Consider the following 144,179-nt stretch of genomic DNA (forward strand, 5'->3'; position numbering starts at 1 on the left):
TTCATACGACTTTTTCAATAGTTAAGCTAGATTTTTGGAACTTTTTACTATTTTTCCCAAATAGCCAAACTCATCACCTTTCTTTTGCGTCTAAGACAGCTAAAATCGGATGAAATGGCGCGGAGATATGATTTTTAGAAAAAAGTGGTTTTTGCGAAAAATGACGAAAATTGCCATTTTTTGAACCACCCTAGCACGATGTAGGCCACCCTAATGGCCAAACAAAAAAATACGGGTCTAATTATTTTGGCCAAGGAACCCCCAGAAAAATTTTGAGCCCGATCGGAGAACTTTTTTTTTGGTTTAGGCTCTTTTCAAATGGAATTGCTGTATATATAATATTGTCAAATATTGTTTTCTTCTGACTTTTTTTTGCAACCTGTCACATCACACGTGAGTTTGTGTTTTCTCTAGAGAAGCTGCTAATCTGCCCGCGGCATCTCTGACAAACGATCAGCCCGCAGCAAACCGTGTGATGTGTCGTCCGGAGTTTCGCCGTGAGACGACATCTGAACGCGCCAATTTGGTTGGCATCACAATGGAAAATGGGAAAATAATGGGACACGTTGATAATCGCACACAGACACCGTCCACACGTGTGGTGGAATTAGGTGCACCTTCCCGCCCGGTTGCAGATCAGATCCGGAACAACACAATGTCGAGGGAAACGTTTATATTAAAAGATAAGTCACTTCTAGATTAGGTATAGTGGCAGAGATTACTTTACAATTTAGGTATTTGGGAATAACCTATTTAAATTTGTTTAAAAAATTAAATAACGATTAAAAAAAATCTGCCGCCAAATAAAATAATCAAGAAATTTTACCTTACTGTAAAAAAACATTAATCTGGCAACACTGCCATTCCCATTCATCTAATCCGACTCGCGTAAAGCTCAGTGCTACTGCGATCTGTAATCCGCGTGGGTGGTTGATGCATTTTTCAATGGGATTGCACCTGCTCCTCCCCCCATTTTTTTGTTCCAGCTTCCAAACGAGTTGCACGTGAGCGGGCGAGGGTATAATTTCCGAAACTAAATCAACCTACCCAGCCCATTTAGGGTGGTATTGTTGTTCCCAGCCAAAACGGGCCCACTTATCTACCATTCAGTCAGCGATTTTTTTTCTGTCGTTGTTTATTCAAGCTTGAGAAAATTAACCAAAAAAAGATCCGAGCATCACCAGCATTGCACGGTGCACATTTCTTGCAACCGTTTCAAATCTTGAGTGAACCCAATGTTGCGTAAATGTTGAATTTAGAGGACCACCGTGCGATATTTGAAGACCCATCGACACCTGACCTGTGGTCTTGGCAGTTGATCGAGATCACTTTTGCCTTTTTTTTTAGCGTATAGGAGCAATTGGGTACTAAAGCCCTATGTCAATTTTTATGTACAACGGTAAAAAACACGATTAAAAACCCTTTCTGTTACCTTTTTTTATTTTAATGAAAAAAAAAAAAATTATCAAAACAACATTTTTTCGATAGATTAACTATGGTTCGCTTGGAACGAGAAGTCAAGCTTTTCTGTCAAGAAGGACCGCGAGGTCAATTTTTCAAAATTGATATAAAAATCCATTTTAAACTCTTTGTGGTCGTACAAAGGGTCATTGTACTCAGAAAAATAAGTTTTATCGCTGTAAACAATAATATCAGCAATCTAAGCTTCATTTTAGAACCAAATTCTCTACGAAATCGGACTTTTTTCTTTAAATTTAAATTTTTGTAGGCAGACACTTTTTTGGTGCCTTCGGTATGCACAAAGAAGTCATTTTGCATCATTAGTTCGTTCATATAATGTTCCATACAAATTTGACTGTATCTTTTGAACGAATTTTTTGATCAATTTGGTGTCCTCGGCAAAGTTGTAGGTATGGGTATGGGCTGCACTGAAAAAAATGATACGCGTTATACAATTTTCTGGTGATTTTTAATTTCACTTTGTGTCACCAAAACTTGATTTGCAAAACACACTATTTTTTTGTATTTTCTGATATGTTTTAGAGGACATCAAATGCCAACTTTTCAGAAATTGGCAAAAAAATCTTTGACCGAGTTATGATTTTTTGAATCAATACTGATTTTTGCAGAAAATCAAAATATCGGTCACAAAAATTTTTCAACTTCATTTTTCATTTTGTTTTTAAATTAGTGCCCATGTTTGCCCAATTTTGAAAAAATATTTTTGAATAGCTGAGAAAATTCTCTATATTTTGCTTTTTTGAACTTTATTGATACGACCTATAGTTGCTCTCGTGACGGAGGGGCGGTACGACCCCTTTCATTTTTAAACATGTGAAAAAGAGGTGTTTTTCAATAATTTGCAGCCTGAAACGGTGATGAGATAGAAATTTGGTGTCAAAGGGACTTTTATGTAAAATTAGACGCCCGATTTGATGGCGTACTCAGAATCCCGGAAAAACGTATTTTTCAACGAAAAAACACTAGAAAGTTTTAAAAACTCTGCCATTTTCCGTTATTTGACCGTAAATTTTTTGGAGCATGTCATTATATGGGAAATTTAATATCCTTTTCAAATCTACATTGACCCAGAACTCAGAAGGGTCATTTTTTCATTTATAACAAAAAAAATCATTTTAAAATTTCGTGTTTTTTCTAACTTTGCAGGGATATTTTTTAGAGTGTAACTATGTTCTACAAAGTTGTAGAGCGGTCAATTACAAAAAAAATTGATATAGAAACATAAGGGGTTTGCTTATTAACATCACGAGTTATCGCGATTTTACGAAAAAAAAAGTTTTGAAAAAGTTAGTCGTCGTTGATCATGGCCGTTCATGGTCACCCGCGACAGACACGGACTACGAAACAAAGAGGAACGCAAAAAGTAACTATTTCAAAACTTTTTTTTTTGCAAAATCACGATAATTAGTGATATTTATAAGCAACCCCCTTATGTTTATACATCAACATTTTTGTAATTGCCTGTTCTACAATTTTGTGGAACATTAATACACTCTTAAAAATAACCCGGTTACGCTGTCCGCTTTGTAACGGATGATTCTGGGTTCGATTCCCATCTGCTGCAACCTTCTATCGGATGAGGAAGTAAAATGTCGGTCCCGGCCTTGGTTGTTAGGCCGTTAAGTCATTCCAGGTGTAGGAGTCGTCTCCATGCCATAAGTACAAACAACACACCAAACCAAGCCTACTCCGGTGGAATCGCTGGCGGCGGTTGGACTCGCAATCCAAAGGTCGTCAGTTCAAACACTGGGGTGGAAGGTTCCTTGGAGTAAAAAGAGGTTTGGGTGCTCTCCCCATTCAAGCCTTCGGACTCCTAGGTTCGAGCAGAAACTTGCAATAGAGACCACAAAAGACCCGGGGGTCGTTAATGTGGATGGTTTATTTTTTTTTGTTTGTTGAAAAATAACCCTGCAAAGTTAGAAAAAACACGAAATTTAAAAATGAAATATTTTGTTCTAATTTAAAAAATGACCCTTCTGGATCAATGTAGATTCTAAAAGTACATTAAATTTCCCTTAAAATGACATGTTTCTAAAAAAATTCCAGTCGAGTAACGGAAAATGGGAGAATTAAAAAAAAAGTGTTTTTTTCAATGAAAAATACGTTTTTTCGGCGTCTAATTTTACATAAAAGTCTCTTTGACACCAAATTTCTATCTCATCACCATTTCAGGCTGCAAATTATTGAAAAAAAACCTCTTTTTTTGCATGCTCAAAAATTGAAGGGGTCGTACCGCCCCTCCGTCACGAGGTATCAAACAAAGTTTCACGCAAATCGAAGAGGGGTCGGGTCAACTTTTCCCGATTTCGTGTGAGTTGGTAGAGAATTAACCATTTTAAAAGGGCCAAACATTCAAATTCGTTTTTGCATCAAAAAATGAAGTTGAAAATTTTTGCGACTAAAATTTTGATTTTTTTTTGAAAAAATCTGTATTGATTCAAAAATTCATAACTCGGTCAAAAATGTTTTGCCCATTCTGGGAATTTCTGAAAAGTTGGCATTTGATGTCCTCTAAAACATATCAGAAAATACAAAAAAAATAGTTTTTTTTTGCAAATCAAGTTTTAGTGACAAAAAGTGAAATTAAAAATCACTAAAAAAATTTTACCGTGTATCATTTTTTTTCCAGTGTAGTCCATATCCATACCTACAACTTTACCAAAGATACCAAATCTTTTTGATCGATTCCTTCAAAAGATACAGATTTTTGAATATTCACACTTCTATTTTTGAATGGACTCCTGCCAAATTTGAATAGAAAATTATATGAACGAACTAATGATGCAAATTGGCTTCTTTGGGCACACCAAAGGCACCAAAAAAGTTTCAGCCGGATTAAAAAATAAAAAATAAAAGTTAATTATCATTTGAGCAATTCTCTACCAAAACCGGAAATGGATTTTATTTGTATTTTTTTATTTGGCTCAAACTTTGTGGGGGCCTTTCCTATGACCAAATATGCTATTTTGTGTCATTGGTTCACCCATACAAGTCTCCATACAATTTTGGCAGCTGTCCATACAAAAATGGTATGTAAATATTCAAACAGCTGTAACTTTTGAGTGAATTTTCTGATCAATTTGGTGTTTTGGGCAAAGTTGTAGGTATTGTTGAGGACTTTTGAGAAAAAAATAGGTACACGAAAAAAAATTGCAAATTTTTTCATCAACTTTTTTTTCACTAAAACTCAATTTCCCAAAATACGTATTTTTTTATTTTCGAGATTTTTTGATATGTTTTAGGGGACAAAAAACCGCAACTTTTGAGCCATAGAGAAACATGGTCAAATCTGCCGCCGAGTTATGAATTTTTGAAAAAAATAGTGATTTTTGGAAAAAATCGAAGTTTCATGCAAAAACAAGTTTGACATTATTTTTTAAGGCAAAATTGAATTTGCAATCGAAAAGTACTTTACATATTTTTTGATAAAGGGCTCCGTTTTCAAGATATAGCCACCGAAAGTTTGATTTTAGCGAAATATTTGCAGTTTTTCAATTTTTAAAAATAGTGACCATGAGTGACCATTTCTAAAAATATTTTTTTTTGAAAAGTTCAGAAAATTTTCTATAAAATTGTCTAAGAGACATTGAAGATTGGACCTCGGGTTGCTGAGATAGAGCCGCTTTAAGAAAAAGAAACACGAAAATTGAAGTTTTCTAAATCTCACCAAAACAACCCACCTTTTTCTAATGACGATATCTCAGCAATTAATGGTCCGATTTTCAATGTTAATATATGAAACATTCGAGAAATTTTCCGACCTTTTCGAAAAAAAATATTTTGAAAATTTTTAAATCAAGACTAACATTTTAAAAGGGCCAAACATTGAATATAACGCCCATTTTCACGAATGCTTCATGTATTAACATTGAAAATCGAACCATTAGTTGCTGAGATATCGTCATTAGAAAATGGTGGGCTGTTTGGGTGAGACTTAGAAAACTTAAATTTTTGTGTTTATTTTCTTTCTTTTTTCTCGAAAATCAAAAAATACGTATTTTGGGAAATTGAGTTTTAGTGAAAAAAAAAAAGTTGATAAAAAATCTGCAATTTTTTTTTTCCGTGTACCTATTTTTTTCTCAAAAGTCCTCAACAATATCTACAACTTTGCCGAAGACACCAAATTGATCAGAAAATTCACTCAAAAGTTACAGCTGTTTGAATATTTACATACCATTTTTGTATGGACAGCTGCCAAAATTGTATGGAGACTTGTATGGGTTAACCAATGACACAAAATAGCATATTTGGTCATAGGGAAGGCCCCCATAAAGTTTGAGTTAAATAAAAAAATACAAAAAAATAAAAATGGTCGAAATCGGCCGATTTCGTAGAGAGTTGATCATTTAAAAAAAAAGAAATAGGCCAAACTCTTTTCGCTCTTACCTCGATCCAATATGCCATTAAAATTACAGAGATGATAACACCTATTGAGTAACGGAAAAAAGCTTCAAGTCTCTTATCATTCAGGGGCCACACCACCATTACATAGGACAACGGTGATGATCTTACAACAAAGCTTTCTACTCCACCATTAGCGCCCGGGCTATCAAGCCTTCTGCCGGTATAGCTTAACCTATAGAATTATAATGTAACCCGTTTTGTGGAATGCAGCAGCCGGCCAGCCAGCCAGATAGCCATTGATTGCTCAAGCTCATTGTAATGTGACGCGCAGTGCGGAGATCCATTCAAAAACGGTAGTTTCCGTGAGTCGAAAGGGTTAAGTTCGTGCGCGTCAAGGTCAATCGATTTGTTGGATGTCGCGATACTGCTGATCAATGCGGAGATCGACATTGAACCGATTGTTGGCCTGATGACCGTGTCCCCACCCAGCGCTGCTCTCCAGGTGAATTGTCAGGGGCACGTGGAATGTGCTATTCAGGGTGGATTGATTAAACGAGGTCGTTGGATTGACGATTCTGAAAAAAAAAGCAATCTAGAGCAGGGTTGATAAAGATTGTGATATTGTTTCTCATCTTCACAGCAAAATATAAATTTCTTAGAAGGCAATTCATCCTAAAAAGATCATATTAAGATTTTTTGTTGTATTGATCCTTTCATTGTAACTTGGGTTTTGCCCGCACTATTGACATAACATTTGAAAAAACTAGGCAACCAGCTTTTGTTTATTTACATTTCACCTTTAAATTTGAGTTTAAACTTCAAAATCGTACAATCTCATAAAAGTGGAGTGTTTTTTTCTTTCAGTGTATTTTTTCGGAAAGTCCGTAAAATTTCCTACAAGTTTGTCTTTGACCACTTTTTGATACGATGCTTCGAGATACAACAATATTTAAATTACGAAATACCAAAATATTTAAAACACTTACGCCCTTCTCAAATGTCATTATCGAGTGTAACTGGCTCCATATACACAAAAATGGCATATATGCCTAGGATAACATGTCTGGAGTTTATTTTTTTTGGGAAAGATCCAACAAACCAAATTTTCAGTTTTTGCTTTTTGGGTGTTTTTTAATACCCCTGACTCAAGGCTGTTTCAAAAGCACCAAAAAAGCAAAAACTGGAAATTTGGTTTATTGGACCTTTTCAAAAAAAACTCCAGATGTCAACAAAGTTTCATTGAAATCGGAGAGGGCCGAGAAAAAAGTACCTAAAAAATCCTGTTTTGGGTTGGAACTGCTCTGAAGTCCAAAATGAATAGTGCTCTGTAGTATCCTCAAATGACATGTCTCTCGATTGTTGACAATTGAGTAACGGGAAATGGCAGCGGTTTTAAAACTATGTTTTACCTTGTTTTGGTGAAAACTAACTCTTTTCGAAATTATGAGCACGTCATTGAATCGGTTGTTCAATCAGGGTATTAGTAAAAATTCCGAGAAATGAGGAGGTCGTACCGCCCTTCTGTCACGAGATATCAAAAAAGGGCCTCGGATTTGTGATCAGGGACCACAATTACCCTTAGAGCAGGGTGGCCACCTCGGGAAAAAACCGGGAAAACCGGGAAAAAACCGGGATTTTTATCCACCGGGAGAAAACCGGGAAAAACTCGGGAATTCGACTGACAAACCGGGAAAATATTTTAAGTTTAGTTAAAATTTGACAAAAGCCTCTTTAAATTATTCAATATGTTCTTTTCTCAATTAGAATATTATTCCTGTTATTCTAAATGAAGAATTCGCAAAAACTATGTTTGAATTTGTGTAATAGACTCATGCTTCTTGGTTATGGATGTTTCTTTTTCTGTTGTATCCTATTATATTTTTACATGGCGATTTTTTTTTTAATAAAGCAAAATGTTTCCTCTACCAGCGATTCTCAACCTGGGGTACATGTACCCCTGGGGGTACCACGAGCGGTCTCAGGGGGTCCGGAGGACAAACCCCGCAATGGCGGACATTTGTCCCAAACAAAATATTTGAGAGAAAAAAAAACAAATTACTTTGAAGCAAAAATTAACAACCATGCTTAAGGTGCAATGAATTACGTGCGAATTGTTTTTGACCAATCAGAAAATGTTTTAAAAATATTTGAATGATAAATATATAATTTGCATTCGTTTAGAAATTTTATGAATTTGAAGTAAAGTGCACCGTTTTTTTTTTTGTTTTTTTTTCTACAAATATTTGTTTCAAATTTGTATATTGTGCCAACTACCATTTACTACCATGTTGGTAAAAATAATCTTATGTTTCATGATTTGGATACTTTCAATTCGACCTTTCTTTGCTAAAATATTAGTTTTGCATAAAATAAAAATTAGGATTTTTTGTAAGTGGATATTATGGATCTCATGGTACGAAAACAACATAACAGTAAATATCTCTCTAAATTTAAAGATCAAGACATTTCCTTCAAATTGTCACACAAATTACACTATTTTAAAATATTTTTCTTGGCCTGTATCTTAGCAACAAAAGAATGGATCAAAAATGTTCAAAAAAGAAAGCAGAAAAGAATTTTATAGAATAATTTTTCAACTGAAAATAGCTACAACTTCAAAAAAATACTATTTACAAATTTAAATTTACATAAAAATAAAATTTAAAAAAATATGGGGGATGTTTGTAGAAATGAAAAAGACAACGAAAATTTAATTTACAAAAAGAATTTCTCCAAATTTAAAGGCATTTTCAGTAGATAGTTTTAAAGAAAAACAGGGTACAACATTTTATTTTGAAGCTTTATTAGGAAAACTGATTTGAAGAAATGTACATGGACGTTGTGTGGCCTATCCAGTACATGTTTTTAAACAACTCTAGAAACAAGATTTACGACATTTTTAATACTTCAAAATTCTTTCTTTCTTCGTGAATTGGAATGTAAAAAAATCTCATGCAAACGAAAAATATCATGTATGAACGCTAGGGGGTACCAGCAGCTTAAGTAACACGAAAAAGGGTACCTAGCCTAGAAAAGGTTGAGAACCGTTGAATTATAATATATTTCAACTTAAAAATAATAATATCATGGAGTTTCTGTTTGTAAATATTATTTTATTTGATAATATTTGAGATTCTCAGCCAGACAAATTATTAAGGACAACTTGCAATGAATTTTTGTTTGCAAAGTTTTTTTTTAAATGTCGTTTGAAATTTATGTCAAATTTTCAGATATTTTAAAAATACAATATATTTAGAATTCTGCTACAAAAAAGTCACTTGAAATACAGGCAATCACTTTTAGGTGGTTACTAAATCAACACAAAAATTGAGATCATGTTGAAAATAAGGCCGATGCTAATATTTTTCAAAGTTTTTGTCCCTCGGCTCTGGCCGGGGTCAAGTGGGGGAACAATCCATAGTCTCAACATTTGAATGCAAAAAGTGTTCAAATACATTTTACACTAGTTTATTTGTTTTGTCTTCAAAAAATGTAAGATTTGACGGTAACAAAAAAAAACTAAAGGTGTAAAATTTAAAAAAAAATAAAAGATTATTAAATAAACCCAAACATGCTTAAAAATGATTCCAAACGCAAGGGAATGCATTTTATATTGATTTCAGCTGGTTGCACTTAAATTTCAATTGAAATTTTGATGTTTTTTGAAAAATATTTTTTGCCCCCTGATTTTTCGGAAATGTTGATAACAATTTATTTTTGCAATTCTTTTCTTTAAAATTAATAAATTGTAGTAACAATTAATCTCATTCTAAAAAATAAAACGATTTTTTTATTTTGAGGTTATACAATCTACATGTATGATGATGAAAAATCCCAATCATTATGGAAATTAGATGTTTGGATTTGAAACAGATAAAAACGGCTTCGTTTACAACTTACTTAATTTTTACTCAAGATTTGAAAGCTTTCTTGAGGAATTCAAACATTGAACCAAATGTATGCGTTCAAAAAGTATGTTGGTACTAACGTTAGCCTAAAAAAACATTGTAGTTTGGTTTAAAAACATTTCGGAAAATTCCTTCTGGGCTCGGGAGAAAACCGGGAAAAAACCGGGAAATTGAAAATCGAAATCTGGTGGCCACCCTGCCTTAGAGCAAAGGTTCACGGAAATCGGAGGGTAGTCGGGTCAAATGTTGTGGCAGATTGAGTTGGCAGATATTGTCCCAAATACAGTCTTTACAGGGACATCACTTAAAAACTTTTAACAGTTGTCTTAATTGACCCCAAGTGACTCGGTTCGCCCCAGATGACGATATCTAATTTTTCTTTTCCCACGTATCAATATGTAATTAGAACAGGTTAAACGGGAATTTTCGGGAAAATGACTCAACAGCACCAAGCATCATTTCGCTATAAATATAATATTTTATTCATTATATGCATCATACATTATACTTTCAACCTTTTCTGCGTTTTTCTTTGCGTAACACATATTTGTCCTTAATCATTTTTCTTTTTCTTCTTCCTCCACAACTCCCTCACTAAACAATCATTTTTTTTAAAAAACACACACAGATTTGAGGAAATAGAGTTCCATTCCAGTTTGCACTTGCATCGCAATTCAATTTTGGCACATTTCATCATCAATTTTTTTTTCGTTTCGTTCACCTCACGTCCCATTCTCGTCACCCACACCTAGTAGGCCGCGTTATCGGTCCCTTGCAAACGTGGTACAAATGTCGCGCACGCTTCAGGAATGCGCAGATTCCGGGCGACTTCGCCGCCGCCTTCTACGATTCTTTGATTGCTAATTAATTTATTGTGTACTCTCTCAACTCTTCGCTGGATTTTTTTTATTTCTGTTTAGACTTCACTATATTACATTGGATTTTGATGTGTGTTGTGCGGTGCCGATTTTTTTTATTGTTCATTTTGTTAACTTCCTTTGTTTTTATCTCGCGCATTTTTTATTGTGGTCTTATCAGTTCGCTGATAACGACTCTTCGATTTTTTCGTCGAGATTAACACTCTTCGCGGGGTGAACTTTTTTAACGTTATTAGTTTGTTTTTTTTTTGTAACTAAATTAATTTTCTCTCACTTTTATCGGTAAATTTCTCTGTACAAATACTAATAATAACGCGGTTAGGGTGGTTCCCCCCTCGAAAAAAAACGAATACTGCAACATTTTCCAGAATTCTACAAGTACAAGGTCGCACACACTGAACAAACGGGGTTTGCACTTCACATCTTCTGGATGATTTCGTACTTTTTGCGCAGATCACACACGTCGTTCTTTGGGTCGTACTTCTTCCGGGCCGCGAGCTGCGCGCGGAGTTCCGCCGCCGTCATGTTGAGGTTCAGCTTGGGAGCTTCCTTCACGGGGGTGCTTCCGTTCTGCTTGCCGTTGGCCTCCGCCGCCTTGGCACCATTACCATTGGCCATCGACAAGGCCTTGGTGTCCTCGATGATCTGATCGACGACGGGCTTTGACTTTGGCTTCACATCTCCAGCGGCCGCGCCGTTGCCATTGACCATTTTATTAGCACTCGTGTCCACGTTGTTGTTTGCGGCGGCATTCTTCTTGTTGTTGGCATCCTCGGACGTTCCGTTGACGTCATGCTTCTTGTTGCTGTCGTTCAGACTGTCCTTCCCATTCGACACCACCTTCTCCTTCTCCATCGGCGACTGCTGTTTGCTGTTATCATTCACGTCCACACCCGGATTCTTCACCACCACCGTTCCACTCTTGGCGATCGCCGCCTTCAGGTCCGCACCCTCAGCCCGCGGGTCAATCACCAGCAGCTTGGTCTCGTTCGGTACGGCCTTGATCAGCTCCACGACCTTCTTGTGCGTCTCGCTCGTAATGTTCGTCCCGTTGACCTCGATGATCCGGTCGCCCTGGCGCAGACCAGCGGACTCCGCCGGCGACCCATCGTCCACCTTCCCGATGTACTGCCCCGGGCGGCCCTTCTCCGCGTGCAGGTTGAACCCGTACCCGTCGAAATCGGCTCGCTTCACGACGTGACACAGCCGGGCCTCGTACTTGAGTTCCGATGATCCGTTGGTGGTGGCCGGAGCCGGGGTGGCAGCGGTTTTGCTGGACATCTTATCAGCAGCTGGTACTACGCGGTACTGAGCGCGCTGGGACGAACTGGCTTACGGAACCCGCGCGAGAGAGTGAGTGATTGCTGGAAGCGAAAAAAGAGAGAAAGGGAGAGAAGTTTGTTAGGTTTGTTTGCTGAGAATGAGTGGTTTGAATGTGGGTAAGCGATGAGACGGACTTGTTGATTCAATTTGCTTCTCGGATGTAAATTTTATGGGCAAATTTATCAGGAATACAGTCACGACTGAGCGGGAAAAGCCACGGTTTTAGTCGTAAATTAACGCTACAGGAACATATACAATCGTTATGTTTGAATGTAGCTTTTAAAAGTACCAAAAAGTCATCACATTTTTTAAAACATGTTTATTCTTTGGATAATAAGTCATTTAATTTGAGAAACCCTCACATATGACAAACTTAATGTTTACTAATATCATAGGGGAAATATGCCCATTTTAAGCCTAATAAGCGGTCGTGTTTGAATGATGCTGGAGAATCTAGATTGTAATCTAGAGCAACTTTTTGTGAACAATTCTGTTTATTTTCACTTTTATTAAAAGTTATGCTTTTTCTTTTACAAGCATTTATTGTAAGATCAGTTCCTAGCTGGACTCGGTCACTGGAAACGACCGGCGACTCAGTGACCGACGAAATAGGCGGCGGGCCAGATGCGGGCATAAAAATGTCAAAATTTCTTCCCCCCTCACTTCGTCTCACCATCCAGCTGCAGCTTTGTTGACAAACAAACGGAGCACGCGGTCGCATGATGGCGGCATCGAGCCAGAATTAGGGGTGATCATGTGATTAAAAATGAAAGTTTTTAAAGAAAAATAATATTTTTCCGACCGAATAAAAAAATTTCGAGCATGTTCAAACAATTATTCCTGATGTCGGAGAAGTGATAAAAAAGCAAAATTTTAATCCATAATTTTTTTTATAAATTGATTTTTTTCACTCCAACTGGGAACCCCTAAGTCTATCCACGACCGTTTCCAATGACCGTGAGAAGATGGCAGAAAATCCAGCTACGAGCTAAATCCACAATAACAAAAATATTTCCCAAATGCATTCAAATCAGTCGAGTGCATTGGGCCACGCCCATTTTTCTATTTTCAGCTTAGTTCTTTTTTTTCTTCCAGCGCTCTTTTGGGTCTGCTTCGTGCTGCCAAAATTGATGAAATTTTAAGCGAACACTCACACGAAAAGTAGCATTTATAGAGAAAATTTCCTGGCATCACTGGCTCACTCCAACAGGCACTGCACCAGCATGTTGGTGGTGTTGGTGGCCACCCTTTGTTCTTTATTTGCCTTCGCTTCTCGCTCGGGTTTCTTCAACCTTCGATTGGAATGGGTAGTCAAAATTGAAACGTCAAAAGACTTAGCGCGTTTGTTTTTTTGATGGCGCTTGCTAATTATTTACATGTTTCGGGATGTTTTTTCAAGTGAGTGACTAAAGAATGAGCAAAAGAACATGTTACCGGTAGTTGGAAGCCATTTTATATCTTAAGCGCATTGAAATCGTTAGCGCAAGTGAAAAGATATTGATGGCGACTTTCGTTAAGCAGTTAACCTCTCATCTTGCGTGTGGATGTGTGTGCCATCAAAATGATGAGAAATGGTCTCGCAAAATAGAAATTATTATCAAAAGTGCATTAAATTTGATCTTTTTGGCCAGTAAATGGCATAAATTTGCGTGCTTACTCGAGGCGGTGCTGGTAAGTTTATATCCTAAATAGTATTTTTGGAGTTTTAATCGAGCATCAAACTCTTCATATGACGAAGGTGTTTGATTAGAAAGGGTATATTTCCCCTATATTTAAATTGGGAAACCCTTATTCCTCCACACGATAAACTCAAACATAGATTAAAGCCATTAACAGGGATGACATTGAAGATTTTTCTGCTAAAGTATGGGCTCATACTGCATAAGTTGAATGATTTTCTAAATAAAAATAAGTTTGAAACGAAAACTAGACTGCAATTACGAAGTTTTTAACAGTCTCTTTTTTACTAAACGTAGAATTAGTTTAAAAAGAATACAAAAAATTCCTCAGTAAAATGGACATCATCATGACAGGGGTTTAAAATTTTGCAATTTAATGTAAAAAATTAGTATTTTTTCTGAGTAATATTTTTATGATAAATTTTCACTTGTTATTGAAGTAAAACTAAAACTTTATATTTTTAAAAGTAATAATTTTTTTACGCTTCAGGCCTAAATTAAAAAATAGTATGGGAAAATGATGTTTAGGGCCAAACATTTGGAAATTACGAATCAATTATTGATTATTTTTTTTCTAGAATCACATTTTTTTATACTAAGTTTTGAACTTTTTTAACCGAAAAAAAACTTGAAACTGAAGGATACGAAATATTTTCCTAAATTTATTGCTTTTTGCGAATTTCTGACAGTAACATAACTGTAATGCATTTAATGATATTTTTGCTTAAATTTTTGACACTTAGGCTTGAAATTTGTTTTTTTTTTGTATGAACATTGTGTGGCCGCTCAAATCAAGCCCTTTTAAAATTCAAAACTTGTCTAAAGCTGTGCCATAGGCAACTAAATTTCTAAACATGGATTTATTTATGTAAACCGACTTTGACGGGTAAACATTTTCATCCAATTTTAGGTCTTTGAGAGGCATTAGAAAGAAGAACTCATAAAATTTAAGATTTTTTTAGGGATAGAAGTTAGACTTGTTCTATGTGAGTTTGGCAATGTTTCTAAAAAATTTTTTTTGTACTTGGGGCCAACTTTGATTATGTTTTCACTAAGATTTTCTTTATTTTATGTAAAAATAAGTATGCAGTAATTTTTGTATTGTCCCAGACTATGCTTATACGCATTTTTTCACACTTTAAATGATAATGGTGCCATTTTATAGAGCAATTCCAGCTCAAATCAGGATTTTTTTCTGGTACTTTTGTACCCGACCCTCTCCGATTTTAATGAAACTTTTTATACATGTTATCCTAGGCCTACGTAAGCCATTTTTGTGTATATGGAGCCAATTGGACTCAAAAATGACATTTGAGAAGGGCGTAAGTTATTTAAATATTTAAATATTTTGTAACTTAAAAATTACTGTATCTCGAAGCCGTTGCATCGTATCAAAAAGTGGTCAAAAACAAACTTGCAGGAAATTTGATGGGCTTTCTGAAAAAAATACACTGAAAGAAAAATACATGCCAATTTTATGAGAATTTTTAATTTTTAAGCTTAAGAGTTAAATTTTAAGGTGATGTCACCATTTTTTTTCGTTCAAAATTTTTGTGAAAATAGCTTAAAATGTGACAAAATGACTCACGAAAAATGCAGGATGGTATGTCTCTCCTAAAAAAAATACAAAAATCATTGACTAAAACTGTTTTTTTGAAAAGTGGTCTAAACGTCAAAATTTTCAAAAACCGATAGTGAGAATCAATTCCCCAGACAATTTTACATAAAAGTCTCCATATTGACCATTGTCCTATGTCCAATCCTTGTGAAGATACAGCGGTTTAAAAAATAAAAATGTTGAAAAAATAGTTTTTTTTGGTGATTTTTGGCGATTTCTATATGGTAGACTTGATTTTTCAGTCTCGGAAATAATTTTACTGGAAAGCTCGTCCAATTTCCCATAAGTTTGCCTTTGACAGCGTTTTATTTGGATGTTTGGGCTTTCAGATATAAGCTTTATTACATTACTGAATAACTGAAAATTGAATATTTGTTCAGTGTGGTAAAACCCTGGATAATAAATAAGCTTAAGTAAATAATATAATGAGTCAAATTGAAAAGCTGTCAGAGGCAAACAAGAGAAGTAAAGTTTTTCGTACAACAAAAGTTGCTCAAAATTATTTTCCTGAACTCGGGAAAAAAATATTCAAAAATAAAACTTGGGCAGTAGAGGAATCAGAACACAAATTTTTGGGCAGAATTGGCCTTCACCCCAAAAATTTGAAACAAAGTTTCTTCAATTTTAAAACTTTTCCACAAATTTTATTTTGAATTTATTTTAAACGTATTAAGCATGCTAAATAGAATTATCAATGCAGAAAAATGCTTGTTCTTAGTTGATTAAACTTCCAATTCCATTGAAATTTTGATATTTTTTGAAAACGTATTATTTATCTCTGTAAAAAAGTAAATCGTGATGTGAAAACCTTTAAAAAAACTCTAATGATGAGAAAATTCTACGGATCGAGAGTTTCCAAGATATCGTCTTCAAAATTTGAGAGCAATCCGAAAAACTTATTGTTATAATTTTTAATATTTGGAATATTATTCAATTGAATAATGGAGTTCAATATTGTTCATCGCACAACCGATTTTCGGTAAATTTTTGTTTATTTTAACAGATTGTTTACCGATCAAAATATTTCAACTACTGATTTCGAAAAATTACTTTGTGTCTGCATCGTGTGTAATTCAGCAACCAAATCGACGTCAACATTTCAAATAGCATCATGCACAGCATACTGTGTTCAAACTATGTGTTTTAAGAAAAACGCATGAGAATGTTGAGCATGATTGTTTAATTTCCATTCTATAATAAAACAAAATATTATGTTAACAAACTATGAAAAACTTTGCTTTTATTGATAATTGATCGTCCATACATTTATAAAGTCATTATAACTTTTCAAAAACAAAGTTTTACAAATGGCCGAGTAAGGATTTTTTTAATTTAAATAAGGCCAACGCAAATCATACATCACAATTCCCTCCCTCTTTAAAATTTCCTTAAAAAATCAAGATAAAAAAAACAGCTAAAACAACGTTCATTGAAAAACTTGTTAAATCGATTGTAAAACAATACACATTTTACAAAAAAAATGTGTATTTTTTATGAGATAAGGAACTTTTTGGCGTATTGTTTGAATCACAAATTTCAAAAATAAGGCATGCAAATTTTAATTTGGTGTTGGACTACTTCGAACAAAACTTATTTTGATGGCATGTGAAATATAATTCATAGTAGATGTCATTCAAATGTTAAAATTACAATTTTCACTCCAAACAATGTAATTTTAAACCCCAATTCCTCATTGCTAAGCTAATTCATCTCATTCCGTAGCACTTTTTCTCCATAATTGCTTCATTTACACATCACGATGATGAGCAATAGACGACTTCAAACACACACTTTTGTTTCTATGCCGAGTGGGCAATTAACGCGCGCCAGCACATCAAAAGTGGCAGCAAATATACGCCCAAGTTCCACAAATTTCAATGTCTCGTAGTCAAAACTGCACATGCAGGTACAATAATAATGAAGCATCTTCAAACACCCAAGGGGAAACAAGGGGGGCGGAGTTCAGGGTTCCCAATTGTTACGTTTGCGTCGTTTCAGCGTTAACCATCATCACGGCCTGCTTTGCGAAGATACGAACTCCTCTCTCTCCCTCTCGTTAATTAGTAGTCGCTTCCAATTTCCATTGTCTTTATGGTTGATTTTTATTTATATTTTTTCTCTATTTAATTTTAAAGAACATCGCAAGTGCATCGCAGTAGGTCGTCGCGACGCCAATTGAGACGATGCCAGCGAGTGCGATATGGCAAGGTCTTGAACACCTGGCTGTGAGTTGCGGGCAGCACTTTGGGTTGTTTGTTCTGGAACCTGCTGCCAAAGTATATATAGAGAGCAGCGATATCGCAAATGGCCTTATCTCGGGCGACGCCGTGCAATATCGGTGCATTTTTGCAGGGTGGAATGGAACAAGTTTGGCTTCAGATGAAGTTTGCAAATTTTTATAGTTACTTTTTCCATATTCGGAAGCATTTTAGTTTTGTTTTTGATAACATTAGTTTTATAAAGTTTATTGAAAAGTATAATCATAGGTATTTTAAAAGTTTATTTTGTAAGAGCAAGTATTATTGACTGGTCTTATATTCCCTTGACATCCAAGCAACCCGTGACCACTGCGACCTATAGCCACCCTTATGTCTTTAGTGCGTGATCTTGCCTCAATCCCCGAAAAAGCGCCATCCAACGGAGATTCCGACCACCATGGTTGCCGCCAGAAGTGTCATGCTGCAGCGAAAAAAGTTCATTAATCAAATCGAGTTTGCGCAAAAAAAAAAATAAGAGCTGCTTTAAAAAGATTAAACAAACTAAAGCAAATTTCGTGCAGCCATCGTGTTTCGCACATGAATCACTTGGCGCGGAAAAGTGGTCCAGGGAACGAACGTTTTACGGCACCGACTTCAAACATTTGCTGGAGGTAAAACGTAAAGCTCGAGTAAACACAGAAGCAGCAAGCGTTGCTTGCTTTTTAGTCCGAGTGTGAGAAACTAATTAACTTTTGTCGCAAACAACAACATGGTCGGCGGGCATCCAAGCAGGCTGTTTCACGTGACTACATTTTTTTTTCAATTTTTGTTTCAAAAATAACAAAACCAGCAACACTGCATCCCTCGTGTGACAGCGCGAAACAGGTTCCGAAGGGCCTACTCCTCAATTACAAATTGGCAACACTCTCCGCGGGGATGATCACACCCGGTGTGTCGATCGACCTAGGTCTATCTTGGGAGCGATCGCAGCAGGCGATTGATGAGTAATGACGAATTCAGTTGTCTACTGACGGATTCATGGCCTGCTGTTGAGAAGCGCGCGCGTGTGGATAATGGTTACTTCCCCAGAAGGTGGCAGCACTGACCTGCACGCGTGCCTCAGCGGAATGACATGGAGACGGTGGAGTGTTGCAGGACTTGGGGAAAATTCCCAAGTCGATCGTCTTCATCAGCTTTTGAAAAAATCTCCCCGAAATTTCTTAATTTCTTGATATTTGAAATATTAATATTTTTTGTTTGAAAGAAGCCATTTTGCACAATTGGACGAAACAAGATACAAGGATCCATACAATTTAAACAGTCCACTAAGCAAACATGTCTATTGAACGTAACGTTTGGTACGGTATGTCCACGCATCCTTCTTCCCCTGTAGATTCTGTAAAAAGTAACTTGTTTTCAGAATCCTCTTTGCGATAAACAAAACGCGGTAGGGCTGGCCGCTTTATTTTACGATTTCGGATGTTTATTGATGTCGCGTTTTTCAATTTTTTTGTGCTTAAGTGTAAAAAAAATGCATTTTTCGGTTTAGTTTTGCGTGCTTAAAAACTCTTCAGGAGAAAAAAAACCCGGTGTAATTTGCCCGAAAAATGGTAAAATTCTGAAAATCATTTTACAAAGTCCTGTTTTCGTGGTACAGTCCACACACGATTATAAGAAGGTCTTGGAAAAAAATCACTTCGGATAATCAAATCTTCAGAATCACAAAATAAAAGATTATTTTCGCTGTCTTTTTTATTATATAGGGGGTATTATATTTTTTTACTCCTAAACTACGCTAAAGTGATTTCGATTTTTTTAAATCCAAAATGGAGGCAAACATGGCAGTGATGAAATATTGAAAACGTTACTTAATCCACCTTTAGGTGGTTGGTGCCTTCCTCGCATATTTTAATCAAAATATCTGAGATCCGACTTAAAAAAAAGTTCATTAAAAACACTAAAGTACTTATAACTTTTGATAGGGTTGTCAGATCTTCAATCTTTCGGGCTTGTTGGAAAGGTCTTTTGATTACATATCCAACGACGGGTCGCATAATAGATCCGGACAAATTTTTCATCAACATATTTGAGATCCGGCCTCAAAAAAGTGTATAAATAACACTTAAGGTGAAGCCGTTGATCATTTTCGAAGAAAATTGATCATCACTCTAAAATGCTCTGTATTGAACTCAATTCAACGAATTTCTGCACCAAAATGAATCAGCATGTGCGGGTTGTTGCCTTCTTGAAGCTACTGAAAGAATTTTTGGTTCAAATCAAATGTGTTTCAAAATTTATATAATTTTGTGGTACAATCATTGACGTCCTAGTTCGCTATTAATGATTAATGACGATTTCCATAACTTTGGAAGGAATGGGATAATCGTTACCAAAAGGAATCAGCATGTGTAGGGCACTATTCTAAACAAATTGTAGAAGGAATTTTGTCAAAATAATGATAGCGACGCAAAAATTATATCTTTGAAAGAAAAATCATGTCAATGATGGAAGTATTGCTCTTAACTTTTGATGGGGTTGTCAGATCTTCAATCTTTTGAACGCGTTGGAAAGGTCTCTCAAATATCGTTCTAACAATATATAGCATAACGGGTTTTCTTACAAAAAAACACTCTTTTTTACAATATTTCAAACTCCAGCTAAGTCGTTTTTTAGCATAACTTTTGAAGTACTTTTCTAAACTTCATAATATTAATTAGGGTCTTGTGGGACCTCAAAACGGATCGAATGAGACCAAAACGGTCCAAATCGGTTCAGCCAGTTCGGAGATAATCGTGTGCATATTTTTCGGTGCACGGACTTACCACGCACAGACATTTGTTCAGAATTTGATTCTGAGTCGATAGCTATACTTGAATGTGGGTCTACGAGGTCAAATAAAGAAGTTCATTTTTCGAGTGATTTTATAGCCTTTCTTCATTGAGATGAGGAAGGCAAAAATGTATTTGGTGATGTTATAGGCAATCAACTATTTAAATTTGGTGTTGGAAGTAAGAAAATAAAAAAAATACAAAAAATAGATATTGTGATTCGATTATCCGATTATCAAACTTCGGATAATTGAGGCTTCAGATAATCGAGTCTGGACTGTAACTTTTTTGACAGATGAAAAACCCGCCTTACCTTATCTAATCTAAATACCTTGACAAAAATCACGGTTTTGAAAAGAGCCACTGAATGTCACTGAAGCCTAAAATGCACCAAAATTTTGGTGTCTAGACTTCAAAACATCAAAAGTTACATTGCAAAATAGCCGTATTGTTTTTATTATTATTTTTTTTAAATTCAATTTAAAAACGATCGATGAACAAATATGATAAAAAATATGTATAATTGCAATATCAACTAGCAAAATCATTTTGAGGTTTTAAAAATATATGGGTCATTCCATCTCAACTGTGCACGAAAAAGTGCAAATTTGAAAATTACCCTCTCCGATCCTGCTCAAATTTGGCTGAGCTGTTGATACTATCAAAACATGCAAGAATCCCGAATTTCATCCAAATCGGACCACCCCCTCCATTTTTGTACCTCCCCAAAAAATTGACTTTTTGGCGATTTTTGGCCAAACCTCCTAGTTTCAAACGGCGATAGCTCAGGAACCACAAATCTCAGAAGGTCGTTCTTGGACTCAATTTTGAAGGAAATCGGACGTAGAATCCATTTCCGTGATCATAATGTTGATTAATTTATTTTTTCTACCTGTATTGCGCAATTTAAAACATCAAAAAAAAAAAAAATAATGAAGTGGAGCAAAATAGTGCCATTCAGCAAAAACCCCAAAACCTGCTTTATTATTATTATTATTATAGTTTATTATTGACACTTTACCATAATTCTGATTTATGGTTTAGATTGATCATATTAAATCAATTTTTATATAGTGAGCCAGCTCCATTTCATTAAAATATGATTTTGGTCAAGGTACATTTAATTAAAAAAATCCTTATACGTGAGGACAGCAGCCGTATTGTGTTCCAAGAATCCAAGAATGATAGATGAAAAAAAACACTGTTGTTCGAACGGTGTCGCAATCATCGCAACTAAATTTGGAGAATTAGCCGCTTTGCAGCAGATCAAACTTTGTGATTTTCTTACATTTTTCAGTTTTATACATTCCAGAAATCCTTTTCCTACTCTTTGTGATCGTCCTTCACTAGAGTACAACGTATCAACAAATTTTATTCATTTTAATTCATATTTTTACTCAATAATGTATCGTGCACATATTTTTCAGTGTTACTAACAAGATTAATTCTCGGGTGAGTTTTTAAAAAGCCGTAAGAGCCATTGTGACCTCTGACACTAATTTTCGTTTTTCTAGAAAATGAAACACAATTTCATTTATTTTAAGTTTGGGGCACTTGAAGGACGTGTAGATGAACAATCTCGAGCATTTTGATATTGGTTTTTCGTAAGTAGGTCGAATACCGATGCAAAAAGGACTTTGTTTAACAATGGCTCTTACGGCTTTTTGAAAACTAATCCGAGAATTGCATTTTCCTCTCGCTCCGTCGGAATCCAATTCTGCCCTTTACTGTGTGTCGTCATTGCTCTGTCCAGTGGGTTAACACAGAAATTCATTTCATTAATTTTTTTGAGCAGATAAACATTTGCGATTAAACTTCAGTTTCCTACAGTATTATACAGTAAATTTTTGCTCAATTTGATGAAGATTATTTATGATGAAATATTATTTCAATAAATGGCCAGGTAGCAGTTATTGATCAGCCCGCCTGTGTGCTTCTAGCAGATGCGGCGAATGAAGCTGATGCAGGTAATCTCGAAAACACAAAACTTTAAAATTCGATATCTCTGGAACGAAACATATTCATTTCTGTCGATAGGTGATTCTTATGTAAAATTGGCCGGGGAAAACGATGGTGAGGTCAAATAAAAAAAATAAGTTGGGGTGTTTTGAGATACGGCCGTTTAAAGTTTTCAATTGCGCAATACAGGTAGAAAAAATAAATTAATCAACATTTTGATCACGGAAATGGATTCTACGTCCAATTTCCTTCAAAATTGAGTCTAAGACCGACCTTCTGAGATTTGTGGTTCCTGAGCTATCGCCGTTTGAAACTAGGAGGTTTGGCCAAAAATCGCCAAAAAGTCGATTTTTTGGGGAGGTACAAAAATGGAGGGGGTGGTCCGATTTGGATGAAATTCGGGATTCTTGCATGTTTTGATAGTATCAACAGCTCTGCCAAATTTGAGCAGGATCGGAGAGGGTAATTTTCAAATGCTGTTCCGCTTCAGATGGAATGACCCATATATTAAATAAATTTCAACCTTTTTCGCAAGTCTTGGCTCATTTTTTTTCAAAAATCTGTATTGCATAAAAAATCTTTTTCATGGATTTCTTTTAAAATTTTTGAAAATTTGTACTTGTACGAGACAAAACCCCGAAATTTTCAAGCAATATTAAACTTTTAGTCCTTTTTGAATGTCGATTCCAAAAATCAAAATCAAATTATCATTTTGAAAGATTATAAAATTTCACAAATGTTTTTTTTTACATTGAAATTTAGACCATTAATTCCTGAGAAGCCGTTTGGGTGAGACTTTGAAAACCTGAATTTTCTTCTTCGTTATTTTTCTCATGGACAAAATGTTAGGAAACTTTTCTGTATACTTTATAAAATCGAAAAACTGTAAATTTTAGTTAAATCAAACTTTTAGACTTTAAGTGATCGTATCTTGAAAACGCTGCACATATTTAGCCCACCTCTCTGGTAACGTTAAGTAATCAAATAACGCTCCCCTAATATCCAAAATGTTCATAAAGTTTTGCTTAACTCTACATTTTTGAATCAATTTTTTTCCATATAATATCATAAAAATACGAAATGTTTCCAGATTTTATTTAATTCTTTTTTTATTTTTCAGGCTGGTACAAATATTTTTAAAAGTTTTTGTCACCCCCCCCCCCCTTCAAAATTGGCCCGAAAAATCAGGGGGCAAAAAAAAATTTTTACAATAAACTTCAAAATTTCAATGAAAATTCAAGTGCAACCAACTGAAATCAAATTAAAATACATTCTCCTGCGTTTAAAATCATTTTTAGCATGTTTGGGTTTATTAAAAAATCTTAAGATTTTTTGAAAATTTTCGATGCAAAATCTTTTTTTTCGATACAATTTTTGTTTTTGTCAGATCTTAGATTTTTTGAAAACTAATGATTGCAAAACAACTGAACTAGTGTAAAATGCATTTTAAAACACTTTTTTCATTTAAATGTGAAGACTATGGCTTGTTATTTAAATTTTTATATTTTTTTATTTTTTTGCCCCCCCCTTGACCTCGGCCAGGGCCGAGGGACAAAAACTTTTTTAAATATTTGCATCGGCCTAATAGATTAATTGTTTATTTTTTCATATTTGTTAAACATGTTTAAATTTTCCTTAAAATCGCAATGAAAATTTAAAAAAATAACCACATTTAGCGTTTTTTTTTTTAAATTTCTACTAGAATAGCTACACAGCAAATTTTCGGTTGCAATTTCAGTAAAATAATTAACTGAATGCGGTTCCGTCATCATCACATTTACTGATATTCGGTAATAAACAAAACATTACTGAAAAATCAGTAACTGGCTATCTGTCAAACTGGAACGTCACTTCTGACTTATTGTTTGGATGCTGCCGAGAGAAAATTTTCTTTCAAATATGTTTTTGTATAGTGATCTTTAGGAACAAAGGTAAGAAAAATGTTAATAACAATTGCCTCGATGCAGAACACCTGTTTTCAAGGTTTGGACGATTGATGAAATAAATGAATGAATAACAGTATTTTAATGACAACCAAAATAAAATTTTGATAACTGAAAACCAGCAATGATCGCTGAATCTTCAGCAAATGATCTGTCAAACTGCCACAAGAAAATTACTGAATTTTCAGCAAAATAATTTGACGTTCCTTTTGCTGAAACTTCTGTTGTTTTGACAACCATTTTACTGAAATTTCAGTAAATCATCTGTCAAAGTGACAAATATCAGTTAACTGAGAATTCAGTAAAATCCAAATTACTGAATTGTTTACTGAAATTTCAGTAGATGAAAATTCAGTAAAACTTTACTGAATTTCAGCAAAAAAAAGTTCAAGATGGTATGTCAGAGACATAACCGAAAGACATAGGACCAAACAATTTGAATGTGTTTTTGGATTGCTAGTGAAATCTGAAATAAGATTATTTTATTTTGTTTCATAGATTTGTCGGCAAAATTGTCATAAATGTTCTCCCAAGGTGAACCTTCTATGAGGGCACCGGCAACTCCAGGTTGTGGCCACTACGGTCGAAATGTCAATTTTCATGTTCAGTATCAAAAACCATGAATTTTGATATCCATATTGCCACAACTCGTATGGTTGTGTTAAAGACCCTCCGGGCCCCGGGGAAACCTGCTTTGAGATCACCGGTCACTCAAGGTTGTGGCCACTACTGTCGAAATGGCCATTATTATGTTCAGTATCAAAAACCATGAATTTTGATACCCATATTGCCACAACTCGTATGTTTCTGTAAATGTCCCCCCAGGCCCCGGGGGAACCTTCTTTGAGGGCACCGGCCACTCCAGGTTGTGGCCACTACTGTCGAAATGGCCATTATTATGTTCAGTATAAAAAACCATGAATTTTGATACCCATATTGCCACAACTCGTATGTTTCTGTAAATGTCCCCCCAGGCCCCGGGGGAACCTTCTTTGAGGGCACCGGCCACTCCAGGTTGTGGCCACTACTGTCGAAATGGCCATTATTATGTTCAGTATAAAAAACCATGAATTTTGATACCCATATTGCCACAACTCGTATGTTTCTGTAAATGTCCCCCCAGGCCCCGGGGGAACCTTCTTTGAGGGCACCGGCCACTCCAGGTTGTGGCCACTACTGTCGAAATGGCCATTATTATGTTCAGTATCAAAAACCATGAATTTTGATACCCATATTGCCACAACTCGTATGTTTCTGTAAATGTCCCCCCAGGCCCCGGGGGAACCTTCTTTGAGGGCACCGGCCACTCCAGGTTGTGGCCACTACTGTCGAAATGGCCATTATTATGTTCAGTATCAAAAACCATGAATTTTGATACCCATATTGCCACAACTCGTATGTTTCTGTAAATGTCCCCCCAGGCCCCGGGGGAACCTTCTTTGAGGGCACCGGCCACTCCAGGTTGTGGCCACTACTGTCAAAATGGCCATTATTATGTTCAGTATCAAAAACCATGAATTTTGATACCCATATTGCCACAACTCGTATGTTTCTGTAAATGTCCCCCAGGCCCCGGGGGAACCTTCTATGAGGCCACCGGCCACTCCAGGTTGTGGCCACTACTGTCGAAATGGCCATTATTATGTTCAGTATCAAAAACCATGAATTTTGATACCCATATTGCCACAACTCGTATGTTTCTGTAAATGTCCCCCCAGGCCCCGGGGGAACCTTCTTTGAGGGCACCGGCCACTCCAGGTTGTGGCCACTACTGTCGAAATGGCCATTATTATGTTCAGTATAAAAAACCATGAATTTTGATACCCATATTGCCACAACTCGTATGTTTCTGTAAATGTCCCCCCAGGCCCCGGGGGAACCTTCTTTGAGGGCACCGGCCACTCCAGGTTGTGGCCACTACTGTCAAAATGGCCATTATTATGTTCAGTATCAAAAACCATGAATTTTGATACCCATATTGCCACAACTCGTATGTTTCTGTAAATGTCCCCCCAGGCCCCGGGGGAACCTTCTTTGAGGGCACCGGCCACTCCAGGTTGTGGCCACTACTGTCGAAATGGCCATTATTATGTTCAGTATAAAAAACCATGAATTTTGATACCCATATTGCCACAACTCGTATGTTTCTGTAAATGTCCCCCCAGGCCCCGGGGGAACCTTCTTTGAGGGCACCGGCCACTCCAGGTTGTGGCCACTACTGTCGAAATGGCCATTATTATGTTCAGTATAAAAAACCATGAATTTTGATACCCATATTGCCACAACTCGTATGTTTCTGTAAATGTCCCCCCAGGCCCCGGGGGAACCTTCTTTGAGGGCACCGGCCACTCCAGGTTGTGGCCACTACTGTCGAAATGGCCATTATTATGTTCAGTATAAAAAACCATGAATTTTGATACCCATATTGCCACAACTCGTATGTTTCTGTAAATGTCCCCCCAGGCCCCGGGGGAACCTTCTTCGTGGGCACCGGCCACTCCTGGTTTTGGCCACCACTGTCGAATTGGCCATTTTTCATGAGAACCGCCGCATCATAGCGACTTCCACGCCGTCCGCTTCGCTCGAATTTCCTCCTTCTGCTGCCGGTGGTTCTTCCTTCTGGTTGCTGGTCCTCTTCTTCTATTGGCCGCTGCTGCTGCTGCTCCGCGCCGACCCGACGTGCACAGTTCGAGTGCTCGTTCCAAAGTGACTTGCTTTTGCGAAATTTTCTGCTTAAATAGCGGCACAGCCGGAGAACGGCACAAAAGGGGCGCGGTCTCGAATGCATACGCTCGCTCTGATTGGTCATCTGTCCGATTTGTACTGAAAAATTACTCATTTTGATTGCATGTTTTAAGTGCTTTAACTATGTTTAGTCAGACTATCTATGTAGTTAAATAATAGCTGAAGTCTTCTTCGTTCGATTGGTGGTCCAACCATCTGGATTGATTCACAGGGAAAAAAGATATAAGCGTTCAAAATGTCCCCTTTTTTAACGCTTAAAAGTGACGCTTTGGATCGAATTTCTGAACTGGCCCCCCAATATAGTAAGTAAAGACATAGTCCTATGTCAAAAAATATTGCCATTACTTTCCTGAAAACCACTTGAACTGCTAGTTGAAAAAACTAGATTTTAATCGCTGAATTGCCCGCGATCAACCAACACATCAGAGATGATGCTGCGAGCGAAGCTGTGACGGGAATTCACACCGACCGCCGCGGAAATCCAATGAAATGCAATATTTCGTCGCGCACTAAAACCGGAAACGTTTCGCGGGTTGTTTACACACGTTTTAACGCTTTTTGGCGCGTGATTCGTACATTTGATGGATCACGGGGTGGTAGTTTCAGGGTTAATTGAAGATTTTATGAGTTTTTCGCGAGTTGTTTTTTTCCTGTTATTGATATTTATTAAATTTGAACAATAAAAAAAATAAAATTTTAATTTCAATAATAACACCCCTAGCGAAAAAATTTCAAACATGTGACGAGGATTCTCCCATCATACTTCCAGACCTGCATCCCGGCAGTGAGTGACATCAGCTCTATAAATTATTAACTTGTTTGGGCTAAACGTTTATTGCGCAAATGGCACGTCGCCGAAGCTGTTGTTGTTGTTTTGCTTTTTCGCAAAACATGTGTTGCACAGAAGGAAGGGAAGAAAAAAAGATGAATTAATAATAGGCTTAAAATTAACCTCCCAAGAGTATGAAGTCAACTGCACTCCAGGTTGGTCACTTCTTACGTGGAGTTTTTACTCAAACCAGGAACAATAAGAAGTGCATTTAACTGTGCTTGTGATGTGATAAGAAGGGAAGAAATGTCATGCTTGAGTAAATTTTTAAAGCGTCGTGAATAAATTTTGTATTTGAATAAAAAAAAAATCATGTTGCAAAAAAGTCATTTCCAAGATCTGACAACTTTTGTTTTTAACAGCAAATATTGTAACACTCTCAAATTGTCATGAGTCACAATTGTTGCTTGTTTTGCCATTTTTGTTACAAAATTAAAAAAAAATTAGTCACGTGAACCAGCCTGCTTGGATGATTTGAGTTGATTTTTTGTGACTGCCCAATATCAGAAAAAAATGATTCTTTTCAAATTGAAACCAATTAAATCTTATTTGACCTTTTCAAAAATCACTCCCACTTTTTTGGCCACTACAGAAAATAAAAGGGAAGTGAAATCCGGGAGGGACAAAAGCACGACGTGGAGGTGAGGTGCATAAAGTCTTTCGCTTTTTTTTCATCTTCAGAAGAAAGATCGTTGCTTTTTTTTGCTGGTATGTGTTGATGTTATAAGGTCGGGGAAAGGAAAAAGTTGGAATGCATGCAAGTGTGTGTGTTTATGTGTAGTGGTTGTGAATAAGAGGGGAAAAACTGGAGATGTTGAGCAGAGATATGCAACTGCACTGTCCTATCATGCCATTATCATCATCATCATCGTCTTTCATAAAATGATTATGATGAGGCGTTACAGGCCTTGATGGACTATTTTTTCAAAAACTTTGAATAACTAAATGTATCATCTAGTAAATTAAAGCATTATTTATTTAAAACAACTTCCAAAACTTACTTCATAGCAGACTATTTTGGTTTACAAAATCTGTTGAAAGCCTTGAATAAAAAAAAACAGTTACCAGAGTTTTTTGAAGAAGCAGAGCAATCGACAAATAAGAAATTTCAATTTAAGTAGAATTGGATACAGAAATTTTAGAATCTAGAAAGAGTATAGAGTGATTTTGTTTCCTCGCAATCACGCATAATTTTTGATCAAAACCGGAAGCAAAATCAGAATATTTAAATTTGATGTGAGTCATTCGCCAAATCACATGAAATCGGAAAAAGTTACCCCGACCCTTCTTCCATATCTTTGAAACTGATCACAAAAGTGGTATTCTTTATAAGTTTTACAGAATTTTATGAAAAAGTTGTTTGAAATAGTGATGATTTTGACCATTTTTGACAAGTTTTTCGACAGTAAAAACTTTCAGAAAAAACGTTACTTAATCCACCGATGGTGGTTGGTGCCTTCCTCACAATTATGTACATATTTGTTTCTGTAGCAAGGTCCTAAAAATTTTATCTAAATTTTACTTCTTACAACATATCTACATGGAGTATGGGGTCTAGAATCCCAAAAATCATTGGACGTAATAATAGAACAACACCTACAGGGCTGTTTCATGAAAATTGTTCACTTTCAATAGTTATATTACTTTAAAGATTTGTAAGCCTTTAGGCAGTAAAAAAAATCTGTTCATTTTTCTCGGGAGCTTCAAATAAACAAAATCCCGGGAGCCATATCTCCGGATAGATCCGGACAACTTTTTCATCAAAATATTTGAGATCCGGCCTCTGAGATGTGTACAAATGACACTTAGGTGCTCATAACTTTTGATAGGGTTATCAGATCTTTAATCTTTTGGGCTTGTTGAAAAGGTCATTTGATTACCTATCCAACGATGGGTCGCAAGATAGATCCGGATAACTTTTTCATCAACATATTTGAGATCCGGCCTCTGAAATGTGTACAAATGACACTTAGGTGCTCATAACTTTTGATAGGGTTATCAGATCTTCAATCTTTTGGGCTTGTTGAAAAGGTCATTTGATAACCTATCCAAAGATGGGTCGCAAGATAGATCCGGATAACTTTTTCATCAACATATTTGAGATCCGGCCTCTGAAATGTGTACAAATGACACTAAAGTGCTCATAACTTTTGATAGGGTTATCAGATCTTCAATGTTTTGGGCTCATTAGAAAGGTCTTTCAAATACCTTTCTAAAAATGTATGATCAGACGGGTTTTCTTACAAAAACCACACTTTTTACAATCTTTCAAACTTTAGCCAGAATCGTTTTTTTAGCATAACTTTTGAAATACTTAACAAAACTTCATAATAATTAATATAGGTCTTGTGAGACCCTAAGACGGATCAAATGAGATCAGAACGGCCCAAATCGGTTCAGCCAGTCCGGAGATCATCGAGTGCATTTTTTTCGGTGCACGCACAGGCATTTGCTCAGAATTTGATTCTGAGTCGATAGGTATACGTGAAGGTAGGTTTACGAGGTCGAATTAAGAAGTTCATTTTTCGAGTGATTTTATAGCCTTTCCCCAGTAAGGTGAGGAAGGCAAAAACACTTTCAAAAGCACACGATTGCGTTTTACTGTTATAACTAAGAAAAACTTTTTTTTCGTAAAATTCTGATACAAACTCATGAAGAAGAATTTTAAAATCGTTTAAATTTTTCTAACGTTCACCTATTTGTTCTCTTACAATTTTTTTTAAATAATTTTTAAAAGTATAATTAAATTTGGAATCGAAAAGTACCAATCCATTGTTTCGATAAAATGCACCAATTTCAAGTTATAGCCATTTGAGGGTTAACATTCAATCGACTTCTTTTCCCAGTCACGACGTTCTACCAGGATTCTTGCAGAGTTCTTACATAGCTGGATATTCTTACAGCATTCTAGCAGAAATGTTGCAGAAATCAGCTCTGCTAGAATATTTCGTGACCGGGTTCGATTGTAAATTTGTTTCTTGAAAAATATATTTCAAAAATACATTTCCATGACCAATAAATTGCTATTGTTTTGTGAAATTGATAAAAAAAAGTTAATTAAGTAAAAAAATGATATGAAAAAAATCAGCATTAATTAACCTGAAAAAATGTGTTTCATACAATATGATTCAATCATATTGTATGAAAAAAAAAACTGTCTACTTTCCGATTTAAATCTTATTGTAAATATCTTCTAACTTTTGACGTTTTCAAATTATTAGTTTTTAATTAAAAAAACATTCCAAATCAAAGAGATTATTATAAATTGCAGACATTACAAATAAATTGAAAAATTTAGAAACTTCAAATAAAGTAGTTGACCAAATGGTAACTTTTTTATCCAAAACTTTTACGTATTTTTTTTTTCAAACTATGATCCTACATTACAAACTGACCAGTTTTGAGTACAAGTTGTTGCTTTTAGGCAATAATATTATTTATTCCCTCCGATTTTATGAGAAATTTTGAATTGGGTTGGGAAAGAAAGTAATAACGTCATGATTCGAATTCCCGGACGCTTCGAAACCCGGACACTTCATCTTGTTTTATCAATTATTTGGATATAGGTTCGCATTATGAATGTCAAAACTGTTTTATTTGATGAATTCCAACATGTACTTTCATTTAAAGTTTGTTTGAACGCTGTAGTTAATGCCAAAACAATTTAATACAATGAAATGAAAAGTTTACCAAAAATGCGAAACATTTCACTTGAAATATTTCATAGGCGTTCGAAGCACCGGGAAGGCAAAGTAGAATTTTATGGTTTCGATTTCCTTAAATTCTAGCAATTTTTGCCTTCCTCACCTCACTGAGGCAAGGCTATAAAATCACTCGAAAAATGAACTTCTTAAATACGACTCCTAGTTATACCTTCACGTATACCTATCGACTCAGAATCAAATTCTGAACAAATGTCTGTGGGGATGTGTGTAGACACGATTTTTTTCCACACGATTATCTCAGAACTGACTGAACTGATTTTGGCCGGATCCGCCTTATTCTGTTCGTTTTGGGGTCCCCTAAGACCCTATTGAATTTTATTCTATTTAGTCAAGTATTTAAAAAGTTATGCCAAGAAAAAGATTTTTGTTGATACAAAAAAGGGTGATTTTTTGCCTAACCTCAAAAGACCGGGTCTTTTTGTTTACGTGCGAGAGTCGCGCCAGATGCGAAACGCCCGGTTGCCACATTGCTTCAAATGAGAGTCTGCATGTTTTCTGGAAAAGTCTGTATAAGGTATATATTTTTTTCATAAACTTATTTTCATTATTACTTTTTAAATGTGAGGAAGGCACCACCCACCTAATGGTGGATTAAGAAACGTTTTTAATATAAAATATCGATTGTTTTGATGTTAACAGCTTATTTTAGACCTAAAGAATGCCATTCACTAACATTTCAGTCCAAATTTGTGCGGATTCATAAGTAAAATCGAGTGTCCGGAATTCGAAGCAAAAGTGTCCGGATTTCGAATCAGCTTTTATCAGTGTCCGGGATTCAAAGCACAACAAGTCATTTTAATTTTATAATTCTGATAAAAAAATGTTAGAAAAGACATGTTGCATGCATTTTGCATTTTTTTAAATAAAATTTGAATTGACCTTATCCTGAAAAGCTCTACAATAAAGATAAATTTAATAAAAGTAAAAAAAGTATTCAAAAAAAATTTGTGTTCTTAAAAGCAGAGCTACGATTTTTTGTAGGCTGTAAGAATTGAAACTAATGAGAGTGCAAAAGGAGCGCGTGGTCGTAAAAATATTCGGAGTGAAAAGTGATTTTTTTTGTGTGTGCCTTTTGTTTCGCATTTTTGTCGTGTATTGTGTGCTGCGAGGAGAAGATTGCCCTCTGAAAATGCAGCGTCATCAGTGAATAATTGACAAAGGGAGCGCGTGGTCGTGAAAAATATTCGGAGTGCAAAGTGATTTTTTTTGTGATTTTCAAAGCCCTTCCTATATCATCGTTGATCGGAAGGCACGGCGTCGGGTGGATTGTGTTTAAATTTTTCGAATAAGGTTTTATTTTTTGCGGTGAAAAAGCCATTTCTATATAATAAACGAAGGACGCACTGACAATTTGGATCGTTGAGTTAATAGTGGAGCAAAATAACTGTGTGTGAGTGAGTTTGTGTGTTAACCAGAAAGACCTTCTCATAGCCTCGTTGCTCGGAAGGCTCGCCGACGGGTCTGTTATGAAAGTCCTCCCCATAGCGTCGTAGCTCGGGAGGCATCGAAAAACCAATACCTTATCCTACTAACCCAAAAAAAAATTAATCACGTGATGCTTGAAGGAGATGCTGTGGATTCAACGGTCTCAAGCGGTATCAACAAGTATATAGCGAAAAACTATGTGCTTGATGAGTCTGCAACTTTAACTATCGGACTAACATTCCTCCCTTTCGTTGAACTGCAGGCTTCTTGGGAGGGCGCCGGTATTGACTAATAAAGTAGGGATCTTCAGAGGTTAAACAGTGAACGGATGGTTTGCTCCCACTGATCATTTTTGATTCATTGTTTAACTTCAGCTGATCTGTCAATAACGGAGTAGCAGCTCATTGGCAGTCAACCATGCTCATGCTCATGCTCATGCTGTAAGAATTGAAGCTAATCATATTATTTAGCAAAAACTTTAGAAAGTTAAAAAAAGAAACACTAGTGACAACTCAATACACGAAAAAGCGTAATGATTATGTTAGGAGGTTATAATTAGGCCTGAATAAATCATTAGAATATTTTTTTAAAATGAAACTAATCAAGATAATTTCAAAACACGAAAATAAAAACAAAGGAAATAATGTTGTTAGTAGAAGAAAAAGTAAAAAAAAAAGTAAATCTTTCCAAGTTCCTGAGGGGAACACCCTTGAAGAGTATCGGGGCCGGCATTTACAAAGCGGATTCAGTGGCAGTTTCATTCTCAACTTAATGTTAACATGTTAAGGTTAATGTTAACATTCCATAGGTCGCCTCCCTAAGGTGTCGTGATAAGGTCCAGTTTGTGACGATACACTACCTTCCCTTTACTAAGCAATCGATTCCAGTTGTGTTGGTCCGAGCCGGGATTTGAACCCCGATCTACCGCTTACGAGGCGGAAGCGTTACCACTGGGCTACGTGGCTTGGTCTTAGTAGAAGAAAGGTTTCTCAAAATGGTCCTTTAAAAAATAAAAAAGACAGTAGAGGGTTAACTTGAAAATTGAACGAACAAAAACACGATCATGTGCGATCAGAGTTCTTCTTTCTTCTCAAATTTTGCAATGAAAACTCCTCTCTTTTCAATATAAATTTTTCTTATAGTTTTTCAGCGCCAGTGTCTTTCTTGCTTTTCTTTTCGTATCACACTCTTGCCATGCAGAGGGCGCGGGCAGCATAATTTCAAAGACACTGAACCATAATGACGACGCCGACGATGATGACGGTGGCGGTCTCGGAGGTCTGCGAGTGTGGATGGAAAAACCGGTTCACACGCGATGATGATGCTCTCGCCGTGGATGCCTTGCCGTTTGACCTAGCCCTCAACTGCCATGACTGCACTCAGCAGTTCATGCCAGTTCTCGCAGGTAAGGCAACATAAACTTGCGCGAGCTTTTCTTTCACGTGCAGTTTTTTCCAGAGTGTGGGAGGGTGATTTGCTAGTTGTTGAACAATTCTAGATTTAGTTTAAAACTATTTTTAAGGAAAATTCACAAAAAAATGCTAAGTAAATTTTCAAAATTCTCAATTTTATTTAAAATGATTTGGCAAAAAATATTTTTGTATTTTTTTGAAAGAGATAAAATTGCAAAGTTCAGTCCATTATTTTGCCAACATTTTCATAACATTTGTTTAAAAAAAAAAATGGTTTGATTGTTTTCAAATTTGAAAAGAATTTTAAAAATTACCCTCTCTAACATGCAACTTCCCGAGAAAGAGCCTACAAACTTTGAAATATCATCATCAGCGACTCACATCTCCGAGACTTCCACGCAAGCAGTGCTTAGGCCAAGGTAGAAGAACTCGCGCTTTGAGAACTTGACCTGGGTCGTGTTCAACGTGCCGGTCACTGCCTTAGTGAGATGCGATCATCATCGGAAAGAGTATTGGTGCGGAGTATTAGCCTCCACTTCATATCATATGTGAGAGAATGCAAATATAGAAAGATAGAAGAAAACAAAAAAGTTACATTATATCTATGGGCAAGAACAATTTGCTGGGTAACAAAAAACATTTTAATGGCGTTTTTTTGCTGTTGCTAGTTGCTGCTCATGGAAAGGCTATAAACCTTGCTATTTTAAGCGATTTCTTAGACATTGGGGTTGCCTATTTGTTTGTTTAGTAGCACGTCAGCGAGCATCGAGCTTGTTTTTTTGCTACTTTAGCCTGAAATATTCCTCATTAGTTTAGCCTACTGCCATATGTGGCTAATCGAAGTTATTTTTCTTCTATCTCAATTTGTGTCGTGTCAATCTAGTCAAATACTGTCTTAATCAACTAATAGTGAACTCGGTTTTCCTCCAAATCATACGATTATTTTTTTACCAAATTGAAAGTAGAATCGATTGATGCACATTTTTGGTTGAAAATAGTTTTCTTGTGTGTTGCAAATTTAAAAACTTACCTAAGCTCATATTTTTATGTTTGATTTAACCTACATCGACTCTACCAAGTTGAGTTAATACGACAGGTGCTGAAATAATCGAATTTCGCTAAAGGTTGCATACATGTCATTTTTCAATTCCGAAAAAAACCTTTCAATAAAGTTTTTCAAACTTGTTCACAAATCTTAATCGATTATTATTTTGGATAACGTCATGATTCGAAATCCGGACACTTAGTAGCATATATTTTTTTTATAGCATGCAAATCATCAGGATGTAGTGTAAACAACCAGTTTTAAAAGAATGGATGCAAAATATGTCTTTTCTAAAAAAAATCACCAGAATTTGAAAATTAAAATGACTTGTTGTGCTTCGAATCCCGGACACTGATAAAAGCTGATTCGAAATCCGGACACTTTTGCTTCGAATTCCGGACACTCAATTATGCTTATGTTGTTGGTGTTTATTTTATTAACGTGACTTTAACCTAATTTTTTTGCTTATGAATTGCACAAATTTGGACTGAAATGTTTTTTTTTTTTGTTCATAACTTATTTATTAGGTCCTTTTAGGTGCTGTGACCAGGTTAGGACCGAGGATCAATAGTACAAAAAATAATAAAAGAAAAGAAAAAAAACCGTAACTGAATTAGATGATCATTTTCTCGTGCCATGTGTCAGCAAGTGTGCGATCACATCAATCTGTTCCTCGGGTGTCTTGCACTGGCTCAAGCGAGCTCTGTATTCTCGGTAAATGGTCCACAGCTCCGACTCGCTGTACAGCTTCCGTTCGCCTTGTTGCTCCTTCGGGGTTGCACCGGCGCCGGCGCAGGACTGAAATGTTAGTGAACGGCATTCTTTAGATCTCAAATAAGCTGTTAACATCAAAACAATCGATATTTTATATAAAAATTTGCTAGAATTTAAGGAAATCATAGCCATAAATTTCTGCTTTGCCATCCTGGTGCTTCGGACGCCTATGAAATATTTCAGTGAAATGTTTCGCATTTTTGGTAAACTTATAATTTTATTTTATTGTTTTGGCATCAACTACAGCGTTCAAACAAAGTTTAAATGAAAGTTGATGTTAGAATTCATCAAATAACACAGTTTTTACATTCATAATGCGAACTTATATCCAAATAATTGATAGAACAAGATGAGGTGACCGGGTTTCGAAACGTTCGGGGATTCGAATCATGACGTTGCCTCTGATTAGTTTGCAATTCTTCGTATCAGCCATCATGACCTACGACACTATTTTTCTGTAGAACTTTTTATTGTTTTTTTCAGTAAAGAACAGTTAAAGAAAGTGCAGATGAAAATTAAAGAATTTTTGAATATGATAATTTGTTATTACATAAACGATAAAAAGCGACTCCTAACCCTTAACCGATTTCGTTCAAAATCTTCAGTTACTTATTATTGCCTAAGGAATCGAATCAGGGGGAAACGTCATGATTCGAATTCCCGGACGCTTCGAACTCCGGACACCTCTTCTTGTTTTATCAATTATTTGGATATAAGTTCGCATTATAAATGTCAAAAATGGGTTATTTGATGAATTCTAACATAAACTTTCCTTAATAGTTTGCTTGAACGCTGGAGTTAATGTCAAAACAATAAAATAAAATAAAATTATAAGATTACCATAAATGCGAAACATTTCACGTGAAATATTTCATAGGCGTCCGAAGCACCGGGAAGGCAAATCAGATATTTATGGTTTTGATTTCCTTAAATTCAAGCAAATTTTTATATAAAATATCGATTGTTTTTATATTAACAGCTTATTTGAGACCTAAAGAATGCCATTCACTAACATTTTAGTCCAAATTTGTGCGATTCATTAGCAAAAACGAGTGTCCGGAATTCGACGCAAAAGTGTCCGGATTTCGAATCAGCTTTTATAGGTGTCCGGGATTCAAAGCACAGCAAGTCATTTTAATTTTCAAATTCTGATGAAAAATTGTTAGAAAAGACACATTTTGCACGCATTCTCTTAAAACTGACTGTTAATACTACATCCTGATGATATTTCTACATTTCCAACTTATTACATGATTTTTTGTCAGCTATAACAAAAACGATATGCTACGAAGTGTCCGGATTTCGAATCATGACGTTATTCCTGATGTCGATTTTTTTCTACTGTCACCCTAATGCAGGCCTGCCCAACCTTTTTGGCTCAATTTTCACATTTTTGATCGTCAAAATTACAATTGTTATTTTTTTTTTGGAAAAGTTATGTTCACTGGTCATCTGAGAACCGATTCCATCAAAGAAACCATAACAAAAATTAACAATTGTAATTTTGACGATCAAAAATGTGAAAATTGAGCCGAAAAGGTTGGGAAGGCCTGCCCTAATGTATAGTTTGTTTTGTCACATGTATTTTTATGATTTTTACAGAAGCACTGTTTCTTGCAAATTTACGATTGAAAGTGTGTTAAATAATATGTTTTAGTCACATAGGCTATTTTGCCTTCCTCACTGAGGTAAGGCTATAATCCTGCTCTAAAAATGAACTTTGTATAAAAACGTCGTATACCTACCTTCATGTACACATATCGACTCAGAATCGAAAACTGAAGAAATGTCTGTGTGTATGTATGTATGTGACCAACAAACTAGCTCATGTTTCTCGGCACTGGCTGAACCGATTTGACCCGAACCTGTTGCAATCGACTTGGTTTAGGGTCCCATAGATCGTGTTTTATACAGATAAGTAGTTCAAAAGTTATGTATAAAAATGTGTTCTCACATATATCCGGATCTCACTTAAATGTATGTAAACTATGTTCGGGTCCATCATCCGACCCATCGTTGGTTAGGTTATCAAAAGACCTTTCCAACTAGCCTAAAACATTGAAGATCTGGCAACCCTGTCTCGAGATATGTCCACTTAAGTTATATTGATGTACTCTTTGGATGCCGGATCTCACTTAAATGTAGGCCTGACCATACCAGAAGTTGGCGCGTTATTTTCCCAGACCTGTAGGAGTGTTTGAACAAAATTTCCAATTTTCCCATAGTAATTCCCATGCAAACTTTAACCCTGATGCACGCAGCCAGTTTACAACCAAATAAGCTGATATTTGGCATGAAAGTCCCTATGGGCATGCCCTACAAGGGGAACCATACTAAAACTTGATCCGAGAACTTTTTGAAAAACGTACCCACCCTAGTATGTATGTGACCAGCAAACTAGCTCATGATTCTCCACCATCCGACCCATCGTAGGTTAGGTTATTAGAAGACCTTTCCAACGAGTCTAAAACTTTGAAGATCTGGCAACCCTGTCTCGAGGTATGGCCACTTAAGTGATATTTATGTACTTTTTTATTCCGGATCTAAAAAATAGATGAAATTTTTGTACAATTCCATCATATCAGCCATTGTTGGTAATAAGTGAAGAAGGCTCCAACCACATAGGTTTTTCACTCTAACTTGCAAACCATATAATCAAATCCAGAGTTTTTAAAAAGGTCTTATAGGCTAATGTGTTTCATATGTTTATAAGACCTTTTTTCAAAAAAAATAAGGATATTTTTTTTTAAATTAAATTCGAACTTTTAGTAAAATACATTTAAAATGAGTTTATGTACTTAAAATGTTACAATTCTGCTCAGAAATTATTTTTTAAAAAAGATTGTTTTGTACATATAAATCGTATATTGCCATTAAAACAAAATTAGAAGCATAAATTGAACCTTTTCAACTTGAAACTGCTATATTTGTTTATATGAAAAGACATAAAAAATTGATTATATGTTTGTTGTTACATATAACAAAATGTAATGGTATTCTAATAATTTCATGCAAATAAAATCATTCCTGTTCCTTAAAAATAGGATACATCAATTTAAAATACATTAATGATTATTATGATACTCAATTCGATTAAAAAAATTCAAAAAACACTTAAATACTTAAAATTATGTTATTAAACGAACCACAATAATTTATTTTTCATTTTTGGTAATCTTCGCTAACGCCGATTAAAAATACGCCGAATTCGCGAAATCACAAGATCTGTAAAAATCGAGAAAGTACCTATAACCACCCATCATGAATACTTTTCGATACAAGTGCTAATAGGATTACATTTTAAATGAGTTTCCAGCATTCCAGCACTGTTATTTTTGGTGATAATAAGTAGGCCATATCGTCACTGTAGAATGACAAAAAAAGTAAAGGAGGTATTAGACTATGACAAACACTAGCACTTTTTCGCGTTTGATTGATGGTTGAGTATTTTCAAAACGGAATTGCAAAAAATCTCTTAAACACACTTAAAACGACACCAGTTTCACATTCCAAACGAATCATTTTGCGTTGCTCACAGAGGAGAGGCTATAAAATCACTCGAAAAATTAACTTTTCAGTTTGACCTTCTGGACCACTTTAATTAATAACGTCATGATTCGAAATCCGGACACTTAGTAGCATATCATTTTTGTTATAGCTGGCAGAAAATAATGTTTTAAGTTGGAAATGTAGAAATATCATCAGGATGTAGTAGGAACAGTCAGTTTCAAGAAAATGCATGCAAAATATGTCTTTTCAAACAAATTTTCATCAGAATTTTAAAATTAAAATGACTTGTTGTGCTTCGAATCCCAGACACTGATAAAAACCGGTTCGAAATCAGGACAGTTTTGCTTCGAATTCCGGACACTCGATTTTACTTATGAATCGCACAAATATGGACTGAAATGTTAGTAAATGGCATTCTTTAGGTCTCAAATAAGCCGTTAACATCAAAACAATCGATAGTTTATATAAAAAATTGCTAGAATTTGAGGAAATCGAAACCATGAATTTCTGCTTTGCCTTCCCGGTGCTTTGAACGCCTATGAAATATTTCAAGTGAAATGTTTCGCATTATTGGTAAACTTATAATTTTATTGTATTTAATTTTTTTGGCATTAACTACAGCGTTCAAACAAACTTTAAATGAAAGTACATGTTGGAATTCATCAAATAACACAGTTTTGAAATTCATAATGCGAACTTATATCCAAATAATTGATAAAACAAGATGAAGTGTCCGGGTTTCGAAGCGTCCGGGAATTTGAATCATGACGTTACTTATCGACTCAGAATCAAATTCTGTGCGTGGCTTTGGCTGAACTGATTTTGTCCGGATGTGGTCTAGCCGGTCCAGTTCCGGGTCCCACAGCGTGGTATTAAAAAGTGTGAAAAAATCTATTTAGACGACTGCAAAAAAGGATGATTTTCAACATAACCTCAAATAGCCGCCACGAAAGAGCCGTGTGGGAAGATTTTTTTTTTTTTTTTTTTTTTTTTATTATAAAATGTTGTTTATTGAAAACGATAAAAATTTAATACTAGCTATACTATTTTAACTTGTGCTGCGTTGGTGTTCTCGTTGCTGGCCTCGCTGTTGTGTTTCCTGAGATTATCCGAGGGGATGGGTGTTTAGCCCTTGTGCGACCTCATCCAGGGGTCTCGGGAGCCTGGGGGGTTGTCCCTATTCCACTTTTCCTGTAGCTTGTGGTTAGGGGGGCCCCAGGTCTCCCGAGCGCCTCCGTGGTTAATTCGTTGGTGTGTGTGTGCATCTTCCAGGCGCCCCGGAGGAGCCGGAGGGTGGTCCCTGTTCCACTCTTCTTATAGCTTGTGGTCAGGGGGGCCCCGGGACCTCCGGGCGCGACAGTGGTTATATGCAGTTCAAATGAAACTCCAGAGCTCTCCTATCGATGTCATTTTCTTCAATGGTCTGTATTTTCTTGACAAACAGTTTTTTTTTTATTTCAGGCAAAATTACTATCTATATAAATAAGAGGAAGGTATTAACCACCTAAAGGTGGGCTAATCAACGTTTTTATTGCATGAGCTTCTATGTGACGGTGGATCTATGAAGGCTTAAAAAAGAATTATTTGAAAATTGATCCGTAATATTCTATGTTTGAGCAAAAAAAAAACGTGTTATTAAGTTCAAAAACAAACAAAATTAAACTTGAATAAAAAGACATTAAATTCCCATTAAACGGATTAAAGGATAGGTTTGAAATTTGACGAACAGGTAATCTCCAAATCTTTCCTGATCTTTTCTTCCATCAGTCGCATTCGAGCCAGCGTTTTCAGGTGCATAAACTATACGCTCAGTCAAAACAACCACCGCGCACTTCATTGTGCCTAATTAAGTTAGTTTAGCATTTAATTCACCACATCAGAGGTTGATGACTGTTGCGGCACGTCTTCGTCTCACTCGACCAGGCCAGTGTGTCAACAACAACAACTGACCAACACCCATAAAACTCGCCTTCTGACTCAACTCTGATAGTTTTAATGCCAGGGAGTTCCTCATTATTCGAATCGCGCGCGCGCAGAAGCGCCAACTTTGTTTTCCGCTTGCACTTTTTCGGTGAAATCTGCGCGCCCGAGCAGTGTTCCCAGCCACCAAGTTACATAACCTCACTCTCTGCTAAAACGCGGCGGTGTCGGCCTCGCAATAATCCACTCCTCGTGTTTTCATTTTGTTCGGCACTAAACTTGCTGGATATCGAGAGGCGACGTACAACGCACTTGAACCAGCCCCCGACCGTGGGTAATACGGGGTTTGTTCCGTGCGCGCGAGAGAAATGCCCCAAGACTTGGCAAGATTTGCCTATGCAACGATGCGAAAACCCTAGCCGGTTCGGGTGTGTAATAACTCGGTTGTACGACGACCCACGCAAACTTTTACCTCGCAAACGCGACGGCGTCTACTGTCAAAACTAGCCCAATATGGCGTCGCGCCAAAAATGTTGCCACTTGGCAACTTTGCCGGCGTGTCATTTTGACAGATTTTGCCGATCCCGGTCCGAAGTGGGTCCATTTGGGTCAGCCCAAGTGAGCACGTCGATCACCAGAAAATCTACCAACTGGTCCACCGCGTCGACGATCCAAGTAGGCCTCGAAAATTACAACCTGTCGGCAAATTGTGCTAACGCAGCGCCACCCCGCGTCATATGACTTAACTAACGAGTTATCTTGGGCGCTGCACTTTCCATATATCGACGATTAAGTTCGCTCTTTTCGCGGATAATTGGTTTTTCCATTTCCGGTCCCGGAGCTGCCTCAGGGTGTTGAGGCTAAATAGGGTTGAATTATGAAATTTGCGCTCGTTTTTATAATTTCTAGCGTGGAAGATTAATTTTTACTGCCATCGATCGAGCGTTTCTAGAAAACTCGGCGTGATTTTTGGCCATTAAGGTCGGTCATTTTGGTGCAACATTCTTGGTTCTCATCGGAACTCGTAAAAGCTCACCGCTGATGGTGGCATGTCGATAACATTTTTCAATTATTTACCGTGCCAGAGAAGTCAACAAAAGGTGTTGTTTATCGCGCACCGCTTTTCGGTTCAGCGATGAAATCATACCTTATGGAGCTCGAGCTGTTTTTTAGCGTTTCTGTTTGATTAGAGGAAGCTTTGTTGGGAATTCGGTAAGGTGGCGCTGAAAAGCAGCAACAGCTTTGTTGGTTTGCAAAATTTTTATTTGTGTGCGCTACTGATCGCGTAGAGTTGAAGTTGGATCTTGTCCCAGATCTGGTGTTTGCTTTTGGTTGTGGTTACAGGCTTCCGGAGGAAGTTGTGCAACCCTTTTGTTGTGCCTAAACTGTAATGGAACATAGTCCGTTGAATTGAACATCTATGTGTATTCCCCTAAAAAAATCATCACTTATTAAATTTAAAATTACTTGTATCAATTTTTAAAAACTTTTAAAATTTTGCTTACCCCGAAAATACATTTTAAACAAAACATTGGCAAAATCACATGAAACAATCACATGTACCGTAAAACGGGGTGACTTTGATAGCCGGGGTGACTTTGATAGGTTTGCGATTTTTCCGCAAAATGAAGAGTACAGTTAAAATACGTAAGGAATGGTTTAGAAACATACTGACCGTGGTAGAGAAGTGTTCAAAGTACCTCAAGAAGAACTTTTCATAAAATTTTGAAAAGTTTAAAAAGTTAATTAACTATAGTTAAGAAAATGTTGATGAAAGTCATGATTTTAAACTTCTCAAAGTGTCATGATTTTCTCAATGAAGATGATTTTTAATCGGATAACTGAATGCATTTTCGGATTCTTTGGACAATTTTCCACTAGGAGAAGGTTAAAAAAGTTTGTAAATAATAAATAATATGTGTTTTTGAAACACAATTAAAAATATCTCCAAATTTATAGGCAATTTCAGTTGAACAAATTTCATGTAAAATGTGAAAACTTGTGATTCGTGCTTCGAATTCAGTATAAAATGCAATATAAATCGATTATTTTACAAACAAAACGAGTTTTAACAAATTTCAGGCAAAATTCCGACTTTTTAACAATTTTACCCAAAATTTATATGTAATTGTTAAAAAGCTCATAAACTTAGTTAACTTAATATAAACATTGTTTTTTTTTTCTTTAAAACTATATCAGCTACTTTAGTGATGGTACATTTAACGTACAAATAAAGTTTGGACATCTTAAATATGATTTTAACAAGAAAAACTATGACTATCAAAGTCACCCCGAAATTAAAACTAAGAATTTTAAACGTAACTATTTTTCTAAACACTATTGAACAAACTTTTTTTCCAAAATAGTGCATGGACTTTGTGTGGCCTACCCCAGTACATGTTTTAAAAATAATAGTCTTGAGAAACCCCTTGCCTGTTGGAAAATATTCCAAAAACAAATTGAAATCCTATCAAAGTCACCCCGGTTTACGGTACTTCGTAAACCAAATAGAAAACATTTTTCGCACAAATCATTATAACGTCGACAGCACGTGCTCAAAAATGGCACGGCCCACTTCGATCCCTTTTTTCGATGGGGCTTTGCCGTAGATGCAAATTTTTCTCTCCATCAGCGCCGTACCTAGGGGTTGGCGCAGTTGGCGACCACCAAGGGCGCAAGCTCTTTGGGGGCGCCGAAATCGGTGATTGTACTTATTTTTAATGTCAGTTATAACATCCTCATTAGGAATTTAAAAGAGAAAGGGTGCCAAAATATAAAGTATAACTACACATTACTAGATAATTTCGTTTAGCATATAATAAAAATATGATTTAGGGGCGTCAAAATCAATTGTATGAATATTTCTACCGAAGTGTTCTTGAAAATTTACATATAATGCTAAATTTAATTTGTCATCAAAGAAGGGGCAGGGCGCTGAAGTGGCAGATAGATCAAGGAGTTATAAAAGAGCTTTTCAAAATTAATACAGCGTTAAAGTTTAGACCGTTATACAATGAAGTTTAAGCCATACTTTCCAGACTAAAATATTGTCCAACTGTATGTTTTTTCACGTTGTTGTCATATTTTGAACTTCTTTAAAATAGAAATTATTTCTAGATTTTTGTTGAAGTAGTCCTATAAACCAAATTTAGACTTTTTGCTTTTTGAGTGTTTTTCAAAGCGCCTTGAATCAGAGGTATCAAGAAACATCCAAAAAACTAAAAATGAATATTTTGTTCATAGGATAGAACCTTTAAAAATACTCTAGATTTGAGCATAGAAACATATAATTTTTGTTTTAAAATTTAGACTGTTTCAGCACTATTTCCCTTTTATAAGCAACTTCGTGCATTGAAATTTGCCTACGCTTTTTCGAAATACTAGAGTTTTGAAATAGGAAAACTGCTGTAAATTTTCACCAATAAAATCATATTTTCAAGAAAAAAAAATTTTACAGAACACACAAGCTTCTCAAAATCTCATTCTCTATTTTTAGCTTAACCGGTGTTGGCAAATTTCTACACACTTAGATTTTTTACAATTTATTGATTAATAGCGTGGCTCACGGTTATATGAAAAAGACAAAAGTATTCAATTTCAAACGTCTATACCGGAATTTTAGAGCAATATGGCCCCAAAAGCTAGCCTGAATTTTTGAGCGTACACAGCAAAAAATCCGATCGTAAAATCGCATGCAAAAGAATGCACATCACCTTTGTGAACAAAAGCATGTAATATTGTATGCGAAAACGAGTACATAATAAGCATGTACAAAAGAAAAATAAATTAAAATAACATCAATCTGTTGAGAGTCATATCCCGATTACCAAGTCCGCGCCCCAACCGTCTCGGCTATCTCACCGTCTTGTTAATGATGTGTCCAATGCCGATGTACCAGTAGGTTTTCCGTACGTCGTATACTGAATTAGCTGCATACGATGTATGGGGAACATACAGCTACATCGGTGTTGATCCAGATAACTTCACAGCGACGAGATAGCCGAGATGGTTGGGGCGCGGACTTGGTAATCTGGATATAATTCTCAACAGATTGATGTTATTTTTGGGGTGTACAAAATTTATTTATTTTTCTTTTATACATGCTTTTTATGTACACTTTTTCGCATACAATATTACATGCTTTTGCTCACAAAGGTGATGTGCATGCTTTTGCATGCGATTTTACACAGATTTTTTTACTGTGTATTTGGTTAAGGTTTAGTCACAGAGTAACCCAGAGTGCCCAGTCCGAAGAAATTCCATTTGAGGCACTAGAAATTAAACATTTTTGTCTTTTTCATATATCCGTGAGCCACGCTACTGTTCAAGTGTTATTTCGCCAAAATTTACACATTTACTTTTTTAATCGTCTTAAAAGCTCTTACAATGAGAAACTATTTAGAACTTTATTTTCAGAAAAAATAGTTTCAGTTAAAACCAAACAAATAGGAAATATTCATACATACAGCAAAAAAAAGTAGTAATCCAGCTGCGTGTAAAAGGCCTGGGTGTAAAATGAATTTTGCATTATTTTATGAAATTTTATGTAATATTACACCCTGAAATATGTAGCCCTGGAAACCTACTTGACCGAAATATCAAGCTCATATATGCGTTTATCCTTTCCATTCTTCATCGGTCTGATGGCCGAGTTGGCTAAGGCGCCAGTCCTTAGTGTTGATGTTAGGGTTTGAATCCCGTCGGTTGCAACTTTTTTTTGTGTTTGCAAAAAATGTACATGCAGTGTGTAATATTAAGTGTTTATTTCGACGAAGGTGATTTTCATGCTTTTGCATGCGATTTTACCATTGGATTTTTTGCTATGAAGCTTTGTTTAAAAACAAACAATTTTCTAGAATATGGAATTTAATTTTATGAATTAAAAATAAATTTAAAAAATATCAATGAAAAAAAAATCAATGAACAACATAATAAAATATAAAATATATTCCAGACATAGTATGGGCGAATCTTTAAAAATAATAAAAATTATTTATCTTCATATTTTTCACCAATTGTTATTATAATTAAAATAAGTTTCATCATGAATTGCGCTGGATTTTGAATGATCATTAATTGATTTTGACGGAATCCGGTTCTGCCGCTGCATGTTGAAAAATTATACTTATTATTTTTCATAATTTTGAAGAAGGATTTTTTTTCTAATTACACCGAAATTAAAACTCATCAGGATTGAGTATTCAATTCTGTGCATTTGTCTGAAAAATAAATTAAGAAAAACAGAACCCTGCTATTATTATCGATTTTATGAAATCTGAGAAAATATTCAGCCAACTTAATTCCTTCAATAAATTTTCAATTCAGCCTATCTCAAAACAATTTGAAAAATAAAACAATAAAAATACTGTGTTTATGATTTTAACCATCACAAGATCTCCAATTGCAATTATACAATCAAAACTCATTGAAGCAATCATTGAAAAATAAAACCAGTTTATCAAAATGCTTGTAATTTTGGGTGGGGCGCCAAATTGATGATTCGCCAAGGGCGCCGTGGACCCAAGGTACGGCTCTGCTCCCCATCAACGTCAAACGCTGACATTCCACGCGAGGTAAAGCTATCCCCAGCAGCACCTTATAGCTGTCAAATCTCCGCACTCCAATTGAACTTCGTCAACGTCCGCGGCTAATGGCATTGAAAGGTTCTTTGTGCCATTTCTGCGATTATGGCATGCGCAGCAGAACTTGGACCAAACTGGCAGCAGCAGGTGGGACAGGTTTCGGATTTTAAATGCAAGTCACTGGGCCGATCGCTATCGATGTGGAACGACCACCAACTAGATATTGGAGGGGGGGACGGTATTGTGCGTAGCTGCGCGCTACCGATGTGCTCAGACCATACTAGGGGCAAGTACCCTGAAGTTGGAGTGTCGGTACTTGGTACCAGTGTGTAAACCGGTTGGACTCCATTCACAGACAAATTGTTACAGTTGGTCAAGTAGAGTGGCTTTTTTTCGATTTTATGGTCGTTTGGCAATTTGATACGAATATTGTTCAGCGGACAAGTGAGATCAAGTCGCCGCAGATCAAGTTCAGCTCTGATTCTGATTATGATCGCGCGGTGGGTCTTGAGGTCGAAGCTTTGGCGAAATATCGTTTCCATGGCACACTGCGATGGACGGTGTGACGCATTGTTAAGGTGAAGTTGCTACCAAACTCTAAGTAACTCAAATTTTTAAAAGATAAGTTTAGAGCAAGGTTGTGAAGTTGGAGTCGGAAATGACAAATTTTGAGTAGCCGGAGTCGATTGCACCTTAACCGTTCAAATCAATGGGCTACAACTTTATAGTGCGGTTCTTAAGGCCAATCGTTTCGCTGGACCTGCCGCAAGAAAACACCACAAACGACAGCGTTTTGTACAAGTTATGACTAGGTAAAAAGTCGTGTTCAAGCTTAATCACACACACACGCAGCAAAGTCAACGATGTTGGTCATGCAGAAACAGGTTTCACAATCTTTTCTTGCGGCAAAGTTCTGCTCAAGTTATGCTTAGGGTAGGCTCGCATATCTTGGGGCTCGTAATCGATTCGATTGCCCTTTTGAAGGGATTGGAATGCTTTGAATTCTTTAGATTACCAGCAATGTCAACCCGATATTACGCTTATCTGAAGCGATAGCAAGCTACCCTTTAAAGTTAATCGACTGAACTGAATTCCTTATCTTGGTTAAGGTAACCTTCTATGCACCTGCGCGCGCACAGAGATAATTACTCTTTCAAGCTTAGATCTTGTTTTCATCACCGCGTGCACCACTTAGTAACCGCGAGTACAGGAAACCCCCTTTTTCCCAAGTCGACAGTCGTGCGTATGATTCATCTTACCCCCGGTGGGGGTAAATATTATCCGGCGACTCGACAGTCATGATGAAACGGCGTAACGGCTTCATTAAGTCCGCGGCCTTACGCAGTTGTCGCGGCGCGAGGGATCTTATCAGCGAGAAATGCTTGCAAACAAGCTGGGGCATTATAATTGGCTTGAAAGTGGCCAAATATTTGAATAAACTCTCCTTCAGTGATAGCTTAAGCGGATGTGGAGCAAGCAAGGTGTTTGTTTTTAGAATTTGTTGACTTTAGTCTTTGCTCTTCGGTAGCTTGGTGAGATACTGTTTGTCAATGGAAATAGTTAATATCTTTAATTGGATGCTTTTTTATAAACATGTTTTCAGTGCACGCATTTAAAAGAACATTTGAACAATTGCTTTTTTTGAAATTTACTTTTTTCACCTCAAGGAAACCTTGGCAGTGTTACCAGATTTCCAGAATATTTTTCAAATATCTTCTATAATTAAATAAAATTTAGAAATACTTAATCTAAAATTCTGTAAATTAAGATGCAGTGTAAAACCTATCTGTCAACAGGGTTGCCAAATTTTAACTCATGACTAGGGCCAGTGATTATTCACGGCGAAAAAATTGAAACTACGCGACATGCCAATTTCCAAACATTGGAATTTCACGGCAATTTCACGGTACTCAAGTATTCGCCTAAAATTAACGCAAAATTGTGAATTAAGACTAGTTGTGTACAGGAAAGTTACTAAAAAAGAAAGCAGTTGTTTAAGATACAAATATTATCCTCTGACACAAAGTATTTAAGACAGTTAAAAAATGTGACCTCAATTTCATGAAATTTTGCAAACTTTTTACTATAGCAATTTACGATTTAACCATCCCAATTTAATGGATTATTTTTTGAACGAAGTACACCCTTCAATATAAATAAAAAATAATCACTACTATTCGATAAATCCACAAAAAGTAGAATAAGTAGAAAAGGAGACATTACATTTTGTTTGCAAATGGTTTTCAGGAATAGTGGAATTTGAGTATTTAGCCAAAATTTTATTTAAAACAGTTTTGTTTACCATTTTGCCGCAAGATAGCACTCAAGCGACGATTTGATCTTGATAAGTCCAGAAAATTAGAAAATGTTGTAAAATGCTTAAAACAAGTTCTAAAAACATAAACAACTTTATTTTTATACAAAATTTCCTTTTTAAGAGATTCAAAAATAAATAGCAAGCCCGCTCTGCAGTTTTGAAAATCGTCCGTTCAAATTCTTTGTGAAATGTAAAAAAAATATCATGCTTTGAACATCAAATTGTATCATCCAAAGCATTTTACAACCAAAGCTTATTTCGCTGGAACTTTTCGTAAAACATTGTAATAAACAAAAATTTCCGAAATGAGTTTCAAAATGCCTGTTAAAATTCTTGTGGATTGTTTGAATAAAAAAAACTCGATGTTGAAATACACTTGGGGACAATTAGTTAAATTATTAATAAGAATTTCGCGGCATTTCACGGTATTTATGAAATTTCACGGTCAAAGGCAAATTTCGCGAAAAATCATTAGCCCTACTCATGACGTTTAACCGGAAAAAGTCGAAAAATTGGGGTTCGTTTATTTGAGCTCAACAAGTAAATAGATGCCAACTTGATAAAGAAAAAAATGTATTGATAATGCAAAAAAAAATGAACAATTGCAAAATTTGAGTGTTGCTATTAGGTAATTTTTTAATCTAATCTAATCTAATCAGACCCTAGCGCAGCCAATCTTTCGAAGGGATCCTGGAGAGTGCCTTAGGTTAGATGACGCCTAGCACTCTTCTTGTCATTTATTAACATTTGTAGTGCACCATTGCATCGGAATGCATTGAAACATCACTAGCGTTAAAGCGGCCAGGCCTACTGCGTAAAGCCGTATCGCAGAGATGACTCGTAATTGGGTTGAGTTTGAGCACGGAGTGTTCGAACAACAACACAATTCTGAATCGACAGGGGAGGAAGAAGCGTGGGGACACACCATCATACGCTCCGAGATTTGGTTGTATTCGTTGGGAGCACCATGCTAAGAAGGTCTGGTACTCCGGGACCCTCTGGGATGGGACATTGTATTTCCACGAATGCCCTGGACACTATTTGCCGTGGTTATAGCGCCACAACTCGCTCTCTGTAACAGTATTCCTAATTCCAGTCCACGCTCACCAAGTCGTCATGGCCTAGTGGTTAGCATTTTTGCTTACCAATCCAAATGACGGAGGATCGAACCCCGCCTCGAGCGATTTTGATTTTTCGTTCATATTCATCATTTCAAATTTATGTGTTCTTAACTTTCTCGTTGGGAGCAGATGGGAATCGAACCCAGAACCATTCGCTTACAAATTGAACACCGTAACCAGTCAGCCACGGCCGCTCCCTTCATTGCTATTAGGTAATTTTTTTAATTACATTTTCAAAAAACTTGAAGGTTGAACAAAAAAATATTGTTGCAATTCAGTTTTGAAAATAATACATTTTTCAATGAGAAAATCAGTACTGTTATTTTTGGCGATGAAAAGCAGGCCGTTTCTTCTTTCCAAAATAACAGGAAATATGAGTAGGTTTACAATGGATTTTAAGAAAGTTCATTATAGCACTCATTTGAGTGCTGAAAAGTTTAACTTTAGATAAGGATAATGAAATTTTCGTTTTTTTGTGTTTCTTTTTTTTTTTTTTTTTTTATTTTGCCGCAAGATAGCACTCAAGCGACGATTTGTTATTGATAAGTCCAGAAAATTAGAAAACGTTGCAAAGTGCTTAAAACAAGTTCTAAAAACATAAACAACTTTATTTTTATACAAAATTTCCTTAGAGATTCAAAAATAAATAGCAAGCCTGCAGTTTTGAAAATCTTTGTGATATCTAAAAAAATATATCATGCTTTAAACATCAAATTGTATTATCCAAAGCATTTTACAACCAAAGCTTATTTCGCTAGAACTTTTCGTAAAACATTGTAATAAACAATATTTTCCAAAATGCCTGTTAAAATTCTTGTGGATTGTTTGAATAAAAAAACTCGATGTTCAAATACACTTGGGGACAACTAGTTAAATTATTAATAAGAATTTCGCGGCATTTCACGGTATTTATGAAATTTCACGGTAAAAGGCAAATTTCGCGAAAAACCATTAGCCCTACTCATGACGTTTAACCGGAAAAAAGTCGGAAGATTGGTTTTCGTTTATTCGAGCTCAACAAGTAAAAAGATGCCAACTTGATAAAAAAAAATTTGTATGAAAATAATAAATTTTTCATTGAGAAAATCAGTACTGTTTTTTTGGCGATGAAAAGCAGGCCGTTTCTTCTTTCCAAAATAACAAGAAATATGAGTAGGTTTGCAATGGATTTAAAAAAAAGTCATTATAGCATTCATTTGAGTGCTGAAAAGTTTAACTTTAGATAAGGATAATCAAATTTTCGTTTTTTTGTGTTTTTGTTCTGAAATTTATGAATCCTTTCTTGAATCTTTTGATTAATAAAAATCAAACAGAGTCGATGGACAAAACAATCATAAACCTTCACGAGTAAAGCTTCTCGATCACGTGGCGTCTACCGTGCTAAAAACGTCAACCTTCTCGACCAACAGTCCGCGATTTATCGCGGCTTGCTACTGCGCGTGACATTTCCTCTCTTTCCACGGCAGGGTTGGTCTGATGGTGTTGATTAATTCTAGAATTTTTACCTAGTGATGTGATATCGTCGGGATCAAAGTAGTCACCTCTGATGATGAGCTAATCGCGAATATGCGCATTCCGGTACCTTACACAGAGGAGGGGTTTTAACCCCTTGGCGGAATCAATAAACATTACGGGACAATTAAGAAATTATAATTTGTGGAGTAACATTTTGAAAGGGGTTAATCTCTAAAATTGTGAATTTTAAAGCAAAGTTTTTAAAAACAAAATTGAAAAAAGTTACGACAAAATTTAAGCAATATGCCCTTTTAAAAAACAATTCTAGACTTCACACGGGTACCCAGTTCCGTGATTTAATGTGCTTGATGAAAAGATGAGTCCGGAATGATGAGTCACCACGCGGGTCTCACCATAAGCCGGAGGCATCGTTGGAATTCCAAAACAGCCAGCATTTCTGATGACGGAAGGAAGAAGGAACTTGTGGTGTGGTGGTCATCAGACAGACAGACACACAAACACACACACATACAAATCCAGCAGTCGGTTTGACCTTGAGGTGGATTGCCGGTGAGTGCCTTCTTGGAAGCCGCGGCGGCTAGGGAATTGTTGTTTAGTCAGAGGTTTTTTTCTTGTGTTGTTACCTCATAGTTAGGCTCCCTTTCGTGCTACTAATGGAGAGGATTTGCGAAGGTTCTGGCGGTAGAACGGCGCGTTTGAATAACCATAATTTTTGATTTCCGATCGACGAGAAGACCTTCGAATTTCGGAATGAAGGGTGTTTGGGATTGTTTTTGAATTTTGAGATTTGTTTTAAAAGCTGAGGAATTGGCAAGATTTTCATAATTTTATCGGGCTTTATATACAAAATAGATTTGTAAAAATAGGAAAAAAACATCTTGAGAAGGGATTTTTTTATGGATTTATTAAAGGATTAGGTAAATCTTGGTATCACTTAATGTTAAACCACACGATTTGTATTTTGAAATTTTCTATTCTTCTTAAATCTGACAGGCATATTTCAGAAGCTCATTCGTGGCCTGGACTTTGACCTGAAAAAGTAGTTTTTATGCAACAAGTTGCAATAAGAAGATTTTATCAGTACGAACGTGGTTTGCCGTGTCCGATAAACAAGACGAGTGCTGAAAAAATCAAGTTATGCTATTTGTGTAATTCCAGATTTTTTTTGTATTGTTTCCCCGTGTGAATGTCAGAGAAAATCTAAGTCGTTACGACTCTGACTGATTTGTACCGTTAACAACATAAAATTTGCGTTTATTTCATTTATAGATCTAGTCATACCTGCGAAATATTAATAGTAACGCTTTTTTCTCTCTTTCAAAATTGAACCGTTCACTGTCGTAAAGTTAAAATAAGTGACCTACTTCGATCATATCGATTCTGATTCGCCACACAGACAGGTTTCAAAATTGCTGGAATTTGATTGACTGATTTCAGAACCCGGTTCACCTTCGTCAACCCAACTTTACGTCAATTTGTGCTCACATACGTCCTTTCTAAAAGCTGGGGGATAAACCTCTGTTTTTGTTTTGATTCTCACGTCGGCCCGTGATGACCTTGATGACGACTTCATGGACTGAGGCAATGCCCGTGGCGATGGACTCAAACTTTATTATTGACGCGCGCGCGAATTATGGTTATTCGGATCGCGTATCAACCTCGAGAGAGGGAGGGAGATTGTTTATAAAAATCTTTCCATATAGGTAAAGGTGTAATCGATCACCACGCGAGGTAGGAAGGGGGAGGACAGGGACGGATCCGGTCAGTCACGTTTTTGCGTATCAACGCAAGATAATAACGTATGCAGAATGCACGCTCGCAAGCTCGCTTCAAAGCAAAACTGAATTTAAAAATAAAACACAAAAACAAGTTTAAATCTGCATCACGTTTATTGGTGGATGAGGTGGTGGTCAATCGGCGCAAAACTGATTAGCTAATTCGCCTCAAATTACCACGTGGTGCGGTTTGGTGAGGTGATGATGAGGGATGCATTTCAAGTAGTTGCTCGATGGTTGTTTTGAAATTATACTCAGACGAAGACCTAATTTCACTTTCTTTGCTGGGCAGACGCATTTGACGGGCATAACTGGTCCACATTATGCAAAAGGAGAATGAATATATCAAGAGCATAAAAACAATCGATTCAATTTATTTACGAAAATAGACATTTTCAAGGAATACAAATTTTACGTTTTGTAAAAGCTAGGAATTGATGAGATGATAAGAAATTATTGACATTTTTAAAATTGTTAACAGAATTACTATTCTAATGTTCAATGCATTTTGTGATAAATTTCTCTCTCGATCTAGACCAGAGCCGAGGGATAAAAACTTCACATAAAATTTGTTTATTAAATTTACCAAAGCAAAATAAAATTTAGAAATAAAGAGAAAAAATAATTAAAAAGATTATTGCATTTCTTTTTCGATCTAAATCATTTGTATTTTGGTATTATTATGCACAAAAATCAATCGCAGTACACTAACTGTTGTCAAACGAACGGGGTCACGTTTTAGTTTGACACCCCTTTTACACGGAGTTCACACACACACACTACCAAACGTTTGTTTTGATAGTATGCGTGAGCGCCGTGTAAAAAGTGACAGTTCGTCACTTTTTAGTTTGACTTTGACCAACCAACGAGGTACAAACTAAAAAAGTGTCAAACGAAAAAGTTACCAACCACCGGGGGTTGAGTGTATGTTGCCATTTTTCTCTCCTAACCTTGAAGAAATCACAAATGATTCCGAAAGAATGTTAATCCCATTCGAGCCGTCCTCCTAATTGCCAAACTAATTATCGAATCCGCGAAAACAACAAGCCACGTTTTCCTCCATCCATCGAGGAATTAAATCTTTTCCTCGCGGATTTTTATTGTCGTTCTCCAGCCATCACTCAAAGGTGCAGTAGACTATAAAGTATTTGTGTGCCTGTGTATGTCTGATGATGGATATAAAAACCAACGCAAAATTTTACGTCGCAATAAACCTCAAACGCAAAGCTCTTCAATTTGCAAAATTTTCTGAGCACTTGTGCAAATTTTAACCCTACCAAGATGTGGGTTAATTTATTCGGATTTAAATTTCAAACAATTAGTTCGAAAAACATCTCACAAACGGCTCGATTGAACTTTTTTTTTTGCCTTTCCGTAATAACAAGTTTGCATTGCAAAATATTTGAACTGACGACGACGGTAAATATAACGTCATCGCGCAATTGACACTAACCAATTAGCTGGTCGCGACCGGGCTGTGTACGTATGTAAGTCGTGCGTGACACAACCCCTCGACCGATAAAACCCCGCCGAGTGTGTGTGTGTGTCTGTTTTTCTTTTTAATTACGGCAAAAGCGCTCAAGGGTGATAACAAGATGTGGTTTGAACGACAGCTCACATTTGTACCAATAAGTGCAATACACATTTTTTTCCTCCTCTTATTGCAAATCAAAGTCGTTATCGTCGGAAAGTTGAGAGTGAATTTTTAAAAAAAATGTGATTCTACATGGAAATGCATGTAAAAACTTAACTTAATTAAATTTGTCAAAAATGTCCAAGTTAGAGATTTATATCTGAGAATTTTGAAAAATCGGTAGACTGCAATGATCAAACTTCATGATTGCGTGAGCTTTAACATCAAAACATTAAACTGTTGTTGTCGTCCAACAATTTTGTAAATAAAATATGTCTTTACAGCAGTGGTCACCAAACTGCAGCGTGCAGGCTCCATGCGGCCCTCTGAGGTTTTCTATGCAGCTCGCGGGATGGTTTTGAAATGATTATGGAATCCGGCCAACTTTTCGTTCGCATATCAATTTCATTAGAGAAATGATGAACTAGTTTTCTTTAATATGTAAAAATATGATTTTTTTTTAGTGAATTAATAAAATTAGATACCATAATTGACTTCTAGTTTTCACAATATTTATAAAAATTGGGAAGTAAAATAATAGCGGTGTTTTATTTTCCAGAAGAATTTATTAAACATTTTAATTTCTGAATTTGGAAATAATGAATAAAAAACTTTCATTTCTGATTATGGTAGTGTTTCAAAATAGTAGTTTATGCAACCAGTTGCAAAAAGAGGATTTTTTCAGCACAAGTCGTACATTTATCCAACGAGGTTCACCGAGTTAGATAAATACAAAGAGTGTTGAAAAAATCAAGTCTTGCAACGAGTTCCATACAACATTTTATGCAATTCCAAAAAACCCACACACTCTGTGAAATTTTATGTCAAATATTCATGTATTTTGTCAATAAATCGTTTAAATCAAAATTTTTTTGAAAAGTGTTACTTTTCGAAACAAGTGCTGAAAAGTTCAACTTTTCAGCACCCATTTGAGAGCTGAAAATTAGAACTTTTCAGCACTCAAATGGGTGCTGAAAAGTTGAACTTTTCAGCACTTGTTTTGAAAAGCAACACTTTTCAACATTTTTTTAGATTTAAACGATTTATTGACAAAATACATGAAAATTTGACATAAAATTTCACAGAGTGTGTGGGTTTTTTGGAATTGCATAAAATGTTGTAAGGAACTCGTTGCAAGACTTGATTTGTTGACAAAATACATGAAAATTTTACTTAAAATTTCACTCAATGGGTGTTTTTCGGAATTGCAAAAAATGTTGTATGGAACTCGTTGCAAAACATGATTTTTTCAGCACTCTTCGTATTTATCCAACTCGGTGAACCTCGTTGGATAAATGTACGACTCGTGCTGAAAAAAACCCTTTTTTACAACTTGTTGCATAAACTACTATTTAATATCTGGAAACCACGCTGCTATAAATGCTCAAAATAAAAAAAATATCCAAAAGTTCTAAACATCAGATTGGATTATGTGGACAACTTACAATTTTCCTGGCAAAATATTTTAGAAACAGTTTAAAATAATAAATCAAACCTGGAGAAAAAAATATCTGGAGTGGTCCTGAGAATTCAAGCACATGTTTGGTATTGATGGACATTGTTTTCAGTAACAGTGTTTCAATCCTCGTAAGAAACTGCTATTGAATTGGAAGATGAAGCATTTTGCTTATCATAAAACTTATTAGAAATATTGAGTTTAGAAATCATATAATATGGATTTTGAACTTACTTTTTTTTAGTAAAATTTTGTCATCCTTACAAAAACTAAAGAAAATAAAAACTATGTTTATATTGTTATATTTTTGATTAAATTTTTGTTTTTTTCTTGCATTCTAATCTTTGATTAAAAATTAATTGAGAAGACTATACTTGAAACAAGTATTTTTTTAATGCTTTTCAAATTGTTTAAGATCTAAGCAATTTAAAAAGCACTAAAAATACTTTTCTTTTATTTTGTTTAGCAATACAATTTTTCCGATGCAAAATTAACTTTTAAATTTCTATAAATATGATTTTTTTTATATTACATACGAAAAAATCTAAACTTAATAGTGTTATTTTTAAAATTCATTAAAAAAAAATAAACAAAAAATTTTAAGTTAAAATAGAACGTTCAATCCAAATATGTGCGCAAAACTTAAAAATAATATTTTTTTAAATATAATAATACATATATTTTTTTAAAGTAAAAAATTGTCCAATTGAATAACAATTCATTTTTGAACATGAATTATTTTGAGAACGGATTGTTGTCGAATGTTGAATGTTTTCAATTGATTATTTATAATTGGTGACAATTTGGAAGTTGTCAAACAATTAGTTGTTTGTCAAACTGAACTTTTAAACTATAAAATACCACGAATTGTTTTTATTTATATTTTACATGCGGCTCGCGACTCTACGGAAAATTTGCAAATTGGCCCGCGATGATCAACTGGCTGTGGACCACTGCTTTACAGTAAAAAGGTACATTTTTTTCCTAAAAGTATTTGAGTTTTATTAGTTAAAAAAATAATAAAAAAAACAGGTCTTTTAACAATGTAAAAAAGTGGAATAGACCTTTTCTTTGCAATAATAACTACGGATATTATTACAATACAGACTCGATTTCCCGAAGGCCTTTTAAAATTTTTACGGATATGGCCGTTGCAAATATTTTTCAAAGTTGATGTCAAAATTAGTACGAAAAATCGGGGGGCAAAAAAATATTTTTTCATAAAACATAAAAATTTCAATTGAAATAGAAGTCTAATCCACTGAGAACAATCTAAAATGCAATTTTTCTGCAAATAATCGTATTTAGCATGTTTGGACTCGTTTAAAAATATTTAGATTTTTTATGCAATTACAATTTTTTTTTGTGAAATCGCCCTTTGAAAAAAGTAAAAAATCAATGTCTATTTTTGTACAATCACTTTACATAGGAATTTGCACTTAGCTTAGGAATTTGAATCAATGAAAATGAACTGATCTTCTACAATGGAAAAGTAGAAACTTAACGTATGGTTTGAGAAATTTCAAAATCTATGGTAAGTTGACGTTTCCATATCAAAGTTAAACAAACATCTGCATAGCAACGTATATCAGCCCAGCAAGTTTTCTAAGTAGAGTATAGATGACGGCCGTAAGTTGCGTACTTTACTAAGTTTTTTCTATTTTGCTCGACTTAGTTATTCTAAGCTAAGTGATTGTAGATAGGCCATAAGAATCATTGCACAATCAAAACAGATGATTAGAAAATCAATCAACCCATCATCATTTTCTCGTTTAAAATTATCGTTTCAACACTCGATTAAATTATCCTGTCAAATGCTTACCGTTTTGATAGACTTTTTCCAACCACGCAAATCACGCAACTAACGATGAGGTCTTCACTTTTCGTTTCTCGATCAAAATTATGCCGCAAAACTGCACACACAACAAGCTTCACCAAAGTCCGCACACAAAAACAGCGTTCAATAACAACTCGCACCTAGAGAGACTTCTTGTCCAGAACTCTCTTCTTCGTCTTCTTATTCTCGGAAACTTCTTCTTCTGCTACTTCTTCCTCTACCACTCTCTGAAAACACTGAAACACAAAACGCACACCTCGACACTTTTTTTTCCGATGGTGAACAACAACCTGGTCGTCGTCGCGGGCTTCGTTTTCTCTCTCGTTCAGAACCTGTATTCCTGGCCGCCGCCGATGTAACAACGCACTGAACTTGGCAAACTTCTTCTTGACCGTTCTTCTCGAGGTTCTGCAGCTTGCAACAAGCCTACTCTTCTCCTGCGGGATTCTCTTGAGGTTCCTTTTGCGTTGTTGTCGTCGTCGTCGTCGTCACTGTCCACGGTTGACTTTTTCTTCTACTTCTTCCTTGTTGATTTGCTGAACTTCCCGGACTTCTCGCGTCTCCTTCACCTGGTACGGATCAACCGAACTCACTCGTGTTTGCACCGTCTACCTGTCGTTACAATACTGACGACCCGTGGTTGCGCCGGATGGAGTTGAGGTCTGTAGCTGCCGGTTGAAGTTGCTGTTGCTGAACCACCTGAGTTGCTCTTTTCTCGGGGTTCTCCTTTGCGAGGTTCGTGTCTTAACCGGGTGTCACTCACTCTCTCGTGCGAGTGAGGAGTTTTTTTTCTCGTTCTGCTTGATTGGGAGGAAAGGTGTATTGGTTGGAGCTTGGAACTCTTTTGGGCTTGAAGTTGGAACTAGAATCAAAGGCAAATAAGATTTTGGAGGGTTTGTTGAAGGCTAGACTTTCTTTAAACTTTATATTTGCTTAAAATAACATGACTACAATTTGATTAGTCAAAATTAGATCCCAGAATTCTCCTCGATCCAATCCCGCACCGCTGCTACTCTTCCATAAACCGTCGGATACCCCGGCTGGGCACATCCCCTTGACCACGATACAACTCCGACCACGGTCCTTCCATGCACCAAAGGTCCCCCGGAATCACCATGGCAGGCACTCTGCCCTCCACCCAGGTACCCTGCGCAGATCATCCGATCGGTAACCTCATGACCCGTACTGTACGCCCTCCGACACTCCTCCTGGTTCACGGCCGGAACGATGGTCGCCCTCAACACGTCGTCACACTCTTCCTCATTCTGGGTGTCACCCCAGCCGGAAACCTGCAACAGCTGACCATCCTCAACGGGTTCCCCCCGTCCCGGAAGCTCAACCGCGAAGAACTCCTCACTCAGCTGCACCGACTCCTCCAACTCCAGCAGCGCAAAGTAGAGACCCTAAATAGGGAGACTGGTCTAAGCTGGCTAAATCGATCTGGCAACGTATGTTTTGAGCTTGGCAACACTGATAAGTTTTGCTGGGCGTAAAGGCAAATGCTCGTTTGGATACGTCAAACTCGTGTCTGTTTGGGTACGTCAAATTCACTTCGACCAGTCTCCCTATTAAGGATCTCTAGCGCAAAGTCGTAGTCCACCGAACTGGAGTTGTACAGCGGATGCGGCAGAACCCGCCGGATCTCAACCAACTCGCCACCAGATTCATGGTGAGTAGATCCAACGCGAACCTTCATCAGGGGGATGTCACTAACGTCCATGCAATGCGCCGCCGTCAAGATCCAGCGGCTTCCGATCAGCGATCCTCCGCACCAGTGTTCGCGGTAATAGTTGAGCGAAACCTGGAACGGGGCGTCCCGGATGTCGATCGGGAAGCCTCCGACGATGCGATGGTTAGTGGGGCTGGCCTGGACGAGGGCGATGCAGAGCGCGACTATGAGAAGAATCGGTCGAGACATGGTTGTTGAATGTGTTGTGACCGTTGAAGGGTCATTGGTTTTATAGGTGCTGTTGATTATAAGTTGTTATCTTGAGAAGCTAGACACTTTGAGTCTTTTCATCCCGAATTAAACGGATTAACGATAAAGATCACTACATCGTGCTCCAAGGCTACGCCCAAACAGTCAGGGCGATTCAGAAACTACGTGTTTTTCACATGTTCATTGAAGGGCATGGTAGTTCACGTTAGGTTTTATTATAATTTTAAATTTATTCCCGCTTAAAGTTATTTTATGTATTTTACCCAGGTCTGTGGATTCGGGTACTTTTTGAGTCGGATACAGAACAAAAGTTGTTTGATAAATGAACAATTAACGAATACCAGAGCAAAACAAGATTTAGCAGTCTTGTCTAGCCAAAATGATTTTCTTCTACCTTTCAGACAATTTCTATAAAAATATTTTCAAATATTTAGAATTTTGAAAAGAAGAAAACCACTTTAAAATTATATATTTCCACAGGGACCATTTAACCAAATCTAGAGTATTTTTTTTAAAGGTTAAGGTCCTATAAACAAAATTTTCATTTTTTTGCTTTTTGGGTGTTTTTAGAATCGCCTTAAGTCAGGGTTATTCAAAAACACCCATAAAGCAAAAAATAAATAAGATTTGTTTATGGGACCTTTAAAAAAAATCGAAAAATAATCAAATTTCTTGAAAATTTTACAGGACACGGGAAATATTCTAAAGAGGCCTGATTGCAAGATTAAAAGAATATATCTGGAGTTTTTTTTTCAAAGGTCCATAAACCAAATTTCCAGTTTTTGCTTTTTGGGTGTTTTTGAAACCGCCTTGATTCAGAACCTTCGTCGTTTGAGTCAGGGTTTAATACCCCTTAAAAAAAACACCCAAAAAGCAAAAACTGAAAATTTGGTTTATTGGACCTTTTTAAAAAAACTCCAGATATAAAATTAATATTTATTTAATCTTGAATGAAAAAAATTTTAATCTTGAATTCATTATTTGATTCTACCTTCAAAATTACTTGTTCGTCAAATGTTTTTTTACAGGAAATGAAATTAGGATTTAATTTAGTAAGTTTTCAACAAAAAAAGCTTTAAAAAAAAACTATCGGTGCTTCCAAAAGCGATCATTGTTGACTCAATATTTTTCTCTACTCGAATGAAATTTTTAACCTACTGAATTTTTTTTTTACATGAATGTATGTTCTTTTCCACAACATACTCATAAGTTATAATGTCAATTATTATATTAAATGATAAAAAATGATTTTTATGTACAAAAAAAAAAACTTCTGGCAAAAAGCTAAAAATAATAAAAAAAAATTATGTTTGATAGAAGAATAACTGCAATGACGTTTGACCGGTTGCATTTCGTGATAAATTGATTGTCCCGATAATAGGTTATAGTTCTTATTTACTTTATTTTGGTATTCACAGAATTCATTTTATAGTAATATATTTTTTTATTTATGTTTTTCTTTCAATTCTTTAACTTGTTAATATCAAGCTTTACAATGGAAAAAAGACTTTGCGGAAGAAATATTTGTTGAACGTTGTTATTTTTAAGCATTGCATTTAGAATCATTTTCATCATGTTCGGGTTTATTAAAAAAATGTTTGAATTTTAGTGAATTATTTATGTTTTTTTTGCTCTTTTTATTTTTCTTTGAATCTTACATTTGGTGAATACTAATGCTTACTAATTAACTGTATGAGTGTAGGGGAGCTGGTGGTAAGACGGAGGAGGGGGCGAACGGCCACCCCACTGTTTTAATAAGTATACTAATGAATATTACTAAAATGTTCAGCAATACTGTTCCTCATGCTAAATAATGCATATGGAGTCACCTTTGCCAGAAATATTGTTTGAAATAGTATAAAAATAGCTCAAAATAAACAAATAATTTTTGAACTTGAAACTGGATGTAATTTTCATGAATTTCAAGTTAGGCATTTTTGTTAAATAACAATATGTTTTTCTGTCTTCAAATATTTTTGCCTTCCTCACCTTACTGAGGAAAGGCTATAAAATCACTTGGAAATTAAACTTCTTAATTTGACGTCCTAGACCCACCTTCATGTATACCTATCGACTCAGAATCAAATTCTGAGCAAATGTCTGTGTGTGTGGTGGGATGTTGATCAAAAAATTGTCACTCGATTATCTCGACATTGGCTGAACCGATTTTGTCCGTTTTGGTGTCATTCGATCCGTCTTGGAGTCCCATAAGTCGCTATTAAAAATTATGCAGTTTAGTTAAGTACTTCAAAAGTTATGCTGTTTTAACTAAAGTCCAGAAGATTGTAAAAACGGTGGTTTTTGTAAGAAAACCCGTCATGCTATACATTTTCAGAAAGGTATTTAAAAGACCTTTCCAACGCATCCAAGACATTGAAGATCTGACAAATCTATCAAAAGTTATAAGCACTTAAGTGTTATTTATACGCTTTTTGGAGGCCGGATCTCAGATATGTTGATGAAAACGTTGTCCGGATCTCTCATGCGACCTATCGTTGAATAGGTATTCAAAAGAGCTTTCCAACGCTTCCAAAACATTGAAGATCTGACAACCCTATCAAAAGTTATAAACACTTCAGAGTTATTTATGCACTTTTTGTAGGCCGGATCTCAGATATTTTGATGGAAACGTTGTCCGGATCTCTCATGCGACCTATCGTAGGATGGGTATTCAAAAGACCTTTCTAACGCGTCCAAAACATTGAAGATCTGACAACCCTATCAAAAGTTATAAGCACTTAAGCACTTAAGCACTTTGTAGATAAAGGAAAAGCATTTTCAATAAAACTATCCATTTTTAATCAAAATGCTGTTAACTACCGTTTCGACAACATTCTTTACTGTGATATAGCAAAACTCATTGAATAGCATGAAATCCTATCAAACTTTTCATAAAAATCGCTAATTTAATATTGTTTACATAATTTTGATTTACTTATTCTAATCGAAATACACAAACTATTTTTATTTTGTATCAAATTGTGTTTGTTTTGTAGTAAAAATTCATAGTTTTTCATAAAATGTGGTCGCAATAATATGAAATTCACTGAGCCAAAATATGAAATTTTTTAAATAGCATTTTTCTTCACATTTGAAACCTGTTTTTTTTTCAACCAAAATAGTTATGATGTTCAGAGAAGTCTGTTGAACCAACCATGTAGGTGTTTGGGTGGATTTAGCAAAGTTATTAAGTTAATTTATAGCATTGGCCGTCTTACCCCACATGGGTGGCCGTCTTACTCCGCGTATTTCATATATATACGATTTCAATTATTTTTTTTAAAATTGCTTTTTAGACCAACTAATTTATGTCATTTCTATAATGGACTAGTAGTAGAACAATATGTACGTAATTTGTGATCAAAATAATCTGTTGTGTAAATTTTATTAGACTTCTCTCTTAGGGTGGCCGTCTTACCCCCATCTCCCCTATTATGCATTTTCCAGCAATTTTACCATCAATATGTTAAAGTTATGGCTTGAATTTTTTTTGCGTAATTATTAACGCGACTCTCGACTTCGGAAAAAAACTCCCGATTTTTTTATTGGTCTTTTCATTACTAACAGTTGAATTTTCATAATTAGTATTTTACAATATTTGATTTTTTTTTTATATGGGACTAAAAAAGAAATATTTTGCGCTAGAGTTTGAGATGGTGCAAAATCTGGTGACGGAGATGTATTTAAAAAAAAATATTTTTAGAATACATTGTCAAACAAAATTTCAAAAATAATGTTTTTAATGTAAAATCAAATTTTTGATTGTACCGTATTCAAGTTTTAGGCGAAATGTTTGGAAAAATGTTCAATCTTTTGCAATATGAAGATATTTTATGAAGGAAATGCACCCTCTGTTTTTTTTAAATAAAGGTGTTTTTTTTTTTCTTACTCTTTATCTGCCTGGTAATTTTGATTGAATTCCACAGAATCGAAATATTTGTTTTGAGTCCACAAAACTGTACATTGTGTAATTTTTCATAGCTTTTCTGGTAAAGTTGATTTGCGTGAGATGACAATCGTTTTTTTGTTAGCATTTGGTAACCATTGCACGGGATTAACACCTTATAATGTGGCCTCTCAAAACTTGCGGATTCGTTAACGGATCCACATTAGCGTGGTGCATGGATATATGAAAAAAGACAAAAGTGTTCAATTTCGATTGCATCAACCGGATTCTAACTAAATTGATTGAAATTCCATTCTTACTTCAGATATAAAAAAAAACTGGAGCAACTAAACCTTAACCAAATAGGCTCAAATTTTCAGGCTAGCTTCTGCGACTGTAGTGCTTGAAAATTCCGGTTGATGCAATCGAAATCAAACACTTTTGTCATTATCATATATCCGTGAACCACGCTAATCCACATGTGTGTATCGTTCTTTTTGCGACAAGACTCCGCCTCCCGGGTCTCCTAAGTGTGAAGGCATGGCATTGGGAGCGGACACCTAAGTGTGAAGGTATGGCAACGCATTTAGATTTTTTGTGCGTCCGCCTAGGGATTCGAACCAGCAACCTTTGGATTGTGAGTCTAGTGCGCGGTCTGATTGATCCCCACAGGCAGACTTGGTAACCATTGTAGATTTGTGTAGCATTACTTTTTTTCGGTTGTCTCAACACATGTTTAAAACAATCAAGCCATGGTTTAATAGAAAAGAGAATATGCAATGCCATGTACAACAGTACATTTGTATTTAAATCTTTAGTTAAAAACAATTTTTTTTATTTGTTTTATATTCGCAGCTCTTATACTTAAATAAATCAAACAATAAATTATTATCAATTTTGTTCAAAATAAATGCAATTTTTATATTAACCTGATTGTGCTTAATTACACATTAATCTATGAGTTGTTTTAATCAATTGATTCAATTGGAAGCTACAAAAAACAGAGTGACCATCAATAATCATAAAAACTGAGCACAATTCGTGCTCACGTACACAGAAGACCCTATCGCGACGATAAAAAGTGCCATCACTGCACGACCACAACCAGTTTCTAGCTAGTTTGATTAGGTATGGAGACTCTCTTCAATTCATACTTTTAGATACTTGCTGGCTGGCTATAAGTCGTTAAGCCGCGGGGTTTTGCGCGCACTGGTCTCTCGCGGTATATTCAAACCACCTTAAGGGCAATAGAATTATCTCACTGTGATGTACGAAAAAATTATAGTGTTATTTGTTTTTCAAATTTGTTTTGATATTTAAAATGTATTTTTTGAAGTAATATTCTTTTATATCAGCGAAAAGCTGAGCATTCAAGGGTTAATTCACTCGCGACCATAATATTACAATTATATCGCTTCTCAAATGTGTCCACATCCAATCTAGAGAAAAAAAAACCAGCTCCAACACGTGTCTCCACCGCTCAATCACGTGGCCTATTGAATTTGCCACCTCAATACCTGTCCAGTGCAAACTAAACTCTACACGTTTATTTATCTACGTGGGTAAATCTGCGATTTGAACTTAGTGAAAAAGTGTAATTTACCGTTCACGATGGATCTTTTTCGCCAGTGTCGTATTGGGACAAGTGTTTTTTTTTTTCAGCCAGGTACTTTACTCTGGAGAATCGGCTGAGATGATGGGGACAAGTTTTGCCTTTGGGGCAGCTCATTAATATTCATAAACGTACGAAATTTCCAAGTGCGCACTTCGTTTAAAAATTGCCCATCTCTCGATTCTCGCTGCAACACACGCAATACATCAGAGTGAGGGAAAGAGAGCGAAATTATGCGATCATAATCGTCTCCTTTCTCTCTCTCAGTTTTTTTTTATTGTCGCTTTTGCAAGTTCTGTTTTTTATGCACCTTTTTTCTTCTTTTCATCAAAGTTTAAAATTAGTCGCAGGTTTTGTTGTGTTCTGGCGTGTTATTATTTCTTGTTTCAGCTTGTTTTTATTGGCTCTTACTAGCTTGTTTTTTGCGTGTTGGTGTTTGAGACTGGTCCTCCGGGAGAGTGATGAGCGAGTTAAGAGAGAAAGAGTTGAGTGTTGAATTGAGCCACTCAACTGGAAACGGCGCATCTTTTCAAGTACTTGTCCCAAGCCACGCAAGAGTTTGGATCCAACATGTGTGTAATTATGGGGACACACTCTTGTGTACAGAGGTTCGAAGACCATGATATAATACTCTCTGGAGTGCCCTGTCGCTAATTTTTTATTCGTGTTTGTGAATCGGTTGAGTGGTGGCTTTAGGAGAATTGGGGATATCTTTTTTAGTGTTTTATTTAAATTTCATTTCAATATTTTATTTCTAGAGTTTTTTTTGAAAAGGTATTAACATATGAAACACAACAGATTATAGGACTTAGATATGAAACTCAAGATTTAAAATATCATAAATAATTAAATCAGGTGATGAGATTTACCACCGTAAAATATGTTTAAAATTCAGAATTCGGCAATTATTATTTTGCAGACCATAAATTATAAATACTTAAATGGATGCTGAGTTTAACTTCAAACATATAGTTTTACAGGTCTTTCAACGAATTATTAATGTATATTTCATAACGCCTTTCATGCCAACAAAAAATATAAAGAAAACTACCAGTACACTTTACAAAATTGTTTTGGGATTTTGGGTTGAAAATTCGACTGTCAAATCCAGTTTTAAAAAATCTCTGGCACACTCAAATACTTAAAGAAATATCTTGCTTTTATTATAATTAGTTTTTTTTAATAATATGTAAGAGCTAAACGCAAGTAGCGTCCAATTTCTCGTTCCGGAAATTTTTTTTCCTTTTTTCCCGAAAAATTTATAAATTTCCAGGGAATTCCTGAAATTCAAACGGAAGTTTGAATACATTTTCTTAACTTTATGTCACCAGTGTTTTGAAAGCCATAAAAAAATAATGGGAGAACATAATTTGATTTTGTTCAATTCAAAATTTCATGTTAAGGTTTATTTCTGATTTTATAATTTAAAGCATTTTTTTCACTGTCCAAACAATGTGTTTGAAAAATAATACTAATCAACAAAAAATGCGAATTTTGTATGTATGTATGTATGATCCCCATACCCGCAGGCAACTTGGTCCTGGAACACATGTGAGCGCTAGGTGAACAATTCGATCATCTTTTACTCCATAATCTGTACACCCACGTGCATACGTTTTTTTGCACGAATTTTATTGCTACAAACACCGGCGCATAAATCAAAATCATTCCCCTTTTCCCTCCCCAAGCGCCGGAAATTTGTAGCGGGTGTAGGGACACTTTGCATAGACGCCCTTGTTCCCATCACGTCACTGAGGGTATGGAGCGACGAGAAATTAATAAGCATGCCCCCTTAGTCGAACCTTCATTAGAGAAGCAGGCAATCCACAACTCACAGCGAACGACCAAGGGAACACCCTACCGCGTATTTAATGGTAATTTGGCGTGGTTGTCTTGAGTGGTTTGAGCGAATGTTAGAATATTAGTGAGAGAGTTTTATGTTTTATAAAAAGAACGGGCTCACCAAATAATGTATGCTTCAAGACAGCTTCATTTGAGTTCCGGGAGTTGTCCGATTTTATAAACTTGCGATCCGATGACCTCCCTTCAACAAACTTAAAACAGCCAACCACGACGTTGCCGACGGACTCCACTGTTGTCCGTGGAAGTGAACCGGATGAAGTTGCTGCTGCTGGAAAAATCTTGATTATGATGATTCTTTCCGTTTGAAGCCGGGACGCTGCTTCGATATCTGCACCAAACTCCTTTTCGAAATTCCAGAAGGTTTTGTTCCAAATGCTCCGCTGGATACAACTGCTGAAGCGCTTGTCCGTGACCACCAAGTTTTCCACCGGATATTGCCAAAAAAGGGCAAAATTAAGTATTTATTATATTTTTGGAAGAAAATTTGAAGCACAAAATTGACAGCGAAAAATATTTCGATCCGCACACGCGCATGGTTTACTTTGATCCATCACTAATCAACAAAAAATGCGAATTATTATAAAGACAGCATATAAAATTAGATTTTTTTTGAAATTGTATGATTTTTTACGACCGGTTAGGCCATCGATTGATCCTCACACTTATTTTGACCATAAAAGTTGCTTGTATTGCAAAATATTTATCAGAACCAGGATCAGAATAATTTTCTCGTTTTTTTCAAATTCGAAGCAGAGAATTTTTATTTATTTTTATTTTTTTATTTATTTTTATTTTTTTATTTTTTTTATTTTTTTATTTTTTTTTATTTATTTTTTTTTTGTTTTTTTTTTGAGTGCGCTGGAAGTAGGGACGCGAAGTGGTGATTATACAGGTTAATTTTTTTGTGTGCTTTTGTGTCGCTCTTCGTATGGGGTGAGTGATTGTGGCAATCGAATAATAGCATGACTTACTGAATTATTTGTGTCTTGAGCGTAATTTTCGTTAAGTAATAGGTGTTTTTTGTGATTTTTTTTGGTGATCATAATTAATTGTTTTGTGATTTTCAAAGCCCTTCCTATATCATCGTTGATCGGAAGGCACGGCGTCGGGTTAATTGTGTATAATTTTTTGAATAAGGTTTTATTTTTTATGGTGAAAAAGCCATTTCTATATAATGATCGAAAGACGCACTGACATTTTGGATTAATTAATAGTGGAGTGAAATAATTGTGTGTGAGTGACTTTGTGTGTTAACCAAAAAGACCTTCCCATAGCATCGTAGCTCGGGAGGCATCGAAAAGCCAATACCTTATCCTACTAACCCAAAAAAATAATAATCACGTGATGCTTGAAGGAGATGCTGTGGATTCAACGGTCTCAAGCGGTATCAACAAGTATATAGCGAAAAATTGTGTGCTTGATGAGTCTGCAACTTCAACTATCGGACTAACATTCCTCCCTTTCGTTGAACTGCAGGCTTCTTGGGAGGGCGCCGGTATTGACAAATAAAGTAGGGATCTTCAGGGGTTAAACAGTGAACGGATGGTTGGCTCCCACTGATCATTTTTGATTCATTGTTTAACTTCAGCTGATCTGTCAATAACGGAGTAGCAGCTCATTGGCAGTCAACCATGCTCATGCTCATGCTCATGCTCAATTCGAAGCAGAGATTTTTTTTAATTCACCGGTGCACTTTAACAAAATTTAAAATAAGAACGTTTGATTGCAAAATAAAAAAAATGCGAAAAATAAATCTAGGAAATATTTCTTGTATAAAATTGAAAACACTCCAAAATTCCTTTTTTCAAAATCATATTAAGGCCGTTGCAAATATTTTTCAAAATTTATTTCGCCCTCTCCTTCAAAATCGATCCGAAAAATAAAGGGGCAAAAAAAATTATTTCAAGACTTGAAAATTTTTATGAAAATAGAAGTCTGATGGACTGAAAACAAATTTAAATGCATTTTCCTGGTTTTAAAATCATATTTAGCATGTTTGGGGTCGACCAAACATATTTTGATTTTTTTTTGTAAAATTCCGTTGTACAGTAGCGCAAATTTTGTTGGTGCAATTAAGACTCGAATGTCCGAAGGCCTCGGAAAAATTTCACTTCGGCTAATCGAACCACAAAAAAAATCATAGTCTAATTTTTGATTATCGAGCTTAAGTATGACCCCTAAACTACGCTAAAGTGAATTAAAAGATTTATATCCAAGATGGCGGTCAATATGGGGGTGACGGAATATTGAAAAGATGCATTTTATTATTTAATAGGCAATAAACTATTCAAATTTGACAAAAATAGGGGCGCAGAACTTTAATTTGATGTTTAAAACAAAAAAAAAAAAATATAACATCTGTCTTTTCAGCACCAAGCTTCTAACCATTATAGGTTTATGCATGCTTTTTATTGCAGCACATCACAATTTAAGTAGGTTAGCAAAAATTATTGAAGAATAAACTGATTTCCCTCGAACAACTTCTCTCAGTGCTTCGTTCAACCAGCTGATTGATGACGTCACTTTCAGTGTGGGTCTTTCGTAAACTATGAGCAAAAAAAAGGAAAAGTATCCCTTTTGCCAGTATTTCAGAACTGCTTTTAACATAATTTAAAATATTTTTCACTTCACACGCGTTGGGTGGCTTATCAAACGATTAGCGCAATCCATGAACGACCCATCACCACCCACCACCCACCTCATCTACAAACACGTTTGTTTACATCGAGAGCGCCAACCAAAACAAATCACTCACACGTCGAAGCCGGCTTGTTTGGTTCGTTTGATTACACGCACACACTCCAAGCCCCTCGATTCATTCAACAACACGCGGTCACATTTTGACAGTTCGTTTGCGGTGGACGAGCATGTGTTTTTTGTTGTGGTACTATTTTCAGTGAAAAATAGGTTTAAAATTTGTTGAAAGTGAGTAAAAATTGTTTGAAATTACTAATTTGGGATCGCTTTACAGGTGCCGATTGGAGTTCAGTTGAATTTCGTTCGATTTCATCGAAAAACTTGCGAGTTTAAAAACCATTCAAAAGTTAACCTCTTCGGGACTGGTGAACGGCAGCGACGATGACCATCGACCAGAACTTGGAGGTGAGCCTCGACCCGACGAACCTGCAGTTTGCGGTGTTCAGCGATGAGGACATCAAGCGGATGAGCGTGACGAAGATCGTGACGCCGCGTTCCTTTGACGATTTGGGGAATTCGATTCCGGGCGGGTTGTACGATGCGGCCATGGGTCCCAGTGGACGTTCGGAGGTTTGTGCCACCTGCGTGAAGGACATGGCGCAGTGCGAGGGTCACTTTGGCCACATCGAGATCTGTCTGCCGGTGTTCAATCCGTTCTTCATCAAGACGGTGTACAACCTGTTGCGAATCAGCTGCAACGCGTGCCACCGGCTGCAGATGTCGGACCCGTTGAAGGAACTGCTGCAGCTTCAGTTGCAGCTCGTGGACGCCGGGTACATCGTGGAAGCCGAGGAGCTCGAGATGTTCAAGGCCAAAGTGTGTGCCAACCCGACGGAACCGTTGCCGGAGGCAGTGGCTTACTACTCGGAACTGTTGATGAACCGTGAGTTTTAGTTGATTTCGGGTTGACCTTTCTCAAACTTGAAGATTCGTTTCAGACCCGTACAACAAGCTGGCCAACACGAAGAACTCGGAAGCGATTCGGACGTCGATCGTGAATAGTACGCTGCGAGATTGTGTTCGCAAGATTTGCATCTCCTGCAAGGAGGCCATCCAGAAGGTTCGCGTGTCCAACAAGCGGCTGGTGTTCAGCATGACACGCGCCGAGATGAGGGCTTTCTAGTAAGTTGGCTACAAATTCCAGAATTTGTACCGAATTCTTCAACGTCAGCATTATCAACGTGCACATGATCGCTCTCTACGAGCTTCTTGAACGCGAGTACAGGAAATGTCCAAAACACGACGTCAAGATTGTCATCGGAGATTTGAACGCTCAAAACGATTTGGTACTGAGCAGTTCTCTAGGATTTCGGTCATTCGATTTTTTTTGTATTTTTTAATCCGACTGAAACTTTTTTGGTGCCTTCGGTATGCCCAAAGAAGCCATTTTGCATCATTAGTTTGTCCATATAATTTTCCATACAAATTTGGCAGCTGTCCATACAAAAATGATGTATGAAAATTCAAAAATCTGTATCTTTTGAAGGAATTTTTTGATCGATTTGGTGTCTTCGGCAAAGTTGTAGGTATGGATACGGACTACACTAGAAAAAAATAATACACGGTAAAAAAAATTTGGTGATTTTTTTATTTAACTTTTTGTCACTAAAACTTGATTTACAAAAAAACACTATTTTTAATTTTTTTTATTTTTTGATATGTTTTAGAGGACATAAAATGCCAACTTTTCAGAAATTTCCAGGTTGTGCAAAAAATCATTGACCGAGTTATGAATTTTTTAATCAATACTGATTTTTTCAAAAAATCGAAATTTTGGTCGTAAAAATTTTTCAACTTCATTTTTCGATGTAAAATTAAATTTGCAATCAAAAAGTACTTTAGTGAAATTTTGATAAAGTGCACCGTTTTCAAGTTATAGCCATATTTAAGTGACTTTTTTGAAAATAGTCGCAGTTTTTCATTTTTTAAAATTAGTGCACATGTTTGCCCAGTTTTGAAAAAAATATTTTTGAAAAGCTGAGAAAATTCTCTATATTTTGCTTATTCGGACTTTGTTGATACGACCTTTAGTTGCTGAGATATTGCAATGCAAAGGTTTAAAAACAGGAATATTGATGATTTCTAAGTCTCACCCAAACAACCCACCATTTTCTATCGTCAATATCTTAGCAACTAATGGTCCGATTTTCAATGTTAATATATGAAACATTTGTGAAATTTTCCGATCTTTTCGAAAAAAATATTTTCAAAATTTTCAAATCAAGACTAACATTTCAAAAAGGCCAAACATTCAATATTACGCCCTTTTAAAATGTTAGTCTTGATTTGAAAATTTTGAAAATATTTTTTTCGAAAAGATCGGAAAATTTCACAATTGTTTCATATATTAACATTGAAAATCGGACCATTAGTTGCTAAGATATTGACGATAGAAAATGGTGGGTTGTTTGGGTGAAACTTAGAAAACATCAATTTTCCTGTTTTTAAACCTTTGCATTGCAATATCTCAGCAACTAAAGGTCGTATCAACAAAGTCCGAATAAGCAAAATATAGAGAATTTTCTCAGCTTTTCAAAAATATTTTTTTCAAAACTGGGCAAACATGTGCACTAATTTAAAAAAATAAAAAACTGCGACTATTTTCAAAAAAGTCACTTAAATATGGCTATAACTTGAAAACGGTGCACTTTATCAAAATTTCACTAAAGTACTTTTTGATTGCAAATTTGATTTTACATCGAAAAATGAAGTTGAAAAATTTTACGACCAAAATTTCGATTTTTTGAAAAAATCAGTATTGATTAAAAAATTCATAACTCGGTCAATGATTTTTTGCACAACCTGGAAATTTCTGAAAAGTTGGCATTTTATGTCCTCTAAAACATATCAAAAAATAAAAAAAAATAAAAATAGTGTTTTTTTGTAAATCAAGTTTTAGTGATAAAAAGTTAAATAAAAAAATCACCAAATTTTTTTTACCGTGTATTATTTTTTTCCAGTGTAGTCCGTATCCATACCTACAACTTTGCCGAAGACACCAAATCGATCAAAAAATTCCTTAAAAAGATACAGATTTTTGAATTTTCATACATCATTTTTGTATGGACAGCTGCCAAATTTGTATGGAAAATTATATGGACAAACTAATGATGCAAAATGGCTTCTTTGGGCATACCGAAGGCACCAAAAAAGTTTCAGTCGGATTAAAAAATACAAAAATTAAAATTGAAGAAAAAAGACCGATTTCGTAGAGAATTGCTCTACTGTGTCTCGCGGTGACCACTTCCAGTCGTTAGTTAGCACTCCTCGGACATATTTGACGTCAGAACCTATCACAGTGCAAACGTTGTCTCGGACAACTATTCGTTAAGAATGCACCAACATTCCGATGAATGTTTTTGAAAGAATGCTGTCACAAATCTGGAAAATCTCCAATTTTCCTCTGATAAACGTTGCTAATTTTATTTTTTTGACTTCCAGCGAAAAGCAAGGCAAGACCGAGATCCCCGACGAAAAGACTAAGGCCACCGTCAAGGTCGTGCTCGCCGAAGAGGCACAAAAGTCGTTCCGCGAGCTGTACGCCAACGACGGGAAGCTACTGACCCTGTTGTTCCCAATCATGGCGACCAGCAGTGCCACGATGCGCCATCCGGTGGATTTGTTCTTCATGAACGTGATTCCGGTGCAGCCGCCGCTGGTCCGGCCGGTACGTCGCGTCGAAGGGCAGGAGATTCTGGAGCATCCGCAGACGACGATCTTGCGCAATATCCTGATGGCAAACGCCGTGCTGAGATCGATTCTGGTGATGAGTACGAAGGATGACGAAGCTTTGGGTGCGATGGACGTTGAGATGAAGAAGGTGTACGAGTCGGCGAAGGGTGGGACTGGGCTGGAGAAGCTGTACCTGGCGTGGATCGATTTGCAGAACTTTGTCGATCAGTCGCTGGACATCAACATGAGTCAGGAGAAGCAGAAGGGACGAGGTTGTGGGCTGAAGCAGATCATCGAGAAGAAGGAGGGTCTGGTGCGGATGCACATGATGGGGAAACGTGTGAATTATGCGGCCCGCACGGTTATTACGCCGGATCCGAACATCGGAGTTGATGAGATCGGGATTCCGATCACGTTCGCCAAGAGGCTGACTTATCCGGTGCCGGTTACGCCGTGGAACGTGGCTGAGTTGCGCAAGATGGTGATCAACGGGCCAGACGGATATCCGGGGGCGAATATGGTCGAAGATTCCAACGGGCAGGTCAGTAGGATCTCTGGGCATAACGCAACTCATAGGGAATCGATGGCAAAGACGTTGCTAACACCGCACAGTTCGAACCAGCAGGGCGTGAAGATCGTCCATCGTCACTTGCTGAGTGGAGACGTGCTACTGCTGAACCGTCAGCCGACCCTTCATCGTCCCAGTATCATGGCTCACAAGGCCAAGATCCTTCCCGGGGAGAAGATCTTTCGACTGCACTACTCCAACTGCAAGTCTTACAACGCCGATTTCGACGGAGACGAAATGAACGCCCACTTCCCGCAGAGCGAGCTGGCTCGCTCAGAAGCCTATAACCTGGTGGCAGTTCCCCATCAATACCTGGTTCCAAAAGACGGAACCCCCCTGGGCGGTTTAATCCAGGATCACATCGTGTCCGCCGTGAAGCTGTTCATCCGAGGAAAGTTCTTCAACCGCGACGACTACCAACAGCTGGTCTTCCAAGCCCTAAGCAACCACCGCGGAGACATCGAGCTGCTTCCTCCGACGATCCTCAAACCAGCCCGTCTCTGGTCCGGCAAGCAGATCATTTCGACGATCGTCAAGAACATCATCCCGCGCGGAATGCCCCACATCAACATGATCGGAACGTCGAAGCTTGGCAACAAGCACTGGCAAACGGCACCGCCGAGACCGTGGACAGCCGGAGGCACCCCGCTCACCGGCAACCAGATGTCCGAGTCGGAGGTGTTCATAAGAAATGGTGAACTCCTCGTCGGAATCCTCGACAAGAACCACTTTGGTGCAACTCCGTACGGCTTGATCCACTGCATGTACGAGCTGTACGGCGGAAACTGCTCGACCTTGCTGTTGTCCTCGCTGTCTCGACTGTTCACGTACTACCTCCAGTGGGAGGGTTTCACGCTGGGCGTTCGGGACATTCTAGTTCAGAAGCAGGCCGACAAAAAGCGAACCAAGATCATCCAGGAGTGCCGTAAGATCGGACATTCCGCGGCAGCTGCCGCACTTGACCTCCCACCTGACGTCTCACCAGAAGTCCTGAACGCCAAAATGGAGGAAGCCTACGCCAAGGACCCTAAATTCCGAGCAATCCTCGATCGCCAGTACAAATCCGCGCTCGATCCGTTCAACAACCAGATCAACGAGGCCTGCATACCCGATGGGTTGATCAGCAAGTTCCCGGACAACAACCTGCAGCTGATGGTGCAATCCGGAGCGAAGGGTTCCACCGTCAACACGATGCAGATCTCCTGTCTGCTGGGACAGATCGAGTTGGAGGGTAAGCGACCCCCGTTGATGATCTCCGGCAAGTCGCTGCCCAGCTTTGCCAGTTTTGAGACATCGCCGAAGTCCGGTGGGTTCATTGATGGACGCTTCATGACCGGAATCCAGCCGCAGGACTTTTTCTTCCATTGCATGGCAGGTCGTGAGGGTTTGATCGATACCGCCGTCAAGACCAGTCGTTCCGGATATTTGCAGCGTTGCTTGGTGAAGCATTTGGAGGGGTTGAACGTGAACTATGACATGACCGTGCGGGACAGTGACAACAGTGTGGTTCAGTTCATGTACGGAGAGGACGGGATGGACATTTCCAAGGCGCAGTTCATCGAGACGTCAAAGCAGCTACGGTTCTTGGATCTTAATCGGGACGCGATCGTGCGACCGGAGATCACCAAGAAGCTTGTCAATGAGGATGATCTGAACGAGCAGATCAAGGCGCATCTGAAGAAGGTCAAGGCCTGGAATAAGAAGCAAGGTTCACTGGTACAGAAGCGTAAGATTTCCGCTTTCGCCAAGTTCTCCGCCGAAACCGCGGAAACTCTTCGCGAAAGCATGAACGATCCTGATCGTCTAAAGTCCAAAACGGGTCGCACTCGTCTGACGGAGAAACTGGCCAAAAAGTGGTACAAAATGGACCCGGAGGTCAAGGCCAAATTTTTGCGCAAACACCCACGTTGCCCGGATCCCCTTTTCTCCGTCTTCCGACCGGACAGCTGCTTCGGTGCCCTCACCGAACACCTCGAAGAGCTCGTCAAAAACTACGAAAAGTCTCAGGAAACCCCACAAGACATGTCCCAACTGATGAAGATCAAAAACAGTGGCGCCCTAGCTGCCCCCGGCGAACCCGTCGGTCTCCTCGCCGCCCAATCCATCGGTGAACCGTCCACGCAGATGACGCTGAACACGTTCCACTTTGCCGGTCGTGGTGAAATGAACGTCACGCTCGGTATTCCGCGTCTTCGTGAAATCCTCATGCTGGCTTCCAGAAACATCAAAACCCCGTCCATGGAGATCCCCTTCAAGCCGCACAAGAGTGCCAAGAAGCTGGAAGCGATCGCGGAACGGATGCGGCGCACGCTGAACCGCGTCACGGTGGCGGACGTCCTCGAGGACATCAAGGTCAAGTCGCGGCTGGTGTTGAGGCCCTCGCGTGGAATGCAGCACGTGATTCGGTTTTCGTTCCTGCCGCCGGATGCGTACCAGCATGACTACCGGGTGGGCCCGAAGGAGATTCTGCACTACATGTCGCGCAACTTTTTCCGCCACATGTTCCGGATCATCTTCAAGTCGGCAAAAACGAAGAATGTGCTGTGAGTATTGGGGATAAAATTTTGGTTCGGAATATTTGGATCGCCGATCTAAATCTTTGGACGATCGTTACAAATGTTTAGATCTACGATCCAAAATAACTAGCAAAATATTTAATTATGTTTGTAATGTATATTTAAATAATGATCATCGATCTTTTAATATTCAAAAAATTCAAAATAATTAGGGTTTAAACTCATAAAATTGTAAAAATCTGGATAACTATAATGGAGCACCCGCAGTCGAGCAGTTTTTGACAGTTCGCTCTATAAGAAATACATTGTAGAAATAAGCAAAAACTGCTCGAATGGAAGTGCTCCATTCTCAAACACTCTTTCTTCTTGTATAAAATTCAAACAATTCTAAATTAAAAAAAATCAAGTTCAAGTTTAAAAATAATAAGTTTAAATTTAAACTCAACACAAATTGTAAAATTCAGAAATTAAAAAGCAATCCTAAATCCTTTAAATTCTGCAATCTTAAATATTTAAAATCATTATCCTAAATTCATAAATTCTAGGAATAATACATTCTCGAATTAAAAAAAACAACACTAAAATCCTTGCTAAAATCCTGAAATTCTGAATGTTTGAAATCCTCAAATAAACAAATTAGAGATTTCAAAATTCTTGATTTCTGAAATTCTAAAATTTTAAGGATTCATCAGAACGACCAAAAATTTAATGTTCTTTTTGAACTCTCCACAAAGTTATAAAATTCAGAAATAAAAACAGAAATCTTAAATCAGATTCTTAAATTTGTAAATTTGAAAATTCCGTAAAATAAAAATTCTTAAATTCTAAAATTAAATTATAATAAATTCAAAAACTGAAAAAACTTAAATTCTGAGATTATCGAATTCAAAATTTGGTATTTGTGTCTGAAATTTTGAAATTTTAAAATGTTTAGGTCAGATTCTTAAATTAAAATTAAATTCCTAATTTAAATTAAAAAAAAACTGAAATTTTAGAACTCAAAAAGTCTAAAATTCTAAAAATTAAACATTTCTTCAATTCCAAAGTCCTGCAAGTTTGAAATTCTGAAATTTTACAAAATTCTGAAATTTAAAAATAAAAAATTCAAAAAAATCTGGAATAGAAATTTTTTAAATTCTTGATTTTTGAAATTTTTAAGGTCTGAAGTTCTAAAATTTTTCAATTTAAAAAATTCTAGGTATTTTTTCAAATTCAAAATTTTTGAAGTTCAAAATTTTCTACACTCTTTTTGACTCCTGAATTACTACACGTCTTGAGTTCTAAAATTCTACACGTCTTGAGTTCTAAAATTCAAATGTCCAAAATTTAAAATTAATAATTTCTAAAATTTAAAAATCTTAAAATTCTTGAATTTAAAATTCTAAAATGCTTAAAAATCTAAATAAAATTCTTCTGGTCTTTAATTCCAAATTATTTGATTCTGAAATTTTACAAGTCTGAAATTCCCAAAATTTAAAAATTATAGGTAAAATTCTAAATTCTGTTATTTTAAATTGAAAAATGTCATTATTCTTAAATTATAAAATACTTCTAAAACCCTAAAATTCTACAATCCTCAAATTCTAAAACTCTAATATAAAAAAAATTGAAATTCCAAAAATTTAAAAAATAATTGGAAAACATATATTTTTAGCATTTGAAATTCTACAAAAGTGTGTTTAAAATTCGTAAAATTGAGATGATTAAAAATTCTGGAATTAACAAGTTCTACAAGTTTGGAATTAAAAAAAAAAAAGTTCTTTGTTGAATTCTGAACTTTAAAAAACAGAAATAATAGATATCTGAAATTGAAATTATAAAATTCTTGATTTTTTTAATTCTACTAGTCTGAAGTTCTAAAATTTTAAAATTTTAAAATTCCTAGGCAAATTTTTCAAATTAAAAATGTCTAAGATTTGATTTTTTTTATTTTTTTTATTCCTTGTTTTCTGAAAGTCTACACGTCTAATGTTCTGTAATTCTCAAATTTCAAAAATTCTAGGTTAATTCCTTAAATTTAAAATTTAAAAATCTGAAAATTCTTGCATTTTTAATTCTAAAATTGTAGAAAATCTAAAACTTCGAAATTATTCAGGTATACAATTTTGAATTTTGAAATGTAACAAGGCTGAAATTCCAAATTTTAAAAAAATATAGGTAAAATTATTTTTTTTTTAATTGAAAAATCTTAAAAAAAAGCAAAGCAATCCACTTTAACGACCCCCGGGTCTTTTGTGGTCTCTGTTGCAAGTTTCTGCTCAATTCTAGGCGTCCGAAGGTTATGTGTGGTGAGTCACCCAAAACCTCTTTTACGCAAATGGACCGACGTTTTACTTCCCCATCCGATAAAAGGCCAGGAGGATGAGGCGGGAATCGAACCCGCGCCCCATAGCAACTTAGGGATCGGCAGCCGAAGCCGCTAACCACAGCGCCACGAGGCCCTACTGAAAAATGTGTGAAAAATTTCATAATTCTTAAATTATAAAACACCTAAAATCTTGAACCATAAAATTATAAAGTTCAAAAATTAAACTTTTAAAATTTAAAGTTTTTGAATTCCAGAAATTCTTTAAAAAATATTTTTTTCCTATTTTGAAATTTTATATTTCTACAAATTTTAAAGTGTTTTCAAGAATATTAAAATTATAAAGTTAAGAACTATTTAATTTTCAATAAAATTTTTAAAATTGTGCAATTCAAAGGTTGAATAATTTTTGATTTTGAAGTTAAATATCTTCTCAACCAAAACCTTGAACCTTGAATTAGAATGTTTTGAAATTTTGCTATTAAAAAAAACCTATATTATTCAATTCCAAAATTGTCAAACTCAAAATTCCAAAATTCGTTGATCTAAAAATCATAAATTTCTAAAATTCAATTTGTTTTTCAGCATCGAAATCGCCCAGGAATCGTCGAAAAAGGACGCAGCAGACAACAGCGGCGGTGGACCGGAAATTGACGAGCAAGCCGTGGACAGCCACGAACCGGACATGTCCCGGCTGAAGGAAGCCGACGACGGGGATGCCAGCTCGGAGGACGACGAAGATGGCAACGCGAACGAGGGTGATGCCGATGCGACCGAGTCTCGCCGGAAGAATAAAAAGAGTGACGATGTTGGGTACGAGAGTGAGGAGGATGACGATGACGGGGAGGAGGACGAGATGCCAAATTCACCGGAAGGGGAGGAGAATGCTGAAGGACAGGCGGCGAAGGGTGAAGAAGAGGGTGAAGGTGGGGAGGAGAAGGATGAAGCGTTGGACGTTTCGGACATTCAGCTGAACGAAGACACGGAAAAGATGCTGGTGACCAAGCAGAGTGACATGATCAGCGATTACACCTACGACAAGGAGCACTTCCGGTGGGTCCAGGTCAGCTTCCACATGCCGATGAAGTACAAGGACATCGATTTCACCAAGATATTGCGTGAAATCTCAGAAAAGTGCGTCGTCTGGGAGGTCCCGAACATCCGGCGAGCGATCACGTTCCGTCAGAACGATCAACTCCACCTCAAAACGGACGGCATCAATGTGTTCGCCATGACCAAGTACGCCGAAATCCTCGACCTGAACCGGATGTACTCCAACGACATCTACGCCGTCGCGCAAACGTACGGCATCGAGGCGGCCTCGCGCGTCATCGTGAAGGAAGTCCAGAACGTGTTCAAGGTGTACGGTATCGAGATCAACCCGCGTCACCTGCTCCTCGTCGCCGACTACATGACCGCGGACGGAACGTTCAAGTCGATGAGTCGAAAGGGCATGGAGGCGAACGTTTCGCCGCTGCAGCAGATTTCGTTCGAATCGTCGATTCAGTTCCTGAAGGCGGCCACGCTGAAGGGCAACGGAGATCATTTGGATTCGCCGTCGTCGCGGTTGATGGTCGGAAAGCTGTGCAAGAGTGGGACTGGTTCGTTTGGGCTGTACAACCAGATAAAAGTGTGAGAGGTGAGTGAGAGTGAGTTTGGCGTGGCCAATTATTTGATTTAAAGTTTCAATATATTTGCTTTTCGTAAAATTAGACGAAGGAATTCTTGTTTCCGCAGATATCACCATCCATTTTCTGTGTTTGGTAATTTGACTCAAATTTTATCCTGCCAAGTGCGTCTACAATGAGACAGTTGAATAACTCCAACTGAAGGAGCTATTACCCTATGGCAAACAAACAAACAAAATCGCACTATTTCGTGTTTGGCAGTTTTCCAAACTCGCAAACAAGATAAACTGTATGCAAGCTGATGTTTCTGCAAACAAATGATGGCGAACAAACAACGCAGACAAACTGTCAAAATGTGCGAATTTGTTTGTTTGTTTGCCATAGTGTAATAGCTCCTTAACCAAAAGTGTTTAATTTTCAAAAAATAATTCAAGATAATCAAAAAAAAATGATAAACGAGTCTGGATTGTACGCTTGAAAATGATTTTCAAAAAATTATAGGCTATTACAAATTTCATTTAATAGGGTTTATTTAAAAAAAATCCAACTTAAAGCCCTATTTTTAATTTTTTAAGCAGAAAGTATTATCAAAATCCTTTATAAATTGTTAAGTTATGTGGTACCATAATAAAACATTTGTGAATTGTTACAGTTTCTTATTTCAAAAATGTATGGAAAAATTAAATGAAATAATTTTGTTTTATCTATTTTTAGCCTCTTTTACAGGAAAATTTTGAAAAGCTTTAAGTTTCGTTTACTTAACGAGTTCAACAAATCGATGGCTCTGTGCTTTCTTGTACTAAACTTGCTGATTTTCCTATCTAGTTAGCATAAGGGAGCACAGAGGCATCAAAATGTAATTTCCTGCAGCAAAACACGTTTTAAACATAATTATCTGGTTGAAAATAAATAATAAGAAAAATACAGGGAAATTCTGAACTTCTTTTTGGTTTATTTGAATTGCTTATTTAGGGATACCGTGAAGAATTTCTCTTGTACCCTTAAAAAGAGAATCATCAACACTTTCCGTCTTCCAATACTATTGGCTATCATTAGAGCGTCCAATTTCCCGTCCCGGGAAAAAAATTCCCGGGATTTCTCGATAAAAAATATTTCCCGTTTCGACTCAATTTATTGATCTTATTGAACATACCAGTTCGTTTGAAAATGTCATGTCAAGGTTTATTTTAGATAATATTAATTTCTGAAGCATTCACATCTGGGAATAGATCTTGTTTATTTGTTGGGCTACAAAAATTACGATATTATGTAATGAAAATAAACTACTGGTAATTTTAAAAAAATGTTTTTGAAAATAGAATTGAAACTAAGCAACCCCTTTCTCCCAAGATCAAAATTGGACTTTTCAGAAAAAATAGGTACACGGGAAAAATGGTGATTTTTTAATTAACTTTTATCACAAAAATTCAATTTCCCAAAATTCGTATTTTCCCTAATATTGAATGCTTGGCCCTTTTTTGTGTTAGGCTTAATTCATTTTTTTTTAATATTGTTTGCGAAAAGACGGGAAAATTTCACGAATGTTTCATATTTAACATTGAAAATCGGACCATTAGTTGCTGAGATATCGTTATTAGAAAATGGAGGGTTGTTTGGGTGAAACCTGGTCCAATCTTAAATGTTTCTTAAACGAAATTTTAGGACATTTTCTGAACTTTAAGAAAAAAATATTTTCAGGAATGGATAATCATGGACACTATTTAAAAAAAATCCTAAAACCGGAATTTGTCGGAGAAAATTTTACATTAATTTATTTTGAGAACAGTGCACTTAATAAAAAATGTAAAGTACAGTCATCCCACATATTCGGAACACTTTTATGATAATTTGTCAGTAGGATGCCAAAAGTAGCTTTTCTGTCGACCTTACTATTTTTAGAACCTTTATTTGGACATTATCTTGCTATTTCACTAGTAAAAGTAGTACTTTTTGAACAAAAACTTCATTTCAAGACTATTTTGTCCAGAGCAGCAAAACACTGCCTCCAAATGGCCTGTTTCATAATTGTGGGATGTTATTGTGCCTCCCACAATTGTGGAACACCTGAATTTTACTGATATTTACACACAAAAGTTATCAAACCATGTATAAAACATCACTAAGCTTGAGTTTCATTGGTTTCAGTGTGTGAAGTCATTATTTGGTAATTAATATGTACTCCTGAAGAAATCCAAAGTTTGTTTACATTCGTAAGAAAAAAGTGTTCCGAATTTGTGGATTTCAAGGGTCAAAGTAATTCTTTAAAAACTTCATATAAAAGTTAAAATTTGCAGATGTTCGATACAGCATTCGAAAGATCGCAAGAAAAGCTTTCAAATGAAGGTAAAAAAGAATCATTAAGTTCAATTATCGATTCGCTATGATTTTTTGAACATTGGACAATCTGGAAACCGTTCCGAATATGTGGGATGACTGTACTTCTCGATTGCAAATTCGATATTACATAAAAAATAAGGTCTAAAAATTTTAAGTACGATACGAGAACGTAGCCCAGTCACCGAATGTTGCTCGTTAACTGGGCTGAACAAAAAATAACGAGGGGACCACCGATGCATAATATTTTCCAGATGAAATATAAAAATAAAAGCTACTCAAATTTATTTACAATGCTTACTTTTCATTTTTATTTAATTGTAACTTGAAATTAAACAAAAGTTTGAAATTTTTTTTATCTATTGAATATGATTTTTGCATCCATTAACCCCTCGGTCATTTTGGTTTGTTTTGGTTTTTTGACGTTTGTCTGATTTTTAACTGGGCTACGGTTCGGTTATCGAGCGGCCAGATAAAAAGCAGCCAAGTTAAACAACGCCCAGTTACCGAACAACTACTGTATTCATATTTTTTTTTTTCCAAAAACACTATTTAAAAAAAATCTTTATAACTAGTCGGCACAATTTTGGTCCATACTCCTGAATGGCAGCGGAGTTTTGTCCCCTAAAACATATTAAAAAAATAAAAAATAAAAAAAATAAAAGTACGGAATTTGGGAAATTGATTTTTTGTGAAAACCGAAGACACCAAATCAATCAAAAAATCCTCGAAAAGTTACAAATTTTAGAATATTTACTTACGATTTTTGTATGGACAGCTGCCAAAATTGTATGGAAACTTGTATGGGTGAACCAATGACACAAAATGGCATCTTTGGTCATAGGGAAGGCCACCACAATGTTTGGGCCAAATAAAATAAAACAAAAAGTTAAAATGGTCGAAATCGGCCGATTTCGTAGAGAATTGCCCATTACCCCTTTCAAATAAGAGCTTTTTATACATGAAATTTCATAAATTCTTATTTGATAAATTTTACTGTCAAAGCTTTCGAGCTCAAAGCCAACTCTGATCATTCTAACTAACGCTCTAGTTTGTTGATCTAGCTGTAGAGCCACTCAAGAGTTCAACCCTCAGGCAAAAACTGATAACGATCCCGCCGTTAGACAAACAGTTGAACAGTCAACCAGACCTCGCTGTGAATTCCACTCTCTTCGCGGATAGCATCGTAAATTAGTTCCTTCGGGATTTCTTCTTCATATTAGTTGAAAAGAGATTTTTAAAAGATACTTTGTCTTACTGTAGTGAGTCGTTTATTTAGCAGTCCCATGATAACTCTAACCCTAAAGGCAGTACAACCAATCCTAATTAACAGCCTACCGATAATTTTAAGCAGCCCTATTTGTGTGGAACTTGATATTTTAGGTCCAGCCCCCCTCCTTTTTTCGAGAAGGGCGGGGGGCTCGGTTCGTTTATTGTCTTCTGTTGAAGTTTCGTGCCGCGGTGTTCAACCCCGCTTCAGCTCGACCCGACACCCCTTGCCGCGCTGATGCCTCCGCAGGTCACTTCCGGTGAGGAAGCGCTTCTTGCAGCGATCGCACTCTGCTAGGCGCTCTCCGGAATGACTTTTCTGATGAACCGTTAGGTGGCTCGACTGTTTGAACCGGGACGGGCACTTGTCGCAGGCGTACGGGCGGTCCACGGCGCGGTGGAGCTTTTCCCGGTGTTGGGCGAGTTGTGCGGGGGTCTTGAAGGTCTTGTTGCAGTCCTGGCAGAGGGTTTGCGGAACGTGGGTGAGGTTGAGGTGCGCTTTGAGTTGGCGCGAGTAGATGAAGGATTCTGGACATTTGGGACATTGGTGGCGCTTTTCTAGGGTGTGGACCCGGGCGACGTGCTTTTGACGGTTTCCGGAAGAGGAGAAGGCGCTGGAGCAGTGGGGACAGGGGTAGCTGGGGTTGGTGTCGGTGAAGTGGCTCTTTCGGTGGAAGATGAGGTGGCTCATGTGGCTGCACTCTTTGTCGCAGACGTCGCACACGTACGGGTTCATGCCGGCGTGGAGCTTCCGATGGCGGTTGAGGGACGCCTTGTCCTTGAACATCCGCAGGCAGTTACCACAGAAGAAGGTTCCCTTGTGGACCTGCCGGAGATGCTCGGCCAGCTCGGGGATTGTACGGAATGTCTTCATGCAGCGCTGACAGCGCGCGTAGATTCGTTCCTCCTTGTTCCGATCGTCCTCATCCTGGCGGTGCTTCAACAGCAGATGCCGGAACAAGTGAGTTTTGAAGGCGAACCTCAACAAGCAAACGCCACATTTGAAGCCCAGCTTGCCCGCCACATTATACCTGCGATTATTCTTTGGCCCTTGATAGGTATTCTTCCTTTTAACGCTCGTCGGCCTCTTCTCCACCCCATTACATAACGCATTTTCATTCCCAGCCGGATCGATTTCCTCTTCCTCGTCCTTTTCTTCGCTGGCGTAGACCTCTTGGATCAACTCCAGCTCACAGCCGCCACCCTCCCCCAACACAAGATCTACAAACTGATCCTCTCCCAATCCAAGCAACTCATCGTGATAAACCTCCTTCCAAGCGACACTTCCGTCCAAGTTGGCCTGGAGCTCATCGAGCTCCACTTCCGCTAGCACCACACAACTCGAAAGCGTCACGTTCGACAAAACCGCAGTAGCCATCCTGGCATCCGCTAGGCAGCGCTTGCTGCGACCGACTAAACTCCGTACAAGAACCAGCTTACGGCAGGCTGATGGATGTCTCAGTCATAATAACAGAAGCAACCAACAAAAAAACGTGCAATTTCGCGTCTCTATCTCGTGTGTTTGATGTGTTTCTCCGTGTTTTTGTTTGCTCTTGTTTTGCAGCCGGCACTTTTTAAATATAGACGACACCGCAGAAGCAAAAGTTAGCACGAGATGCAGATGGTGGCGGTGGCTTTCGCGAGAAATTTGCACGTTTTCTGTTTTTTTTTGGCAAGCGACGGAACGTTATTTTTAGTGTGGAACACAATGTAGTCAACAATTGAACAGATTGAATAAGTGCCCACCTTGTTAGTCACCGACAAACTAACGAAAGTTGGCTTTCATTCAAGGGAAGAAATGTCAAAGGACACCGTTGCGTATTGCGCATGAGTCGTAGCCAGGGGCAATGTCCTGACCGGCAAACATGAAACGAGGAATCCAACTAATTTGCACAAAAAATCTCCACTTGGTGAAATAAACTTAAAAATATCTCAAACAATCCTGATAAAAGCAAAAAAAAATCTTCAAACTTTAATAATAAATCTAAGAGTGCAACGCATTCCGACGCGAAGAATCGTACGCGAAACGCACGTGATCGCAGACGGCGACGCCGTAAATAAAAGCGCAACTGAGAGAGACGCTTCGAATTTGAGAGGGAGAGAGAACTAATACAGAGCGCGGGAGAATTGGTAAGAGAAGAGAGTGGTGTTCTTGCGATGAATGAATCGGATCGCAGTTCGTTGATAAGTTTTGTCAAATGCCGGCTCGCTGTGAACGGGATCCAAAGTGTGAACGGTGCTGAACGTGTGAATGAATGTGATCGTTAAGAGGAAAAGTGTTAGACTTTCTCTCAGTTTTAATTACAGTCCAGATTCGATTATCCGAAGGCCTCGAAAAATTTCACTTCGGATAATCGAAACTTCGGATAGTTGAATAAAAAATAAAAATAAAAATGATCGTTGTCTAATTTTTGATTGTCTAGCATAGGTATGACCCCTAAACTACGCTAAAATGATTCAGAAATTTTAAATTGAAGATGGCGGCCAAAATGGCGGTGATGTAATATTGAACCTAGGAAAAACGCTTTTTATTTTTAATAGACAATCATTAATTCAAATTTGACTAAAATCGAGTCGAATAACTCAAATTTTATGTTAAAATAAAAAAAAATGAAAAAATACGAAAAAAAAATTTGATTCGTGATTCGATTATCCGAAGTTCCATACAAATGGATAATCGAGGCTTCGGATAATCGAGTCTGGACTGTATTTGAATTTTTTTTTATCATAAAATGATATTAACTTGGGCTTCAAAAAGAACAAATTTAACCCTCTATAACCCAACCCCGCCTTTAGACGTGCTTCGATTTAAAAAACCGCCAAAAATCAATTTTTTCAACCAATCTTTGATCTTCAAAATGCATTGGAAAGAAGAACTCTTAAAATTTTAGAAAACTTATGGGTTGGAAGTTTGACTTGTTTTTAAAAATTTCTTTTTTTCAAGGGTCAACTTTGGTTGTGTTTTTTGCTAACATTATCTATATTTTAAATAAAAAGTATTAAGCAGTAATTTTTATAGTGTCGCAGACTATGCCTCTACGCATTTATTTACAATTTAAATGATAATGGTGCGATTTTATAGCAGAAAATGTGAAAAACAAGCAAAACATGAAACATGAAAAATTAGATAGGCAAGATGTAATGATAGGAGGTGGTAGAATAGGCCTAATACTACAAAAATAAACACAAACTAAACATGATAAATGCAAATTAAAATACTAAAAATGAAACAAGAAAAACATAAAACAAGAGAAGTAAAGTTTTTCGTAGAACAAAGTTGCTCAAAATGACCCCCTGAACATGGGAAAAATAAAAATTTTCGAAAAAAAATTTGGCAGTAGAGGGTTGACCCTCTACAATCAAACTACGCTTCTAGGTGGGCTTTGATCTAGAAAATCGTCAAAAATCCATTTATCAACCAATTTGTGATCTCTAAAAGGCGTTGGAACAAAAAACTTAAAATTTTAGAAAATGTTCCGGGTGGAAGTTTGATTTGTTTTATGAGACTATGCCAATGTTTTTAAAAATGTGTTTTTTGTAAGGGTCATCTTTGGCTATGTTTTCACTAACATTTTTAATATTTTATGCATAATTAATACAGTATTTATTTGTAATGTCAAGAACTATGCCTCTGCGCATTTTTGTTACAATTCAAATGATAATGGTATCATTCTGTAGTAGAAAATGTGAAAAAGAAGCAAAAAATTTAAAAGGTGGCTGAAAAAAATTTTAATCAATAAAGGCAAAAGATAATAATAGGAAGTGGTAGAATAAGCCAAAAACAAACGTTAACTAAACATGAGAAATACAAATTAAAATAAATACTTAAAATTGAACAATAAAAACCTCGATAAAAACATAAAGCAAAATAAGTGAAGTTTTTCGTAAAATAAAAGTTGCTCAAAATTACTTCCTGAAAACGGAAAATATTAAAGTAATAAAAAATCGGTATTGAAGGGTTAATAAACTAATTTTCAACAACTTATTACAGTTCTCGATTATCTGAAGCTTTGATTATTAAAAGGTATCAAAGAAACTAAGGCAACTCTCTACGAAATCGGCCGATTTCGACCATTTTTATTTTTTGTATTTTTTTATTTGAATCAAACTTTGTGGGGGCCTTCCCTATGACCAAATAAGCTGTTTTGCGTCATTGGTTCACAGGAATTTTCTGACCAATTTGATGTCTTCGGCAAAGTTGTAGGTATTGTTGAGGAATTTTGAGAAAAAATAGGTACACGGAAAAAAATTGCAGATTTTTTAATCAACTTTTTTTTTACTAAATCTCAATTTCCCAAAATAGAACCTTTTTTTTTATTTTCGAGATTGAATTTTTAAAATACTAGTTTTGATTTAAAATTTTTCTAAATATTTTTTTCCGAAGAGATCGGAAAATTTCACGAATGTTTCATGTTTTAACATTGAAAATCGGACCATTAGTTGCTGAGATATCGTCATTAAAATGGTGGGTTGTTTTTGTGAGATTTAGAAAACTTCAATTTTCGTGTTTCTTTTTCTTAAAGCGGCTCTATCTCAGCAACCCGAGGTCCAATCTTCAATGTCTCTTAGACAATTTTATAGCAAATTTTCTGAACTTTAAAAAAAATGTTCTCAAAAATGGTCACTCATGGTCACTATTTTTAAAAATCGAAAAACTGCAAATATTTCGCTTAAATCAAACTTTCGGTGGCTTTACCCTGAAAACGGAGCCCTTTATCAAAAAATCTGCAAATTCAATTTTGCATTTAAAAATAATGTCAAACTTGTTTTTGCATGAAACTTCGATTTTTTTTTTCCAAAAATCACTATTTTTTCAAAAATTCATAACTCGGCGGCAGATTTTTTGACCATGTTTCTCTATGGCTCACAAGTTGCGGATATCAAAAAATCTCGAAAATCAAAAAAATACGTATTTTGGGAAAATGAGTTTTAGTGAAAAAAAAACTGATTAAAAAATCTTCATTTTTTTCCGTGTACCTATTTTTTTTTCTCAAAAGTAAAGTAGTACAACAAAACCTACAACTTTGCCGAAGACACCAATATGATCAGAAAATTCACTCAAAAGTTACAGCTGTTTGAATATTTACGTACCATTTTTGTATGGGCAGCAGCCAAAATTGTATGGAGACTTGTATGGGAGAACCAATGACACAAAATAGCATATTTGGTCATAGGGAAGGCCCCCACAAAGTTTGAGCCAAATCAAAAAATACAAATAAAATCTCTTTCCGGTTTTGGTAGAGAATTGCTCACTAGTAATATACAAAAAATGAATATTTTCATAGTTTTTTAGTTTTTGATATTTAATATAAAGCGAGTTCAGCGAGTCAGATTTCAACATTTTTAGGGTCTTGTTTGAGCTTAATGACCCAAAATAAACAGAGAATAAAAATGGTAAGGAATTAAATTTTAAAAGAAGATTGAAATATGCTTGATTTGTATAATTTTCGCTTTGAACAATTCGAAAAATGTGCATGTTGGAAAGAATTGAAAAACTAACACAAAAACACAAGATTTGTTCATGAATATATTACAGATTGTTTCGTGAATAATTTTATATGGATCGTTTTGATCATATTCATTCATTCAATCAGATTATCAAAAGTACCTCAATATTTCAAGTTTTCAAGTTTTGCAACGAGTTGCTCACATTATTTTTTGCAATTCCGAAAAAACACTTTTTGGATAGAATTTTTTGTCAAACATCACCGTGTTAAGTAAATTCACCGTCGAAACTAAAAAAAAGTCAAATTTGAAAGTATTGAAAGGTATAAATTTTCCATTCTGTTGTTTTTGGTAAAGAAATGTAGGCCGTTTCGGCACTCTAGAATGACAGATAAACAAAATAGTTTCACGACGGAATTGCAAAAATATTTTTTAATATGTTTGAATTAAGACATTTTCACATTCTATCATAATACATGAAAAATCTATTGTTCAAAAATGTAATTAAAGTCACATTCGCCATTTGCCCACTGTTACTGTTCTTATTTTTTTTTTTCTTTTTGAGAATTTTACATTTTGAAACGATTTAAAATTCGACTCAATGAATAAAAAAATTCGGAGACCACCCGCTTTAGGTGAATCACTCTCGATTTCGCTCTCCGATCACTATCTCTTCCGCCGCTCTCTTTCACTCTCACCACAAGCCCAATGTTGCCCTCTCTTTCCACACACTCTCTCGCTGCTGGCGGCGACCGTATCTCGATCGAAGCAGCCTGCTGTTCTTGCATCGTCTTCACGGGGACCACGTTCTTCACTTCAGTTCTAATCGCCGCACGGGACGGACGTGTGCTCTGTCGAGGCAACCCAAGCCGGGCACGTGTTTTGTGAATCAGAACATTTTTTAATCCGTCTTCTGTGTGTATAAGTGTGTTCCGATCGTAGTGTGTGCGCAGCATCCCACACACATCCCAATCTGTGTGTGTCAACAATAACAATAAACAAAACCGAGAGAAGAAAAAAAAAACAGAAACAGTGAGTGTTTGTGCGTGAGCCCGCGTGATGCCGTCGTCGGTCGCCGACTACTAGATTAGCGATTACCAATACCAACTGCACGAGGATTAGTAAGAGGCCCGCTGGGTCTTCTTGAACAGAGAGAGAGAGAGATATTAAAAATGCTCAGCCTTCCGCGGAACATCGACAATGTCTGCCGGCTTTGTCTGACCGAGTCGGTGGACGGAGCGGATATGCTGCCGCTGTTTCCGGTGCGCGGCGGAAACCCCCTCGGACCCAATACGGTCGTGTCCAAGATTCTGCAGTGTACCACGGTTAAGGTGAGGGGCATTTCGTGAATTTACATTTAAAATTGGGGAATTTCCACAAGGTTATTAAGTAAGGGGGTTCGGGTCATTGGTCAGGTAGAACCGTTCAGGTAGAGAGGTTAGCCTTCTTCAGCAGTACCAATTCCCTGTTTTTATGTGTGCGAGTTTTGCACACTTTAGGAGCAGATAGAACGTTTGCGATACGGCTCGTAACATTTGATGAGGGTCGTTTATAGAGCTCCGAGTTGGGTAGTGTATGGTTACGACGGTGGTGGTATTGGTTCACCCTGATATTTTTAGAGTTTTGTTGCCTGTTGTGGCCGAGATAGAGAACTGCCAACCGGGGAAGCCATGTGGGTTTAATTGGGTTGAGAGTAGGTAGAGAGGGACATTTGGTGGACACAAAGGGTCTGCCCAACCAACACAAGCAAAGATGAGTTTTGGTTGGAGGAGGTCGCTTGGGATATTGCCAGGCATGTGAAATTGGATGATCTATCCTCCCGGGGGTAGCGAACGATGGCGACGACGACGATGTGTTGCTATGTAGTCTGGCAATTCGTGCTGAAGTTGATGATTGGGAGATGGTGCGGGTTTTAGAGCGAACGAGCGGTTTATTTAGGCTGTTCTGGTGAGCTTCAATAATCCCACCAAAAACTCTCGGGTTTCAATTGGGTAGCCTTGAGCGCGTGGAGTGTGTGGAGTAGAGCGTTGAGGGTAGTAGGGATGTCAAGTGGTTCATAGTAGGTTAGCCAAATTTCACTTTTTTCATTTTGTTTATCCATAAAAAAGTGCTGTGAAGTAATTCAAAAATCTGTTTTTAAGAAGGGAATTCCGGATCGATTTGGTGTCTTCAGCAAAGTTATAGGTCGCTGAGCTTCTTAGAAACTTTGGATAAATCGACTCATAGACAACACAAAATTATAATTTTCAACATCAATTTTGAGTTCTTTTAACCCGGATTTCCTTTAACTAACCAAAGCAATTGCAGAACCTTTCAACTGAGATTTATTAAATAAATTAAAATTGAATAATTAAATAAAATACAATTTTTAAATATTTCGTCACCGCCGTCTTGGATTTAAACACTTTCGAGTAGTTTAGAGGTCATACTAAAGCTAAACAATCAAAAATAAGACAACGAACAATTTTTTTCTTGATTCATCAAGCTAAAACATATTTCATAATATCAAATTATTCGCTCTACAGCATTGCCTAGGCGTTCTCGATTGCGAGATTCCTACTCGAAACTAGGTGTCCGAAGGCTTGATTGTTGAGGCAATTGCAAACCTCTTTTTACACCTAAGCTTCCATCCACCCCGGGATTCGAACTGTCGACCTTTGGATTGTGAGTCCAACTGCCTACCAGCGACTCCACCGAGACAGGACCCAGGGAGACGACTAGGTTAGACAGGGCCAACATTTACTTCCTCGTCCGATGGAAGGCATACCTTGCATACTATTTGTTTTTGCTGACGACCACAAATTTTAACCTAGAAATCCATCGTGCACGTACAAGAGGTGGGCAAAACCGCTCTTTTTTAGGAGCCGCTCATTTTCGTTCTAATCTAATCTAATCTAACACAAACGCAGCCAGTCCGATGAAAGCATGCTGGAAAGTCTTGTGATTAGATTACGCCCCAAGCACTTTTCTTGTCATTATTAATAATTGTAGTACATCCGAGAACACCCGAAAATGTATTACAAAAATTAAAGCGGCCAGCCCTACTGCGTTGTGTTTACCGCAGAGAGGATTCTGAGAACGGATCACATTTCACAGAATCTACAGGGGAGGAAGGATGCGTGGACATACCGTACCAAACGCTCCAATGTCATGTTTCATGTGTGTTATATAGTAGTTATTTATGTTCAGATAAATAAAATATATAGATAATATGTCAATTGCAGTTTTACAAATTACCTTGATTTTTCCTGAAAAAGAATGTTAATTAAAAGAGAAAGTAGAAGGGAAACGAAGGAAGAGTCATTAAATACTTGATCGAAATCGTTATTTTTAAAAGACCAGTTAAATATTTTTTTTGAAATTAGCTAAACCTTATCTTAAAATAAATCGCATTAAATGAAAAAAATAACTTGTTCTGAACTTTAATCGATTATGAACGAAATATTTACGAAGATATCGCAATACAAAGAAAAAAAGCAAATATAAATTATTGTAACGAAAAATAAAACATTAATCCGGCAGCACTGTCGATTCCCGCGTCACCCCCAACAGTATAAACCGTCAGCAGTCTCCCCGTTGGGTTCTCTCTCCAGGCAATCCTCATCGCCGCTCGCAATGATTCCAATGATGACACAGCCGCTCTCGCTCTTGGGAGCGGGAGCGTGTCTGCCAACACCACACACGCGATCACGAACACTATCAGACAGGCAAGAGCGCACGAACACAACCACAGTTTTTCTCTCGGTTTTTCTCATCTCTTTCGTTTCCGAATCGAAGCAAACGACGCCGCTAAAATTGGCAAATCTGGTACAAAATCGTCGCAAAAACCGCATTTCCACGGTTCCCCGACCGATAACCGACCAACATACAATCACCGTGACAATACTCGGAACATGGTCAATCGAAAGAACCCGGACAATCCACAAAAATGAGAAAAAAACGCGAAAAATTTAACAAAAAAACACGGACGCCAAGCAGAACGAACTGCTCCCGATGACGGCCACGAACGAACCTTAGGAGCCGCTCATTTTCGTTCGCTCATTAAAAAGAGCCGCTCTTTTGAACGGCTCTTTCGCTCTTTTTCAAAATTTGGATGAAAAAGTTTTTTTTAAGAATCGTTTGATTTTATAACTTATTGCACATTAGACTTTTACAAATTATTTGATAAAAAAAAATAAAACTAAAAACGAGAAGATGCCCTTGAAAACCAACCATTAATCGGACAAAAGGATTTTTTTTTCCAAAATTTCTAAACTATTCAGTAGATTTTTGGTAATATTTTACAAATTATGCAATTTGAAATGCTCAAATTTGTTTTCCGTTAATACTTTAATGTACAATCAGTTGTAAAGTGAAAAGTTTTTTTCATGTTTAAATAGCATTGAAATATTTGAAATTGCATTTTCAATTCTCAAAAACAAATTTAATATTACATTGTTTTTGGAAATTCAAAAATCATGCCATCTTGAGCCAGTTCTTTCAAAGGACCGAAGTTTAAAAAAGAACCGCGGTTCTTTTTTTGTGAGCCACGGTTCTTTCGCTCTTTTCAGTGAACCGGCTCTTTGAGCGGCTCGCTCTTTTTTTGCCCACCTCTAGTACGTACCGTACGTACACGCAATACATGCGCACGTAGATAGCTCTATTGATATTCTGCTTTCGTTCGTTCACACACACACGAACGCATGAGCGCAACGCAAAGTCACTCACACAGGCATTTGCCTCTCATCACCTCTCTCGTTCGCGCAGAGCTCATTCGTTTGAATGCTATAGAGGAGAAAATCGTGACGTCAGAAATGAACTCAAAGTTCATTTTGTGAGTGACTTTAACAATTTTGTCTAGTTTGACAGCTACTTTGTCCGTACTTTTTCTGTGGGAGAGAAAAGGAGGCGAATACTTTATGAAAATCATACCTACAGTCATCCCACATATTCGGAACACCCACAAATTCGGAACACTTTTGTGTTAATTTGTCAATAGAATGCCAAATGCATCTTTCTTGGTGACCCTTCTATTTTAAGGACCTTTACTTGGACATTCTCTTGCTATTTCACTAGCAAAAGCAGTTCTTTTTGAACAAAAACTGCATTTTAAGACTATTTTATTCAGAGTTGCAAAACACTGCCTTCAAATTGCCTGTTCCATAACTGTGGGATGTTATTGTGCCTCCCACAATTGTGGAACACCTGAATTTAACTGATATTTTCACAAAAAAAGTTATCAAACCATATAGAAAACATCACTAAGCTTGAGTTTCATTGGTTTCAGTGTATGAAGTCATTATTTTGTAGAAAATATGTACTCCTGGAGAGAATCAAAGTTTGTTTACATTTGCAAGAAAAAAGTGTTCCGAATTTGTGGATTTCAAGGGTCAATGTTTTTCTTTGAAAACTTGATATAAAATGTGAAAAAGTACAGCCGGTCAATACATCAATCGAAAGATCGCAAGAAAAGCTGTCACATGCAGGTAGAAGCAAGTCATTATGTTCAATTATCGATTTTCTATGATTTTTCGAACATTGGCTGATCTGTAAACTGTTCCGAATATGAGGGATGACTGTACCTGTCAAAATGCCTAGCCTCAAAATTTTGTCGCGAGTTGCTTTTCTCTTCTATTGCGGGTATTCCCGAGAAAACCACGCGGAAAACTAGCCTCGAAACGACGCGCCGCACTTTCGGCAAATGCGTACTGTCAAATTCCATACTGCGCGTTTTGTTTTTGTTGATCTTCTTCTTCGAATCGCCTGGCATTGTTGTCAGGTATGTTTTATATTGCACCAAAAGTGCAGAAAATCGCTGGCAGCAATGTCTATGGCATATCCTGAAATGCCGCGCGGCGTGTACCTTTAAAAGAAACGAACAATACCGAAATTTCAATCACTTGGCCCATGAATGCATTCAAATGATTGCTGGCTGTCATCGCCGAAACGAGAAAAAGAGAAAGAGCACGTGTCGTCGTGCCGGTCGGCTGTTTGAGTGTTGAGCTCGGATTTCCAAGTATTGATGAACACACTTAATTGAAATCTTATATTCTCGAATTAACGGGATTGAAAAAGCTTCAAAATTAAAATATCAGTACTTCATCTATGACCAATAAAGTTTTTAGGCCCGTGTTCGACAATTACGGTGACCTACGTCGTGTTAGGGTGGTCCAAAAAAAAAGTTTTCGTCGATTTTCGCAAAAAACACATTTTTCAAAATTCCGCGCCATTTCAATCGATTTTAGGTATGTATGACAAAAGGTCGAAAGATCGAATGCCAAAAGGTCGAATGGACAAATGGTCGAAAGTGGACAATAGGTCGAATGGACAAAACGTCGAATGCAATAAAATGTCGATTTTTTAAAACAATATTTTACAAAAATAACTTTTGATGTGAGTCTAAATGCATAAAAGTTTTGAACGGTTTGCATTAATTTCACTCCTATATTCTTGAAAATTTAGAGGTCTTCTGAATAAAAACATGTCCCCGGATTGCTGGAGACTTTTTGAAAAAGGAGGGGGTGTGGGGGGTTTATCATTAGACATACAAATAAATACGATCGATTTTTTGTATATATTCAGCTATACTTGCAGGCCAAGTGCGAATGATGCTGATGATACCTCTTCAGTTGACGCTCAGGCGAGGAACATCCTGGAAGGAGCGTCACTGACTACGTCCGTAGTCCTGTTAGGTCATACTTGATCAAGACAGTATAGCTCTGGTTCCTTGCAAGTGTCCTATTTTCTTACCTCCACGTTGGCTTGGTTTTCATGATGACCTAGCTGGTGGCCTGTGGAAACGGATCGTAAACCTTTGACCAAAGTCAAAGTCGAGACGGCTAAAAGAAAGGGGCGCGACAATGTGGGAAAAGGAAGTAATTTGTGATTGTAGACGGTATTGTTTTGATTCGCAGTATGTTGAGTCAACTGCTGTGGATGTACCTGAAACATCGCACAACGGGGTTTCTCTTCTCTTCATTCTCAGCTACCACCTATCTTCTGTTTATTTTGTTTCACTGATTTTCTAACGCGGCTTCTGTTTACTATCCTCCATTTGATTTCGATTTTACTCATTTGATTCTCTTATTTCTCAACGCTTTTTCACTCTATTTTACCAATTGATGCTGCTGTAACATACTTTCTGCTTTCCCTTAATTTGGCAGCGATGTCAATTTTGTTATCATCTGCCTTTTCTTTATTTATCTATTTGAATAATTTTTCATTTGCCCTATAAATTGCCCTCAATACAATCTAAGCTTGTTTGTTACCTCTTTTTATTAATTATTGTTAATTTCTTTATCTACTTCATAAATTACTATCTTTCTTTTACTATTGATTCTTCAAATAGTATATTTCTTTCACTGTCCATTGTTTTCAGTTTCACCCTTTTCTTCAAACAAATGAGGTTCGAGCCCTTACTCAATTTTTGGAGTGATCAAAGAATTAACACAAATATTACTATTGTACTTTTGAAAAACTTTTATAAAATGCTTAGGACCAAAAGTTGTAACAAAACACCGCGACAAAAGAAATAGCAACATAAAAACACGACTCAACACTAGGAAAGATTTCAGGAGAAAACAAAACACAGTAAAATAACAACTAGTTTTTGAATTCAAACTAAAAATAAAACAGTTTTTGCTTTAATGAAAGTTGATAGGCACACTATAAATGGTTAGGCGCTTATACTTACATCAAACTCTACGCAATGTACCACCCCCGGCCGAGTTAAAATGCGTAACCGGAAAAGAAGGTGTGCATGCCTGGCACGAACACTCAAAGCGTGTTCTAGCGTGCTGCTCGTACTGACGCAGAGCAAGGGTGAGATGTAGGTGTAAGGGCAGTGCGTGTTCGTCGGGAACCTGGTGCATAAGATCGGTCAAGGCCCGTTCTTACACTGAAAATTGCGAATTGCGAATTGCGAATATTCAGCTATACTTTTTAAGTCAGATATTACTAAGGATCTAATATGACCATAAAGGATAGATTGAAAAAGGATGGAAAATCTGCTACAATATTTAAGAAGCAAGACATTTCCATTTTTCGAACTTTTTACATTTGAATAAATTGAAAAATCTCTAAAATATCTAAACTATTATTTTATAAAATAGAAAAAAAAAACAAAATATTTTAGAAGTAGTATTTAAAAAAAGAATCGCTAATTTATGAAAAATTAAAGTAAAAATTCACAAAAACATTAGAACAAACAAAAATAAGTTGTCATTAAAAATTGAATAAAAACATAAAAGTCGAAGTTTTTTTTTGAGGAACTGCTCATGTTTGAAAGAATGAAAAACCTCACAAGAGTATTATGAAAATCAAGAGCAGGTTGTTTTTTAAATAAAACTTAACTTCCAAATTATTTTAGGAGTCGAACTTTTTTTTTTGGAGAATTGCTCTTTTAAAATAAGAGCAATTCTCCAAAAAAAAAAGTTCGACTCCTAAAATAATTTGGAAGTTAATTTTTATTTAAAAAACAACCTGCTCTTGATTTTCATAATACTCACAAAAACATGGCGATAGTCAAAAATAGATTGTCTTTTTTAATGATTTAAACTTCCAAAATATTTTATAAGATGAACATTTTTTCAGAGAACTGCTCATGTTTGAAAGTAAATTCACACGACAAACAAGAATAAGTTGTTTTAGAAAATGAAATAATAACTGAAAAAATATTTCAGAATTCAAACTTTTTTAAAGAATGCTATTTTTTAAAGAATGAAAAAAAAAAAACATTACGACAGTTATAAAAAGGCTGTTAAAAAAAAAAAAAAATTAAGTAATTAAAGAAAAAATTGGATTTGTTTGCAAGAATTTTTTTTCAAGAATATTTTAGACGTTTATAATTATTGATATTTGTTTAACTTTTTCACATTCGTTCTTTTGTCCTTTCGAAGTTTTGTCCATTCAACCTTTTGTCTACTTTTGACCTTTTGTCCATTCGACCTTATGTCTTTCGACCTTTTGTCGCACGTCCCGATTTCAGCTGTATTGGACGCAAATGAAAGATGATTAGTTTGGCTTTTAGAAAAAATAGTTTCGAGTTTCAAAATCTGGCCTAACATTTGAAAAAAAACATTCATGTTCATGTAATTTTCGCCTAACAATGATTTAATAAGTTGTGGATATCAACTTGCTCCTCGACAATGATTTAAAATCAATTAAAATTTCTAACAAATGATAATCAATACTTTTCAGCATTCTAAGCCATTCCAGTGTTCATTGTCCTGGGGGGAGAGAAAGAGTATTCCTCTTCCGCTTTTACTCCCAGGATAAATCCCCGGGGCTACGTTTTTGCTGTTGGGAGATAAAATCAAATTTTGCTTCGTCGTTCGTTAATATTGTTGGTTGAAGCTATAAAAGCACTCAGTGTTTTAGTAGATGATCTCTAATAAAGATGTTAACTAAATCATCTAGGCTTTTAGGTTCATCGCGGTTGTTTATTATTGCTTGGCGTCACTTTTTAGATAAATTTACAATGATTTGACGAAAGTTTTATTTTTAACCAACTTCAAATTTTTATTAAATTAAATTTAATCATGCTAATAAAAGTTTAGTAAATAATTTCATTTTGTTTGTTTCTCAGTTCCAACAACCCCGAGGTCTGTGGTTATCAACATCACTTTTGCGGTTTCCCAAACACGAACCAAACAATTTAAATTTCGCCTAAGGGAGCCGCTGATTCCCATTCCAAGAATTTCGTTCTCGTTCCAAACCGCTCCAAGGGATATCAAAATTCCGTGCAGCTGCCGCCTCTGCCCATCATCCCTAACCTCATCACCGCACCAACCAAACCCCGGACCCCGAATACCTAAAAATGGTAATCATGGCATACTACGAGCTATTTCAACGGAAGCGGGCATCCCTGTAGCGGTATTGGTAGTAGCGCCAACGCCTACTTTGCCTGTGTGTGTCGGTGTGCCAACCCAGGGCGGCTAGTACTGCGCAGTATTCAGAACGTCGTACCAAAGCACATCTGCCAACCATCAGAACACTCTTGAAAATCGGGGAACCGATCGACAAACCAGACCATACGTGGATGAAGAGTACAGTACCGAGCAGGCAAGGCAAATTGATATTATACCCTTGTTCGGATGGCCTACGGGTCACCAATACGCCGCTGCCGAGAATGCGCACTACACGATTTCAACACAGAGAAGAACCCCGGGTAGAACCCCATTCCGAAGGGTTTCCAAGAGGCACCACGTAATCTCTCAACGAGACCCTTTTTTGTTGCCTTCGTCCCTTTTCCTTCTTTGAAATCTGTCTACCCCGCGCGTACTCCGGACTTCCCTTCAGTTTTGGTCCTGCTCTTAAAATTTCGATCAATGGCATCCCTCTCTCTCTCTCTCCTCGTCATGTGATGTTCTTCTCGCAGATCCCAGTAGACCTTGCCATTTGCTGGCTGTTGCTAGGTTGAAATTCATTGGTATTGCTGCCGCCGTGGGTTGCTTGGATCGATATTTGGGACGACACGACCATGATGGTTTTGTGAGGGGGCGCGCGCGCTGAACCCCGTCGAAAGAGGTCATTTCAATTCGCAGACCAGCAAGACGGGGAATGGGGATCGAAGTTTTGCGTCGTAGTCGTTGAGTATTGTCGGACCGAACAACCATGATAAGAATGTGAGGGTATTTCATTTGGATGGACGTTCTATATTCAGTGGGGTGCTCGCAGTTGGTGGTGGCGTTCTTTTGGTTGTGTAGGGATGTGCGAGGTATAATTGGGTTATTGATAATGATTTCTAATTTGATTTTCGCAACTATAAAAAAAACGTTATCTACATTTTAATGGATCTTTAATTATGAATTGTTTTGTAGATTTGGGGTTGTAGTCTTCAAAAAAAAATTGCCCATTAAACATAAGGGTGATCTGTTTTGCAGATAGATCGCAAATCGTTCTGGATATTTTCTGGTCTATGAACTCGGTGTACCTCATGCCTCGAGTGCCTTCTTTTTGCAATTTGTTGCATAAACTAGGGGAAATATACCCTTTCTAATCAAATCTTGTCATATGAAGATTTTGATGCTCGATTTAAGCTCCAAAAATACTTTTTTTTGCTATAAACTTACCAGCAACAGCACCGCCTTGAGTACGCACGCAAATGAATGCCATTTACTGGCCAAAAAGATCAAATTTAATGCACTTTTGATCATAATTTCTATTTTGCGAGATCATTTCTCATCATTTTGGTGGCACACACATCCACACGCAAGATGAGAGCTTATCTGATTAACGAAAGTCGCCATCAATATCTTCTCACTTGTCCTAATGTTTTCAAAGCGCTTAAGATATGAAATTGCTTCCAACTTCCAACTCTTTTGCACATTAGTTAGTCACTCACTTGAAAAATAATCCCGAAACAAGTAAATAATGAGCAAGCGCCATCAAAAAAACAAACGCGCCAAGTCTTTTGACGTTTGACTTTTAACGACCCATTCCAATCGAAAGCTGAAGAGAACCGAGCGAGAAGCGAAAGCAAATAAAGAACAAAGGGTGGCCACCAACACCACCAGCAGCAGCGCGCTCTGGTGTGAGCAAGTGATGTCAGGAAAATATTTTTCGTGAGTGTTCGCTTAAAATTGCATCACAATTGGCAGCACTAAGCAGACCCAAAACAGCGCTGGAAGAAAAAAGAACTAAGCTGAAACTTGAATAAATGGGTGTGGCCCAATGCATTCTCGTCTGATTAGAATACATTTAGGATTTTTTTTATTAAAATTCATGTAAATGGAATAGAATAACGTTTAGTAAATGTGAAAATAAACAGAAATGTTCACAAAAAGTCTTTACTCGTTGGTGAACTTGGTTTTAGGATATTTCAAGGAACGCTCCAGATTATCCAGCATCATTCAAATACGACCGCTTATTAGGCTTAAAAAGGGGTATATTTCCCCTACTACAGTCGAGACTCGATCATCTGAAGGCCTCGGAAAAATTTCACTTCGGGTAATCGAATCACGAAAAAACTTTTTTTTTCGTTGTCTTATTTTTGATGGTCGAGCTTAAGTGTGATCTACAAACTACTCTAAAATGATTAAGAATTTTTTAATACAAGATGGCGGAGAAAATGGCGATAAGAACATACTGAAATTTTTTTTTTTAAATTTAAAAGGCAAACAAATATTTAAAGTAGTAAGAAAATAAAAAAAAATGTTACGATTAGATTATCCGAAGTATCATACAAGCCTTCGGATAATCGAGTCTGGATTGTGTTTTGTTATCCATTTAAGGGCTAAAAAGTTCAACATTTCAACACTTGTATCGAGAGTAAACCTTTTCCATTCTCTGAGATTTCGGCCGTTAATTTTTTTTTGCTTTGTTTAATCTGACTGAAATATTTTGGGTACCTTCCACATGTCCAAATAAACGATTTTGCATCTCAATATCATTTTCCATAAAAATTGACAGAAATGGTACACCCAAAATTCAGAATCGAGATAATCGTTCTCTCAAAATCAGTGTTGAAAATCTGACGACTATGATTAATTTGGCGATTAATCGTTGCCTGTTACACCTCACGAATAAGACTGCTGAGAATAATCTTTATTCTCAAATTGCCACGACTAGCTGTCATTCGTCAAGAGTGCAGACGATGATTGTAACAACCCATGACTGCTGGTGTTAAATGGGAAAAATTATAATCAGATCGCAGCAAGTTGACGACTAAACCCAATCATTCAAATTTTTATTCGTCTATGCCACAGCCAGCGATCAAGTGTCAGTCGGGAAAGAAACGATCAAAGCATACTCAGAGGGCCTTTCTTCAGGCAATCGTTATTCGCTCGAAGTGATTTTTTTTCAACCTTGCTCAAAATTCATTGAGGGCTCAGTGCCAAAATCGATAGAATAATGATACCAACTCACACCATCATAACAAATAGGGACGTGGCGTTACATCGTGCTGCCACCTGGTTTTTTTAAGCGCAAGAGTGGAAAAGTGCTGAGTCATCGTCTAAAAATAGACGGCGTCCTATCTCGCCCAGCAAAATGAAGTCGATAAAGTAGTCGGTTTCGATGAGAAAAAGTGGAAAATGTGGTCTAAAAATAGCGACGCCATCCCCCTATGAGTTCATTCGTTAGTTGAATCAATAAATCTCCAACAAGTGTCATACATCGACTTCTGACTTCTCCATGGTCACCAAGCTGTGGTGGCCGAGGCAGCTAAGTCATTGGATTGGTTTGTCAAAGGTCTCTGGTTCGATTCCCGTTGTCGACACTTTTGGTTTTTTGTTTGACGGATGAACTTTTTTTGCAAATGAACCTCGAGAGAATAGTTCTATCGCCCATCTCGAGCTGTGTTCTCTGCGTCCGTGAATGGTACCACTATTCTCTCGACTCGAGACCATCATTCTCTCGGACTAGCGCTGCCAGTTTTGGGTGTATGTGAAAATTAAAACATGTTTCTTCTCAAGGCATTTTTTGATGGATTTGGTGTTTTCTGTTAAAATGTAGGTATAGATAAGAACTAGAAAACCGAAAAGGGTGCTGATTTTAATATCATTTTTCGCACCAATAAATGATTTCCAAAACACTATTTTATTTTTTTAAATATATTTTAGGATACAGGCAACAAACTTTAACCAAGTTCCCAAGCAACAAACTTTGTCAGACAACAGTATTACCTAACTGGTTGTATAACCGAACGGCCTCCTTACCACAACTTGTTCTGCAACTCATGTGCACTGGAAAAAGTGCAAGTTATCAGAGTAAGTTGAAGAAGTGTAAATGGTAACTTTGCACAAACTTTGGGATTGCTCTAAAGTTTTTGCAAAGTTACCATTTACATTTCTTCAACTTACTCTGATAACTTGCACTTTTTACAGTGCACAGGAGTTGCAGAACAAGTTGTGGTAACGAGGCCGTTCGGTTATACAACCAGTTAGGTAATACTGTTATCTGACAAAGTTTGTTGCTTGGGAACTTGGTTAAAGTTTGTTGCCTGTATCCCAAAACAGGATTTTTTAGGTACTTTTTTCTTGACCCTCTCGGATTTCAAAAATTTGACGGGCTTTCCGAACAAAATACACTGAAATAAAAAATCACTCCACTTTTATGAGATTTTTTTAATTATTAAATTTAAAAGTCAAATTTGAAGGTGAGCCCACGGTTTTTTTTGTTCAAAATTTTTGTGAAAATAGCCTAAGACGTTACAAAAAGACTCACGAAAAATGCAGGGTGGAGCAACTAACCTTAAAAATACAAAAATCATTTACTGAAACTGTTTTTTTTTAAAGAGCGCTAAACATCAACATTTTCAAAAACCGAACACGAGAGTCAGTTCTCCAGACAATTTAACATAAAAGTCTCCATATTGACCATTGTCCTAAGTTCAATCCTTGTAAACTCACAGCGGTTTTAAAAATAAAAATGTCGAAAAAATAAGTTTTTTTATGGTGTTTGGCAATTTCTATATGACAGACTTGATTTTTCAGTCTCGAAAATATTTTTACCGGAAAGCTCGTCCAATTTCCCATAAGTTTGTCTTTAACCACATTTCAATTGGATGTATGGGCTTGGATCAGTAGTGCGGTGCCTGTGTGGACGCGCAGTCCTGTTTTTTCGTGTTATTTTCCGTCTCTTTTATGTCGCTGTTCGAGTGCATGGGGTGATTGGATTTCTTCTTCTTCTTTTTTCATTTATTTTTTGTTCGCGCGTTCGTTGGCCGATGAGTTTTATTTTTGTTCTCTTTATATAGTTTTCGATACAAACGATCCGATTTTTGTTTTTTGAGACAAGCAAGTCGAATTGCTGGATTAAGTCCTTTCTATATCATCGATGATCGGAAGGCACGCCGACGAATATGTTTTAAGGCTTATGATATAAAATCATTTTAATGAATAAAGTCCTTCTTACATCACCGTTGATCGGAAGGCACGCCGACGAAGAATTTCTGGAGGATCGCGGTCGAATTAATACTATATTTAAAATTTTAGATAGCTATCTTTCGAATTCGATTGTGAGTAGCGGGACTTCGCGGTTACTATGCAACGTGTTTTTTGGAGTCTTTTTATATTTTAAATTTATAAGTCCTTCTTTTATCATCGTTGATAGGAAGGCACGCCGCCGGTTAAGTTCGTTTAAGTTATTGTTTTAATTTCATTACAATCGGTTACGTGGTGTCCTGTTTTCTTTTCGTTTATATTCGTTGATCGTAATAATTTATTCCAACTGGCAGCTTTAGTATTAACTCATCTACTATTTTTGACATTTGCTCGCGTTATCTTAATTGTACCAACAGTAAAAATATACTGATAAGTCCAGCCCATAGCACTACCGCTCGGTTAGCACGCGTTCGATTAAAACAAACTTTTTAAATAATCAATTATTTATCTTTCCGCAGCCGACTGCCTAAGATTTAAAATTTCAACCGATAAACAAAATGCTCATGGTCACATCACTGCCACTCGTGAATCCTGACCTCATACCCATCTACTAACCCCCTCAAAACTCATGTGATACTTTGTCGGAGATGCAGTCGATTGGGCGGTCTCTATCACTCAAGTATCGGACTAACATTCCCATCCACTTCCCCGTGACCCTACCACTGGTCGTGGCCGGCGCCGGTATTGATCAGCATGATAGGGGCCTTTGAGAAGTTGCGAAGCGAGGAAAGATAGCTCCCACTTATCTTCCACGGCTCGTGGATGTAACTTCTGGAGGTCCTGGTCAATAACGGAGTAGCAACTGCGGGTGGGCACCTATGCTTATGCTTATGCTTATGCTTATGCTTATTTCAATTGGATGTATGGGCTTACAGATCTAAGCTAATTACATTGCTCATAATTGAAAACATAATATTTTTTCAGTGTAGTATAGTAACCTGGATGGTAAATTAGCTTTTATCTGTAAGCCCATACAGCCAATTGAAATGTGGTTATAGACAAACTTATGGGAAATCGGACGAGCTTTCCGGTAAAAATATTTTCAAGACTGAAAAATCAAGTCTGTCATATAGAAATTGCCAAACACCATCAAAAAACCTGTTAAAAAAAAATAAAAAATCTCATAAAAGTGGAGTATTTTTTTGTTTCAGTGTATTTTTTTCGGAAAGCCCGTCAAATTTCCTACAAGTTTGTCTTTGACCACTTTTTGATACGAAGCAACGGCTTTGAGATACAGCAATATTTAAATTACGAAATACAAAAATATTGAAAACACTTACTGGCTCCATATACACAAAAATGGCTTATATAAGCGTAGGATAACATGTCTACAAAGTTTTATTGAATTCGGAGAGAGTCGGGTACAACAGATTCCCTATTTGACATGGAATTGCTCTTTAAATAAAATTCTAAAGTGCACTGTTTTTTTTCTTCAAATAATTGCCACTTTAGGTTAATTTTTTGAAAAAAAGTCCCAGTTTTCTATTTAAAATAACAATGTCAATGCTTGCCCATTTTTGTAAAAAATAATTTCGAAAGACTCAGAGTTTTTTTTGCATTTTGTTTTTTGACTATGCTGATACGGCCCTTTTCCTGAGAGATTAACAAAAAAATAATTTCCAGCTTAAAAAAATTAAATATATGTAAAGTATTCCTTCTTCGGAAAAAATATGTTGATTTTTTTGGAATTAAGAATAACATTTCAAAAGGACCCACTATTAAACGTTATGATCAAAAACGTAATTTTTCTTATATTCAGCTCTAAACTACAATTGGGTACTAAAGCCCTATGTAAATTTTTATGTACAACGGTAAAAAACACGATTAAAAACCATTTCTGATCACTTTTTTTCATTTTAATGCATAAATTTTTTTTGACAGGACAACATTTTTTCTATGGATCAACTATGGTCCCCTTGGAACGAGCTGTCAAGTAGGAGCTTTTCTGTCAAGAAGGACCGCGAGGTTAATTTTTCAAAATTGATTTAAAAATCCATTTTAAACTCTTTGTGGTCGTACAAAGGGTCATTGTACTCAGAAAAATAAGCTTCATCGCTGTAAACAATAATATCAGCAATCTAAGCTTCATTTTAGGACCCAATTGAGATGTCTCTGAAACAATTGATCCAACTGATTTAAAATTATTGAAAGTTCCGATTTGCACTCCAAAATATTTTCAGAATTTTCAGAATATTCTTCTTAAAAAATTGTCCAACTGATATATTAAAATTTAGTCTAATTTCATTTCGATGAGAGTTGAAAAAAGCCACATTTTACCGGAATTGCTTTCCAATAAACCTATCGGAGAAACCAAACCTGTACAAGCCCTTGTTCTCTTATCTACCTAGCAAATCGTTTCGAGTTTCCTCTTGAACATCACCTAGTCCGGCTGACAGAGCAACAAAGAGCACCCTCTACATCTCTCTACCGGGGTCATGTTATCGATTTTCCACAAAACTTTACCCAAGCTGATCCAACCCACAGCATCCGTAACACCAACACCAACTAGAGAAACTCAACGGAGCTGCAGGGTGTCTTCTTCGCTTTGCCCTTCTCTTATCTGCCTTTGCTTGGGTAGTTTGGTCCTGCCTAATCCCAACGCTCTTCAATCAATCTTCTCTTACCCAAAGAAGGGTCCTTCCTAGTTGGCTCTTGCTGTTCTTGAGGGACGAAAAATCAATAAAAGGAGGTTCGGGTCGAGGTTCGGGTCATGCTGAGTCATGAGAACGACCAGTAAGACCAATTCTGGTAAAATTGTTGACCTCTGATTAAAAAGTTCGGATCGAAGAGGGCGTTGGATTTTCTTCCAAATTAGAAGGACTACTAGGTTTTGAACAGTAATTCGTTCAACTCTCCAGCGCCACCTTCGATCCAAAAAGTTATCAAACTGGGTCTCCTCCGGATGTTCAACATCTGCAAAACCCGTGTACAGAAGATGACGCAAAACGAGAGAAACGACGACCACATCTGCGCAAGACAGTCGTGGCAGAAACCCCCAGGAGGAACAGTTCCTGGTTTCCCTTGGGCCCTCGTTTCTCCAGCAGCGGTGAACAAAGAAGGAGATACGGCAGCCGAAGGTCCCCAAGGGTACCGCCAGTAACCAGAAACAAGTTTGCAAGACAAGGTTGGACGGCTTCAACCCCAGAGGGATAACAGCGACGACTACGAAACTGAAGCTTGGCGGTTTGGGTTCGTTGATGGTGGTGCTAAATTAAGGCAGAACATTCGATGGGGAATGAGAACGAACCCCTTGAAATTTTGTGGGGGTATTAATAGCTCTCAACTGGGTCGTCGGTTGGTTGAGTTGATGGTTGTAGAGAAGTATTACGGTTTGGGGAAATTTTGATGATCAGCGAAGGGTATTGTGTTCAAAATACAAAAGAATTAATGATTAGTCAATAAAACTGCTCATATTAACTGCTACCATTATACTTTCCAATTAGAATGTGCTGAACAGTTCGAAAATACTTATAATTTGAAACTCGTTAAACCCCAATTGAAATATGCTTGACAAAGCTCTGGATACGGAAACAAGGAAACGTGATGATTGAATTGGACACGTATTGTGAAATGAATATCGGTTTCAAGTATTGACGCGAAGATTTCATCATCTAGAAGAATAACCGATTTATTTTTCAAAATAATTTAAAGGTCAAATTTGTTTGAATAAATACTTTAAAATATTTCAATAAATTTTTGATCTTGGCATGAAACTGACTTGAAAAAATCATGATAATTCACTTAATCGCAAATCAATCGTGACTAAAAATATCGAGATATCAAAAGATTCAAGCACATACGATATGTTCAATTAGTAATCGAAATTTGGTAACGATAACCGATCGTATGACAATAAAATGTTTAAAATAGAGAATCAGAGACATGTGTTCCTAGGCATATATAAGCCATTTTTATGTATATGGAGCCAGTTACACTCGATAATGACATTTGAGAAGGGCGTAAGTGTTTTAAATATTTTTGTATTTCGTAATTTAAATATTGCTGTATCTCGAAGCCGTTGCATCGTATCAAAAAGTGGTCAAAGACAAACTTGTAGGAAATTTGACGGGCTTTCCGAAAAAAATACACTGAAAGAAAAAAACACGCCACTTCTATGAGATTTTTTTATTTTTAAGTTTAAAAGTCAAATTTGAAGGTGAGCCCACGATTTTTTTTCGTTCAAAATTTTTGTGAAAATAGCCTAAAATGTTACAAAAAGACTCACGAAAAATGCAGGATGGAGCAACTCACCTAAAAAAATACAAAAATCATTTACTGAAACTGTTTTTTTTGAAAAGTGCTCTAAACGTCAAAATTTTCAAAAACCGAACACGAGAGTCGATTTTCCAGACAATTTTACATAAAAGTCTTGACCATTGTCCTAAGTCCAATCCTTGTGAAGTTACAGCGGTTTTAAAAATAAAAATGTTGAAAAAATAGGGTTTTTGATTGTTTTTGGCAATTTCTTTGTGACAGACTTGATTTTTCAGTCTCGAAAATATTTTTACCGGAATGCTCGTCCAATTTCCCATAAATTTGCCTTTGACCACATTTCAATTGGATGTATGGGCTTACAGATATAAGCTAATTTACTATCCAGGTTACTATACTACACTGAAAAAATATTATGTTTTCAGTTATGAGCAATGTAATTAGCTTATATCTGTAAACCAATGCATCCAATTGAAATGTGGTCAAAGACAAACTTATGGGAAATTGGACGAGCTTTCCAGTAAAAATATTTTCGAGACTGAAAAATCAAGTCTGTCATATAGAAATTGCAAAAAAACAATCAAAAAACCTATTTTTTCAACATTTTTATTTTTAAAACCGCTGTAACTTCACAAGGATTGGACATAGGACAATGGTCAATATGGAGACTTTTATGTAAAATTGTCTGGAAAATCGACTCTCGTGTTCGGTTTTTGAAAATTTTGACGTTTAGAGCACTTTTCAAAAAAAAAAAAAAAAAAACAGTTTCAGTAAATGATTTTTGTATTTTTTTAGGTGAGTTGCTCCATCCTGCATTTTTCGTGAGTCTTTTTGTAACATTTTAGGCTATTTTCACAAAAATTTTGAACGAAAAAAAAATCGTGGGCTCACCTTCAAATTTGACTTTTAAACTTAAAAATCAAAAAATCTCATAAAATTGGCGTGTTTTTTTCTTTCAGTGCATTTTTTTTCGGAAAGCCCGTCAAATTTCCTACAAGTTTGTCTTTGACCACTTTTTGATACGATGCCACGGCTTCGAGATACAGCAATTTTTAAATTACGAAAAACAAAAATATTGAAAACACTTACGCCCTTCTCAAATGTCATTATCGAGTGTAACTGGCTCCATATACATAAAAATGGCTTATATATTCCTAGGAACACATGTCTACAAAGTTTCATTGAAATCGGAGAGGGTCGAGAAAAAAATACCTAAAAAATTCCTGTTTTGGGCTGGAATTGCTCAATAACAAAAACAATTAAAATAACATCGAAAATCTTTCTACGTAAATTTGTTCTTAGATAGTTTACTAACATTTTCCCAAAATATGGTGGATTTTGGTGAACACTACCTTAAATGCCAGTAGTTTGAAAATTGACCCGATCTCACTCCTTAGAGGGGGTGACATTGGGTCAAATGAAACTAAAATGATGCTCAAATTCAACGATATGGTAAAAACAAGTCATCCAACAGTTTTTCTTGTTCGAGAGAATCGCTTTGACATGCTACAGTGTTTGAAGTGGAGATTTTCAAACATTTGGGTAGTTTTCGAGCAACTCCAACAAAAATATTAGAAACATGATTTTTTGAGAGGTAATTTTTGGCCAAAAACGTACCTCAACTTTCGATAGCTGCCAAAATAACCGGATTTGTTCTAGGAACGAGATTTTTTTTCAGCGAAGTCATCTTAATATGTCCCCTACACAACCCTTTTAACAGAATTCAGTTTCATTGAAAAGAACCTGAGAAATGGTAAAATTCTAATGTTGTTAGTCGATTACATGAATTTTACTAATTATTGAAACAAACTGTTAATCTCTATAAATACTTAAATTTTAACAAAATACCATATTTCTAGAGTAAATTTTCAAAAGTGCAAGATCCTCATTCTGGCAAATTTCATATTGATGTTTTGTGTAACATTGTTAAATCCAATTTAAACACGGATGAATACCTACTATGCAATTTTGAAAACGCATAGGACACATTCCGCCGTGACGTTGCAACGCTTTGACTTTTCTTTTTTCAGTATTTCGGCTGTAACTCAAAAATTACATTGAAAAGGTACATATGTTATTACAGATTCGGAAAGTACATTAAATTTCCTATAAGAAACAATGTTGAAACATTATTTTAAGCGAATATTCTATTTTTGAGAGGGGGATATGTAGCGTGACGTTGCAAAGCGTGACTTTTTCTCAATCCTGACCCAATTCATGTTGCGCCATTAACTCTGCTCTGTTAAACGGCAAATTTGGAGTTCTTCTTCCATTTTTAGTGTAAAATTGGCCAAAAAATCGAATGCAATCATTAGTTTTTCGAAAAAAATTAACCTCGATTTTTGAAGACCGCTTACTTTTCGTGACGTTGCAACGCTCTGTTTTTGAAAACAGGGTTTTTCGTTGCAACGTCACGAAATAATAGTTTCAAAATAAATCATAGTTTTTGTTAGGCTGAACAACTGTAGGTTAAGATTTGATTATAAGACATTAATAGACAGTACAAGGACATTCCCTATACCGCTTTCACAGTAGCAGTACGATTAACGAAGTTTTCCAAAGGGTTTTCAAAATATTTTTTTTTGTATTATTCCATTATCACGAACTTTTTTTTCGAGTTGCATCAAACTTAAATGACGGAATTTGTGAATGACCCATGTACAATTCTTCTGTAAATATGCTCGGAAACATTATATAACAAATATATAATATTTAGTATCCTTTTATTTTCAAAAACCAACTACGCATACACCTTTTTTGCCATGTGACCAATATGATTTAAAATTACGTGACGTTGCAACGCAAACTTAAACCTGTTGTAACTTTGGATCTAGACAACCAATTAAGTCGCTCTAGATTGCATTTGAATGCTCTTTCCAAGTACAAAGAGCATCCGAAATATCATAATAATTGAATGTTTAGTTTTTTGTTGACATAAACAAATTTCCCTTTTTCGTGACGTTGCAACGCAATAAAATGGTAAACTTACACTAGTTTGAAAAAATACTTAACTTAAGATAAACTGCAAACCCATGACATTTCCGTTTAGTACAACTAAAAACCTACAAAATGCAATCAAAAGAATATTTTTGCCTTCCTCACTTTACTGAGGAAATTTTGATAGTTTGTTTGCAGAATCGTCATCCTGCATACATTTGGCACTGTTTGCGAGTTTGGAAAACTGTCAAACACAAAAAATGCGACTTTGTTTGTTTGTTTGCCATAGTCTAATAGCTCGTTGACCGCCCGATATGTCAGCCACCATATTTCGCAGGGACAGTGAAAGTGTTTGCATTAAGATACTGTTACGAGGAGTTCGTAATTTTTGATTTATTTTTTGTTTCATTATTTGTGGGCTGGCCTTAAATCGTATTATGTTGTCTGTTTACTTTGTGAGTCTTGATTTTGATGTTCCGTTAAAAAACGGATGAAAAAAGTTCACGATGGTTTCCTTTTTCGATCATGAAATCCGATCAATGGTTTTCAAGATATCGCCGATTAAAAAATAGAACTTATTGGATAGTAGGGGAAATTCTCGTATGTTTGGCAGGTTAAGCACTCGCTCCTAACTCCGTCCAATTTGCTGATTTTCACTATTTGTACAACTAATTTTGCAAAACTTTTGATAGAAACTTGCTTGCTCACTCCTCATCGAGCTATTTATCACTCGATTTCAGTTGAAAACGCCTTCAATTAGTTTGAATTGAATGTCATAGTTCTGACCTGCCAACATTAGAGGCACGCTGGAATTAGATGCTGTTCCCCTACGTAGAATTATAGTAGTTTTTGCAATTCCGTCGTGAAACTACTTACTTTTCCTGTAATTCTTGAACGACGAAACAGCCTACTTTTCTGTACCAAAAATAACAGAATCGAATAGCAACACTTTTCAAAATAAATGCTGAAAAGTTCTACTTTTCAGCACTAAAATGGGTGTTGAACTTTTCGGCACTTGTTTCGAAAAGTAACACTTTTCAACATTTTTTTTTGATTTAAACGATTTATTGACAAAATACATGAAAATTTGACACAAAATTTCACTCAGTGTGTGTTTTATGGAATTGCAAAAAAAATGTTGTATGGAACTCGTTGCAAAACTTGATTTTTTCAGCACTCTTCGTATTTATCCAACTCGGTGAACCTCGTTGGATAAATAATGTAGGACTCCTTTTGGAAAAATCCTCTTTTTGCAACTTGTTGCATAAACTACTATTAGAAGAGTGCTGAAAAAATCAAGTTTTGCAACGAGTTCCATACAACATTTTTTGCAATTCCAAAAAACACACACTGAGTGAAATTTTATGTCAAATTTTCATGTATTTTGTCAGTAAATCGTTTAAATCCAAAAAAATGTTGAAAAGTGTTACTTTTCGAAACAAGTGCTGAAAAGTTCAACTTTTCAGGACCCATTTGAGTGCTGAAAAGTAGAACTTTTTTTTCTTTCATTCTTTGTAAGACATCTCGGCAACCAAAGGTCGTATCAAAAATGTAAAAAATATAAAATTGTTGGGAGTTCTTCTTAAAAAATCACAAAATTTATTGTATTTTGAAAATTTCCAGCAATTTTAGGGAAAATAAATGAGTGAAAGACCCTATCATTTGCTGATTCTTGCACCAAAATATCAGAGGGTTCAGCGACCGTCGCTCTAGCTTGTGAGTTCTCCTCTTCTATCTTGTGCTTGCTATCAAGTGCATTCTCTTTCTATCACTCCTTCTCTTTATCTCGTTCACCTTCCCTCTCCGAAGATTCTTTTGTTTTCTCTGAAAATTTAAATACGCGAAAGAGGGATTGCGTTGGTAATTTTTTAAAGAGAACGGAAAAGGAGAATGACACACGGGATAGAGACCAACAATACTTTTTGCTGAGAATTTCACGACGGAAAGAATAGCAGTGAAATGTTGCTAAGAACCGAAAGTTTGATATTTTTCTTGATATTTTTGCAACACTCATTTTGAGTGCAACTCGGTAAAATAATTAATTTACTTTACTTTGAATATATTTTTATTTTAATAAAAATGTCTGAAAACCAAACAGAAAAGGCAATCTATTACATACAATACATATGTATACACTTTTGCCTACTTTAAAATTGAAAATTCTACACAAAACACTCTTAAGAATGTCGTTTGAACGTGCATGAAATACGATAAAATCAAGCAGCACAAAATTTACTAACATGCGTTTTCCCCCTCCCCCTTTTCCAGATCGAACACTTTGACGGCGCTCCGGCCACAATCTGCGAGTACTGCAGCACACGCCTGGACGACTGGCAAGCGTTCCGCGAGCAGGTCATGGGCACGGACGAATACCTGCGCAACTCCCAGCGAAACCAGTCCCAACTCCAGGTGGCCGCCCACGAATCGTCGCTCGTCGAGCCGGAATACGCCCAGGAGGACAACACGATGACGGTGCTGGTGGAGAATCTGGACGGTGGCGGGGATGAGGAGGAGGAGGGGGAGAGTTATCTGATTGGGGAGGAGCTTTCGGCGGAGGACGTGATGCGGCAGGACGAGTACTACGAGATGATGGAGGAGACGCAGGAACCGGCGGAATCGTCGCTGGTGCAGCAGATGAACACGAAGAGTGGCATTCGGGTGCCGAAGTGGTCCAAGGAGTTCGGGGCCAAGTTGAACTCGCTGTTGCACGTGGTCGGTGGGGATCGGCCGCATCAGTGTAAGCTGTGTCGGAAGCGGTTCTTGAGGAGACCTCACTGTAGAAGGCACGTGGCCCAGGCGCATGCCGGTGAGATTGACGACGTCGTGCTGCCGAAGAACTGGGAGTTGCTTGCAGGGAGAAGGTTTGCCTTGAGTAAGGCGCCGATTCAGCCGTTGATTGAACCGGTTCCGCCGCCACCGGGAGCGCGGGAGGAACAGTACGAACCCACGATCTACCGGCCACATCAGTGCGAAATTTGTCGCAAGTGCTTCAAGCGGCCACAGCACCTACGCCGCCACAAGACGTCCCACCTGCAGATCGAGATCGACCGGTCGGAGATCATGGCCGGAATCGAGGCGCAGCAAAAGGCCACCCAGCAGCTGCTGAAGCTGACCAACGGCGGTGGCGCCGCCCACGACGAAGAAGACGACGACGTGATTGCGCTGTCCGACGACGAGTACGACGACGCCGTCAACGGAACCGCCCACCACCCAGAAGACGAAGACATGGGCGAGGAAATCTCCCCGGAAGAGTTCAACGGTCTGCAGCAGTTCCTCGGCGACGACGAAGGCGGTTACGACGGGGACGAATCCGCGAACCACCAAGCCGCCGACCCCAAACGCCTCCGCCTCTCCGACATTGCCCACATGTACTACGACGAGTCCGACAGCGGAAGCCAGCAATCCGAGCAATCCACCTCCCTCCTCACCAAGCAAGGAACCGCCCGCAAGCGAGCTCCCCCGATGGAAAAGATCCCCGGAGAACGACCCTACCAGTGCACCCTCTGTTCGAAACTCTTCAAGCGCTCCGACCACCTCAAGTCCCACATGAAGGTGCACTCCTCGGAAACGGAGTACTCCTGCCAGCACTGCCAGAAGGGCTTCCGCTACCGGCAGAACTTCCTTATTCACCTCAAAAATCGCACCTGCTTCGAGAGACGCGGAAAGGGACGGAGGTTGGCACCGGCGCCGCCACCACCAACGTCGGCAGGGATGCCGAAGCTGCAGCCTAAGCCGAAGGCCGGTGGGATTACGGTGAAGCAGTTTGACGGGAACGGGACGGTGCGGCACAAGTACGGGGTTTTGCTGGGGGATTGAAGAGTTGGAGAAGTGTGCCATTTTTTTTAGTTGTAAATAGAGAGAAAAAAGAGTTTTAGGAATGAGTGATGGAATTTTAGAGATAGCAAAAGAATGCCAAGTGAAAGGAACAAGATTCGAATATTAGCTTAAGTTGAAACACTCATTTTAAACTGTTTTGAAGTGAATACGTAAATATAATATATTTTATTGCCTAAGGATGAAAGTACGAATAAACTGAATCTAATGTTTGAAAATTAAAACTAAGCTTGTTTTTTAAATTTTATTTTATTGAACTACGGAGATTTCATGTTTGAAGAGATTCTCATATTTCAGTATTATTACTTCAACCTTCGACGAGAGCATCTACGAGCCATCTACAATTTCAAGTATAAACTAAAGTGAATTTCAATAACTGCTGGTGTGTGTCTTGGATGAAATCGATCAGGTTGGCTTTTGAATACTTTCCCGCTAGATGGCGAGCGGACAAATGAATGTTTGAAAATTTGTTTTTTAGGTTTCGCGAATAAAAATTTTTCGATTCCAGTTTTCTAGAAAAAAAAAAAAAAAAAACAACTAGATAAAAAATGAGATTTTGAGAAAAATCTTTGTTTTTTATTTCAATTTGATAAGTATAACATGCGAATGATTCGATCAGGGCTGTGGAGTCGGAGTCGGAGTCGGAGCCGGAGTCGGTGGAGTCGGGTATTTTTGGGAAGCCTGGAGTCGGAGTCGGAGTCGTAAAAACTCGAACAGCTGGAGTCGGAGTCGGCTAAATTTTATTAGCTGGAGTCGGAGTCGGAGCCGAAAATTTCTTATTACCCGGAATTGGAGTCAGAGTCGGAGTTATCTTATTCAACAAAAATTATGTTAATTTTTTTATTTTTTAGTATTTGCTATAAAACAGATTAATTTACAAAACTTCTTATATTTTTAATTTTTTTTTCAAGTTGCATACGCTGCGTTGCCATTTTATGTTTCTAGAGATCACTAAATGATAACCTGTTAATCAGCTCTTACCCAAGTATGTAGTATCATCATAATTAAAAAATAAAAATAAAATAAAAACAATATTGGTTTTGTAGTCAGAAATATTTAATTGATTTTTGACTGCATCCTTTTGCCAATATTTATGTACCCTTTAAACTCAAATTTGACCAAATTTAATCTAGTTTTTTTCTGAAAAAAGTACACACACAGTCATCTTATACTTCGATAGCGAATGTTTTGGTGGTTTTAAGTAAATCAATGTTCAGGAAAAAAGGTACATCAAAAAATATAAATAATAATCACTATTTATGGAAATCGAAAAAAAAAAAATCACTAACAGGAGAACTCTTCCAACAAATATTCAGCGATTATAACAATCTATTACTTGGAACTCAACATGCGCATTTTGTTTATAACTTTGTACAAAAAATTAAAAGTGTCTGAGAATGTTGATCCTTAGGCAAACTATTTTGATATTGTTGCAAATTATCGTTGAACAAATCTCAAGATTTCAGGATAGGACAGGATTTCAAGATAAAAAAATATCCGTGACCTAGAAAATATTTATCCTGTGGATTTTTGTTTTTTATCCAATTCTAAGTTTTTTCATATATTTTCATGGAGGCGCACGACCATTCATAAAGCTTAGGGAGCGTTCTTTTATTACGTAACGCGAAAAATCGGACTTTTAGACCCCCTCCCCCCCCCCCCTCGTAACAAAATTTCCATACAAATTTTAAAAAATTTGTATGGAGCGTAACACGGTCTCCGACCCCCCCTCCCCCCTACTGTGTTACGTAATAAAAGAACGCTCCCTTAGTTTTAGATGAAGATGCAAGAAGTATCGCGCGCCTCCTTTTAAATATATAAAAAAAATCGAATAAATCCAAAATTCCGAGGCAAAATATTTTCTAGGTCACGGATATTTGAAACGGACTTCTTAAGCGTTCTTATCACGAAGATTTTTTTTAGATACATTGATTTGTAATAATAAACTTCTTCAGCCTTGGCGTGATGTCCATGTACGTCTTAAAAATTTCAATGGAGCTTTAAAAAATAGTTTCGTTTAAAATTGTTATTTAAAAATACAAGGTGACTATGATAGTCACTGTGCTTCTTATAAATGTCAACTTAAAAGTGAGCAAATTGAATTTATTTGTTAAATCAATCATTAAGGCCAGCTTTCTTTTAATGATCATTAAAAAAATAACAATTTAATATTTTAGCTTTTAATCAATTTAATGAAAATTTGAGGTTAAGTAAATAAATCCAAATTTACTTACCAAACTGTTCTTCTGAAATGCCTTCAAAACTGGCGTTTTTTTATTTCTGCTTCAATAACGTCTAAAACTTAGAACTAGAAACTTTTTTACGGTTGTTTCCACTTAAAGAGTTTTTAAATGATCCTATTTATCAATGTTTTTGAAATAATAGTAAACTAACTTTTGAAATACTTAAAAATATGTGGAGTCGGAGTCGGAGTCGGAGCCAACAATTTTTGAAAGCTGGAGTCGGAGTTGGAGTCGGCTAATCCCAGAAAGCCGGAGTCGGAGTCGTAGTCGGAGTCACTTGAAATATAATTTGAGCGAAAAAAAAAAACTTTTTTCGGTTCTGCCAACAATTTTTTTCAAAAATTCAAGAGATTTTTGAATCAACACCAAACATGCTAATTTTAAATTGTTTTTAGTTTATTGCACTTAAATTTCTATTAAAATTTTGATATTTTTAGAAAAAAAAAATTGTTTGTCCACTGATTTTTCAGGCCACTCGATAAAAAAAATAATGAAAAGATCAGAAAATTTTAGAATTGTTTTGCCTTCCTCATCTCAATGAGGAAAGGCTATAAAATCACTCGAAAAATGAACTTCTTTATTCAACCTCGTAGACCCACCTTCACGTATACCTATCGATTCAGAATCAAGTTCTGAACTAATATCTGTGCGTGTGGTTTTTGTAAGAACGTTGAAGATCTGACAATCCTGTCGAAAGTTATTTATACACTTTTTAGAGGCCGGGTTTCACATATTTTGATGAAAACATTGTCCGGTTCTACCATGCGACCTATCGTTGGATGGGTAATCAAGAGATCTTTACAAAGAGTCCAAATGATTGGAAATCTGACAACCCTATCAAAGGTTATAAGTACTTTGGTGTTTTTAATACACTTTTTTTAGACCGGATCTCAGATATTTTGATAAAAATAAGTGTTGTTAGATTAACATTATAAAAATTAAACTTGCATATTTTTTTCTTTCATTATTGTATGGAGACTTGTATTGATGAAACAATGACAAAAAGTGTCTTCTTTGGTCCGAACTAAGTTTGAGCCAAAAAAAAAATCAAATAAAATCTCTATGCAGAATTAGGGGAGAATTGATAAGATTGTAAGTGATTTGTTGATGGAATGAATGTAATTTATTTAAAATAACTATTTTTTCGTATAGGCGACGTATAGGCAAAATGCGATTTTGTTTAGAGTTCTTTCAAAGTTGAAACAAAACAATAACTAATTCTTCTATTTTTCTTTTAAATGTAATTTATGCAAGTATTATGCATTTGAAGGTTATGGGACCCTCCCTCTAAACCATTCCCCGGAACTTTTCCCCAAACATGGCCATCTGCTGCTCGAGCTGTCTCTGGAAGAGCCTTGCTTGCGCCTTCAGTCCACACCGGCAGTCCGTCCGGGGCTTCAGGTTGGTCCGACTTGGGGAGCCCATTTCGTGCACAATTTCACGCAGCCGACCCTGCTGACCGAGACAGGACTGGTGGAGTTGGACGATTGTTTCTTTGGTTGGATGGTGGCCCGATGGTGTTCCTCCGAGTGAGGCGACCTGTTGCTGGAGTTGCTCAACTTGGGCTTTGATTTGCGTCAGGGATTTTGAGGAGTTGAAGTGGCATTGGTCGTTGTTTGTGGATGGAATTTTTGAAGAGGCTTCAATTTGATTTATCAAATTTTTCAATGGTTGTGCTTTTTCGTCGCAGGTTTCCTGCTTATTGGGAGAAAACGTGCAAGGATTTTCTATCTCAGCCCTGAGAGTTTCCCACCATTCGCAGTTCAATGGATTTCCATAAATGTACAATGATTCCAACTTTGGAAGCGAACTTGCCAGTTTGTGCACAATCGATAGCTCGTTGTTATTCAAATACATCAACTTAACATTCGGGGTTTTCCAATTTTCAAGATTCAGCAAGGTTAGATTGTTTCGTTGCAGATAAACTCTGTCCAAATTTGGTAAAACTGGAGGGTCGAAGGGCGAGCTGCAAATTTGAATTATTCTATTATCCGACAAATTGATTTCCTCCAAATGGGACAATCCAATGAATTCACCCATATCGATGCACTCAATCAAATTGGAAGCCAAAATGAGCTTCCTCAACTTCTTCAACACGTTCAGATTCCTCGGAAGCGTCCTGAGATTGTTCTTCTCCACCGTAAACTTTTCCATTTTATAACTTCCAGTTGGATTAATTATAACTGCGGTCGTGTTGCAGCTTTCAACTTTCAACACTTTCAACTGTCCGCTGAGGTGAACCGTGGGCAGCACTACTAGTTCAGTGTGCAAAACTTCCACGCCGGAACAATTCACGAGCATCTGCGCCATGGTAGCATTTAAAGAGCAATTTTTCAGCTCTAATGTTGCCGAGTTAGGACAGCTAGTGCATGCTTTTGCTGCTTCGCAGCTCCAAATTAGCTTGAGAAACAAACTGTAAAAAAATCGCATTGACTTATTTTAAATCAATAATTATTTACTGTTCACTTTAAAATACTCACCAAATCAGAATTGTCAGTCGCATGGTGCAGCACTCAGACCTTCCCTCTCGATGTACGTCCTTTTCAGTTGGAGAATTGATTTGCACTGAGTTGTGATGGCAATGGTATTTTTATTCTTTGGTGAAGCGATTCAAATGAACTAGCTTCATGATATGATTCATGTGGCCTTTCATCGTTATCATGTATAAGTTTAAAGATTTAATTTTTTTCAACAAATTCGTTCTCGAAAGGTTCCCAAAAGTATACCAATTTATATAAATACGAGTAGGAAGAATATCGCCGTAAAAAAATCACAGAAAATGCCAATTTTCTAGTGTTTTTGTTATTTGCTCAAAGGGATATATCAAAATGACTTCATTTCAAATAAACTGTTTGTTCCATGCAATTGTATGAACAGCGGGAATTCCAAAATATATTTCAAGAAGCATTGGGGCAACTCTCTACGAAATCGGCCGATTTCGACCATTTTTATTTTTTGTATTTTTTGATTTGGCTCAAACTCTGTGAGGGCCTTCCCCATGACCAAAGTAGCTATTTTGTGTCATTGGTTCGCCCATACAAGTCTCCATACAATTTTGGCTGCTGTCCATACAAAAATGGTACGTAAATATTCGAAAATCTGTAACTTTTGTAGTAATTTTCTGATCAATTTGGTGTCTTCGGCAAAGTTGTAGGTATTGTTGAGGAATTTTTTTTTGCAGATTTTTTAATCAAGTTTTTTTACACAAAAACTCAACTTCCCAAAATACGTATTTTTTGATTTCCGAGATTTTTTGATATGTTTTAGGGGACAAAAATCCGCAACTGTTGAGCTATAGAGAAACATGGTCAAAAAATCTGCCGCCAAAATTTGTCAATATCTCAGCAACAAGAGCTGAAAATGTCAGGGGTCCTGACGCGAAAATCGGCGACGCATACACGATTTTTTCAGATCCATTCACTGAACCGCAAAACCGTGACATAAACAAATCCGACTCAGTCGTGAGTGCCCTAGCTCACTGAGCAGCTGCAATGCGAAGCAGTAATCGACCAACGCTCATTCGACGTTGCACGCACACACATAAAGAAACACGTTTTTGCACAAAAAGTTGGTATTTATGCGTGGAAATGTAATTTTGAATATAAGTTATGGTTGTTTTGAGTGTTTTGCACAGTCTAGAACCATTCAATTGTTTAAAAATAGTCAAAATAGTGTTTAGAGAGGATTTTACGAGTCAGTCATACGACACGAATTGAGTGAGTGTAGCTCATTTTTTCACGTCTCTCATTCTCCAGCAGCCGACCGGCACGAGTCAGGCGGCAGTGGTTGAACGGACACAGCACTATGGTACATTGGGTGGCCAAGTTTCAAAAAAGTGACCATCTCCAAATATTGTTTGGTATTTTTTTCTCGAAAGTAAACATTCTAACTAAGAAAAATCCAAATTTTCAAAGCTCTAAGTTTGTTCATTACGGAGATACGCAAGCTGAAACTCAAAAAATGGAGTAAAAAACTAGCGTTTTTCGTAAAAAAGGCTGATTGTTTAATTTTAACATAGCTCAGCCATTTTAAATGTTTTATTAGGACAACTATACATCATTGGAAAGGTAATGAGATAAGCTTTGAAACTATTTATAAATAAAATGTTGTTTCCAAACCAAAAACTGAAGTTTTCATCGAATAACTGGAGCATTTTTTTTGACAAAACTTATTTTTTTGTGTTTGTTAATCGAGTACTTTTTTTGCTAACCGATGCTAAACATGAAACTAAGATCACTTGAAAGATTGGATTATAATCTAACATTGCTGAAATTTCCAGCCTGCGATTTTTTGCGTTTTCGGAGATACATTTACCTTTTTGTCAAAATTTGCTGCAATCTACATATGCGCCCGTTTATTTCACTTGCTTTGCTACCTACTTCGTGGGCATCGTCGCTTCAAAAATCAATACCTGGCTTCAAGAAGTTCGAAATGACTTTATTGGAATTTTCTGTTGCCTACATTTAAAATTGAGTACCTTAGACAAAATAAGGTATTCGTACCGAAGTTTCTCAAGCGAAACTGGAGAATCTCAATTTGATACCGAAAAAAGTATTCAGCAAAATGTTGACTTAGCATGATGAATTTCTGCGATCAATCCATGGAACTGATCCACATTTAAGTTCTATGTTGGTTAGTACAAAACATCATAGAAAGTACCTTTAACCACAGACAACAGACGTTTTGGCTCGATCACCACCTTGTGTAAAAGCTTGCAACGGTTTTATTAAGAATGGCAAGCCGTTTGTGGCGCTGCCGTCGCTTAGGAGATTTGACATCTCTCCCGCGCTGCTCTCAAGTTTAAACAACAACATTGAAAAGCACGTGGTTGGGCGCATTGTCATTCTCATCAAAATGTTCATGCCTCTTTTTCGTCAATAAAATTGATGTGTAGACTAAAAATAGTTTAGAAATGTCGAAGGTAATTATTTTGATAATCACTTCAGATAACTTTAAGTTAAATTCAGAGCAAAAAGTCAATTTATAAAAAAAACTTAGCATCATAAAAATCATGTTGGTGAGAATCACAATGCGGCTCCTGCAAAGACTGCGGTGCACTGCAGTCTACATTCAGGCTTATTCTTGCAAGTGGCAATAGACTACGAGATGGCGTTAGTTTGTCATCCGCCATGTTTTTACACACGATATTTAAATTATTTTGTTCTAGCTGCTACGTCTGTTGGCTGTGCTTTAACATATCCTGAAGCTGTCACAAACTCTATAATCAAATGAATTTTAAGAATTATTTTTTTCTGTAATTTGATTTAACAATTAAAATTTTCGCAATTTATTCCCTTGAAGGTGGGGGGGGGGGGGGGGGGGGGGGGGTGTCTCAAGTTATATGGCATGGACTCACAACAAGAAACACACAGCAGTAAATACTAAATATTTGACTTAAAATGAATTTATTACGCTTTAACAAATTTTGTTGATGGGGAGGAGGAGAGTGGGGGGAGGTGGGGGGGGGTTGAAAGAAAAAGGAGGGAGGGGTTGTGTCCTTAAAGTGGGGATGCAAAATTATGCTTATCCATAATTTAATAATATAAACTTGCAATACAATATATACGCAATTCTGTTGCACTTGCAAATGTATGAAAAGACTATTTATTATAAACAATCAACTATTGAAAAACATGAAAAGTCATAAAAATCGACGTTTATCATTTCAATACCATACAATTACCCAAATTTGTATGAAAAAACATTTAAAAAGCAAAAACATAATTTGGCCGCCTGTTTGTATGGAGATGGCCCATAGTGCGGTGTTCGCTTTCTAAGCGAATGGTCCTGGGTTCGATTCCCATCTGCTCTCAACGAGAAAGTATAGGAAATATTAATCTAGAAACTCTGAACATGAACGAAAAATCAAAGTCGCCCGAGTAGGGGTTCGATCCCCCGTCCTTTGGATTGGTAAGCAAAAATGCTAACCACTAGGCCATCACGGCTTGGTGAGCTATGACTGGAATTAGGAATACTGTTACTATCAAATAGAGGTGGGCAAAATCGCTCTTTTTCGTTCGCTCATTAAAAAGAGCCACTCTGTTGAACGGCTCTTTCGCTCTTTTTCAAAATTTGGATTAAAAGATTTTTTTTAAGAATCGTGTGATTTTATAACACATTGGACTTTTATAAATTACAAGCCTTACCCGACAAACTTCGTTCTGCCTTTTTTCGTTTGTTGACGTTTTTAACATTTTTGCTTATTCAGCCTCCTGTGATCAAAATTTGATTTTACGTAACTTTTCCCATACAATCTGCAGATTTTCCGGAATCGGTTCCAGAGTGGTCAAAGTTGTAACTTTTTGGCGTAAGAACCTTCCTTGGACTTATACGAACCCAACGCAACAAAGAGCACCTCGATCCGACGTTCCGTGTTGAATTGATTCGCGTTCGAACAAAACCGTCGAAATTTTTTATATATATAGATTTGATAAAAAAATTTAACTGAAAACGAGAAGATGCCCTTGAAAACCATAGGTCTTGGTGGTCTTCATGTAAAGATTTCTACTCGAACCTAAACATTCGAGTAATAGAATGGCATCCAAACTTAAATCTAGCATGCCGGAAAAATTGCTTGTAATTTTAAAATTGTATTAATTTATTTATGAATTGAAATAATGCTAATATTTTATTTGTAGAAAATATTCTGTGAACTTTTTCTACATTCTGATTGAATCGATAAAATATTCAGTATTCAGTAAATTTTTGGCAAGATTTTAACATATCATTTATTTTGGGATTAATTTTTATAAGCATTGACATAAATTATATTTATATCAAAAATCATGCCATCTTGAAACGGTTCCTTCAAAAGACCGGAGATAAAAAAAGAACCGCGGTTCTTTTTTTGTGAGCCACGGTTCGTTCGCTCTTTTCAGTGAACCAGCTCTTTGAGCGGCTCGCTCTTTTTTTGCCCACCTCTACTATCAAACTATATACGCGCTGGGTCCTTGTCCATTTGAAAAGGGTTCGGAAGTTCTAAATAACGTTTGAACCCGATTGGTGCAAACGTTCTTCAGGGCGGGGCTTGTCGATAAAAGCTGAAGTACCTCGCGCTCGGCTAGCCAGCGTAGAAATGGGTCACCGAAGCTCGGCAGAGCTAACACCGTCCAAATGCCTATGCGAGTTATTTGCATAGAGAATATAGATCTAAAAATACATAGGGGGATGGCGTCGCTATTTTTAGACCACGTTTTCCACTTTTTCTCATCGAAACCGACTACTTTATCGACTTCGTTTTGCTGGGCGAGATAGGACGCCGTCTATTTTTAGACGATGACTCAGCACTTTTCCACTCTTGCACATAAAAAAACCAGGTGGCAGCACGATGTAACGCCACGTCCCTATGGAAACAACTCAATTTGTAAGAAGTGGCCGCGTGGTGCCGTTTGGTTGGTTGCACACACACACACACATCTCAGCAACTGATGGTCCGATTTTCAATGTTAAAACATGAAATATTCGTATATATATAAATATTCCGATCTTTTAGGAAAAAATATTTTGAAATTTCTAAATTAAGTGCATTTCAAATGAGCGTAATATTCAATGTTTGGCCCTTTAAAAATGATAGTCTTGATTTAAAAAATTTCAAAATATTTTTTCCAAAAAGATCGGTAAATTTCACGAATGTTTCATATATTAACATTGAAAATCGGACCATCAGTTGCTAAGATAACGACATTAGAAAATGGTGGGCTAATTGGGTGAGACTTTGAAAACTTCAATTTTCCTGTTTCTATTTCTTTAAGCCGCTCTATCTCAGCAACCAGAGGTCCAATCTTCAATGTCTCTTAGACAATTTTATAGTAAATTTTCTGAACTTTTCAAAAACAATATTGTTAGAAATGGTCATTCATGGTCACTATTTTTAAAAATCAAAAAACTGCAAATATTTCGATAAAAATATACTATATCTTGAAAACAGAGCCTTTTATCAAAAATCTGTGAAATACTTTTCGATTGGAAATTCAATTTTACATAAAATTTCGTCAATTTTTTTGCATAAAATTTCGATTTGTTCGTATCAAAAAATCAAAACATATCAAAAAATCTCGAAAATAAAAAAATACGTTTTTTGGGAAATTGGGTTTTTGTGAAAAAAAAGTTGATTAAAAAATCTGCAATTTTTTTTCCGTATACCTATTTTTTTCTCAATAGTCCTCAACAATACCTACAACTTTACCAAAGACACCAAATTGATCAGAAAATTTACACAAAAGTTACAGCTGTTTGAATATTTACGTACCATTTTTGTATGGACAGCAGCCAAAATTGTATGGAGACTTGTATGGGTGAACCAATTACGCAAAATAGCTTATTTGGTCATAGGGAAGGCCCCCACAACGTTTAAGTCAAATCAAAAAATACAAATAAAATCCATTTCCGGGTTTGGTAGAGAGTTGCTCATTGACGCATTTATGGGAGGCAGTCATGCATTGAAACAGCGCACTTCTTGATAAAATATACACGTTATCTAAGCAACTGGAAATGATGAATAAATGTTTCATAGCTTTTGTATAAATGTGAGGTATTTAAAAATATTTTGTTCACAGCTTTTCGAAAACGATTTTTGCATGGGTACTTTTCCTTCGTGACTGTTTTATTAAATTCCAAAAACTAAAGATTTTGGAAAAAAAATTACCGGAATATGTTTAAACTTTCAAACTTTTCAAAAATCCAGTACCATCCTAAACTCTAGCGCAAAAAACCTCTTATTGAATCCCCTAAAACATATCGTCTGTTTTGAGCTATCTTGTGACAACAGCCATTTTGGTCGAAAATGAGTTAATGATGACGTTTTGTTAAAATCATCAAATCCTAAAAGATGCTTTAAACCGATTATGAAAATTTAAAACAGTTTCCCGGATATCGCAATACACACTTGTGACATAGATCAATTTCTCATTATAGGGGAAATATACCCTTTGTAATCAAACCTATCTTCGTCATATGGAGAGTTTGATGCTCGTTCTAAGCTCCAAAAATACTTTTCAGTCTATAAACTTACCAGCAACAGCACCGCCTCGAGAAATCACGCAAATTTATGGCCAAAAAAAAATCAAATTTAATGCACTTTTGATCATAATGTCTAATTTGCGAGATCATTTCTCATCTTTTTGATGGTACACACATCCACACGCAAGATGAAAGGTTAACTGCTTAACGAATGTCGCCATCAATATCTTTTCACTTGCGCTAACGTTTTCAAAGCGCTTAAGATATGATATTGCTTCCAACTACCGGCAACAAGTTTTTTGAAACATTACTTAGTCACTCACTTGAAAAATAATCCCGAAACATGTAAATAATTAGCAAGCGCCATAAAAAAAACAAACGCGCCAAGTCTTTTGACGTTTGACTTTTGACGACCCATTCCAATCGAAGGCTGAAGAAAACCGAGCGAGAAGCGAAGGCAAATAAAGAACAAAGGGTGGCCACCAACACCACCAGCAGCGCCTGTTGGAGTGAGCCAGTGATGCCAGGAAACTTTCTCTATAAATGCCACTTTTCGTGAGTGCTCGCTTGAAATTACATCACAATTGGCAGCACGAAGCAGACCCAAAAGAGCGCTGGAAGAATAAAGAACTAAGCTGAAAATAGAAAAATGGGCGTGGCCCAATGCATTCTCGTCTGATTAGAATGCATTTTTGAAATATTTTTTTTAAATGCTTGTAAAAGGAATAGCATAACTTTTAATAAAAGTGAAAATAAACAGAAATGTTCACAAAAAGTTGCTCTACTCGTTGGTGTACTTGGTTTTAGTGAATTTCAAGGAACAATCCAGATTATCCAGCATCATTCAAACACGACCGCTTATTAGGCTTAAAATGGGCATATTTCCCCTAATTGCAGTTAAAAAAATAATGATTTCGGACAGTCTCAGATGAATAAAACCAAATTGTCGTAAATTTTTAAGATTGAATATATTCTTTTTCTCTTTCTTTCTTTCTTCACTATTTTATTCCGATAACGATTGTTCCTTTGATCTGTGACTAAATGTCTCGTGAGAAGTAGTAACAAAAAAGCAATAATACATAATAATAATAATATAATAATAATAGTCATCATCATAATCACTCACTTTCATTAATGTACAAGTTTTTCCAACTATTGAGCCCTTGCAGCAAATCGTTTGCTTGCTGTGTGATTTGGATTGTTCTTCTTTGTGTGTTGGTGTTTTTTTTTGTTTATTTCTCTATTTATCAGGTGTAAATGTATGGTGATTGTGAGTGAAACAAAACAAAACAAAATCCCTTCTCTTTATCATACACGCTTGCCCTACTACTACTAAGTATACTAGTTAAATCACGGTGCTAATGAGAATGTTTATCAAAAGTTCTACTTGCGTTTGCTGTTGCTATTTTCATGTTGCTTTTTCAATGTTTTTTATGTAAATATAAAATGTTGTGTTTCTGTGTGTTTTTGTTTAATTGATCATTCCATTGCTTACATCTCACCACTGAGCTGTCAAAGTAGCGCCTATACAAATATATACAAACCCCTAGCCTGCTATGTTTTTAAATCATTCTTTCTTTTTATTTACGTTTCTGCTTTGAAGCGCGTTCACATTAGTGTCCATCTTTAATAAGCTCATTCCGATATTGTTTCGTTTCTTGCACTTTAAGTACTTTTGATTTCTTTACTTCACTTTGTTTATTTTATTTATTTTTTTAGAAAAATACTTTCCAGGAATAATTCTGTGGCGTTTCCTTTAAATCTTCAGTTGTTTGTAAAAAGAGTTTCGTTTTATTGAAGTTTAAAAAAGAGTAGCTATCTTACATTTCATGTTTCTTATTTGCAAGATTTGGATGCTGTTCACTTGAAAAATAATGCTATTACTTGAGTAATTTTACCCTCTGCTAGTTTCGCGGACGTATTTTATTGTAAAAAAAATAAATCGTAAAAAATTAAAAAAAAACAGCTTGAAAAAATTTAGAAAAAAAATATTTAAACATTGGTTTTCTTAATCGATTCCACGTCAAACAAGCAAGATGAAATCGTGGTCGTTCAAAATTGGGTTTCGAGCTTCCATACAAAAAGTTTTTTTTTCTGAAAAAATAATTTTAAATCCTTCTTTGAAACAGGCAGGCAAAATTGGAGAAAACGGTAAAAATTGCAATTTTTGGAACACCCTATTTCACCTAGACCAATTTAAATTGGCCTAATATTGACAATAAAATATGGTGTAATTATTTTGGTCAAGAAATTCCTGAACAATTTTTAATTATCCTGCTGGTTTGACATGGAATTGTTGTTTTAAGAAAAGATTTCAAACAATTAAAATAAATAAAATAAAATTTAAAATAGTCCATGATTTTTTTTTCATTTTTTCTACTCTTAAAACTTTTTTTTCAGCTATTTTTTATAAAGATGAAGGATCAAAAGTATAAGTTCTCAAAATACTATAAAACATTGTATTTTTCCAAATACTTAAAATATAAAATTTTCGAAAATTTAACAAATTACTCTCATTTTCAAAAAACACTCAGATTTTTTATCTACTTAATGACATGTAAAATAAATGGTTTATTAGAAAATTTATACATATTTTAAAATTTTAAATAAAATACGTGGCATTAAAAATCTTTTTTCAAAACATAAAAATTCCTTAAAATTAAAACAAATAATATATAATTTAACAGTGCTCAAATTTAATTTTCATATTTCCGATGTGCAAATTAAATGTCCTAAAATTTTAAATGGCTTGGATTAGATTTTTTGCTTTTATTTAAGTTTTGGTTAGGAATGCTCAAATTTTCACACCGTAATTTTTAGAATCTCAAAATTTATGTTTTCTAGATTACGGATGTGAAACAACGCAAAATTATGAATAGATTTTAAAAAAATGAGTTTTTTCATCTAAAATTCTGAAAGACTTTTCACAAACTCCGTTTTTTTTGCTGAAAGAGAAAATTAATAAACCAATAAACTCAAAAGTTGCTAAAATCCATTCATAATTGCGAGTTGTTTGCCATCCATAAGGTAAACATATAAATTTTGAGATTCTCGAAGAAATACGGTATTTAGTGAAAATTTGAGCAAAACTAAAAAACTCTAATCCATAAAAATTTTTGGGGCATTTAATTCACATATCGGCAATTATGAACATTTGATCATTGTTGAAAAATATGGTATTTCGCTAAAATTTTAGCAACCATTATGTTGTAAAAAACCGATTCTAAATTTGACATTTTTTAACACCGACATTGAAAATTTCAAAATGTTGTAATCTCCATACAAGCTTTTTATTTTAAACTTCATTGAGTAAATAAAAAAACTGAGTACTTTTGAAAAATTACTGATTTTCTTAAATTTTAGAAATTTTCATAAATTAAGTCATTATAATGTAAAAAGCAGATTAAAAGTATCTGAATTTTAATCAAATTCATGAACCTGGTCATTAGAAAAAGTAATAATCAAAACCAAAAAAAAAAAAAAAAATTGAAATTGTATTTTTTGATAAATATGTAAAAACATATCTTCTTGTTCTGAAAACCATCAACTCAATTTTATTTGAAATTGGGAATACATAACTTTTGTATTCACTTGTCAATTGATTCCAGAAACGTAGGCTATGGAAAACGAATCAAAACACGCTCAAATCTGCTTGCGGAGAAATTGGGTAAATAAAGCCATTTATATATTTTAAGTACTTTTAAGCGTTGAATACTGAATACATGATGAATCTTGAGGGTGCCTCTTGCTCTCGAGTTTCTACTTAATTTTGAAAATATACAAATAATACTAAGGGGAAATCATATACATGCACACATATCTCGTTTTGGTTTTCGCGCCAGGCCTTACCGTCAAAACGGTGACGGAAAAAAACCTAGGTTAAGTTTCGCATCAATTTTTACACACAATTGCGCGCCATGGTCGAAAAAAGGCGACAAAACCAAAAAATAAACGAAAGAAAATTCTAACCTACAAATCACAACTTACAGTGTGGTGCCGCCTAATCCTAGTTTGACAGCTGCGCTGCCGCCGCCATCTTGGATTACTTACATCAGCACGCAGCACCGCCGTGACCGCGTGCTGTCACTGACGACGTCGCTCGTGTTTCCGCTAAACTTGTTGAGCGTCCCGCTCGGGGTGTGGACAGCGGTTCCGCCATCCGCCGCCAGCACGCCATTTCCGGTGGCGCTGCTCAGCGTCGAAATGGCCGACTTTTCGCCGTTACCGTGAGCCAAGTAGTGGTCGCTGGTCCCCGTTGACACCAGCGACAGCTCTAGCGGCTGGCCGTTGCCGTTGGTCGTCAGACCTTGGGCGCTCAGCAGCGAACCGTTCTCCGGACTGACGCTGGACCGGTTCTGCGAGCGGTGCTTCTTCAGGTCCGCCAGCGTTCCTGCGACAGATGGATCTTGTGATTGGTGAGATGATTTTTTTGGTTGTTGTTGGGGTAGTTCAGATTGGTGTGTATGGTTGTGGTGGTGGTGTGCGTGTAGTTATTTATTTTTTGGTTTGGTTTTGAGTTGATTTTGTTCAGTGTGTAGTCGCGGAAGATGGCGCCGGAAATGGGGGGAAATGTAAAAAAAGAAGAAGAAAAATTGTTGTTTCTGCTTGTTGCTTTTTACAAATGGTTTAGTCGGTTTATTTGGGGAAAATTATTTTTATTAAAAATTAACATGCAAAAGTTAGAACACAAAGTTTAGCATAAGCGTGTAACGGATAAGTAAACAAAAGGTAGCAAAGCATTTTTATTGCATGGTTCTGTTTGACAAAGCGACGTAAAAGACATGAGAGCCTTTTTTTCTGATTTGGCTCAAATTTTGTAAGGGCCTACCCTATGACCAAAGAAGCCATTTTGTGTCATTGGTTCGGCCGTACAAGTCTCCATTCATTTTGGAAGCTGTCCATACAAAAATGATACGTGAATAATCGAAAATCTGTATCTTTTGAACACATTTTCTGATCGATTTGGTGTCTTCGGCACAGTTGTTGATATTGATGAGGAATATTCAGAAAAAAATGGTGTAAATTAACATATTGTCAATGAAATTTTGTTTTGCCACAATGTTTTGTATTTTTATGTTTTTTAAAAAAATATTTTTTACAGGACAAAATCCTTAAATTTTGAGTTGTAGAAAAAGAAAGGCCAAAAAGGTTGTCATTGAGTTATGACTTTATGAAAAATGTGTACTTTAATAAAAATAAAAATCTTTCTTTTGACTATAGTTTTCAATATGAAATCAAAAAATACTTAACCTACCCTTGGTATTAAAAAAAATCACACATAAGGTATTGGGGTCCTTTTCGACCCAAGCTTTAAAAAATCGTCAAAAATCCGATTTTTTGACCGATTCCGGTTCTTTTGGTCACAATTGAAAGCTTAGAACGTCCCCTTTCCGAAATTAATAGACATCACACCGTCTTTTCAGACTGAATTTACTAACTAACGGGACAAACACAGAACACCCAGAGGAGATGGGCGGGAATCGAACCCGGGCCCCTTAGCACACATGAGGGATCGGCAGCCGAAGCCGCTAACCACCGCGCCACGGGGTCCTCCTGACTTCCTGACCTGGAAAACCGGATTTGGTCACTGTGGCCACCGGGAATCGGCTACAACCGAAAAAATGCCTTTTTGAGACCCCAAATTTGACGACCTGTATCTCCGGCAAATTTTAACCAATCAGGATGCTCCAGGTTGCATTCGACAGGTATTTACCTGTACTTTGACCACAAATATTAATATCAAGGCCAGGTGACCTACCGGTTCCGGAAATCCGGAATATCAGAAAAGTTCTTATTTTACTGTTTTTCACGTATATGTGATACCAGTACTCTCATGATAGTTGAAATTGATCTATAAAACTTACTAAAAACACAATACACGATTGCCAGAACCACTCTGGAGTGTTAGTGGCCACTTCCGGGTAACCTGGAACCGGTTCCCGGGTACCCGATGAACGGCCAATTTGATTTTTTTGTTGAAAACCCATCATGTTGCATATCAAACTTCATGAAATTGAAAGATATGTCAATCTACGGTCATGCCGTTGTTCGCTGACCCATCCTGGCCAATCTGGAACCGGTTACCGGTGGCCCCTTGGGGACATTCTCGGAATATGAGATAAACCCTATCATCCGACATATGAAACTTCATGAAATTGAAAGATATGTCACCCAACGGTCAGCGAACAACGGCATGACCGGATGATAGGGTTTCTCTCATATTCCGGAAGTGTCCCCAAGGGACCACCGGTAACCGGCTCCAGATTGGCCAGAATGGGTCAGCGAAAAACGGCATGGCCGTAGATTGACATATCTTTCAATTCCATGAAGTTTGATATGTCGGATGATAGGGTTTCTCTCATATTCCGGAAGTGTCCCCAAGGGGCCACAGGTAACCGGTTCCAGATTGGTCACAATGTTTCAGCAAACAACGGCATGACCGTAGATTGACATATCTGCACGGAGAAAACCGAGTTCCCAAAATCGTGAACAAGCGTTCATGAAAATGGGAACCGCGAACAAAGTGTTCAAATGCCATGGTACGTTTTTCAAAATCGTACCATGAGATTTGAACACTTTGTTCCCATTTTCACGAACGCTTGTTCACGATTTTGGGAACTCTTTTTTCTCCGTGTGTCAATTTCATGAAGTATGGCGGATGATAGGGTTTATCTCATATTCCGGAAGTGTCCCCAAGGGGCCATCGGTAACTGGTTCCAGATTGGCCACAGTGGGTCAGCGAACAACGGCATGACCGGTCATCGAAATTTTTGAAAATATTTTTTTTTAAGGATTGAAAAACATTCTAAAATTTCATCTAACAGCAGTGCTTTAAGAAATCGGTCTTTTTTTTTAATTTTAATTTTTCTATTTTATTTAATCCGGCTGAAATGTTTCAGCTTTTTGGTGCCTTCGGTACTTGCAGTTTTTTGGTGCCTTCGGTATGACTAAAGAAGCCATTTTGTATCATTAGTTTGTCCTTATAATTTTCCATACAAATTTGGCAGCTGTCCATACAAAAATGTTTTAGGAAATTAAAAAAAAATCTTTTGAAAGAATTTTTTGATCGATTTGGTGTCTTCGGCAAAGTTGTAGGGATTGATAAGGACTACACTGGGAAAATGATACTGGTTAATTTTTTTGGTGATTTTTTATTTAACTTTTTGTCACTAAAACTTAATTTCCAAAAATAAACTATTTTTAATTTTTTTTTTCATTTTCTGATACGGTTTTCAGAAATTTCCAGAATTGGCAAAAAATCTTCGACCGAGTTATTAATTTTTGAATCAATACTGATTTTTTTTTCAAAAATCAAAATACTGGTCGCAAAAAAAATTCAACTTAATTTTTCGATGTAAAATCGAATTTGCAATCAAAAAGTACTTTAGTGAAATTTTGATAAACTGCATCGTTTTCAAGTTATAGCCTTTTTCAGGTAACTTTTCTGAAAAAAAATGCAGTTTTGAATTTTAAAAATTAGTACATATGTTTGCCCACTTTTGAAAAACATATTTTGAAAAACTGAGAAAAACATCGATATTTTTCGTTTCTAAACTTTGTTGACACGACCCTTAGTTGCTGAGATATTGCCATGCAAAGATTTAAAAACAGGAAAATTGATGTTTTCTAAATCTTACTCAAACCCGCCTTTTTTCTAATGTAGATATCTCAGCAAGTAATGGTCCAATTTTCAATGTTAAAGTATGAAACATTCGTGAAATTTTTTGATCTTTTTGAAAACAATATTTTCAAAAATTTAAAATCAAGACTAAAAATTTAAAAGGGCTTAATGTTAAATGTTTGCGACAAATATTTCGATTTTTTTGAAGAATCAGTATTAATAAAAAAAATCATAACTCGGTCAAAGATTTTTTGCCCGTTTTGGTAATTTCTGAAAAGTTGGCATCTCATGTCCCCTAAAACATATCAAAAAATAAGTTAAAATAATGTTTTTTTGCAAATCAAGTTTTAGGGACAAAAAGTGAAATTTATAATTACCAGCAAAATTTTTACCGTGTATCATTTTTTTGTGAAGTCCTTATCCATACCTAACGAAGACACCAAATCGATCAATTTTTTTTTGAGTTTTCATAAATCATTTTGTATGGACAGCTGCCAAATTTGTATGGAAAATTATAAGGACAAACGAATGATTTGGGCATACCGAAGGCACCAAAAAAGTTTCAGCCGGATTAAAAAATACAGAAATTAAAAAAATGCCGATTTAGTAGAGAACTGCTCTATATTGAAAATCTCCTAAGCCATTTTTAAATGTAAGACCTGAGTTTAAAAAAAAATAAAAAAAAAATATTGAAAAGGGAGGCAATTTCAAACAAGTTTAATTTTTACACACTGAAAATCCAACTGATTTTGCTAACATTTAGCAACACTGAGAAACCTTTTTTTTTAATATTAAAACTTTAAAAGGCTATGCCTCAGCAACCGCTGTCCGATCGACAAAGTCTTGAAAGGAAAATTGTTGGAAACTTCCTCAAACTTTCTTCGAACATTTATTGCAGTGGTGATTTTCCGTCTTGTAGCAAAATTAAATTGCAAAAAAGTGAACATTAGAAAAATAGCGAATTTTAAATTTATGTTCGAACATATTTTTGATGTTTTGCAAAAATCATCACTTTTTCAAATGTTTAAAAGTCCGGTACCAGATTTGGAACTGTTTTTAGTCCCTCAAAACATATAAATAATCTCGGACATAAAAAAAGTATTTTGGTAACTTAACTTTTAGAAAGAAGAAGTCAAATTTAAAAAATATCGTTTTTTTTCTTCTGTGCACAGTGTTTTAAGTTTAATTACAGCATAAAGAGATATTTGTCTACTTTTTAATGTTTTCGAAAATATATATACGGTTTTTTGTGGTTTTTGGCAATTCCTATATGACAGACTTGGGTTTTCAGTCTCGTAAATATTTTTACCGGAAAGCTCGTCCAATTTCCCATAAGTTTGCGTTTGACAGCTTTGCAATTGGATGTATGGGCTAAGTTTGATTACATTGCTAATAACTGAAAATAGAATGTTTTTTTTTCAGTGTGGTAGAAACCTGGATAGTATATAAGCTTATATCTGTAAGCCCTTACATCCAATTGAAATGCTGTCAAAGACAAACTTATGGGAAATTGGACGAGTTTTCCGGTAAAAATATTTACGATACTGAAAAACCAAGTATGTCATATAGAAATTGCCAAAAACCACAAAAACCCGTTTTTTCAACATTTTTATTATTAAAATCGTTGTATCTTCCCAAGGATTGAACATAGGACCATGGTCAATATGGAGACTTTTATGTAAAATTGTCTGGAGAATCGATTGCTATTAACGGTTTTTAAAAATTTCGACGTTTAGACCCCTTTTCAAAAAAACTGTTTTAGTAAATGATTTTTGTATTTGTCTTTGACCACTTTTTGATACGACGCAACAGTTTCGAGATACAGTAATTTTTAAATTACAAAATACAAAAATATTTTAATACCTTACGCCCTTCTCAAATGTTAATTACGAGTACTATTGGCAATTTCTCTTGTATAATATTTCTAATTATTACGACTACAATTAAAAAAAAGAGATAAAAGGTCGAGATTTCCAAAAAAAAGTGTCAACGTGGTTAATGGTTGGTCCCCAAAATGCTATCCGCGATTTCTCGTGTAGCTCACGCCAGGCACAAAAAAAAACAAAAATATAAAAATAATAAAGTTTTTTGAAAAATCCTTAAAAATGCGTAAATTCTCCTTCCAATAATAATTTCAATCTTTTTGCCAATTTTCAAGGCTTACCGGTTTTCACGAACCCACCTTAACCAGAATTTATGGTTCTCAAAGGAAATTGTGTGGGAAGAAAAGGGAAAAACGAATTCTATATTATGAGTTACGAGTTGAGAGCGGAGCAAAAGTCTGCCTTGGTTAATAAATTTGATTGAATGAAAGGGGTTTCTACAGTGGAATCGTGTGGATATTATGTTTTTTTGTATTACATTCTAGAAAAAAAAAAAACAGTTTCAAAATCGAAGCCACTTGATTAAAATGTTAAGAGATTGATTGTTAAAAAAAATGTACTTCAGTCTTTCAGACTGTAAAATCTTATAATCGTAAAATTTTCTGAATTGAATGATTTACCCTCAATTTGAAAGCAATAATATTTTCCAGATTACAAATGCCAACAAGCCAGATAAAATATGGTTTTAGTTCGCCAGCTCACCTTTGCCGCAAGAGCAAGCAAAGGGTTGCTTCTCAATTTTTTGCTCAATTCCCCCCCGGGAAATTCGATTTCGAAACTTTTCCGGAAAAGAGTCACTTGTTCGGGAAAGAAACTTCCCCGAGAAAAAAACAAGCTCCAGCAGCCCAAAACAATCCACTGCAAAACTCAATCGCCGAAAAGCCGACAGTGGAAAAGGGGTTTCCATACCCTATTATGAAAATCGTAGCAAGCTTTGACTTTTGGTGGTGGGAGGAGGAGGAAAAGTTTCGGCACAAAAGTTGAGTTATACGAAGCGGAAAAAAACATGGACAACAATCTGTGGCTTGCTGCGATGATGGCTGGGTGAGTTTGGTGGGAAGGAGAAAAATTTCGATTGGGATCGCGGATAATCCCAGTTGATTGATAATGGTCGAGGGGGGAAGTTTCGTGCATTTCAGAGAGGATCTTCATGAAATATTCAACGGATGTTGCATTTTTCAAAATGAGGCTAGCAATTTTATAACTCGCCGTCTAGCGAGGGCAGATTGCATGACTGGATGATTCAATTCAAGGATGAGCTGATTTTTATTTTTAATAATATTTTTTTTCTCCATGATTTTTTGGCAAAAAAACAAATAAACAAAACGAAAAAAGACGATCATCCCACAGGTATCAAAACAAAACATTCCCATTCAACTTTTTAATGTCTTTATCATCGTCACCGCCATCTATGCCCAGATTCAGCCAGAATCTACCAAAAAAGCCCGCACCTCATCGCGCCAACAAAGACGAGATATTCCCATTTTCAAGGAAAACAAAAAAAGGCCCATCGTGGACGAGCTGAACGGTCGGTCCCACCCCAGCCATAATTATGAACGACATCGGCCCTGGACCCGGTCCACTTAATGCAGCAACAACAGTCCACCAGGGGCATTTTGGTTGTTGTCACCGGGTTTTTTTGTTTCTTTCGCGCTGCTCTTTTGTCGTCGGTTCTAGCGGAAAAAGTCCTCAAAATTGTGTGTTCAAACTCTTTGTGAGCCTAAGCCGATTAAAATTTGGGAAAAATGCAATTTTTGTTAGGAGCAGTGCCATCTAGCGGCAAAAATTTAACAGTCTTTTGCCTACATTCAGGCGATTTACACTAAGATTTTTTCTTCAGATCGCTCAGAGTTTATGCAAAATTTCTATACAACAAAAACAACGAAAAAAAAAAAACTTTTTAATGGACCCGGCCAGATTGTGCGTTACTGGACCAGCTGGGACCAAACCTTACGGTTGGTCGTTCCTCTTTTGTCTTTGGTCGCTTTGCCGGTCTACACACTAATATTTAATAATACCCTCCTCCGATCCTCCCCAAAATAAAGGGACAACCCAGAAGCGTGTTTTGGTACATGCATTTTAACACAAATTGAAATTTACGACCATCATAGAAACACAGAACATCAACTTATAATAATGGGGGGAGGATAAAAAGGTCAGAGCTAGCACAATTTTGTTAAAGGCAAGAAAAAGCAACAGCATTTGGATAATAGGGTTGAATATTGAGAGGAGAAAAAATGGTTAATAAATATGACAGGTTCATGCAAAAAGCAACAGCAGCAGAAGAACACACATACGCCGCACACATACAGAAACGTTAGAATCAAGTTGTTTTTAGTAGCTCGTTCTCTATCTATTGTGTCTGGAGAATTTGTGTGGGAGGTGTGACTTTCTAAAATTTGTTGGTAGCGGCTAGCCAATGCATAATGGAGGAAAGAAGGGACAGCTGAGGGAAAAGTATTAAACGATGTGTTTTTTGGTGTTGAGGTATGTAGAATTAATTGAGCAGTGAAGATTCATGGAAGCCAGACGATTTATTTTTTGCCATTTTATGACACAAATTCAAACTGATCCTTTAATCTTTGTATTGAATATAAATAGATATCTAATTGTTTTTTTTAATGTTATTCTTAAATTGGTCATACATTGTTAATCGACGTTCAACAGTCTGATTGTTGAAAAATCAAGCTTCTTTACAATCCCATAGCTCTGCAAACAAAATTCCCCCATCACAAACTAAATTTAATGTTAAATGCAGTGCATACTGTATTAGGTTTGAAAGCATAAATTCTGAAAATTTCTGAAAATTTAAATTTTTAAAAAATATAAAAATAAAATACCACAGAATTCATTAATTTTCAAAAAAATTCGGAGGGTTGCAATTTTGGCAGTTGTCCATACAAAAATGGAATGTATTCACAAATCCTTATCTCGGGATGCGATTCTCTGATCGATTTGAGGTCTTCGACAAAATGGTAGGTTATGATGATATTTATTTTACAAAAAATCATCTAAATTCATCAAACATCTGAAAATAAAATATATTTTTTTATTTTTTGTTATGTTTGTTTTTAAAAATATAAAAATACGACAACTTTTCAAAAATTACCAAATATAAAAGGAAATACTTAATATAAATACGAAGAATTATCTAAAGTTTTAGACTTTATAAATTTTGGGCTAAACATGTTTTAATCCATTATTTTATAATGTGTCATAATTTTAAGCATAGACAGTGTATTTTCTATAAAAATCGATCCATTTAAACTTCAATTTATCGATTATTACCACGTTTTCAATTAGATTCCAAAATCTGGGAATGTATTTGAAAGTGTGTACTTTCAGGTGCATTGTTCGGTTTTGCGCCAAAATGCCCCATTTTAAAAACATAGCAACTTGAAAATAGGCACAAAATCACATTAAAATTGATGTAACTCCTCAGTAAAGGCTTAAAACCTTTCGCTGTCTTGGGCAAAGATGGGTAATTTTATGTCATAAACAACTCTTCAGAACATAGTAGGCCGCTAAAATGCTACCATTTTGAGTAATCACCAAAAAAGTGCGTTTTTGGACCATTTTTGCGAAAATGGCGTATATCTCGAGTAGGCTAATAGCTAAAAATTTGGCGCCTTCGACAAACTTGCATGAAATTTTCTTCTCTACAACTTTGCCGAAGACACCAAAGCCCTACAACGTCATCCAACAAAGTTAGTTTTTGGTTGAAACCCTGGAAGGTCGTCACCCTGTACGTCAATAACTTCAAAAGATAGGCCTTAACAAGTACAATAACTCTTTTGGTAGCCGGAGTGACTTTGATAGGTTTGAGATTGTTTTTGTAAAATGAAAATTACGAATTAAATTCAAACAAAATTGCATGGTACCGTACTGACCTTGGTAGAGAAGTGTTCAAAGTATCTTAAAAGGTAGTTTTCAGCAAATTTCGAAAAGTTTTAAAAGTTAGTTAACTATGCTGAAGGAACATTGCACAGTGTTCGGAATGGCAAAATTAAGTGGAATAAATTGATAACTCCTTTATTTGACGTCCTAGCCAAATGGTGTCTTCGGAAGAGTTGTTGTACTTAATAAGGGCTATCTTTTGAAGTTATTGACATACAGGGTGACGACCTTCCAGGGTGTCGTCAACCAAAAACTAACTTTGTTGGATGACGTTGTAGGGCTTTGGTGTCTTCGGCAAAGTTGTAGAGGAGAAAATTTCATGAAAGTTTGTCGAAGGCACCAAATTTGTAGCTCTTAATCTAATCGAGATTTACGCCATTTTTGCAAAAATGGTCCAAAAAAGCACTTTTTTGGTGGTTACTCAAAATGTTAGCATTTTAGCGGCCTACTATGTTCTGAAGAGTTGTTTATGACATAAAATTACACATCTTTGCCGAAGACAGCGAATGTTTTGAGCCTTTATTGAAGAGTTATAAACATTTGTATGTGATTTTGAGCCTATTTCCAAGTTGCTATGTTTTCTAAATGGCGCATTTTGGCGCAAAACCGAACAGTGCACCTGAAAGTACACACTTTCAACTACATTTCCTGAAAATATCTCCGTGTATATCCGTGTCAATTTTTAGATATCTCGATTTGAATTTGATGGTTTTTAATCAATTTATTTATAAATGTTAATCGAAATCATATTGAATACGAGTTGAAAATCGGTGAATTGAAGGGTAAATTGATCAAATTTTATGTAAAATACTTTGTCTATAAAAAAAATACACCAACCTTTCTAAACTGACCAAATATAAGAGGAAATATTTAATTTTAAATACGAACAAATATTTAAAATTTAAATTTACTTTATTTTTGGGCTAAAAATGTTTTTATTCATAATTTTAGAATGTGTGTCTTAATTTTAAGCATAAACAATGTATTTTCCATAAAAATCGATCGATTTACCGATTATTACCACGTTTTCATCAAATTCAAATCGAGATATTTTAAAATAGACACGGATAGACACGGAGATATTTTCAGGAAATGTATTTGAAAGTATGTACTTTCAGGTGCATTGTTTGGTTTTGCGCCAAAATGCGCCATTTTGAAAACATGGCAACTTGAAAATAGGCACAAAATCACATTAAAATTGATATAACTCCTCAGTAAAGGCTTAAAACCTTTCGCTGTCTTGGGCAAAGATGTGTAATTTTATGTCATAAACAACTCTTCAGAACATAGTAGGCCGCTAAAATGCTACCATTTTGAGTTATCACCAAAAAAGCGAGTTTTTGGACCATTTTTGCGAAAATGGCTTATATCTTGAGTAGATTAATAGCTAAAAATTTGGCACCTTCGACAAACTTCCATGAAATTTTCTTCTCTACAACTTTGCCCAAGACACCAAAGCCCTACAACGTCATCCAACAAAGTTAGTTTTTGGTTGAAACCCTGGAAGGTCGTCACCCTGTACGTCAATAACTTCAAAAGATAGGCCTTAAAAAGTACAATAACTCTATTGGTAGCCGGAGTGACTTTGATAGGTTTGAGATTTTTTTTGTAAAATGAAAAATACTAATTAAATTCAAACAAAATTGTATGGTACCGTACTGACCTTGTTAGATAAGTATTCAAAGTATCTTAAAAGGTAGTTTTCAGCAAATTTCGAAAAGTTTTAAAAGTTAGTTAACTATGCTGAAGAAACATTGGAAAATAGCATTATTTTAATACTCTCAAAGTGTCTTGCTTTTTTTCACTGCATCATCTGATTCGTTGGACAATTTTGCACTAAAACAGCTTTAATAAGTTTTTACGTTACATTTTTTAATTATTATTGAAACATAATTCAAAAATATCTTCAGATTTATAGGCATTTTCAGCAGAACAATTTTTGTGGCAAATTTGTGCACCTTGTTTTCTTGCAAAACAATAAAATTTTATATTTCTATGTTAAAAAACTTCTAATGCATGTTGCTAAAATTTATTTTAATTTATATTTACTCCTAAAATTTTTATACATTTTATGTAAAGTTAATTTAGATTTTTTTTTTCAAATTCAACATTTAATGTAACCTTACCAATGGTTAATTTGTAGTGAATTCTTATGCACACTTTTAGGCTGAAATTTGTTAAAAAAACACAGTAAAATCAAAGTCGCCTAAATTTTCTTAAATAAAAACATTCAACGAAACTATTTTTTAAAGCACTATTGAAAATAAAAATTTTGAGATAGAGCATTGTATTGAATTAAAATTTGGAAAACATATTTTGTCTAGATGTCTTCCAATAAGCCTACAAAATTGAAAAATAACATTAATGTGAAATTTTCCAAATCTTCGAAAAAAATATTTTAAAAATTTTCATATACAAGGCTAACGTTTCGGAAGGGTCGACGTTTGTTATTTTGGCCCCTGATTTTTTTAAATGCTGAAATTTCGTCATTCGAAAGATTGGATAATTTCACAGAGGTTTAATTTTTAACATTTATCATCAGACAATTGTTGCCGAGCAAAAAAAATGTCCCTTTTGCTTACAAATTTAACATTGCTTTTAAAAATTATTCTAAAGAACACCTATTTAAAAAAAAAACTATTTTTTCAAAAACTTTTATCTCCGTGAAACAAATACATTAGATAACGTTTGTTTGTGTATTTTTAATCATTTTAAAATTGTAAAAAGACGTAATAACAAAAACATCGCCAGCAAAAAATAGCAAACGATTTTTTTTAATTACGATATGATTTTAAATTTCAAAACCACAGTAATGATTGAAAATAATATTTGTAATGAATATGGACCCGTCTCTTGATTTTGATTCCATCTTTGGACAAGACAGTGAGCAAGAGAGCAAATCTCTCTTTCTCCTTGCTTCTTCATGTTTTCTCTTTGCATAGCTTTTCCGTTTGCTTCGGAGCAAGTGTAAACTAGAGCAAACCAAGAGCAAACAGGAGTAATCCAGAAGAAACAAAGAAAGTGCGGGGGAAGAGCGTTTCTCTTTTGCTTACTGTCTTGGTTTAAAATATAACTCAATTAAGTCTTGATCTTTCATTTTTCTGAGTCGTATAATGGGGATTGGGTTTATTTTAAAATGCAAAATAATTTTAATCATTCTACACATTAAGAGTATTTTATGTCATATTCGATTTTAAAACTTAACCCCAAACAACACATCGTTTTTAACAGTACGAAGAGAAGGACGAAACTAC

The 144,179-nt window shown here is 36.3% G+C and overlaps 6 protein-coding genes across 15 annotated transcripts in view; 1 reads left to right on the top strand and 5 right to left on the bottom strand.

Annotated features, from left to right (window-relative positions):
- Nucleotides 1–10,192: 10,192 nt before the first annotated feature.
- On the bottom strand, nt 10,193–59,230 carry LOC120415178 (Na(+)/H(+) exchange regulatory cofactor NHE-RF1). Its single transcript, XM_039576636.2, has 2 exons — nt 58,728–59,230; nt 10,193–11,976 (listed from the first exon to the last, which is right to left on the bottom strand). Exon 2 carries the CDS (start codon nt 11,891–11,893, stop codon nt 11,030–11,032), a length of 864 nt encoding a protein of 287 aa, XP_039432570.1. The 5' UTR covers nt 11,894–11,976; nt 58,728–59,230; the 3' UTR covers nt 10,193–11,029.
- On the bottom strand, nt 58,961–60,660 carry LOC120415179 (trypsin-2-like). The gene is made up of 2 exons (XM_052707858.1): nt 60,328–60,660; nt 58,961–60,145 (listed from the first exon to the last, which is right to left on the bottom strand). Exons 1-2 carry the CDS (start codon nt 60,658–60,660, stop codon nt 59,711–59,713), a joined length of 768 nt encoding a protein of 255 aa, XP_052563818.1. The 3' UTR covers nt 58,961–59,710.
- A 10,219-nt stretch (nt 60,661–70,879) lies between these two features.
- On the top strand, nt 70,880–114,893 carry LOC120415180 (DNA-directed RNA polymerase I subunit RPA1). Its single transcript, XM_039576638.2, has 6 exons — nt 70,880–70,949; nt 71,014–71,622; nt 71,678–71,861; nt 74,181–77,522; nt 80,386–81,439; nt 114,758–114,893. The coding sequence occupies exons 2-5, from the start codon at nt 71,121–71,123 to the stop codon at nt 81,434–81,436; spliced, it is 5,079 nt and encodes a 1,692-aa protein (XP_039432572.1). The 5' UTR covers nt 70,880–70,949; nt 71,014–71,120; the 3' UTR covers nt 81,437–81,439; nt 114,758–114,893.
- LOC120415187 (gastrula zinc finger protein XlCGF52.1-like) lies at nt 85,228–86,409 on the bottom strand. Its single transcript, XM_039576645.1, has one exon. The coding sequence runs from the start codon at nt 86,407–86,409 to the stop codon at nt 85,228–85,230; it is 1,182 nt and encodes a 393-aa protein (XP_039432579.1).
- A 4,960-nt stretch (nt 114,894–119,853) lies between the features above and the next one.
- On the bottom strand, nt 119,854–121,187 carry LOC120415186 (leucine-rich repeat-containing protein 40-like). The gene is made up of 2 exons (XM_039576644.1): nt 121,047–121,187; nt 119,854–120,979 (listed from the first exon to the last, which is right to left on the bottom strand). The coding sequence occupies exons 1-2, from the start codon at nt 121,067–121,069 to the stop codon at nt 119,854–119,856; spliced, it is 1,149 nt and encodes a 382-aa protein (XP_039432578.1). The 5' UTR covers nt 121,070–121,187.
- A 7,286-nt stretch (nt 121,188–128,473) lies between these two features.
- LOC120415173 (protein phosphatase 1 regulatory subunit 12B-like) overlaps nt 128,474–144,179 on the bottom strand; it is a 215,318-nt gene continuing 199,612 nt past the window's right edge. For 9 of the 10 annotated variants that reach the window (XM_052707108.1, XM_039576619.2, XM_039576622.2 and 6 more), the window contains one exon: nt 128,474–131,929. In XM_052707108.1, the coding sequence (XP_052563068.1) occupies nt 131,571–131,929 (359 nt within the window). In that variant the 3' untranslated portion in view covers nt 128,474–131,570. The remainder of the gene's footprint in view (nt 131,930–144,179) is intronic. The other variant, XM_039576623.2, reaches the window with a different exon arrangement.

Source organism: Culex pipiens, chromosome 2 (genome assembly GCF_016801865.2).
Source record: "Culex pipiens pallens isolate TS chromosome 2, TS_CPP_V2, whole genome shotgun sequence".
Lineage (NCBI taxonomy): Eukaryota > Metazoa > Arthropoda > Insecta > Diptera > Culicidae > Culex > Culex pipiens.

What these genes read in the sequence shown, in the direction of transcription:
- LOC120415180 (XM_039576638.2), top strand. Translation starts at nt 71,121, where the DNA reads ATGACCATCGACCAGAACTTGGAGGTGAGCCTCGACCCGACGAACCTG. An exon ending in CTCGGAACTGTTGATGAACC is followed by an intron (nt 71,623 to 71,677) that starts GTGAGTTTTAGT and finishes GATTCGTTTCAG; the next exon opens with ACCCGTACAACAAGCTGGCC. An exon ending in GCAAAAACGAAGAATGTGCT is followed by an intron (nt 77,523 to 80,385) that starts GTGAGTATTGGG and finishes TTTGTTTTTCAG; the next exon opens with CATCGAAATCGCCCAGGAAT.
- LOC120415187 (XM_039576645.1), bottom strand. Translation starts at nt 86,409, where the DNA reads ATGGCTACTGCGGTTTTGTCGAACGTGACGCTTTCGAGTTGTGTGGTG.
- LOC120415186 (XM_039576644.1), bottom strand. Translation starts at nt 121,069, where the DNA reads ATGCGACTGACAATTCTGATTTG. An exon ending in CGACTGACAATTCTGATTTG is followed by an intron (nt 120,980 to 121,046) that starts GTGAGTATTTTA and finishes ATTTTTTTACAG; the next exon opens with TTTGTTTCTCAAGCTAATTT.
- LOC120415179 (XM_052707858.1), bottom strand. Translation starts at nt 60,660, where the DNA reads ATGTCTCGACCGATTCTTCTCATAGTCGCGCTCTGCATCGCCCTCGTC. An exon ending in GTTCGGTGGACTACGACTTT is followed by an intron (nt 60,146 to 60,327) that starts GCGCTAGAGATC and finishes CTCCCTATTTAG; the next exon opens with GGTCTCTACTTTGCGCTGCT.
- LOC120415178 (XM_039576636.2), bottom strand. Translation starts at nt 11,893, where the DNA reads ATGTCCAGCAAAACCGCTGCCACCCCGGCTCCGGCCACCACCAACGGA.